Source organism: Bombus huntii, chromosome 1 (genome assembly GCF_024542735.1).
Source record: "Bombus huntii isolate Logan2020A chromosome 1, iyBomHunt1.1, whole genome shotgun sequence".
In the NCBI taxonomy this organism is placed as follows: domain Eukaryota; kingdom Metazoa; phylum Arthropoda; class Insecta; order Hymenoptera; family Apidae; genus Bombus; species Bombus huntii.
The window spans coordinates 17,309,840-17,454,018 of record NC_066238.1 but is presented as its reverse complement, the minus strand read 5'-3'; positions in this window follow the sequence as shown (position 1 = coordinate 17,454,018).

Sequence of the window (144,179 nt, the reverse complement as noted above, 5' to 3'; positions counted from 1 at the left end):
TAACGTAATACGTTTTGATGTAATACCATATAACATAATACGTTATAACGTTATACCATATAACGTAATACGTTATAACGTTATACTATATGATGTTATACCATATAACGTAATACGTTATAACGTTATACCATATAACGTAATACGTTATAACGTTATACCATATATCGTAATACGTTATAACGTAATACCATATAACGTAATACGTTATAACGTTATACCATATAACGTAATACGTTATAACGTAATACCATATAACGTAATACGTTATAACGTTATACCATATAACGTAATACGTTTTGATGTAATACCATATAACGTAATACGTTATAACGTTATACCATATAACGTAATACGTTATAACGTTATACCATATAACGTAATACGTTATAACGTTATACCATATATCGTAATACGTTATAACGTAATACCATATAAGGTAATACGTTATAACGTTATACCATATAACGTAATACGTTATAACGTTATTCCATATAACGTAATACGTTGTGACGTAATACCATATAACGTAATACGTTATAACGTGATACCATATAACGTAATACGTTATAACGTAATACCATATAACGTAATACGTTATAACGTTATACCATATAACGTAATAGGTTATAACATTATACCATATAACGTAATACGTTATAACGTTATACCATATAACGTGTTACGTTATGACGTAATACCATATAACGTAATACGTTTTGATGTAATACCATATAACGTAATACGTTATAACGTTATACCATATAACGTAATACGTTATAACGTTATACCATATAACGTAATACGTTATAACGTTATACCATATATCGTAATACGTTATAACGTAATACCATATAAGGTAATACGTTATAACGTAATACCATATAACGTAATACGTTATAACGTTATACCATATAACGTATTACGTTATAACGTTATACTATATGACGTTATACCATATAAGGTAATACGTTATAACGTTATACCATATAACGTAATACGTTATAACGTTATACCATATGACGTTATGCCATATAAGGTAATACGTTATAACGTTATACCATATAACGTAATACGTTATAACGTTATACTATATGACGTTATACCATATAAGGTAATACGTTATAACGTTATACCATATAACGTAATACGTTATAACGTTATACCATATGACGTTATGCCATATAAGGTAATACGTTATAACGTTATACCATATAACGTAATACGTTATAACGTAATACCATATAACGTAATACGTTATAACGTTATACCATAAAACGTAATAGGTTATAACATTATACCATATAACGTAATACGTTATAACGTTATACCATATAACGTGTTACGTTATGACGTAATACCATATAACGTAATACGTTATAACTTTATACCATATGACATTATACCATATAAGGTAATACGTTATAACGTTATACCATATAACATAATACGTTATGACGTAATACCATATAACGTAATACGTTACAACGTTATACCATATATCGTAATACGTTATAACGTTATGCCATATTACGTTATACCATATAACGTAATACGTTATAACGTAATACCATACAACGTAATACGTTATGACGTAATACCATATAACGTAATACGTTATGACGTTATACCATTTGACGTTATAACATATAACGTAATACGTTCTAACGTTGTACCATATAACGTAATACGTTATGACGTAATACCATATAACGTAATACGTTACAACGTTATACCATATATCGTAATACGTTATAACGTTATACCATATAACGTAATACGTTATAACGTTATACCATATAAGGTAAAACGTTATAACGTTATACCATATAACGTAATACGTTATGACGTAATACAATATAACGTAATACGTTATAACGTTATACCATATATCGTGTTACGTTATGACGTAATACCATATAACGTAATACGTTATAACGTTATACCATATAACGTAATACGTTATAACGTAATACCATATAACGTAATACGTTATAACGTTATACCATATGACGTTATACCATATAAGGTAATACGTTATAACGTTATACCATATAACGTAATACGTTATAACGTTATACCATATAACGTAATACGTTATAACGTTATACCATATAACGTAATACGTTTTGATGTAATACCATATAAGATAATACGTTATAACGTTATACCATATAACGTAATACGTTATAACGTTATACTATATGACGTTATACCATATAACGTAATACGTTATAACGTTATACCATATAACGTAATACGTTATAACGTTATACCATATAACGTAATACGTTATAACGTTATACCATATATCGTGTTACGTTATGACGTAATACCATATAACGTAATACGTTATAACGTTATACCATATAACGTAATACGTTATAACGTAATACCATATAACGTAATACGTTATAACGTTATACCATATGACGTTATACCATATAAGGTAATACGTTATAACGTTATACCATATAACGTAATACGTTATAACTTTATACCATATAACGGAATACGTTATAACGTTATACTATATGACGTTATACCATATAACGTAATACGTTAAAACGTTATACCATATAACGTAATACGTTATAACGTTATACCATATATCGTAATACGTTATAACGTAATACCATATAACGTAATACGTTATAACGTTATACCATATAACGTAATACGTTATAACGTAATACCATATAACGTAATACGTTATAACGTTATACCATATGACGTTATACCATATAAGGTAATACGTTATAACGTTATACCATATAACGTAATACGTTATAACGATATTCCATATAACGTAATACGTTGTGACGTAATACCATATAACGTAATACGTTATAACGTGATACCATATAACGTAATACGTTATAACGTTATACCATATGACGTAATACCATATAAGGTAATACGTTATAACGTTATACCACATAACGTTATACCATATAACGTAATACGTTATAACGTTATACCATATAACGTAATACGTTTTGATGTAATACCATATAACATAATACGTTATAACGTTATACCATATAACGTAATGCGTTATAACGTTATACTATATGACGTTATCCCATATAAGGTAATACGTTATAACGTTATACCATATAACGTAATACGTTATAACGTAATACCATATAACGTAATACGTTATAACGTTATACCATATGACGTTATACCATATGACGTAATACCATATAAGGTAATACGTTATAACGTTATACCACATAACGTTATACCATATAACGTAATACGTTTTGATGTAATACCCTATAAGATAATACGTTATAACGTTATACCATATAACGTAATACGTTATAACGTTATACTATATGACGTTATACCATATAACGTAATAAGTTATAACGTTATACCATGTAACGTAATACGTTATAACGTTATACCATATAACGTAATACGTTATAACGTTATACCATATAACGTAATACGTTATAACGTTATACCATATGACGTTATACCATATAAGGTAATACGTTATAACGTTATACCATATAACGTAATGCGTTATAACGTAATACCATATAACGTAATACCATATAACGTAATACGTTATAACGTTATACCATATAACGTAATACGTTATAACGTAATACCATATAACGTAATACGTTATAACGTTGTACCATATGACGTTATACCATATAAGGTAATACGTTATAACGTTATACCATATAACGTAATACGTTATAACGTTATACCATATAACGTAATACGTTATAACGTTATACCATATGACGTTATAGCATATAACGTAATACGTTATAACGTTATACCATATAACGTAATACGTTATAACGTTATACCATATAACGTAATACGTTATAACGTTATACCATATATCGTAATACGTTATGACGTTATACCATATAACGTAATACGTTATAACGTTATACCATATAAGGTAAAACGTTATAACGTTATACCATATAACGTAATACGTTATGACGTAATACAATATAACGTAATACGTTATAACGTTATACCATATATCGTGTTACGTTATGACGTAATACCATATAACGTAATACGTTATAACGTTATACCATATATCGTAATACGTTATAACGTAATACCATATAACGTAATACGTTATAACGTGATACCATATAACGTAATACGTTAAAACGTTATACCATATAACGTAATACGTTATAACGTTATACCATATATCGTAATACGTTATAACGTAATACCATATAACGTAATACGTTATAACGTGATACCATATAACGTAATACGTTATAACGTTATACTATATGACGTTATACCATATAACGTAATACGTTAAAACGTTATACCATATAACGTAATACGTTATAACGTTATACCATATATCGTAATACGTTATAACGTAATACCATATAACGTAATACGTTATAACGTGATACCATATAACGTAATACGTTATAACGTTATACCATATGACGTTATACCATATGACGTAATACCATATAAGGTAATACGTTATAACGTTATACCACATAACGTTATACCATATAACGTAATACGTTATAACGTTATACCATATAACGTAATACGTTTTGATGTAATACCATATAACACAATACGTTATAACGTTATACCATATAACGTAATACGTTATAACGTTATACTATATGACGTTATACCATATAAGGTAATACGTTATAACGTTATACCATATAACGTAATGCGTTATAACGTAATACCATATAACGTAATACCATATAACGTAATACGTTATAACGTTGTACCATATGACGTTATACCATATAAGGTAATACGTTATAACGTTATACCATATAACGTAATACGTTATAACGTTATACCATATAACGTAATACGTTATAACGTTATACCATATAACGTAATACGTTATAACGTAATACCATATAACGTAATACGTTATAACGTTATGCCATATTACGTTATACTATATAACGTAATACGTTATAACGTAATACCATACAACGTAATACGTTATGACGTAATACCATATAACGTAATACGTTATGACGTTATACCATTTGACGTTATAACATATAACGTAATACGTTATAACGTTATACCATATAACGTAATACGTTATAACGTTATACCATATATCGTAATACGTTATAACGTAATACCATATAACGTAATACGTTATAACGTTATACCATATAACGTAATACGTTATAACGTAATACCATATAACGTAATACGTTATAACGTTATACCACATAACGTTATACCATATAACGTAATACGTTATAACGTTATACCATATAACGTAATACGTTTTGATGTAATACCATATAACGTAATACGTTATAACGTTATACCATATAACGTAATACGTTATAACGTAATACCATATAACGTAATACGTTATAACGTTATACCATATATCGTAATACGTTATAACGTAATACCATATAAGGAAATACGTTATAACGTTATACCATATAACGTAATACGTTATAACGTTATACCATATGACGTTATACCATATAAGGTAATACGTTATAACGTTATACCATATAACGTAATACGTTATAACGTAATACCACATAACGTAATACGTTATAACGTTATACCATATAACGTAATACGTTATAACGTAATACCATATAACGTAATACGTTATAACGTTATACCATATGACGTTATACCATATAAGGTAATACGTTATAACGTTATACCATATAACGTAATACGTTATAACGTTATACCATATAACGTAATACGTTATAACGTTATACCATATAACGAAATACGTTGTGACGTAATACCATATAACGTAATACGTTATAACGTTATACCATATGACGTAATACCATATAAGGTAATACGTTATAACGTTATACCACATAACGTTATACCATATAACGTAATACGTTATAACGTTATACCATATAACGTAATACGTTATAACGTAATACCATATAACGTAATACGTTATAACGTTATACCATATAACGTAATAGGTTATAACATTATACCATATAACGTAATACGTTATAACGTTATACCATATAACGTGTTACGTTATGACGTAATACCATATAACGTAATACGTTATAACTTTATACCATATGACATTATACCATATAAGGTAATACGTTATAACGTTATACCATATAACATAATACGTTATGACGTAATACCATATAACGTAATACGTTACAACGTTATACCATATATCGTAATACGTTATAACGTTATGCCATATTACGTTATACTATATAACGTAATACGTTATAACGTAATACCATACAACGTAATACGTTATGACGTAATACCATATAACGTAATACGTTATGACGTTATACCATTTGACGTTATAACATATAACGTAATACGTTCTAACGTTGTACCATATAACGTAATACGTTATGACGTAATACCATATAACGTAATACGTTACAACGTTATACCATATATCGTAATACGTTATAACGTTATACCATGTAACGTAATACGTTATAACGTTATACCATATAAGGTAAAACGTTATAACGTTATACCATATAACGTAATACGTTATGACGTAATACAATATAACGTAATACGTTATAACGTTATACCATATATCGTGTTACGTTATGACGTAATACCATATAACGTAATACGTTATAACGTTATACCATATAACGTAATACGTTATAACGTAATACCATATAACGTAATACGTTATAACGTTATACCATATGACGTTATACCATATAAGGTAATACGTTATAACGTTATAACATATAACGTAATACGTTATAACGTTATACCATATAACGTAATACGTTATAACGTTATACCATATAACGTAATACGTTTTGATGTAATACCCTATAAGATAATACGTTATAACGTTATACCATATAACGTAATACGTTATAACGTTATACTATATGACGTTATACCATATAACGTAATAAGTTATAACGTTATACCATGTAACGTAATACGTTATAACGTTATACCATATAACGTAATACGTTATAACGTTATACCATATAACGTAATACGTTATAACGTTATACCATATGACGTTATACCATATAAGGTAATACGTTATAACGTTATACCATATAACGTAATACGTTATAACGTTATTCCATATAACGTAATACGTTGTGACGTAATACCATATAACGTAATACGTTATAACGTGATACCATATAACGTAATACGTTATAACGTTATACCATATGACGTAATACCATATAAGGTAATACGTTATAACGTTATACCATATGACGTAATACCATATAAGGTAATACGTTATAACGTTATACCACATAACGATATACCATATAACGTAATACGTTATAACGTTATACCATATAACGTAATACGTTATAACGTAGTACCATATAACGTAAAACGTTATAACGTTATACCATATAACGTAATAGGTTATAACATTATACCATATAACGTAATACGTTATAACGTTATACCATATAACGTGTTACGTTATGACGTAATACCATATAACGTAATACGTTATAACTTTATACCATATGACATTATACCATATAAGGTAATACGTTATAACGTTATACCATATAACATAATACGTTATAGCGTTGTACCATATAACGTAATACGTTATAACGTTATGCCATATTACGTTATACCATATAACGTAATACGTTATAACGTAATACCATACAACGTAATACGTTATGACGTAATACCATATAACGTAATACGTTATGACGTTATACCATTTGACGTTATAACATATAACGTAATACGTTCTAACGTTGTACCATATAACGTATTACGTTATGACGTAATACCATATAACGTAATAAGTTTTGATGTAATACCATATAACGTAATACGTTATAACGTTATACCATATAACGTAATACGTTTTGATGTAATACCATATAACATAATACGTTATAACGTTATACCATATAACGTAATACGTTATAACGTAATACCATATAACGTAATACGTTATAACGTTATACCATATGACGTTATAGCATATAACGTAATACGTTATAACGTTATACCATATAACGTATTACGTTATGACGTAATACCATATAACGTAATACGTTAAAAACGTTATACCATATAACGTAATACGTTATAACGTTATACCATATGACGTAATACCATATAACGTAATACGTTAAAAACATTATACCATATAACGTAATACGTTATAACGTTATAATATATAACGTAATACGTTATAACGTTATACCATATATCGTAATACGTTATAACGTAATACCATATAACGTAATACGTTATAACGTTATACTATATAACGTAATACGTTATAACGTAATACCATATAACGTAATACGTTATAACGTTATACCATATGACGTTATACCATATAAGGTGATACGTTATAACGTTATACCATATAACGTAATACGTTATAACGTTATTCCATATAACGTAATACGTTGTGACGTAATACCAAATAACGTAATACGTTATAACGTGATACCATATAACGTAATACGTTATAACGTAATACCATATAACGTAATACGTTATAACGTTATACTATATAACGTAATACGTTATAACGTAATACCATATAACGTAATACGTTATAACGTTATACCATATGACGTTATACCATATAACGTAATACGTTATAACGTTATACTATATGACGTTATACCATATAAGGTAATACGTTATAACGTTATACCATATAACGTAATGCGTTATAACGTAATACCATATAACGTAATACCATATAACGTAATACGTTATAACGTTATACCATATAACGTAATACGTTATAACGTAATACCATATAACGTAATACGTTATAACGTTGTACCATATGACGTTATACCATATAAGGTAATACGTTATAACGTTATACCATATAACGTAATACGTTATAACGTTATACCATATAACGTAATACGTTATAATGTTATACCATATAACGTAATACGTTATAACGTTATACCATATAACGTAATACGTTTTGATGTAATACCATATAACATAATACGTTATAACGTTATACCATATAACGTAATACGTTATAACGTTATACTATATGATGTTATACCATATAACGTAATACGTTATAACGTTATACCATATAACGTAATACGTTATAACGTTATACCATATATCGTAATACGTTATAACGTAATACCATATAACGTAATACGTTATAACGTTATACCATATAACGTAATACGTTATAACGTAATACCATATAACGTAATACGTTATAACGTTATACCATATAACGTAATACGTTTTGATGTAATACCATATAACGTAATACGTTATAACGTTATACCATATAACGTAATACGTTATAACGTTATACCATATAACGTAATACGTTATAACGTTATACCATATATCGTAATACGTTATAACGTAATACCATATAAGGTAATACGTTATAACGTTATACCATATAACGTAATACGTTATAACGTTATACTATATGATGTTATACCATATAACGTAATACGTTATAACGTTATACCATATAACGTGTTACGTTATGACGTAATACCATATAACGTAATACGTTATAACTTTATACCATATGACATTATACCATATAAGGTAATACGTTATAACGTTATACCATATAACATAATACGTTATAGCGTTGTACCATATAACGTAATACGTTATAACGTTATGCCATATTACGTTATACCATATAACGTAATACGTTATAACGTAATACCATACAACGTAATACGTTATGACGTAATACCATATAACGTAATACGTTATGACGTTATACCATTTGACGTTATAACATATAACGTAATACGTTCTAACGTTGTACCATATAACGTATTACGTTATGACGTAATACCATATAACGTAATAAGTTTTGATGTAATACCATATAACGTAATACGTTATAACGTTATACCATATAACGTAATACGTTTTGATGTAATACCATATAACATAATACGTTATAACGTTATACCATATAACGTAATACGTTATAACGTAATACCATATAACGTAATACGTTATAACGTTATACCATATGACGTTATAGCATATAACGTAATACGTTATAACGTTATACCATATAACGTATTACGTTATGACGTAATACCATATAACGTAATACGTTAAAAACGTTATACCATATAACGTAATACGTTATAACGTTATACCATATGACGTAATACCATATAACGTAATACGTTAAAAACATTATACCATATAACGTAATACGTTATAACGTTATAATATATAACGTAATACGTTATAACGTTATACCATATATCGTAATACGTTATAACGTAATACCATATAACGTAATACGTTATAACGTTATACTATATAACGTAATACGTTATAACGTAATACCATATAACGTAATACGTTATAACGTTATACCATATGACGTTATACCATATAAGGTGATACGTTATAACGTTATACCATATAACGTAATACGTTATAACGTTATTCCATATAACGTAATACGTTGTGACGTAATACCAAATAACGTAATACGTTATAACGTGATACCATATAACGTAATACGTTATAACGTAATACCATATAACGTAATACGTTATAACGTTATACTATATAACGTAATACGTTATAACGTAATACCATATAACGTAATACGTTATAACGTTATACCATATGACGTTATACCATATAACGTAATACGTTATAACGTTATACTATATGACGTTATACCATATAAGGTAATACGTTATAACGTTATACCATATAACGTAATGCGTTATAACGTAATACCATATAACGTAATACCATATAACGTAATACGTTATAACGTTATACCATATAACGTAATACGTTATAACGTAATACCATATAACGTAATACGTTATAACGTTGTACCATATGACGTTATACCATATAAGGTAATACGTTATAACGTTATACCATATAACGTAATACGTTATAACGTTATACCATATAACGTAATACGTTATAATGTTATACCATATAACGTAATACGTTATAACGTTATACCATATAACGTAATACGTTTTGATGTAATACCATATAACATAATACGTTATAACGTTATACCATATAACGTAATACGTTATAACGTTATACTATATGATGTTATACCATATAACGTAATACGTTATAACGTTATACCATATAACGTAATACGTTATAACGTTATACCATATATCGTAATACGTTATAACGTAATACCATATAACGTAATACGTTATAACGTTATACCATATAACGTAATACGTTATAACGTAATACCATATAACGTAATATGTTATAACGTTATACCATATAACGTAATACGTTTTGATGTAATACCATATAACGTAATACGTTATAACGTTATACCATATAACGTAATACGTTATAACGTTATACCATATAACGTAATACGTTATAACGTTATACCATATATCGTAATACGTTATAACGTAATACCATATAAGGTAATACGTTATAACGTTATACCATATAACGTAATACGTTATAACGTTATACTATATGATGTTATATCATATAACGTAATACGTTATAACGTTATACCATATAACGTAATACGTTATAACGTTATACCATATATCGTAATACGTTATAACGTAATACCATATAACGTAATACGTTATAACGTTATACCATATAACGTAATACGTTATAACGTAGTACCATATAACGTAATACGTTATAACGTTATACCATATAACGTAATACGTTTTGATGTAATACCATATAACGTAATACGTTGTGACGTAATACCATATAACGTAATACGTTATAACGTGATACCATATAACGTAATACGTTATAACGTTATACCATATGACGTAATACCATATAAGGTAATACGTTATAACGTTATACCACATAACGTTATACCATATAACGTAATACGTTATAACGTTATACCATATAACGTAATACGTTTTGATGTAATACCATATAACATAATACGTTATAACGTTATACCATATAACGTATTACGTTATAACGTTATACTATATGACGTTATACCATATAAGGTAATACGTTATAACGTTATACCATATAACGTAATACGTTATAACGTTATACCATATGACGTTATGCCATATAAGGTAATACGTTATAACGTTATACCATATAACGTAATACGTTATAACGTTATACTATATGACGTTATACCATATAAGGTAATACGTTATAACGTTATACCATATAACGTAATACGTTATAACGTTATACCATATGACGTTATGCCATATAAGGTAATACGTTATAACGTTATACCATATAACGTAATACGTTATAACGTAATACCATATAACGTAATACGTTATAACGTTATACCATATGACGTTATACCATATAACGTAATACGTTATAACGTTATACCATATGACGTTATACCATATAAGGTAATACGTTATAACGTTATACCATATAACGTAATACGTTATAACGTTATACCATATAACGTAATACGTTATAACGTTATACCATATAACGAAATACGTTGTGACGTAATACCATATAACGTAATACGTTATAACGTTATACCATATGACGTAATACCATATAAGGTAATACGTTATAACGTTATACCACATAACGTTATACCATATAACGTAATACGTTATAACGTTATACCATATAACGTAATACGTTATAACGTAATACCATATAACGTAATACGTTATAACGTTATACCATATAACGTAATAGGTTATAACATTATACCATATAACGTAATACGTTATAACGTTATACCATATAACGTGTTACGTTATGACGTAATACCATATAACGTAATACGTTATAACTTTATACCATATGACATTATACCATATAAGGTAATACGTTATAACGTTATACCATATAACATAATACGTTATGACGTAATACCATATAACGTAATACGTTACAACGTTATACCATATATCGTAATACGTTATAACGTTATGCCATATTACGTTATACCATATAACGTAATACGTTATAACGTAATACCATACAACGTAATACGTTATGACGTAATACCATATAACGTAATACGTTATGACGTTATACCATTTGACGTTATAACATATAACGTAATACGTTCTAACGTTGTACCATATAACGTAATACGTTATGACGTAATACCATATAACGTAATACGTTACAACGTTATACCATATATCGTAATACGTTATAACGTTATACCATATAACGTAATACGTTATAACGTTATACCATATAAGGTAAAACGTTATAACGTTATACCATATAACGTAATACGTTATGACGTAATACAATATAACGTTATACGTTATAACGTTATACCATATATCGTGTTACGTTATGACGTAATACCATATAACGTAATACGTTATAACGTTATACCATATAACGTAATACGTTTTGATGTAATACCATATAAGATAATACGTTATAACGTTATACCATATAACGTAATACGTTTTGATGTAATATCATATAAGATAATACGTTATAACGTTATACCATATAACGTAATACGTTATAACGTTATACTATATGACGTTATACCATATAACGTAATACGTTATAACGTTATACCATATAACGTAATACGTTATAACGTTATACCATATAACGTAATACGTTATAACGTTATACCATATAACGTAATACGTTTTGATGTAATATCATATAAGATAATACGTTATAACGTTATACCATATAACGTAATACGTTATAACGTTATACTATATGACGTTATACCAAATAACGTAATACGTTATAACGTTATACCATATAACGTAATACGTTATAACCTTATACCATATATCGTAATACGTTATAACGTAATACCATATAACGTAATACGTTATAACGTGATACCATATAACGTAATACGTTATAACGTTATACCATATGACGTAATACCATATAAGGTAATACGTTATAACGTTATACCATATGACGTAATACCATATAAGGTAATACGTTATAACGTTATACCACATAACGTTATACCATATAACGTAATACGTTATAACGTTATACCATATAACGTAATACGTTATAACGTATTACCATATAACGTAATACGTTATAACGATATACCATATAACGTAATAGGTTATAACATTATACCATATAACGTAATACGTTATAACGTTATACCATATAACGTGTTACGTTATGACGTAATACCATATAACGTAATACGTTATAACTTTATACCATATGACATTATACCATATAAGGTAATACGTTATAACGTTATACCATATAACATAATACGTTATAGCGTTGTACCATATAACGTAATACGTTATAACGTTATGCCATATTACGTTATACCATATAACGTAATACGTTATAACGTAATACCATACAACGTAATACGTTATTACGTAATACCATATAACGTAATACGTTATGACGTTATACCATTTGACGTTATAACATATAACGTAATACGTTCTAACGTTGTACCATATAACGTATTACGTTATGACGTAATACCATATAACGTAATAAGTTTTGATGTAATACCATATAACGTAATACGTTATAACGTTATACCATATAACGTAATACGTTTTGATGTAATACCATATAACATAATACGTTATAACGTTATACCATATAACGTAATACGTTATAACGTAATACCATATAACGTAATACGTTATAACGTTATACCATATGACGTTATAGCATATAACGTAATACGTTATAACGTTATACCATATAACGTATTACGTTATGACGTAATACCATATAACGTAATACGTTAAAAACGTTATACCATATAACGTAATACGTTATAACGTTATACCATATGACGTAATACCATATAACGTAATACGTTAAAAACATTATACCATATAACGTAATACGTTATAGCGTTATACCATATAACGTAATACGTTATAACGTTATACCATATATCGTAATACGTTATAACGTAATACCATATAACGTAATACGTTATAACGTTATACTATATAACGTAATACGTTATAACGTAATACCATATAACGTAATACGTTATAACGTTATACCATATGACGTTATACCATATAAGGTGATACGTTATAACGTTATACCATATAACGTAATACGTTATAACGTTATTCCATATAACGTAATACGTTGTGACGTAATACCAAATAACGTAATACGTTATAACGTGATACCATATAACGTAATACGATATAACGTTATACCATATAACGTAATACGTTTTGATGTAATACCATATAACATAATACGTTATAACGTTATACCATATAACGTAATACGTTATAACGTTATACTATATGACGTTATACCATATAACGTAATACGTTAAAACGTTATACCATATAACGTAATACGTTATAACGTTATACCATATGACGTAATACCATATAAGGTAATACGTTATAACGTTATACCACATAACGTTATACCATATAACGTAATACGTTTTGATGTAATACCATATAACATAATACGTTATAACGTTATACCATATAACGTAATACGTTATAACGTTATACTATATGACGTTATACCATATAGGGTAATACGTTATTTCGTTATACCATATAACGTAATACGTTATAACGTAATACCATGTAACGTTATACCATATAACGTAATACGTTATAACGTTATACCATATATCGTAATACGTTATAACGTTATACCATATAACGTAATACGTTATAACGTTATACCATATAACGTAATACGTTATAACGTAATACCATATAACGTAATACGTTAAAAACGTTATACCATATAACGTAATACGTTATAACGTTATACCATATAAGGTAAAACGTTATAACGTTATACCATATGACGTTATACCATATAAGGTAATACGTTATAACGTTATACCACATAACGTTATACCATATAACGTAATACGTTATAACGTTATACCATATAACGTAATACGTTTTGATGTAATACCATATAACATAATACGTTATAACGTTATACCATATAACGTAATACGTTATAACGTTATACTATATGATGTTATACCATATAACGTAATACGTTATAACGTTATACCATATAACGTAATACGTTATAACGTTATACCATATATCGTAATACGTTATAACGTAATACCATATAACGTAATACGTTATAACGTTATACCATATAACGTAATACGTTATAACGTAATACCATATAACGTAATACGTTATAACGTTATACCACATAACGTTATACCATATAACGTAATACGTTATAACGTTATACCATATAACGTAATACGTTTTGATGTAATACCATATAACGTAATACGTTATAACGTTATACCATATAACGTAATACGTTATAACGTTATACCATATAACGTAATACGTTATAACGTTATACTATATGACGTTATACCATATAAGGTAATACGTTATAACGTTATACCATATAACGTAATACGTTATAACGTTATACCATATAACGTAATACGTTATAACGTAATACCATATAACGTAATACGTTATAACGTTATACCATATGACGTTATAGCATATAACGTAATACGTTATAACGTTATACCATATAACGTAATACGTTATAACGTTATACCATATAACGTAATACGTTATAACGTTATACCATATAACGTAATACGTTATAACGTAATACCATATAACGTAATACGTTATAACGTTATTCCATATAACGTAATACGTTATAACGTAATACCATATAACGTAATACGTTGAAAACGTTATACCATATAACGTAATACGTTATGATGTAATACAATATAACGTAATACGTTATAACGTTATACCATATAACGTAATACGTTTTGACGTAATACCATATAACGTAATACGTTATAACGTTATACCATATGACGTTATACCATATAAGGTAATACGTTATAACGTTATACCATATAACGTAATACGTTATAACGTTATACCATATAACGTAATACGTTATAACGTTATACCATATAACGTAATACGTTTTGATGTAATACCATATAAGATAATACGTTATAACGTTATACCATATAACGTAATACGTTATAACGTTATACTATATGACGTTATACCATATAACGTAATACGTTATAACGTTATACCATATAACGTAATACGTTATGACGTAATACCATATAACGTAATACGTTATGACGTTATACCATTTGACGTTATAACATATAACGTAATACGTTCTAACGTTGTACCGTATAACGTAATACGTTATGACGTAATACCATATAACGTGATACGTTACAACGTTATACCATATATCGTAATACGTTATAACGTTATACCATATAACGTAATACGTTATAACGTTATACCATATAAGGTAAAACGTTATAACGTTATACCATATAACGTAATACGTTATGACGTAATACAATATAACGTAATACGTTATAACGTTATACCATATATCGTGTTACGTTATGACGTAATACCATATAACGTAATACGTTATAACGTTATACCATATAACATAATACGTTATAACGTAATACCATATAACGTAATACGTTATAACGTTATACCATATGACGTTATACCATATAAGGTAATACGTTATAACGTTATACCATATAACGTAATACGTTATAACGTTATACCATATGACGTTATAGCATATAACGTAATACGTTATAACGTTATACCATATAACGTATTACGTTATGACGTAATACCATATAACGTAATACGTTAAAAACGTTATACCATATAACGTAATACGTTATAACGTTATACCATATGACGTAATACCATATAACGTAATACGTTAAAAACATTATACCATATAACGTAATACGTTATAACGTTATACCATATAACGTAATACGTTATAACGTTATACCATATATCGTAATACGTTATAACGTAATACCATATAACGTAATACGTTATAACGTTATACTATATAACGTAATACGTTATAACGTAATACCATATAACGTAATACGTTATAACGTTATACCATATGACGTTATACCATATAAGGTGATACGTTATAACGTTATACCATATAACGTAATACGTTATAACGTTATACCACATAACGTTATACCATATAACGTAATACGTTATAACGTTATACCATATAACGTAATTCGTTTTGATGTAATACCATATAACGTAATACGTTATAACGTTATACCATATAACGTAATACGTTATAACGTTATACCATATAACGTAATACGTTATAACGTTATACTATATGACGTTATACCATATAAGGTAATACGTTATAACGTTATACCATATAACGTAATACGTTATAACGTTATACCATATAACGTAATACGTTATAACGTTATACCATATAACGTAATAGGTTATAACATTATACCATATAACGTAATACGTTATAACGTTATACCATATGACGTTATAGCATATAACGTAATACGTTATAACGTTATACCATATAACGTATTACGTTATGACGTAATACCATATAACGTAATACGTTAAAAACGTTATACCATATAACGTAATACGTTATAACGTTATACCATATGACGTAATACCATATAACGTAATACGTTAAAAACATTATACCATATAACGTAATACGTTATAACGTTATACCATATAACGTAATACGTTATAACGTTATACCATATATCGTAATACGTTATAACGTAATACCATATAACGTAATACGTTATAACGTTATACTATATAACGTAATACGTTATAACGTAATACCATATAACGTAATACGTTATAACGTTATACCATATGACGTTATACCATATAAGGTGATACGTTATAACGTTATACCATATAACGTAATACGTTATAACGTTATACCACATAACGTTATACCATATAACGTAATACGTTATAACGTTATACCATATAACGTAATACGTTTTGATGTAATACCATATAACGTAATACGTTATAACGTTATACCATATAACGTAATACGTTATAACGTTATACCATATAACGTAATACGTTATAACGTTATACTATATGACGTTATACCATATAAGGTAATACGTTATAACGTTATACCATATAACGTAGTACGTTATAACGTTATACCATATAACGTAATACGTTATAACGTTATACCATATAACGTAATAGGTTATAACATTATACCATATAACGTAATACGTTATAACGTTATACCATATAACGTGTTACGTTATGACGTAATACCATATAACGTAATACGTTATAACTTTATACCATATGACATTATACCATATAAGGTAATACGTTATAACGTTATACCATATAACATAATACGTTATGACGTAATACCATATAACGTAATACGTTACAACGTTATACCATATATCGTAATACGTTATAACGTTATGCCATATTACGTTATACTATATAACGTAATACGTTATAACGTAATACCATACAACGTAATACGTTATGACGTAATACCATATAACGTAATACGTTATGACGTTATACCATTTGACGTTATAACATATAACGTAATACGTTCTAACGTTGTACCATATAACGTAATACGTTATGACGTAATACCATATAACGTAATACGTTACAACGTTATACCATATATCGTAATACGTTATAACGTTATACCATGTAACGTAATACGTTATAACGTTATACCATATAAAGTAAAACGTTATAACGTTATACCATATAACGTAATACGTTATGACGTAATACAATATAACGTAATACGTTATAACGTTATACCATATATCGTGTTACGTTATGACGTAATACCATATAACGTAATACGTTATAACGTTATACCATATAACGTAATACGTTATAACGTAATACCATATAACGTAATACGTTATAACGTTATACCATATGACGTTATACCATATAAGGTAATACGTTATAACGTTATACCATATAACGTAATACGTTATAACGTTATACCATATAACGTAATACGTTATAACGTTATACCATATAACATAATACGTTATAGCGTTGTACCATATAACGTAATACGTTATAACGTTATGCCATATTACGTTATACCATATAACGTAATACGTTATAACGTAATACCATACAACGTAATACGTTATAACGTTATACCATATAACGTAATACGTTATAACGTTATACCATATAACGTAATACGTTATAACGTTATACCATATAACATAATACGTTATAGCGTTGTACCATATAACGTAATACGTTATAACGTTATGCCATATTACGTTATACCATATAACGTAATACGTTATAACGTAATACCATACAACGTAATACGTTATGACGTAATACCATATAACGTAATACGTTATGACGTTATACCATTTGACGTTATAACATATAACGTAATACGTTCTAACGTTGTACCATATAACGTATTACGTTATGACGTAATACCATATAACGTAATAAGTTTTGATGTAATACCATATAACGTAATACGTTATAACGTTATACCATATAACGTAATACGTTTTGATGTAATACCATATAACATAATACGTTATAACGTTATACCATATAACGTAATACGTTATAACGTAATACCATATAACGTAATACGTTATAACGTTATACCATATGACGTTATAGCATATAACGTAATACGTTATAACGTTATACCATATAACGTATTACGTTATGACGTAATACCATATAACGTAATACGTTAAAAACGTTATACCATATAACGTAATACGTTATAACGTTATACCATATGACGTAATACCATATAACGTAATACGTTAAAAACATTATACCATATAACGTAATACGTTATAACGTTATAATATATAACGTAATACGTTATAACGTTATACCATATATCGTAATACGTTATAACGTAATACCATATAACGTAATACGTTATAACGTTATACTATATAACGTAATACGTTATAACGTAATACCATATAACGTAATACGTTATAACGTTATACCATATGACGTTATACCATATAAGGTGATACGTTATAACGTTATACCATATAACGTAATACGTTATAACGTTATTCCATATAACGTAATACGTTGTGACGTAATACCAAATAACGTAATACGTTATAACGTGATACCATATAACGTAATACGTTATAACGTAATACCATATAACGTAATACGTTATAACGTTATACTATATAACGTAATACGTTATAACGTAATACCATATAACGTAATACGTTATAACGTTATACCATATGACATTATACCATATAACGTAATACGTTATAACGTTATACTATATAACGTAATACGTTATAACGTAATACCATATAACGTAATACGTTATAACGTTGTACCATATGACGTTATACCATATAAGGTAATACGTTATAACGTTATACCATATAACGTAATACGTTATAACGTTATACCATATAACGTAATACGTTATAACGTTATACCATATAACGTAATACGTTATAACGTTATACCATATAACGTAATACGTTTTGATGTAATACCATATAACATAATACGTTATAACGTTATACCATATAACGTAATACGTTATAACGTTATACTATATGATGTTATACCATATAACGTAATACGTTATAACGTTATACCATATAACGTAATACGTTATAACGTTATACCATATATCGTAATACGTTATAACGTAATACCATATAACGTAATACGTTATAACGTTATACCATATAACGTAATACGTTATAACGTAATACCATATAACGTAATACGTTATAACGTTATACCATATAACGTAATACGTTTTGATGTAATACCATATAACGTAATACGTTATAACGTTATACCATATAACGTAATACGTTATAACGTTATACCATATAACGTAATACGTTATAACGTTATACCATATATCGTAATACGTTATAACGTAATACCATATAAGGTAATACGTTATAACGTTATACCATATAACGTAATACGTTATAACGTTATTCCATATAACGTAATACGTTGTGACGTAATACCATATAACGTAATACGTTATAACGTGATACCATATAACGTAATACGTTATAACGTTATACCATATGACGTAATACCATATAAGGTAATACGTTATAACGTTATACCACATAACGTTATACCATATAACGTAATACGTTATAACGTTATACCATATAACGTAATACGTTTTGATGTAATACCATATAACATAATACGTTATAACGTTATACCATATAACGTATTACGTTATAACGTTATACTATATGACGTTATACCATATAAGGTAATACGTTATAACGTTATACCATATAACGTAATACGTTATAACGTTATACCATATGACGTTATGCCATATAAGGTAATACGTTATAACGTTATACCATATAACGTAATACGTTATAACGTTATACTATATGACGTTATACCATATAAGGTAATACGTTATAACGTTATACCATATAACGTAATACGTTATAACGTTATACCATAGGACGTTATGCCATATAAGGTAATACGTTATAACGTTATACCATATAACGTAATACGTTATAACGTAATACCATATAACGTAATACGTTATAACGTTATACCATATGACGTTATACCATATAACGTAATACGTTATAACGTTATACCATATGACGTTATACCATATAAGGTAATACGTTATAACGTTATACCATATAACGTAATACGTTATAACGTTATACCATATAACGTAATACGTTATAACGTTATACCATATAACGAAATACGTTGTGACGTAATACCATATAACGTAATACGTTATAACGTTATACCATATGACGTAATACCATATAAGGTAATACGTTATAACGTTATACCACATAACGTTATACCATATAACGTAATACGTTATAACGTTATACCATATAACGTAATACGTTATAACGTAATACCATATAACGTAATACGTTATAACGTTATACCATATAACGTAATACGTTACAACGTTATACCATATATCGTAATACGTTATAACGTTATGCCATATTACGTTATACCATATAACGTAATACGTTATAACGTAATACCATACAACGTAATACGTTATGACGTAATACCATATAACGTAATACGTTATGACGTTATACCATTTGACGTTATAACATATAACGTAATACGTTCTAACGTTGTACCATATAACGTAATACGTTATGACGTAATACCATATAACGTAATACGTTACAACGTTATACCATATATCGTAATACGTTATAACGTTATACCATATAACGTAATACGTTATAACGTTATACCATATAAGGTAAAACGTTATAACGTTATACCATATAACGTAATACGTTATGACGTAATACAATATAACGTAATACGTTATAACGTTATACCATATATCGTGTTACGTTATGACGTAATACCATATAACGTAATACGTTATAACGTTATACCATATAACGTAATACGTTATAACGTAATACCATATAACGTAATACGTTATAACGTTATACCATATGACGTTATACCATATAAGGTAATACGTTATAACGTTATACCATATAACGTAATACGTTATAACGTTATACCATATAACGTAATACGTTATAACGTTATACCATATAACGTAATACGTTTTGATGTAATACCATATAAGATAATACGTTATAACGTTATACCATATAACGTAATACGTTATAACGTTATACTATATGACGTTATACCATATAACGTAATACGTTATAACGTTATACCATATAACGTAATACGTTATAACGTTATACCATATAACGTAATACGTTATAACGTTATACCATATATCGTGTTACGTTATGACGTAATACCATATAACGTAATACGTTATAACGTTATACCATATAACGTAATACGTTATAACGTAATACCATATAACGTAATACGTTATAACGTTATACCATATGACGTTATACCATATAAGGTAATACGTTATAACGTTATACCATATAACGTAATACGTTATAACTTTATACCATATAACGGAATACGTTATAACGTTATACTATATGACGTTATACCATATAACGTAATACGTTAAAACGTTATACCATATAACGTAATACGTTATAACGTTATACCATATATCGTAATACGTTATAACGTAATACCATATAACGTAATACGTTATAACGTTATACCATATAACGTAATACGTTATAACGTAATACCATATAACGTAATACGTTATAACGTTATACCATATGACGTTATACCATATAAGGTAATACGTTATAACGTTATACCATATAACGTAATACGTTATAACGATATTCCATATAACGTAATACGTTGTGACGTAATACCATATAACGTAATACGTTATAACGTGATACCATATAACGTAATACGTTATAACGTTATACCATATGACGTAATACCATATAAGGTAATACGTTATAACGTTATACCACATAACGTTATACCATATAACGTAATACGTTATAACGTTATACCATATAACGTAATACGTTTTGATGTAATACCATATAACATAATACGTTATAACGTTATACCATATAACGTAATGCGTTATAACGTTATACAATATGACGTTATCCCATATAAGGTAATACGTTATAACGTTATACCATATAACGTAATACGTTATAACGTAATACCATATAACGTAATACGTTATAACGTTATACCATATGACGTTATACCATATGACGTAATACCATATAAGGTAATACGTTATAACGTTATACCACATAACGTTATACCATATAACGTAATACGTTATAACGTTATACCATATAACGTAATATGTTTTGATGTAATACCATATAACATAATACGTTATAACGTTATACCATATAACGTAATACGTTATAACGTTATACTATATGACGTTATACCATATAAGGTAATACGTTATAACGTTATACCATATAACGTAATGCGTTATAACGTAATACCATATAACGTAATACCATATAACGTAATACGTTATAACGTTATACCATATAACGTAATACGTTATAACGTAATACCATATAACGTAATACGTTATAACGTTGTACCATATGACGTTATACCATATAAGGTAATACGTTATAACGTTATACCATATAACGTAATACGTTATAACGTTATACCATATAACGTAATACGTTATAACGTTATACCATATGACGTTATAGCATATAACGTAATACGTTATAACGTTATACCATATAACGTAATACGTTATAACGTTATACCATATAACGTAATACGTTATAACGTTATACCATATATCGTAATACGTTATGACGTTATACCATATAACGTAATACGTTATAACGTTATACCATATAAGGTAAAACGTTATAACGTTATACCATATAACGTAATACGTTATGACGTAATACAATATAACGTAATACGTTATAACGTTATACCATATATCGTGTTACGTTATGACGTAATACCATATAACGTAATACGTTATAACGTTATATCATATAACGTAATACGTTATAACGTAATACCATATAACGTAATACGTTATAACGTTATACCATATGACGTTATACCATATAAGGTAATACGTTATAACGTTATACCATATAACGTAATACGTTATAACTTTATACCATATAACGGAATACGTTATAACGTTATACTATATGACGTTATACCATATAACGTAATACGTTAAAACGTTATACCATATAACGTAATACGTTATAACGTTATACCATATATCGTAATACGTTATAACGTAATACCATATAACGTAATACGTTATAACGTGATACCATATAACGTAATACGTTATAACGTTATACCATATGACGTTATACCATATGACGTAATACCATATAAGGTAATACGTTATAACGTTATACCACATAACGTTATACCATATAACGTAATACGTTATAACGTTATACCATATAACGTAATACGTTTTGATGTAATACCATATAACACAATACGTTATAACGTTATACCATATAACGTAATACGTTATAACGTTATACTATATGACGTTATACCATATAAGGTAATACGTTATAACGTTATACCATATAACGTAATGCGTTATAACGTAATACCATATAACGTAATACCATATAACGTAATACGTTATAACGTTATACCATATAACGTAATACGTTATAACGTAATACCATATAACGTAATACGTTATAACGTTGTACCATATGACGTTATACCATATAAGGTAATACGTTATAACGTTATACCATATAACGTAATACGTTATAACGTTATACCATATAACGTAATACGTTATAACGTTATACCATATAACGTAATACGTTATAACGTTATACCATATAACGTAATACGTTATAACGTTATACCATATAACGTAATACGTTTTGATGTAATACCATATAACACAATACGTTATAACGTTATACCATATAACGTAATACGTTATAACGTTATACTATATGACGTTATACCATATAAGGTAATACGTTATAACGTTATACCATATAACGTAATGCGTTATAACGTAATACCATATAACGTAATACCATATAACGTAATACGTTATAACGTTATACCATATAACGTAATACGTTATAACGTTATACCATATATCGTAATACGTTATAACGTTATGCCATATTACGTTATACTATATAACGTAATACGTTATAACGTAATACCATACAACGTAATACGTTATAACGTTATACCATATAACGTAATACGTTATAACGTTATACCATATGACGTTATGCCATATAAGGTAATACGTTATAACGTTATACCATATAACGTAATACGTTATAACGTAATACCATATAACGTAATACGTTATAACGTTATACCATATGACGTTATACCATATAACGTAATACGTTATAACGTTATACCATATGACGTTATACCATATAAGGTAATACGTTATAACGTTATACCATATAACGTAATACGTTATAACGTTATACCATATAACGTAATACGTTATAACGTTATACCATATAACGAAATACGTTGTGACGTAATACCATATAACGTAATACGTTATAACGTTATACCATATGACGTAATACCATATAAGGTAATACGTTATAACGTTATACCACATAACGTTATACCATATAACGTAATACGTTATAACGTTATACCATATAACGTAATACGTTATAACGTTATACCATATAACGTAATACGTTATGACGTAATACAATATAACGTAATACGTTATAACGTTATACCATATATCGTGTTACGTTATGACGTAATACCATATAACGTAATACGTTATAACGTTATACCATATAACGTAATACGTTATAACGTAATACCATATAACGTAATACGTTATAACGTTATACCATATGACGTTATACCATATAAGGTAATACGTTATAACGTTATACCATATAACGTAATACGTTATAACGTTATACCATATAACGTAATACGTTATAACGTTATACCATATAACGTAATACGTTTTGATGTAATACCCTATAAGATAATACGTTATAACGTTATACCATATAACGTAATACGTTATAACGTTATACTATATGACGTTATACCATATAACGTAATAAGTTATAACGTTATACCATGTAACGTAATACGTTATAACGTTATACCATATAACGTAATACGTTATAACGTTGTACCATATAACGTAATACGTTATAACGTTATACCATATAACGTAATACGTTATAACGTAGTACCATATAACGTAAAACGTTATAACGTTATACCATATAACGTAATAGGTTATAACATTATACCATATAACGTAATACGTTATAACGTTATACCATATAACGTGTTACGTTATGACGTAATACCATATAACGTAATATGTTATAACTTTATACCATATGACATTATACCATATAAGGTAATACGTTATAACGTTATACCATATAACATAATACGTTATAGCGTTGTACCATATAACGTAATACGTTATAACGTTATGCCATATTACGTTATACCATATAACGTAATACGTTATAACGTAATACCATACAACGTAATACGTTATGACGTAATACCATATAACGTAATACGTTATGACGTTATACCATTTGACGTTATAACATATAACGTAATACGTTCTAACGTTGTACCATATAACGTATTACGTTATGACGTAATACCATATAACGTAATAAGTTTTGATGTAATACCATATAACGTAATACGTTATAACGTTATACCATATAACGTAATACGTTTTGATGTAATACCATATAACATAATACGTTATAACGTTATACCATATAACGTAATACGTTATAACGTAATACCATATAACGTAATACGTTATAACGTTATACCATATGACGTTATAGCATATAACGTAATACGTTATAACGTTATACCATATAACGTATTACGTTATGACGTAATACCATATAACGTAATACGTTAAAAACGTTATACCATATAACGTAATACGTTATAACGTTATACCATATGACGTAATACCATATAACGTAATACGTTAAAAACATTATACCATATAACGTAATACGTTATAACGTTATAATATATAACGTAATACGTTATAACGTTATACCATATATCGTAATACGTTATAACGTAATACCATATAACGTAATACGTTATAACGTTATACTATATAACGTAATACGTTATAACGTAATACCATATAACGTAATACGTTATAACGTTATACCATATGACGTTATACCATATAAGGTGATACGTTATAACGTTATACCATATAACGTAATACGTTATAACGTTATTCCATATAACGTAATACGTTGTGACGTAATACCAAATAACGTAATACGTTATAACGTGATACCATATAACGTAATACGTTATAACGTAATACCATATAACGTAATACGTTATAACGTTATACTATATAACGTAATACGTTATAACGTAATACCATATAACGTAATACGTTATAACGTTATACCATATGACGTTATACCATATAACGTAATACGTTATAACGTTATACTATATGACGTTATACCATATAAGGTAATACGTTATAACGTTATACCATATAACGTAATGCGTTATAACGTAATACCATATAACGTAATACCATATAACGTAATACGTTATAACGTTATACCATATAACGTAATACGTTATAACGTAATACCATATAACGTAATACGTTATAACGTTGTACCATATGACGTTATACCATATAAGGTAATACGTTATAACGTTATACCATATAACGTAATACGTTATAACGTTATACCATATAACGTAATACGTTATAACGTTATACCATATAACGTAATACGTTATAACGTTATACCATATAACGTAATACGTTTTGATGTAATACCATATAACATAATACGTTATAACGTTATACCATATAACGTAATACGTTATAACGTTATACTATATGAAGTTATACCATATAACGTAATACGTTATAACGTTATACCATATAACGTAATACGTTATAACGTTATACCATATATCGTAATACGTTATAACGTAATACCATATAACGTAATACGTTATAACGTTATACCATATAACGTAATACGTTATAACGTAATACCATATAACGTAATACGTTATAACGTTATACCATATAACGTAATACGTTTTGATGTAATACCATATAACGTAATACGTTATAACGTTATACCATATAACGTAATACGTTATAACGTTATACCATATAACGTAATACGTTATAACGTTATACCATATATCGTAATACGTTATAACGTAATACCATATAAGGTAATACGTTATAACGTTATACCATATAACGTAATACGTTATAACGTTATTCCATGTAACGTAATACGTTGTGACGTAATACCATATAACGTAATACGTTATAACGTGATACCATATAACGTAATAAGTTATAACGTTATACCATATGACGTAATACCATATAAGGTAATACGTTAAAACGTTATACCACATAACGTTATACCATATAACGTAATACGTTATAACGTTATACCATATAACGTAATACGTTATAACGTTATACCATATGACGTTATGCCATATAAGGTAATACGTTATAACGTTATACCATATAACGTAATACGTTATAACGTAATACCATATAACGTAATACGTTATAACGTTATACCATATGACGTTATGCCATATAAGGTAATACGTTATAACGTTATACCATATAACGTAATACGTTATAACGTTATACCATATGACGTTATGCCATATAAGGTAATACGTTATAACGTTATACCATATAACGTAATACGTTATAACGTTATACTATATGACGTTATACCATATAAGGTAATACGTTATAACGTTATACCATATAACGTAATACGTTATAACGTTATACCATATGACGTTATGCCATATAAGGTAATACGTTATAACGTTATACCATATAACGTAATACGTTATAACGTAATACCATATAACGTAATACGTTATAACGTTATACCATATGACGTTATACCATATAACGTAATACGTTATAACGTTATACCATATGACGTTATACCATATAAGGTAATACGTTATAACGTTATACCATATAACGTAATACGTTATAACGTTATACCATATAACGTAATACGTTATAACGTTATACCATATAACGAAATACGTTGTGACGTAATACCATATAACGTAATACGTTATAACGTTATACCATATGACGTAATACCATATAAGGTAATACGTTATAACGTTATACCACATAACGTTATACCATATAACGTAATACGTTATAACGTTATACCATATAACGTAATACGTTATAACGTAATACCATATAACGTAATACGTTATAACGTTATACCATATAACGTAATAGGTTATAACATTATACCATATAACGTAATACGTTATAACGTTATACCATATAACGTGTTACGTTATGACGTAATACCATATAACGTAATACGTTATAACTTTATACCATATGACATTATACCATATAAGGTAATACGTTATAACGTTATACCATATAACATAATACGTTATGACGTAATACCATATAACGTAATACGTTACAACGTTATACCATATATCGTAATACGTTATAACGTTATGCCATATTACGTTATACCATATAACGTAATACGTTATAACGTAATACCATACAACGTAATACGTTATGACGTAATACCATATAACGTAATACGTTATGACGTTATACCATTTGACGTTATAACATATAACGTAATACGTTCTAACGTTGTACCATATAACGTAATACGTTATGACGTAATACCATATAACGTAATACGTTACAACGTTATACCATATATCGTAATACGTTATAACGTTATACCATATAACGTAATACGTTATAACGTTATACCATATAAGGTAAAACGTTATAACGTTATACCATATAACGTAATACGTTATGACGTAATACAATATAACGTAATACGTTATAACGTTATACCATATATCGTGTTACGTTATGACGTAATACCATATAACGTAATACGTTATAACGTTATACCATATAACGTAATACGTTATAACGTAATACCATATAACGTAATACGTTATAACGTTATACCATATGACGTTATACCATATAAGGTAATACGTTATAACGTTATACCATATAACGTAATACGTTATAACGTTATACCATATAACGTAATACGTTATAACGTTATACCATATAACGTAATACGTTTTGATGTAATACCATATAAGATAATACGTTATAACGTTATACCATATAACGTAATACGTTATAACGTTATACTATATGACGTTATACCATATAACGTAATACGTTATAACGTTATACCATATAACGTAATACGTTATAACGTTATACCATATAACGTAATACGTTATAACGTTATACCATATAACGTAATACGTTTTGATGTAATATCATATAAGATAATACGTTATAACGTTATACCATATAACGTAATACGTTATAACGTTATACTATATGACGTTATACCAAATAACGTAATACGTTATAACGTTATACCATATAACGTAATACGTTATAACCTTATACCATATATCGTAATACGTTATAACGTAATACCATATAACGTAATACGTTATAACGTGATACCATATAACGTAATACGTTATAACGTTATACCATATGACGTAATACCATATAAGGTAATACGTTATAACGTTATACCATATGACGTAATACCATATAAGGTAATACGTTATAACGTTATACCACATAACGTTATACCATATAACGTAATACGTTATAACGTTATACCATATAACGTAATACGTTATAACGTATTACCATATAACGTAATACGTTATAACGTTATACCATATAACGTAATAGGTTATAACATTATACCATATAACGTAATACGTTATAACGTTATACCATATAACGTGTTACGTTATGACGTAATACCATATAACGTAATACGTTATAACTTTATACCATATGACATTATACCATATAAGGTAATACGTTATAACGTTATACCATATAACATAATACGTTATAGCGTTGTACCATATAACGTAATACGTTATAACGTTATGCCATATTACGTTATACCATATAACGTAATACGTTATAACGTAATACCATACAACGTAATACGTTATTACGTAATACCATATAACGTAATACGTTATGACGTTATACCATTTGACGTTATAACATATAACGTAATACGTTCTAACGTTGTACCATATAACGTATTACGTTATGACGTAATACCATATAACGTAATAAGTTTTGATGTAATACCATATAACGTAATACGTTATAACGTTATACCATATAACGTAATACGTTTTGATGTAATACCATATAACATAATACGTTATAACGTTATACCATATAACGTAATACGTTATAACGTAATACCATATAACGTAATACGTTATAACGTTATACCATATGACGTTATAGCATATAACGTAATACGTTATAACGTTATACCATATAACGTATTACGTTATGACGTAATACCATATAACGTAATACGTTAAAAACGTTATACCATATAACGTAATACGTTATAACGTTATACCATATGACGTAATACCATATAACGTAATACGTTAAAAACATTATACCATATAACGTAATACGTTATAGCGTTATACCATATAACGTAATACGTTATAACGTTATACCATATATCGTAATACGTTATAACGTAATACCATATAACGTAATACGTTATAACGTTATACTATATAACGTAATACGTTATAACGTAATACCATATAACGTAATACGTTATAACGTTATACCATATGACGTTATACCATATAAGGTGATACGTTATAACGTTATACCATATAACGTAATACGTTATAACGTTATTCCATATAACGTAATACGTTGTGACGTAATACCAAATAACGTAATACGTTATAACGTGATACCATATAACGTAATACGTTATAACGTTATACCATATAACGTAATACGTTTTGATGTAATACCATATAACATAATACGTTATAACGTTATACCATATAACGTAATACGTTATAACGTTATACTATATGACGTTATACCATATAACGTAATACGTTAAAACGTTATACCATATAACGTAATACGTTATAACGTTATACCATATGACGTAATACCATATAAGGTAATACGTTATAACGTTATACCACATAACGTTATACCATATAACGTAATACGTTTTGATGTAATACCATATAACATAATACGTTATAACGTTATACCATATAACGTAATACGTTATAACGTTATACCATATATCGTAATACGTTATAACGTTATACCATATAACGTAATACGTTATAACGTTATACCATATAACGTAATACGTTATAACGTAATACCATATAACGTAATACGTTAAAAACGTTATACCATATAACGTAATACGTTATAACGTTATACCATATAAGGTAAAACGTTATAACGTTATACCATATGACGTTATACCATATAAGGTAATACGTTATAACGTTATACCACATAACGTTATACCATATAACGTAATACGTTATAACGTTATACCATATAACGTAATACGTTTTGATGTAATACCATATAACACAATACGTTATAACGTTATACCATATAACGTAATACGTTATAACGTTATACTATATGACGTTATACCATATAACGTAATACGTTATAACGTTATACCATATAACGTAATACGTTATAACGTTATACCATATATCGTAATACGTTATAACGTAATACCATATAACGTAATACGTTATAACGTTATACCATATAACGTAATACGTTATAACGTAATACCATATAACGTAATACGTTATAACGTTATACCACATAACGTTATACCATATAACGTAATACGTTATAACGTTATACCATATAACGTAATACGTTTTGATGTAATACCATATAACGTAATACGTTATAACGTTATACCATATAACGTAATACGTTATAACGTTATACCATATAACGTAATACGTTATAACGTTATACTATATGACGTTATACCATATAAGGTAATACGTTATAACGTTGTACCATATAACGTAATACGTTATAACGTTATACCATATAACGTAATACGTTATAACGTATTACCATATAACGTAATACGTTATAACGTTATACCATATGACGTTATAGCATATAACGTAATACGTTATAACGTTATACCATATAACGTAATACGTTATAACGTTATACCATATAACGTAATACGTTATAACGTTATACCATATAACGTAATACGTTATAACGTAATACCATATAACGTAATACGTTATAACGTTATTCCATATAACGTAATACGTTATAACGTAATACCATATAACGTAATACGTTGAAAACGTTATACCATATAACGTAATACGTTATGATGTAATACAATATAACGTAATACGTTATAACGTTATACCATATAACGTGTTACGTTATGACGTAGTACCATATAACGTAATACGTTATAACGTTATACCATATAACGTAATACGTTATAACGTAATACCACATAACGTAATACGTTATAACGTTATACCATATAACGTAATACGTTATAACGTAATACCATATAACGTAATACGTTATAACGTTATACCATATAACGTAATACGTTATAACGTAATACCATATAACGTAATACGTTAAAAACGTTATACCATATAACGTAATACGTTGTGACGTAATACCAAATAACGTAATACGTTATAACGTGATACCATATAACGTAATACGTTATAACGTTATACCATATAACGTAATACTTTTTGATGTAATACCATATAACATAATACGTTATAACGTTATACCATATAACGTAATACGTTATAACGTTATACTATATGACGTTATACCATATAACGTAATACGTTAAAACGTTATACCATATAACGTAATACGTTATAACGTTATACCATATGACGTAATACCATATAAGGTAATACGTTATAACGTTATACCACATAACGTTATACCATATAACGTAATACGTTTTGATGTAATACCATATAACATAATACGTTATAACGTTATACCATATAACGTAATACGTTATAACGTTATACCATATATCGTAATACGTTATAACGTTATACCATATAACGTAATACGTTATAACGTTATACCATATAACGTAATACGTTATAACGTAATACCATATAACGTAATACGTTAAAAACGTTATACCATATAACGTAATACGTTATAACGTTATACCATATAAGGTAAAACGTTATAACGTTATACCATATGACGTTATACCATATAAGGTAATACGTTATAACGTTATACCACATAACGTTATACCATATAACGTAATACGTTATAACGTTATACCATATAACGTAATACGTTTTGATGTAATACCATATAACACAATACGTTATAACGTTATACCATATAACGTAATACGTTATAACGTTATACTATATGACGTTATACCATATAACGTAATACGTTATAACGTTATACCATATAACGTAATACGTTATAACGTTATACCATATATCGTAATACGTTATAACGTAATACCATATAACGTAATACGTTATAACGTTATACCATATAACGTAATACGTTATAACGTAATACCATATAACGTAATACGTTATAACGTTATACCACATAACGTTATACCATATAACGTAATACGTTATAACGTTATACCATATAACGTAATACGTTTTGATGTAATACCATATAACGTAATACGTTATAACGTTATACCATATAACGTAATACGTTATAACGTTATACCATATAACGTAATACGTTATAACGTTATACTATATGACGTTATACCATATAAGGTAATACGTTATAACGTTGTACCATATAACGTAATACGTTATAACGTTATACCATATAACGTAATACGTTATAACGTATTACCATATAACGTAATACGTTATAACGTTATACCATATGACGTTATAGCATATAACGTAATACGTTATAACGTTATACCATATAACGTAATACGTTATAACGTTATACCATATAACGTAATACGTTATAACGTTATACCATATAACGTAATACGTTATAACGTAATACCATATAACGTAATACGTTATAACGTTATTCCATATAACGTAATACGTTATAACGTAATACCATATAACGTAATACGTTGAAAACGTTATACCATATAACGTAATACGTTATGATGTAATACAATATAACGTAATACGTTATAACGTTATACCATATAACGTGTTACGTTATGACGTAGTACCATATAACGTAATACGTTATAACGTTATACCATATAACGTAATACGTTATAACGTAATACCACATAACGTAATACGTTATAACGTTATACCATATAACGTAATACGTTATAACGTAATACCATATAACGTAATACGTTATAACGTTATACCATATAACGTAATACGTTATAACGTAATACCATATAACGTAATACGTTAAAAACGTTATACCATATAACGTAATACGTTTTGACGTAATACCATATAACGTAATACGTTATAACGTTATACCATATGACGTTATACCATATAAGGTAATACGTTATAACGTTATACCATATAACGTAATACGTTATAACGTTATACCATATAACGTAATACGTTATAACGTTATACCATATAACGTAATACGTTTTGATGTAATACCATATAACGTAATACGTTATAACGTTATACCATATAACATAATACGTTATAACGTAATACCATATAACGTAATACGTTATAACGTTATACCATATGACGTTATACCATATAAGGTAATACGTTATAACGTTATACCATATAACGTAATACGTTATAACGTTATACCATATGACGTTATAGCATATAACGTAATACGTTATAACGTTATACCATATAACGTATTACGTTATGACGTAATACCATATAACGTAATACGTTAAAAACGTTATACCATATAACGTAATACGTTATAACGTTATACCATATAAGGTAAAACGTTATAACGTTATACCATATAACGTAATACGTTATGACGTAATACAATATAACGTAATACGTTATAACGTTATACCATATATCGTGTTACGTTATGACGTAATACCATATAACGTAATACGTTATAACGTTATACCATATAACGTAATACGTTTTGATGTAATATCATATAAGATAATACGTTATAACGTTATACCATATAACGTAATACGTTATAACGTTATACTATATGACGTTATACCAAATAACGTAATACGTTATAACGTTATACCATATAACGTAATACGTTATAACCTTATACCATATATCGTAATACGTTATAACGTAATACCATATAACGTAATACGTTATAACGTGATACCATATAACGTAATACGTTATAACGTTATACCATATGACGTAATACCATATAAGGTAATACGTTATAACGTTATACCATATGACGTAATACCATATAAGGTAATACGTTATAACGTTATACCACATAACGTTATACCATATAACGTAATACGTTATAACGTTATACCATATAACGTAATACGTTATAACGTATTACCATATAACGTAATACGTTATAACGTTATACCATATAACGTAATAGGTTATAACATTATACCATATAACGTAATACGTTATAACGTTATACCATATAACGTGTTACGTTATGACGTAATACCATATAACGTAATACGTTATAACTTTATACCATATGACATTATACCATATAAGGTAATACGTTATAACGTTATACCATATAACATAATACGTTATAGCGTTGTACCATATAACGTAATACGTTATAACGTTATGCCATATTACGTTATACCATATAACGTAATACGTTATAACGTAATACCATACAACGTAATACGTTATTACGTAATACCATATAACGTAATACGTTATGACGTTATACCATTTGACGTTATAACATATAACGTAATACGTTCTAACGTTGTACCATATAACGTATTACGTTATGACGTAATACCATATAACGTAATAAGTTTTGATGTAATACCATATAACGTAATACGTTATAACGTTATACCATATAACGTAATACGTTTTGATGTAATACCATATAACATAATACGTTATAACGTTATACCATATAACGTAATACGTTATAACGTAATACCATATAACGTAATACGTTATAACGTTATACCATATGACGTTATAGCATATAACGTAATACGTTATAACGTTATACCATATAACGTATTACGTTATGACGTAATACCATATAACGTAATACGTTAAAAACGTTATACCATATAACGTAATACGTTATAACGTTATACCATATGACGTAATACCATATAACGTAATACGTTAAAAACATTATACCATATAACGTAATACGTTATAGCGTTATACCATATAACGTAATACGTTATAACGTTATACCATATATCGTAATACGTTATAACGTAATACCATATAACGTAATACGTTATAACGTTATACTATATAACGTAATACGTTATAACGTAATACCATATAACGTAATACGTTATAACGTTATACCATATGACGTTATACCATATAAGGTGATACGTTATAACGTTATACCATATAACGTAATACGTTATAACGTTATTCCATATAACGTAATACGTTGTGACGTAATACCAAATAACGTAATACGTTATAACGTGATACCATATAAAGTAATACGTTATAACGTTATACCATATAACGTAATACGTTTTGATGTAATACCATATAACATAATACGTTATAACGTTATACCATATAACGTAATACGTTATAACGTTATACTATATGACGTTATACCATATAACGTAATACGTTAAAACGTTATACCATATAACGTAATACGTTATAACGTTATACCATATGACGTAATACCATATAAGGTAATACGTTATAACGTTATACCACATAACGTTATACCATATAACGTAATACGTTTTGATGTAATACCATATAACATAATACGTTATAACGTTATACCATATAACGTAATACGTTATAACGTTATACCATATATCGTAATACGTTATAACGTTATACCATATAACGTAATACGTTATAACGTTATACCATATAACGTAATACGTTATAACGTAATACCATATAACGTAATACGTTAAAAACGTTATACCATATAACGTAATACGTTATAACGTTATACCATATAAGGTAAAACGTTATAACGTTATACCATATGACGTTATACCATATAAGGTAATACGTTATAACGTTATACCACATAACGTTATACCATATAACGTAATACGTTATAACGTTATACCATATAACGTAATACGTTTTGATGTAATACCATATAACACAATACGTTATAACGTTATACCATATAACGTAATACGTTATAACGTTATACTATATGACGTTATACCATATAACGTAATACGTTATAACGTTATACCATATAACGTAATACGTTATAACGTTATACCATATATCGTAATACGTTATAACGTAATACCATATAACGTAATACGTTATAACGTTATACCATATAACGTAATACGTTATAACGTAATACCATATAACGTAATACGTTATAACGTTATACCACATAACGTTATACCATATAACGTAATACGTTATAACGTTATACCATATAACGTAATACGTTTTGATGTAATACCATATAACGTAATACGTTATAACGTTATACCATATAACGTAATACGTTATAACGTTATACCATATAACGTAATACGTTATAACGTTATACTATATGACGTTATACCATATAAGGTAATACGTTATAACGTTGTACCATATAACGTAATACGTTATAACGTTATACCATATAACGTAATACGTTATAGCGTATTACCATATAACGTAATACGTTATAACGTTATACCATATGACGTTATAGCATATAACGTAATACGTTATAACGTTATACCATATAACGTAATACGTTATAACGTTATACCATATAACGTAATACGTTATAACGTTATACCATATAACGTAATACGTTATAACGTAATACCATATAACGTAATACGTTATAACGTTATTCCATATAACGTAATACGTTATAACGTAATACCATATAACGTAATACGTTGAAAACGTTATACCATATAACGTAATACGTTATGATGTAATACAATATAACGTAATACGTTATAACGTTATACCATATAACGTGTTACGTTATGACGTAGTACCATATAACGTAATACGTTATAACGTTATACCATATAACGTAATACGTTATAACGTAATACCACATAACGTAATACGTTATAACGTTATTCCATATAACGTAATACGTTATAACGTAATACCATATAACGTAATACGTTATAACGTTATACCATATAACGTAATACGTTATAACGTAATACCATATAACGTAATACGTTAAAAACGTTATACCATATAACGTAATACGTTTTGACGTAATACCATATAACGTAATACGTTATAACGTTATACCATATGACGTTATACCATATAAGGTAATACGTTATAACGTTATACCATATAACGTAATACGTTATAACGTTATACCATATAACGTAATACGTTATAACGTTATACCATATAACGTAATACGTTTTGATGTAATACCATATAACGTAATACGTTATAACGTTATACCATATAACATAATACGTTATAACGTAATACCATATAACGTAATACGTTATAACGTTATACCATATGACGTTATACCATATAAGGTAATACGTTATAACGTTATACCATATAACGTAATACGTTATAACGTTATACCATATGACGTTATAGCATATAACGTAATACGTTATAACGTTATACCATATAACGTATTACGTTATGACGTAATACCATATAACGTAATACGTTAAAAACGTTATACCATATAACGTAATACGTTATAACGTTATACCATATAAGGTAAAACGTTATAACGTTATACCATATAACGTAATACGTTATGACGTAATACAATATAACGTAATACGTTATAACGTTATACCATATATCGTGTTACGTTATGACGTAATACCATATAACGTAATACGTTATAACGTTATACCATATAACATAATACGTTATAACGTAATACCATATAACGTAATACGTTATAACGTTATACCATATGACGTTATACCATATAAGGTAATACGTTATAACGTTATACCATATAACGTAATACGTTATAACGTTATACCATATGACGTTATAGCATATAACGTAATACGTTATAACGTTATACCATATAACGTATTACGTTATGACGTAATACCATATAACGTAATACGTTAAAAACGTTATACCATATAACGTAATACGTTATAACGTTATACCATATGACGTAATACCATATAACGTAATACGTTAAAAACATTATACCATATAACGTAATACGTTATAACGTTATACCATATAACGTAATACGTTATAACGTTATACCATATATCGTAATACGTTATAACGTAATACCATATAACGTAATACGTTATAACGTTATACTATATAACGTAATACGTTATAACGTAATACCATATAACGTAATACGTTATAACGTTATACCATATGACGTTATACCATATAAGGTGATACGTTATAACGTTATACCATATAACGTAATACGTTATAACGTTATTCCATATAACGTAATACGTTGTGACGTAATACCAAATAACGTAATACGTTATAACGTGATACCATATAACGTAATACGTTATAACGTTATACCATATAACGTAATACGTTTTGATGTAATACCATATAACATAATACGTTATAACGTTATACCATATAACGTAATACGTTATAACGTTATACTATATGATGTTATACCATATAACGTAATACGTTATAACGTTATACCATATAACGTAATACGTTATAACGTTATACCATATATCGTAATACGTTATAACGTAATACCATATAACGTAATACGTTATAACGTTATACCATATAACGTAATACGTTATAACGTAATACCATATAACGTAATACGTTATAACGTTATACCACATAACGTTATACCATATAACGTAATACGTTATAACGTTATACCATATAACGTAATACGTTTTGATGTAATACCATATAACGTAATACGTTATAACGTTATACCATATAACGTAATACGTTATAACGTTATACCATATAACGTAATACGTTATAACGTTATACTATATGACGTTATACCATATAAGGTAATACGTTATAACGTTATACCATATAACGTAATACGTTATAACGTTATACCATATAACGTAATACGTTATAACGTAATACCATATAACGTAATACGTTATAACGTTATACCATATGACGTTATAGCATATAACGTAATACGTTATAACGTTATACCATATAACGTAATACGTTATAACGTTATACCATATAACGTAATACGTTATAACGTTATACCATATAACGTAATACGTTATAACGTAATACCATATAACGTAATACGTTATAACGTTATTCCATATAACGTAATACGTTATAACGTAATACCATATAACGTAATACGTTGAAAACGTTATACCATATAACGTAATACGTTATGATGTAATACAATATAACGTAATACGTTATAACGTTATACCATATAACGTGTTACGTTATGACGTAGTACCATATAACGTAATACGTTATAACGTTATACCATATAACGTAATACGTTATAACGTAATACCACATAACGTAATACGTTATAACGTTATACCATATAACGTAATACGTTATAACGTAATACCATATAACGTAATACGTTATAACGTTATACCATATAACGTAATACGTTATAACGTAATACCATATAACGTAATACGTTAAAAACGTTATACCATATAACGTAATACGTTTTGACGTAATACCATATAACGTAATACGTTATAACGTTATACCATATGACGTTATACCATATAAGGTAATACGTTATAACGTTATACCATATAACGTAATACGTTATAACGTTATACCATATAACGTAATACGTTATAACGTTATACCATATAACGTAATACGTTTTGATGTAATACCATATAAGATAATACGTTATAACGTTATACCATATAACGTAATACGTTATAACGTTATACTATATGACGTTATACCATATAACGTAATACGTTATAACGTTATACCATATAACGTAATACGTTATGACGTAATACCATATAACGTAATACGTTATGACGTTATACCATTTGACGTTATAACATATAACGTAATACGTTCTAACGTTGTACCATATAACGTAATACGTTATGACGTAATACCATATAACGTAATACGTTACAACGTTATACCATATATCGTAATACGTTATAACGTTATACCATATAACGTAATACGTTATAACGTTATACCATATAAGGTAAAACGTTATAACGTTATACCATATAACGTAATACGTTATGACGTAATACAATATAACGTAATACGTTATAACGTTATACCATATATCGTGTTACGTTATGACGTAATACCATATAACGTAATACGTTATAACGTTATACCATATAACATAATACGTTATAACGTAATACCATATAACGTAATACGTTATAACGTTATACCATATGACGTTATACCATATAAGGTAATACGTTATAACGTTATACCATATAACGTAATACGTTATAACGTTATACCATATAACGTAATACGTTATAACGTTATACCATATAACGTAATACGTTTTGATGTAATACCATATAAGATAATACGTTATAACGTTATACCATATAACGTAATACGTTATAACGTTATACCATATAACGTAATACGTTATAACGTTATACCATATAACGTAATACGTTATAACGTTATACCATATAACGTAATACGTTTTGATGTAATATCATATAAGATAATACGTTATAACGTTATACCATATAACGTAATACGTTATAACGTTATACTATATGACGTTATACCAAATAACGTAATACGTTATAACGTTATACCATATAACGTAATACGTTATAACCTTATACCATATATCGTAATACGTTATAACGTAATACCATATAACGTAATACGTTATAACGTTATACCATATGACGTTATACCATATAAGGTAATACGTTATAACGTTATACCATATAACGTAATACGTTATAACGTTATTCCATATAACGTAATACGTTGTGACGTAATACCATATAACGTAATACGTTATAACGTGATACCATATAACGTAATACGTTATAACGTTATACCATATGACGTAATACCATATAAGGTAATACGTTATAACGTTATACCATATGACGTAATACCATATAAGGTAATACGTTATAACGTTATACCACATAACGTATTACCATATAACGTAATACGTTATAACGTTATACCATATAACGTAATAGGTTATAACATTATACCATATAACGTAATACGTTATAACGTTATACCATATAACGTGTTACGTTATGACGTAATACCATATAACGTAATACGTTATAACTTTATACCATATGACATTATACCATATAAGGTAATACGTTATAACGTTATACCATATAACATAATACGTTATAGCGTTGTACCATATAACGTAATACGTTATAACGTTATGCCATATTACGTTATACCATATAACGTAATACGTTATAACGTAATACCATACAACGTAATACGTTATTACGTAATACCATATAACGTAATACGTTATGACGTTATACCATTTGACGTTATAACATATAACGTAATACGTTCTAACGTTGTACCATATAACGTATTACGTTATGACGTAATACCATATAACGTAATAAGTTTTGATGTAATACCATATAACGTAATACGTTATAACGTTATACCATATAACGTAATACGTTTTGATGTAATACCATATAACATAATACGTTATAACGTTATACCATATAACGTAATACGTTATAACGTTATACCATATGACGTAATACCATATAACGTAATACGTTAAAAACATTATACCATATAACGTAATACGTTATAACGTTATACCATATAACGTAATACGTTATAACGTTATACCATATATCGTAATACGTTATAACGTAATACCATATAACGTAATACGTTATAACGTTATACTATATAACGTAATACGTTATAACGTAATACCATATAACGTAATACGTTATAACGTTATACCATATGACGTTATACCATATAAGGTGATACGTTATAACGTTATACCATATAACGTAATACGTTATAACGTTATTCCATATAACGTAATACGTTGTGACGTAATACCAAATAACGTAATACGTTATAACGTGATACCATATAACGTAATACGTTATAACGTTATACCATATAACGTAATACGTTTTGATGTAATACCATATAACATAATACGTTATAACGTTATACCATATAACGTAATACGTTATAACGTTATACTATATGACGTTATACCATATAACGTAATACGTTAAAACGTTATACCATATAACGTAATACGTTATAACGTTATACCATATGACGTAATACCATATAAGGTAATACGTTATAACGTTATACCACATAACGTAATACGTTATAACGTTATACCATATGACGTTATACCATATAAGGTAATACGTTATAACGTTATACCATATAACGTAATACGTTATAACGTTATTCCATATAACGTAATACGTTGTGACGTAATACCAAATAACGTAATACGTTATAACGTTATACCACATAACGTTATACCATATAACGTAATACGTTATAACGTTATACCATATAACGTAATACGTTTTGATGTAATACCATATAACGTAATACGTTATAACGTTATACCATATAAGTAATACGTTATAACGTTATACCATATAACGTAATACGTTATAACGTTATACCATATATCGTAATACGTTATAACGTAATACCATATAAGGTAATACGTTATAACGTTATACCATATAACGTAATACGTTATAACGTTATTCCATATAACGTAATACGTTGTGACGTAATACCATATAACGTAATACGTTATAACGTGATACCATATAACGTAATACGTTATAACGTTATACCATATGACGTAATACCATATAAGGTAATACGTTATAACGTTATACCACATAACGTTATACCATATAACGTAATACGTTATAACGTTATACCATATAACGTAATACGTTTTGATGTAATACCATATAACATAATACGTTATAACGTTATACCATATAACGTAATACGTTATAACGTTATACTATATGACGTTATACCATATAAGGTAATACGTTATAACGTTATACCATATAACGTAATACGTTATAACGTAATACCATATAACGTAATACGTTATAACGTTATACCATATGACGTTATAGCATATAACGTAATACGTTATAACGTTATACCATATAACGTAATACGTTATAACGTTATACCATATAACGTAATACGTTATAACGTTATACCATATAACGTAATACGTTATAACGTTATACCATATATCGTAATACGTTATAACGTTATACCATATAACGTAATACGTTATAACGTTATACCATATAACGTAATACGTTATAACGTAATACCACATAACGTAATACGTTATAACGTTATACCATATAACGTAATACGTTATAACGTAATACCATATAACGTAATACGTTATAACGTTATACCATATAACGTAATACGTTATAACGTAATACCATATAACGTAATACGTTAAAAACGTTATACCATATAACGTAATACGTTTTGACGTAATACCATATAACGTAATACGTTATAACGTTATACCATATGACGTTATACCATATAAGGTAATACGTTATAACGTTATACCATATAACGTAATACGTTATAACGTTATACCATATAACGTAATACGTTATAACGTTATACCATATAACGTAATACGTTTTGATGTAATACCATATAAGATAATACGTTATAACGTTATACCATATAACGTAATACGTTATAACGTTATACTATATGACGTTATACCATATAACGTAATACGTTATAACGTTATACCATATAACGTAATACGTTATGACGTAATACCATATAACGGAATACGTTATGACGTTATACCATTTGACGTTATAACATATAACGTAATACGTTCTAACGTTGTACCATATAACGTAATACGTTATGACGTAATACCATATAACGTAATACGTTACAACGTTATACCATATATCGTAATACGTTATAACGTTATACCATATAACGTAATACGTTATAACGTTATACCATATAAGGTAAAACGTTATAACGTTATACCATATAACGTAATACGTTATGACGTAATACAATATAACGTAATACGTTATAACGTTATACCATATATCGTGTTACGTTATGACGTAATACCATATAACGTAATACGTTATAACGTTATACCATATAACGTAATACGTTATAACGTAATACCATATAACGTAATACGTTATAACGTTATACCATATGACGTTATACCATATAAGGTAATACGTTATAACGTTATACCATATAACGTAATACGTTATAACGTTATACCATATAACGTAATACGTTATAACGTTATACCATATAACGTAATACGTTTTGATGTAATACCATATAAGATAATACGTTATAACGTTATACCATATAACGTAATACGTTATAACGTTATACCATATAACGTAATACGTTATAACGTTATACCATATAACGTAATACGTTATAACGTTATACCATATAACGTAATACGTTTTGATGTAATATCATATAAGATAATACGTTATAACGTTATACCATATAACGTAATACGTTATAACGTTATACTATATGACGTTATACCAAATAACGTAATACGTTATAACGTTATACCATATAACGTAATACGTTATAACCTTATACCATATATCGTAATACGTTATAACGTAATACCATATAACGTAATACGTTATAACGTTATACCATATGACGTTATACCATATAAGGTAATACGTTATAACGTTATACCATATAACGTAATACGTTATAACGTTATTCCATATAACGTAATACGTTATGACGTAATACCATATAACGTAATACGTTATAACTTTATACCATATGACATTATACCATATAAGGTAATACGTTATAACGTTATACCATATAACATAATACGTTATAGCGTTGTACCATATAACGTAATACGTTATAACGTTATGCCATATTACGTTATACCATATAACGCAATACGTTATAACGTAATACCATTCAAAGTAATACGTTATTACGTAATACCATATAACGTAATACGTTATGACGTTATACCATTTGACGTTATAACATATAACGTAATACGTTCTAACGTTGTACCATATAACGTATTACGTTATGACGTAATACCATATAACGTAATAAGTTTTGATGTAATACCATATAACGTAATACGTTATAACGTTATACCATATAACGTAATACGTTATAACGTTATACCATATAACGTAATACGTTTTGATGTAATACCATATAACATAATACGTTATAACGTTATACCATATAACGTAATACGTTATAACGTAATACCATATAACGTAATACGTTATAACGTTATACCATATGACGTTATAGCATATAACGTAATACGTTATAACGTTATAACATATAACGTAATACGTTCTAACGTTGTACCATATAACGTATTACCTTATGACGTAATACCATATAACGTAATAAGTTTTGATGTAATACCATATAACGTAATACGTTATAACGTTATACCATATAACGTAATACGTTTTGATGTAATACCATATAACATAATACGTTATAACGTTATACCATATAACGTAATACGTTATAACGTAATACCATATAACGTAATACGTTATAACGTTATACCATATGACGTTATAGCATATAACGTAATACGTTATAACGTTATACCATATAACGTATTACGTTATGACGTAATACCATATAACGTAATACGTTATAACTTTATACCATATGACATTATACCATATAAGGTAATACGTTATAACGTTATACCATATAACATAATACGTTATAGCGTTGTACCATATAACGTAATACGTTATAACGTTATGCCATATTACGTTATACCATATAACGTAATACGTTATAACGTAATACCATACAAAGTAATACGTTATTACGTAATACCATATAACGTAATACGTTATGACGTTATACCATTTGACGTTATAACATATAACGTAATACGTTCTAACGTTGTACCATATAACGTATTACGTTATGACGTAATACCATATAACGTAATAAGTTTTGATGTAATACCATATAACGTAATACGTTATAACGTTATACCATATAACGTAATACGTTATAACGTTATACCATATAACGTAATACGTTTTGATGTAATACCATATAACATAATACGTTATAACGTTATACCATATAACGTAATACGTTATAACGTAATACCATATAACGTAATACGTTATAACGTTATACCATATGACGTTATAGCATATAACGTAATACGTTATAACGTTATAACATATAACGTAATACGTTCTAACGTTGTACCATATAACGTATTACCTTATGACGTAATACCATATAACGTAATAAGTTTTGATGTAATACCATATAACGTAATACGTTATAACGTTATACCATATAACGTAATACGTTTTGATGTAATACCATATAACATAATACGTTATAACGTTATACCATATAACGTAATACGTTATAACGTAATACCATATAACCTAATACGTTATAACGTTATACCATATGACGTTATAGCATATAACGTAATACGTTATAACGTTATACCATATAACGTATTACGTTATGACGTAATACCATATAACGTAATACGTTAAAAACGTTATACCATATAACGTAATACGTTATAACGTTATACCATATGACGTAATACCATATAACGTAATACGTTAAAAACATTATACCATATAACGTAATACGTTATAACGTTATACCATATAACGTAATACGTTATAACGTTATACCATTTATCGTAATACGTTATAACGTAATACCATATAACGTAATACGTTATAACGTTATACTATATAACGTAATACGTTATAACGTAATACCATATAACGTAATACGTTATAACGTTATACCATATGACGTTATACCATATAAGGTGATACGTTATAACGTTATACCATATAACGTAATACGTTATAACGTTATTCCATATAACGTAATACGTTGTGACGTAATACCAAATAACGTAATACGTTATAACGTGATACCATATAACGTAATACGTTATAACGTTATACCATATAACGTAATACGTTTTGATGTAATACCATATAACATAATACGTTATAACGTTATACCATATAACGTAATACGTTATAACGTTATACTATATGACGTTATACCATATAACGTAATACGTTAAAACGTTATACCATATAACGTAATACGTTATAACGTTATACCATATGACGTAATACCATATAAGGTAATACGTTATAACGTTATACCACATAACGTAATACGTTATAACGTTATACCATATGACGTTATACCATATAAGGTAATACGTTATAACGTTATACCATATAACGTAATACGTTATAACGTTATTCCATATAACGTAATACGTTGTGACGTAATACCATATAACGTAATACGTTATAACGTGATACCATATAACGTAATACGTTATAACGTTATACCATATGACGTAATACCATATAAGGTAATACGTTATAACGTTATACCATATGACGTAATACCATATAAGGTAATACGTTATAACGTAATACCATACAACGTAATACGTTATTACGTAATACCATATAACGTAATACGTTATGACGTTATACCATTTGACGTTATAACATATAACGTAATACGTTCTAACGTTGTACCATATAACGTATTACGTTATGACGTAATACCATATAACGTAATAAGTTTTGATGTAATACCATATAACGTAATACGTTATAACGTTATACCATATAACGTAATACGTTTTGATGTAATACCATATAACATAATACGTTATAACGTTATACCATATAACGTAATACGTTATAACGTAATACCATATAACGTAATACGTTATAACGTTATACCATATGACGTTATAGCATATAACGTAATACGTTATAACGTTATACCATATAACGTATTACGTTATGACGTAATACCATATAACGAAATACGTTAAAAACGTTATACCATATAACGTAATACGTTATAACGTTATACCATATGACGTAATACCATATAACGTAATACGTTAAAAACATTATACCATAAAACGTAATACGTTATAACGTTATACCATATAACGTAATACGTTATAACGTTATACCATTTATCGTAATACGTTATAACGTAATACCATATAACGTAATACGTTATAACGTTATACTATATAACGTAATACGTTATAACGTAATACCATATAACGTAATACGTTATAACGTTATACCATATGACGTTATACCATATAAGGTGATACGTTATAACGTTATACCATATAACGTAATACGTTATAACGTTGTTCCATATAACGTAATACGTTGTGACGTAATACCAAATAACGTAATACGTTATAACGTGATACCATATAACGTAATACGTTATAACGTTATACCATATAACGTAATACGTTTTGATGTAATACCATATAACATAATACGTTATAACGTTATACCATATAACGTAATACGTTATAACGTTATACTATATGACGTTATACCATATAACGTAATACGTTAAAACGTTATACCATATAACGTAATACGTTATAACGTTATACCATATGACGTAATACCATATAAGGTAATACGTTATAACGTTATACCACATAACGTAATACGTTATAACGTTATACCATATGACGTTATACCATATAAGGTAATACGTTATAACGTTATACCATATAACGTAATACGTTATAACGTTATTCCATATAACGTAATACGTTGTGACGTAATACCATATAACGTAATACGTTATAACGTGATACCATATAACGTAATACGTTATAACGTTATACCATATGACGTAATACCATATAAGGTAATACGTTATAACGTTATACCATATGACGTAATACCATATAAGGTAATACGTTATAACGTAATACCATACAACGTAATACGTTATTACGTAATACCATATAACGTAATACGTTATGACGTTATACCATTTGACGTTATAACATATAACGTAATACGTTCTAACGTTGTACCATATAACGTATTACGTTATGACGTAATACCATATAACGTAATAAGTTTTGATGTAATACCATATAACGTATTACGTTATGACGTAATACCATATAACGTAATAAGTTTTGATGTAATACCATATAACGTAATACGTTATAACGTTATACCATATAACGTAATACGTTTTGATGTAATACCATATAACATAATACGTTATAACGTTATACCATATAACGTAATACGTTATAACGTTATACCACATAACGTAATACGTTATAACGTTATACCATATGACGTTATACCATATAAGGTAATACGTTATAACGTTATACCATATAACGTAATACGTTATAACGTTATTCCATATAACGTAATACGTTGTGACGTAATACCAAATAACGTAATACGTTATAACGTTATACCACATAACGTTATACCATATAACGTAATACGTTATAACGTTATACCATATAACGTAATACGTTTTGATGTAATACCATATAACGTAATACGTTATAACGTTATACCATATAAGTAATACGTTATAACGTTATACCATATAACGTAATACGTTATAACGTTATACCATATATCGTAATACGTTATAACGTAATACCATATAAGGTAATACGTTATAACGTTATACCATATAACGTAATACGTTATAACGTTATTCCATATAACGTAATACGTTGTGACGTAATACCATATAACGTAATACGTTATAACGTGATACCATATAACGTAATACGTTATAACGTTATACCATATGACGTAATACCATATAAGGTAATACGTTATAACGTTATACCACATAACGTTATACCATATAACGTAATACGTTATAACGTTATACCATATAACGTAATACGTTTTGATGTAATACCATATAACATAATACGTTATAACGTTATACCATATAACGTAATACGTTATAACGTTATACTATATGACGTTATACCATATAAGGTAATACGTTATAACGTTATACCATATAACGTAATACGTTATAACGTAATACCATATAACGTAATACGTTATAACGTTATACCATATGACGTTATAGCATATAACGTAATACGTTATAACGTTATACCATATAACGTAATACGTTATAACGTTATACCATATAACGTAATACGTTATAACGTTATACCATATAACGTAATACGTTATAACGTTATACCATATATCGTAATACGTTATAACGTTATACCATATAACGTAATACGTTATAACGTTATACCATATAACGTAATACGTTATAACGTAATACCACATAACGTAATACGTTATAACGTTATACCATATAACGTAATACGTTATAACGTAATACCATATAACGTAATACGTTATAACGTTATACCATATAACGTAATACGTTATAACGTAATACCATATAACGTAATACGTTAAAAACGTTATACCATATAACGTAATACGTTTTGACGTAATACCATATAACGTAATACGTTATAACGTTATACCATATGACGTTATACCATATAAGGTAATACGTTATAACGTTATACCATATAACGTAATACGTTATAACGTTATACCATATAACGTAATACGTTATAACGTTATACCATATAACGTAATACGTTTTGATGTAATACCATATAAGATAATACGTTATAACGTTATACCATATAACGTAATACGTTATAACGTTATACTATATGACGTTATACCATATAACGTAATACGTTATAACGTTATACCATATAACGTAATACGTTATGACGTAATACCATATAACGGAATACGTTATGACGTTATACCATTTGACGTTATAACATATAACGTAATACGTTCTAACGTTGTACCATATAACGTAATACGTTATGACGTAATACCATATAACGTAATACGTTACAACGTTATACCATATATCGTAATACGTTATAACGTTATACCATATAACGTAATACGTTATAACGTTATACCATATAAGGTAAAACGTTATAACGTTATACCATATAACGTAATACGTTATGACGTAATACAATATAACGTAATACGTTATAACGTTATACCATATATCGTGTTACGTTATGACGTAATACCATATAACGTAATACGTTATAACGTTATACCATATAACGTAATACGTTATAACGTAATACCATATAACGTAATACGTTATAACGTTATACCATATGACGTTATACCATATAAGGTAATACGTTATAACGTTATACCATATAACGTAATACGTTATAACGTTATACCATATAACGTAATACGTTATAACGTTATACCATATAACGTAATACGTTTTGATGTAATACCATATAAGATAATACGTTATAACGTTATACCATATAACGTAATACGTTATAACGTTATACCATATAACGTAATACGTTATAACGTTATACCATATAACGTAATACGTTATAACGTTATACCATATAACGTAATACGTTATAACGTTATACCATATAACGTAATACGTTTTGATGTAATATCATATAAGATAATACGTTATAACGTTATACCATATAACGTAATACGTTATAACGTTATACTATATGACGTTATACCAAATAACGTAATACGTTATAACGTTATACCATATAACGTAATACGTTATAACCTTATACCATATATCGTAATACGTTATAACGTAATACCATATAACGTAATACGTTATAACGTTATACCATATGACGTTATACCATATAAGGTAATACGTTATAACGTTATACCATATAACGTAATACGTTATAACGTTATTCCATATAACGTAATACGTTGTGACGTAATACCATATAACGTAATACGTTATAACGTGATACCATAAAACGTAATACGTTATAACGTTATACCATATGACGTAATACCATATAAGGTAATACGTTATAACGTTATACCATATGACGTAATACCATATAAGGTAATACGTTATAACGTTATACCACATAACGTTATACCATATAACGTAATACGTTATAACGTTATACCATATTACGTAATACGTTATAACGTATTACCATATAACGTAATACGTTATAACGTTATACCATATAACGTAATAGGTTATAACATTATACCATATAACGTAATACGTTATAACGTTATACCATATAACGTGTTACGTTATGACGTAATACCATATAACGTAATACGTTATAACTTTATACCATATGACATTATACCATATAAGGTAATACGTTATAACGTTATACCATATAACATAATACGTTATAGCGTTGTACCATATAACGTAATACGTTATAACGTTATGCCATATTACGTTATACCATATAACGTAATACGTTATAACGTAATACCATACAAAGTAATACGTTATTACGTAATACCATATAACGTAATACGTTATGACGTTATACCATTTGACGTTATAACATATAACGTAATACGTTCTAACGTTGTACCATATAACGTATTACGTTATGACGTAATACCATATAACGTAATAAGTTTTGATGTAATACCATATAACGTAATACGTTATAACGTTATACCATATAACGTAATACGTTAGAACGTTATACCATATAACGTAATACGTTTTGATGTAATACCATATAACATAATACGTTATAACGTTATACCATATAACGTAATACGTTATAACGTAATACCATATAACGTAATACGTTATAACGTTATACCATATGACGTTATAGCATATAACGTAATACGTTATAACGTTATAACATATAACGTAATACGTTCTAACGTTGTACCATATAACGTATTACCTTATGACGTAATACCATATAACGTAATAAGTTTTGATGTAATACCATATAACGTAATACGTTATAACGTTATACCATATAACGTAATACGTTTTGATGTAATACCATATAACATAATACGTTATAACGTTATACCATATAACGTAATACGTTATAACGTAATACCATATAACGTAATACGTTATAACGTTATACCATATGACGTTATAGCATATAACGTAATACGTTATAACGTTATACCATATAACGTATTACGTTATGACGTAATACCATATAACGTAATACGTTATAACTTTATACCATATGACATTATACCATATAAGGTAATACGTTATAACGTTATACCATATAACATAATACGTTATAGCGTTGTACCATATAACGTAATACGTTATATCGTTATGCCATATTACGTTATACCATATAACGTAATACGTTATAACGTAATACCATACAAAGTAATACGTTATTACGTAATACCATATAACGTAATACGTTATGACGTTATACCATTTGACGTTATATCATATAACGTAATACGTTCTAACGTTGTACCATATAACGTATTACGTTATGACGTAATACCATATAACGTAATAAGTTTTGATGTAATACCATATAACGTAATACGTTATAACGTTATACCATATAACGTAATACGTTATAACGTTATACCATATAACGTAATACGTTTTGATGTAATACCATATAACATAATACGTTATAACGTTATACCATATAACGTAATACGTTATAACGTAATACCATATAACGTAATACGTTATAACGTTATACCATATGACGTTATAGCATATAACGTAATACGTTATAACGTTATAACATATAACGTAATACGTTCTAACGTTGTACCATATAACGTATTACCTTATGACGTAATACCATATAACGTAATAAGTTTTGATGTAATACCATATAACGTAATACGTTATAACGTTATACCATATAACGTAATACGTTTTGATGTAATACCATATAACATAATACGTTATAACGTTATACCATATAACGTAATACGTTATAACGTAATACCATATAACGTAATACGTTATAACGTTATACCATATGACGTTATAGCATATAACGTAATACGTTATAACGTTATACCATATAACGTATTACGTTATGACGTAATACCATATAACGTAATACGTTAAAAACGTTATACCATATAACGTAATACGTTATAACGTTATACCATATGACGTAATACCATATAACGTAATACGTTAAAAACATTATACCATATAACGTAATACGTTATAACGTTATACCATATAACGTAATACGTTATAACGTTATACCATTTATCGTAATACGTTATAACGTAATACCATATAACGTAATACGTTATAACGTTATACTATATAACGTAATACGTTATAACGTAATACCATATAACGTAATACGTTATAACGTTATACCATATGACGTTATACCATATAAGGTGACACGTTATAACGTTATACCATATAACGTAATACGTTATAACGTTATTCCATATAACGTAATACGTTGTGACGTAATACCAAATAACGTAATACGTTATAACGTGATACCATATAACGTAATACGTTATAACGTTATACCATATAACGTAATACGTTTTGATGTAATACCATATAACATAATACGTTATAACGTTATACCATATAACGTAATACGTTATAACGTTATACTATATGACGTTATACCATATAACGTAATACGTTAAAACGTTATACCATATAACGTAATACGTTATAACGTTATACCATATGACGTAATACCATATAAGGTAATACGTTATAACGTTATACCACATAACGTAATACGTTATAACGTTATACCATATGACGTTATACCATATAAGGTAATACGTTATAACGTTATACCATATAACGTAATACGTTATAACGTTATTCCATATAACGTAATACGTTGTGACGTAATACCATATAACGTAATACGTTATAACGTGATACCATATAACGTAATACGTTATAACGTTATACCATATGACGTAATACCATATAAGGTAATACGTTATAACGTTATACCATATGACGTAATACCATATAAGGTAATACGTTATAACGTAATACCATACAACGTAATACGTTATTACGTAATACCATATAACGTAATACGTTATGACGTTATACCATTTGACGTTATAACATATAACGTAATACGTTCTAACGTTGTACCATATAACGTATTACGTTATGACGTAATACCATATAACGTAATAAGTTTTGATGTAATACCATATAACGTAATACGTTATAACGTTATACCATATAACGTAATACGTTTTGATGTAATACCATATAACATAATACGTTATAACGTTATACCATATAACGTAATACGTTATAACGTAATACCATATAACGTAATACGTTATAACGTTATACCATATGACGTTATAGCATATAACGTAATACGTTATAACGTTATACCATATAACGTATTACGTTATGACGTAATACCATATAACGAAATACGTTAAAAACGTTATACCATATAACGTAATACGTTATAACGTTATACCATATGACGTAATACCATATAACGTAATACGTTAAAAACATTATACCATATAACGTAATACGTTATAACGTTATACCATATAACGTAATACGTTATAACGTTATACCATTTATCGTAATACGTTATAACGTAATACCATATAACGTAATACGTTATAACGTTATACTATATAACGTAATACGTTATAACGTAATACCATATAACGTAATACGTTATAACGTTATACCATATGACGTTATACCATATAAGGTGATACGTTATAACGTTATACCATATAACGTAATACGTTATAACGTTATTCCATATAACGTAATACGTTGTGACGTAATACCAAATAACGTAATACGTTATAACGTGATACCATATAACGTAATACGTTATAACGTTATACCATATAACGTAATACGTTTTGATGTAATACCATATAACATAATACGTTATAACGTTATACCATATAACGTAATACGTTATAACGTTATACTATATGACGTTATACCATATAACGTAATACGTTAAAACGTTATACCATATAACGTAATACGTTATAACGTTATACCATATGACGTAATACCATATAAGGTAATACGTTATAACGTTATACCACATAACGTAATACGTTATAACGTTATACCATATGACGTTATACCATATAAGGTAATACGTTATAACGTTATACCATATAACGTAATACGTTATAACGTTATTCCATATAACGTAATACGTTGTGACGTAATACCATATAACGTAATACGTTATAACGTGATACCATATAACGTAATACGTTATAACGTTATACCATATGACGTAATACCATATAAGGTAATACGTTATAACGTTATACCATATGACGTAATACCATATAAGGTAATACGTTATAACGTAATACCATACAACGTAATACGTTATTACGTAATACCATATAACGTAATACGTTATGACGTTATACCATTTGACGTTATAACATATAACGTAATACGTTCTAACGTTGTACCATATAACGTATTACGTTATGACGTAATACCATATAACGTAATAAGTTTTGATGTAATACCATATAACGTAATACGTTATAACGTTATACCATATAACGTAATACGTTTTGATGTAATACCATATAACATAATACGTTATAACGTTATACCATATAACGTAATACGTTATAACGTAATACCATATAACGTAATACGTTATAACGTTATACCATATGACGTTATAGCATATAACGTAATACGTTATAACGTTATACCATATAACGTATTACGTTATGACGTAATACCATATAACGTAATACGTTAAAAACGTTATACCATATAACGTAATACGTTATAACGTTTTACCATATGACGTAATACCATATAACGTAATACGTTAAAAACATTATACCATATAACGTAATACGTTATAACGTTATACCATATAACGTAATACGTTATAACGTTATACCATATATCGTAATACGTTATAACGTAATACCATATAACGTAATACGTTATAACGTTATACTATATAACGTAATACGTTATAACGTAATACCATATAACGTAATACGTTATAACGTTATACCATATGACGTTATACCATATAAGGTGATACGTTATAACGTTATACCATATAACGTAATACGTTATAACGTTATTCCATATAACGTAATACGTTGTGACGTAATACCAAATAACGTAATACGTTATAACGTGATACCATATAACGTAATACGTTATAACGTTATACCATATAACGTAATACGTTTTGATGTAATACCATATAACATAATACGTTATAACGTTATACCATATAACGTAATACGTTATAACGTTATACCATATATCGTAATACGTTATAACGTAATACCATATAACGTAATACGTTATAACGTTATACTATATAACGTAATACGTTATAACGTAATACCATATAACGTAATACGTTATAACGTTATACCATATGACGTTATACCATATAAGGTGATACGTTATAACGTTATACCATATAACGTAATACGTTATAACGTTATTCCATATAACGTAATACGTTGTGACGTAATACCAAATAACGTAATACGTTATAACGTGATACCATATAACGTAATACGTTATAACGTTATACCATATAACGTAATACGTTTTGATGTAATACCATATAACATAATACGTTATAACGTTATACCATATAACGTAATACGTTATAACGTTATACCATATATCGTAATACGTTATAACGTAATACCATATAACGTAATACGTTATAACGTTATACTATATAACGTAATACGTTATAACGTAATACCATATAACGTAATACGTTATAACGTTATACCATATGACGTAATACGTTATAACTTTATACCATATGACATTATACCATATAAGGTAATACGTTATAACGTTATACCATATAACATAATACGTTATAGCGTTGTACCATATAACGTAATACGTTATAACGTTATGCCATATTACGTTATACCATATAACGTAATACGTTATAACGTAATACCATACAACGTAATACGTTATTACGTAATACCATATAACGTAATACGTTATGACGTTATACCATTTGACGTTATAACATATAACGTAATACGTTCTAACGTTGTACCATATAACGTATTACGTTATGACGTAATACCATATAACGTAATAAGTTTTGATGTAATACCATATAACGTAATACGTTATAACGTTATACCATATAACGTAATACGTTATAACGTTATACCATATAACGTAATACGTTTTGATGTAATACCATATAACATAATACGTTATAACGTTATACCATATAACGTAATACGTTATAACGTAATACCATATAACGTAATACGTTATAACGTTATACCATATGACGTTATAGCATATAACGTAATACGTTATAACGTTATAACATATAACGTAATACGTTCTAACGTTGTACCATATAACGTATTACGTTATGACGTAATACCATATAACGTAATAAGTTTTGATGTAATACCATATAACGTAATACGTTATAACGTTATACCATATAACGTAATACGTTTTGATGTAATACCATATAACATAATACGTTATAACGTTATACCATATAACGTAATACGTTATAACGTAATACCATATAACGTAATACGTTATAACGTTATACCATATGACGTTATAGCATATAACGTAATACGTTATAACGTTATACCATATAACGTATTACGTTATGACGTAATACCATATAACGTAATACGTTAAAAACGTTATACCATATAACGTAATACGTTATAACGTTATACCATATGACGTAATACCATATAACGTAATACGTTAAAAACATTATACCATATAACGTAATACGTTATAACGTTATACCATATAACGTAATACGTTATAACGTTATACCATTTATCGTAATACGTTATAACGTAATACCATATAACGTAATACGTTATAACGTTATACTATATAACGTAATACGTTATAACGTAATACCATATAACGTAATACGTTATAACTTTATACCATATGACGTTATACCATATAAGGTGATACGTTATAACGTTATACCATATAACGTAATACGTTATAACGTTATTCCATATAACGTAATACGTTGTGACGTAATACCAAATAACGTAATACGTTATAACGTGATACCATATAACGTAATACGTTATAACGTTATACCATATAACGTAATACGTTTTGATGTAATACCATATAACATAATACGTTATAACGTTATACCATATAACGTAATACGTTATAACGTTATACTATATGACGTTATACCATATAACGTAATACGTTAAAACGTTATACCATATAACGTAATACGTTATAACGTTATACCATATGACGTAATACCATATAAGGTAATACGTTATAACGTTATACCACATAACGTAATACGTTATAACGTTATACCATATGACGTTATACCATACAAGGTAATACGTTATAACGTTATACCATATAACGTAATACGTTATAACGTTATTCCATATAACGTAATACGTTGTGACGTAATACCATATAACGTAATACGTTATAACGTGATACCATATAACGTAATACGTTATAACGTTATACCATATGACGTAATACCATATAAGGTAATACGTTATAACGTTATACCATATGACGTAATACCATATAAGGTAATACGTTATAACGTAATACCATACAACGTAATACGTTATTACGTAATACCATATAACGTAATACGTTATGACGTTATACCATTTGACGTTATAACATATAACGTAATACGTTCTAACGTTGTACCATATAACGTATTACGTTATGACGTAATACCATATAACGTAATAAGTTTTGATGTAATACCATATAACGTAATACGTTATAACGTTATACCATATAACGTAATACGTTTTGATGTAATACCATATAACATAATACGTTATAACGTTATACCATATAACGTAATACGTTATAACGTAATACCATATAACGTAATACGTTATAACGTTATACCATATGACGTTATAGCATATAACGTAATACGTTATAACGTTATACCATATAACGTATTACGTTATGACGTAATACCATATAACGTAATACGTTAAAAACGTTATACCATATAACGTAATACGTTATAACGTTATACCATATGACGTAATACCATATAACGTAATACGTTAAAAACATTATACCATATAACGTAATACGTTATAACGTTATACCATATAACGTAATACGTTATAACGTTATACCATATATCGTAATACGTTATAACGTAATACCATATAACGTAATACGTTATAACGTTATACTATATAACGTAATACGTTATAACGTAATACCATATAACGTAATACGTTATAACGTTATACCATATGACGTTATACCATATAAGGTGATACGTTATAACGTTATACCATATAACGTAATACGTTATAACGTTATTCCATATAACGTAATACGTTGTGACGTAATACCAAATAACGTAATACGTTATAACGTGATACCATATAACGTAATACGTTATAACGTTATACCATATAACGTAATACGTTTTGATGTAATACCATATAACATAATACGTTATAACGTTATACCATATAACGTAATACGTTATAACGTTATACCATATATCGTAATACGTTATAACGTAATACCATATAACGTAATACGTTATAACGTTATACTATATAACGTAATACGTTATAACGTAATACCATATAACGTAATACGTTATAACGTTATACCATATGACGTTATACCATATAAGGTGATACGTTATAACGTTATGCCATATAACGTAATACGTTATAACGTTATTCCATATAACGTAATACGTTGTGACGTAATACCAAATAACGTAATACGTTATAACGTGATACCATATAACGTAATACGTTATAACGTTATACCATATAACGTAATACGTTTTGATGTAATACCATATAACATAATACGTTATAACGTTATACCATATAACGTAATACGTTATAACGTTATACCATATATCGTAATACGTTATAACGTAATACCATATAACGTAATACGTTATAACGTTATACTATATAACGTAATACGTTATAACGTAATACCATATAACGTAATACGTTATAACGTTATACCATATGACGTTATGCCATATAAGGTGATACGTTATAACGTTATACCATATAACGTAATACGTTATAACGTTATTCCATATAACGTAATACGTTGTGACGTAATACCAAATAACGTAATACGTTATAACGTGATACCATATAACGTAATACGTTATAACGTTATACCATATAACGTAATACGTTTTGATGTAATACCATATAACATAATACGTTATAACGTTATACCATATAACGTAATACGTTATAACGTTATACTATATGACGTTATACCATATAACGTAATACGTTAAAACGTTATACCATATAACGTAATACGTTGTAACGTTATACCATATGACGTAATACCATATAAGGTAATACGTTATAACGTTATACCACATAACGTAATACGTTATAACGTTATACCATATGACGTTATACCATATAAGGTAATACGTTATAACGTTATACCATATAACGTAATACGTTATAACGTTATTCCATATAACGTAATACGTTGTGACGTAATACCATATAACGTAATACGTTATAACGTGATACCATATAACGTAATACGTTATAACGTTATACCATATGACGTAATACCATATAAGGTAATACGTTATAACGTTATACCATATATCGTAATACGTTATAACGTAATACCATATAACGTAATACGTTATAACGTTATACCATATAACGTAATACGTTATAACGTAATACCATATAACGTAATACGTTATAACGTTATACCACATAACGTTATACCATATAACGTAATACGTTATAACGTTATACCATATAACGTAATACGTTTTGATGTAATACCATATAACGTAATACGTTATAACGTTATACCATATAACGTAATACGTTTTAACGTTATACCATATAACGTAATACGTTATAACGTTATACCATATATCGTAATACGTTATAACGTAATACCATATAAGGTAATACGTTATAACGTTATACCATATAACGTAATACGTTATAACGTTATTCCATATAACGTAATACGTTGTGACGTAATACCATATAACGTAATACGTTATAACGTGATACCATATAACGTAATACGTTATAACGTTATACCATATGACGTAATACCATATAAGGTAATACGTTATAACGTTATACCACATAACGTTATACCATATAACGTAATACGTTATAACGTTATACCATATAACGTAATACGTTTTGATGTAATACCATATAACGTAATACGTTAAAAACGTTATACCATATAACGTAATACGTTTTGACGTAATACCATATAACGTAATACGTTATAACGTTATACCATATGACGTTATACCATATAAGGTAATACGTTATAACGTTATACCGTATAACGTAATACGTTATAACGTTATACCATATAACGTAATACGTTATAACGTTATACCATATAACGTAATACGTTTTGATGTAATACCATATAAGATAATACGTTATAACGTTATACCATATAACGTAATACGTTATAACGTTATACTATATGACGTTATAACATATAACGTAATACGTTATAACGTTATACCATATAACGTAATACGTTATGACGTAATACCATATAACGTAATACGTTATGACGTTATACCATTTGACGTTATAACATATAACGTAATACGTTCTAACGTTGTACCATATAACGTAATACGTTATGACGTAATACCATATAACGTAATACGTTACAACGTTATACCATATATCGTAATACGTTATAACGTTATACCATATAACGTAATACGTTATAACGTTATACCATATAAGGTAAAACGTTATAACGTTATACCATATAACGTAATACGTTATGACGTAATACAATATAACGTAATACGTTATAACGTTATACCATATATCGTGTTACGTTATGACGTAATACCATATAACGTAATACGTTATAACGTTATACCATATAACGTAATACGTTATAACGTAATACCATATAACGTAATACGTTATAACGTTATACCATATGACGTTATACCATATAAGGTAATACGTTATAACGTTATACCATATAACGTAATACGTTATAACGTTATACCATATAACGTAATACGTTATAACGTTATACCATATAACGTAATACGTTTTGATGTAATACCATATAAGATAATACGTTATAACGTTATACCATATAACGTAATACGTTATAACGTTATACCATATAACGTAATACGTTATAACGTTATACCATATAACGTAATACGTTATAACGTTATACCATATAACGTAATACGTTTTGATGTAATATCATATAAGATAATACGTTATAACGTTATACCATATAACGTAATACGTTATAACGTTATACTATATGACGTTATACCAAATAACGTAATACGTTATAACGTTATACCATATAACGTAATACGTTATACCCTTATACCATATATCGTAATACGTTATAACGTAATACCATATAACGTAATACGTTATAACGTTATACCATATGACGTTATACCATATAAGGTAATACGTTATAACGTTATACCATATAACGTAATACGTTATAACGTTATTCCATATAACGTAATACGTTGTGACGTAATACCATATAACGTAATACGTTATAACGTGATACCATATAACGTAATACGTTATAACGTTATACCATATGACGTAATACCATATAAGGTAATACGTTATAACGTTATACCATATGACGTAATACCATATAAGGTAATACGTTATAACGTTATACCACATAACGTTATACCATATAACGTAATACGTTATAACGTATTACCATATGACGTAATACGTTATAACGTTATACCATATAACGTAATAGGTTATAACATTATACCATATAACCTAATACGTTATAACGTTATACCATATAACGTGTTACGTTATGACGTAATACCATATAACGTAATACGTTATAACTTTATACCATATGACATTATACCATATAAGGTAATACGTTATAACGTTATACCATATAACATAATACGTTATAGCGTTGTACCATATAACGTAATACGTTATAACGTTATGCCATATTACGTTATACCATATAACGTAATACGTTATAACGTAATACCATACAACGTAATACGTTATTACGTAATACCATATAACGTAATACGTTATGACGTTATACCATTTGACGTTATAACATATAACGTAATACGTTCTAACGTTGTACCATATAACGTATTACGTTATGACGTAATACCATATAACGTAATAAGTTTTGATGTAATACCATATAACGTAATACGTTATAACGTTATACCATATAACGTAATACGTTATAACGTTATACCATATAACGTAATACGTTTTGATGTAATACCATATAACATAATACGTTATAACGTTATACCATATAACGTAATACGTTATAACGTAATACCATATAACGTAATACGTTATAACGTTATACCATATGACGTTATAGCATATAACGTAATACGTTATAACGTTATAACATATAACGTAATACGTTCTAACGTTGTACCATATAACGTATTACGTTATGACGTAATACCATATAACGTAATAAGTTTTGATGTAATACCATATAACGTAATACGTTATAACGTTATACCATATAACGTAATACGTTTTGATGTAATACCATATAACATAATACGTTATAACGTTATACCATATAACGTAATACGTTATAACGTAATACCATATAACGTAATACGTTATAACGTTATACCATATGACGTTATACCATATAAGGTGATACGTTATAACGTTATACCATATAACGTAATACGTTATAACGTTATTCCATATAACGTAATACGTTGTGACGTAATACCAAATAACGTAATACGTTATAACGTGATACCATATAACGTAATACGTTATAACGTTATACCATATAACGTATTACGTTATGACGTAATACCATATAACGTAATACGTTAAAAACGTTATACCATATAACGTAATACGTTATAACGTTATACCATATGACGTGTTACCATATAACGTAATACGTTAAAAACATTATACCATATAACGTAATACGTTATAACGTTATACCATATAACGTAATACGTTATAACGTTATACCATATATCGTAATACGTTATAACGTAATACCATATAACGTAATACGTTATAACGTTATACTATATAACGTAATACGTTATAACGTAATACCATATAACGTAATACGTTATAACGTTATACCATATGACGTTATACCATATAAGGTGATACGTTATAACGTTATACCATATAACGTAATACGTTATAACGTTATTCCATATAACGTAATACGTTGTGACGTAATACCAAATAACGTAATACGTTATAACGTGATACCATATAACGTAATACGTTATAACGTTATACCATATAACGTAATACGTTTTGATGTAATACCATATAACATAATACGTTATAACGTTATACCATATAACGTAATACGTTATAACGTTATACTATATGACGTTATACCATATAACGTAATACGTTAAAACGTTATACCATATAACGTAATACGTTATAACGTTATACCATATGACGTAATACCATATAAGGTAATACGTTATAACGTTATACCACATAACGTAATACGTTATAACGTTATACCATATGACGTTATACCATATAAGGTAATACGTTATAACGTTATACCATATAACGTAATACGTTATAACGTTATTCCATATAACGTAATACGTTGTGACGTAATACCATATAACGTAATACGTTATAACGTGATACCATATAACGTAATACGTTATAACGTTATACCATATGACGTAATACCATATAAGGTAATACGTTATAACGTTATACCATATGACGTAATACCATATAAGGTAATACGTTATAACGTAATACCATACAACGTAATACGTTATTACGTAATACCATATAACGTAATACGTTATGACGTTATACCATTTGACGTTATAACATATAACGTAATACGTTCTAACATTGTACCATATAACGTATTACGTTATGACGTAATACCATATAACGTAATAAGTTTTGATGTAATACCATATAACGTTATACGTTATAACGTTATACCATATAACGTAATACGTTTTGATGTAATACCATATAACATAATACGTTATAACGTTATACCATATAACGTAATACGTTATAACGTAATACCATATAACGTAATACGTTATAACGTTATACCATATGACGTTATAGCATATAACGTAATACGTTATAACGTTATACCATATAACGTATTACGTTATGACGTAATACCATATAACGTAATACGTTAAAAACGTTATACCATATAACGTAATACGTTATAACGTTATACCATATGACGTAATACCATATAACGTGATACGTTAAAAACATTATACCATATAACGTAATACGTTATAACGTTATACCATATAACGTAATACGTTATAACGTTATACCATATATCGTAATACGTTATAACGTAATACCATATAACGTAATACGTTATAACGTTATACTATATAACGTAATACGTTATAACGTAATACCATATAACGTAATACGTTATAACGTTATACCATATGACGTTATACCATATAAGGTGATACGTTATAACGTTATACCATATAACGTAATACGTTATAACGTTATTCCATATAACGTAATACGTTGTGACGTAATACCAAATAACGTAATACGTTATAACGTGATACCATATAACGTAATACGTTATAACGTTATACCATATGACGTTATAGCATATAACGTAATACGTTATAACGTTATACCATATAACGTATTACGTTATGACGTAATACCATATAACGTAATACGTTTTGGTGTAATACGATATAACGTAATACGTTATAACGTTATACCATATAACGTAATACGTTTTGATGTAATACCATATAACATAATACGTTATAACGTCATACCATATAACGTAATACGTTATAACGTTATACTATATGACGTTATACCATATAAGGTAATACGTTATAACGTTATACCATATAACGTAATACGTTATAACGTAATACCATATAACGGAATACGTTATAACGTTATACCATATGACGTTATAGCATATAACGTAATACGTTATAACGTTATACCATATAACGTATTACGTTATGACGTAATACCATATAACGTAATACGTTATAAACGTTATACCATATAACGTAATACGTTATAACGTTATACCATATGACGTAATACCATATAACGTAATACGTTAAAAACGTTATACCATATAACGTAATACGTTATAACGTTATACCATATAACGTAATACGTTATAACGTTATACCATATATCGTAATACGTTATAACGTAATACCATATAACGTAATACGTTATAACGTTATACCATATAACGTAATACGTTATAACGTAATACCATATAACGTAATACGTTATAACGTTATACCATATAACGTATTACGTTATGACGTAATACCATATAACGTAATACGTTTTGATGTAATACCATATAACGTAATACGTTATAACGTTATATCATATAACGTAATACGTTTTGATGTAATACCATATAACATAATACGTTATAACGTTATACCATATAACGTAATACGTTATAACGTTATACTATATGACGTTATACCATATAACGTAATACGTTATAACGTTATACCATATAACGTAATACGTTTTGATGTAATACCATATAACGTAATACGTTATAACGTTATACCATATAACGTAATACGTTATAACGTTATACCATATAACGTAATACGTTATAACGTTATACCATATATCGTAATACGTTATAACGTAATACCATATAAGGTAATACGTTATAACGTTATACCATATAACGTAATACGTTATAACGTTATTCCATATAACGTAATACGTTGTGACGTAATACCATATAACGTAATACGTTATAACGTGATACCATATAACGTAATACGTTATAACGTTATACCATATAACGTAATACGTTATAACGTTATTCCATATAACGTAATACGTTATAACGTAATACGTTATAACGTTATACCATATAACGTAATACGTTATAACGTTATACCATATATCGTAATACGTTATAACGTTGTACCATATAACGTAATACGTTATAACGTTATACCATATAACGTAATACGTTATAACGTAATACCATATAACGTAATACGTTAAAAACGCTATACCATATAACGTAATACGTTTTGACGTAATACCATATAACGTAATACGTTATAACGTTATACCATATAACGTAATACGTTATAACGTAATACCATATAACGTAATACGTTATAACGTTATACCACATAACGTTATACCATATAACGTAATACGTTATAACGTAACACCATATAACCTAATACGTTATAACGTTATACCATATAACGTAATAGGTTATAACATTATACCATATAACGTAATACGTTATAACGTTATACCATAGAACGTGTTACGTTATGACGTAATACCATATAACGTAATACGTTATAACTTTATACCATATGACATTATACCATATAAGGTAATACGTTATAACGTTATACCATATAACATAATACGTTATAACGTAATACCATATAACGTAATACGTTATAACGTTATACCATATGACGATATACCATATATCGTAATACGTTATAACGTTATACCATATAACGTAATACGTTATATCGTTATACCATATAAGGTAAAACGTTATAACGTTATACCATATAACGTAATACGTTTTGATGTAATACCATATAACATAATACGTTATAACGATATACCATATAACGTAATACGTTATAACGTTATACTATATGACGTTATACCATATAACGTAATACGTTATAACGTTATACCATATAACGTAATACGTTATAACGTTATACCATATATCGTAATACGTTATAACGTAATACCATATAACGTAATACGTTATAACGTTATACCATATAACGTAATACGTTATAACGTAATACCATATAACGTAATACGTTATAACGTTATACCATATGACGTTATACCATATAAGGTAATACGTTATAACGTTATGCCATATAACGTAATACGTTATAACTTAATACCATATAACGTAATACGTTATAACGTTATGCCATATTACGTTATACCATATAACGTAATACGTTATGACGTAATACCATATAACGTAATACGTTATGACGTTATACCATTTGACGTTATAACATATAACGTAATACGTTCTAACGTTGTACCATATAACGTAATACGTTATAACGTTATACCATATGACGTTATAGCATATAACGTAATACGTTATAACGTTATACCATATAACGTATTACGTTATGACGTAATACCATATAACGTAGTACGTTAAAAACGTTATACCATATAACGTAATACGTTATAACGTTATACCATATGACGTAATACCATATAACGTAATACGTTAAAAACATTATACCATATAACGTAATACGTTATAACGTTATACCATATAACGTAATACGTTATAACGTTATACCATATATCGTAATACGTTATAACGTAATACCATATAACGTAATACGTTATAACGTTATACTATATAACGTAATACGTTATAACGTAATACCATATAACGTAATACGTTATAACGTTATACCATATGACGTTATACCATATAAGGTGATACGTTATAACGTTATACCATATAACGTAATACGTTATAACGTTATTCCATATAACGTAATACGTTGTGACGTAATACCAAATAACGTAATACGTTATAACGTGATACCATATAACGTAATACGTTATAACGTTATACCATATAACGTAATACGTTTTGATGTAATACCATATAACATAATACGTTATAACGTTATACCATATGACGTAATACCATATAAGGTAATACGTTATAACGTTATACCACATAACGTTATACCATATAACGTAATACGTTATAACGTTATACCATATAACGTAATACGTTATAACGTTATACCATATAACGTAATACGTTATAACGTATTACCATATGACGTAATACGTTATAACGTTATACCATATAACGTAATAGGTTATAACATTATACCATATAACGTAATACGTTATAACGTTATACCATATAACGTGTTACGTTATGACGTAATACCATATAACGTAATACGTTATAACTTTATACCATATGACATTATACCATATAAGGTAATACGTTATAACGTTATACCATATAACATAATACGTTATAGCGTTGTACCATATAACGTAATACGTTATAACGTTATGCCATATTACGTTATACCATATAACGTAATACGTTATAACGTAATACCATACAACGTAATACGTTATTACGTAATACCATATAACGTAATACGTTATGACGTTATACCATTTGACGTTATAACATATAACGTAATACGTTCTAACGTTGTACCATATAACGTATTACGTTATGACGTAATACCATATAACGTAATAAGTTTTGATGTAATACCATATAACGTAATACGTTATAACGTTATACCATATAACGTAATACGTTATAACGTTATACCATATAACGTAATACGTTTTGATGTAATACCATATAACATAATACGTTATAACGTTATACCATATAACGTAATACGTTATAACGTAATACCATATAACGTAATACGTTATAACGTTATACCATATGACGTTATAGCATATAACGTAATACGTTATAACGTTATAACATATAACGTAATACGTTCTAACGTTGTACCATATAACGTATTACGTTATGACGTAATACCATATAACGTAATAAGTTTTGATGTAATACCATATAACGTAATACGTTATAACGTTATACCATATAACGTAATACGTTTTGATGTAATACCATATAACATAATACGTTATAACGTTATACCATATAACGTATTACGTTATGACGTAATACCATATAACGTAATACGTTATAAACGTTATACCATATAACGTAATACGTTATAACGTTATACCATATGACGTAATACCATATAACGTAATACGTTAAAAACGTTATACCATATAACGTAATACGTTATAACGTTATACCATATAACGTAATACGTTATAACGTTATACCATATATCGTAATACGTTATAACGTAATACCATATAACGTAATACGTTATAACGTTATACCATATAACGTAATACGTTATAACGTAATACCATATAACGTAATACGTTATAACGTTATACCATATAACGTATTACGTTATGACGTAATACCATATAACGTAATACGTTTTGATGTAATACCATATAACGTAATACGTTATAACGTTATATCATATAACGTAATACGTTTTGATGTAATACCATATAACATAATACGTTATAACGTTATACCATATAACGTAATACGTTATAACGTTATACTATATGACGTTATACCATATAACGTAATACGTTATAACGTTATACCATATAACGTAATACGTTTTGATGTAATACCATATAACGTAATACGTTATAACGTTATACCATATAACGTAATACGTTATAACGTTATACCATATAACGTAATACGTTATAACGTTATACCATATATCGTAATACGTTATAACGTAATACCATATAAGGTAATACGTTATAACGTTATACCATATAACGTAATACGTTATAACGTTATTCCATATAACGTAATACGTTGTGACGTAATACCATATAACGTAATACGTTATAACGTGATACCATATAACGTAATACGTTATAACGTTATACCATATAACGTAATACGTTATAACGTTATTCCATATAACGTAATACGTTATAACGTAATACGTTATAACGTTATACCATATAACGTAATACGTTATAACGTTATACCATATATCGTAATACGTTATAACGTTGTACCATATAACGTAATACGTTATAACGTTATACCATATAACGTAATACGTTATAACGTAATACCATATAACGTAATACGTTAAAAACGCTATACCATATAACGTAATACGTTTTGACGTAATACCATATAACGTAATACGTTATAACGTTATACCATATAACGTAATACGTTATAACGTAATACCATATAACGTAATACGTTATAACGTTATACCACATAACGTTATACCATATAACGTAATACGTTATAACGTAACACCATATAACCTAATACGTTATAACGTTATACCATATAACGTAATAGGTTATATCGTTATACCATATAAGGTAAAACGTTATAACGTTATACCATATAACGTAATACGTTTTGATGTAATACCATATAACATAATACGTTATAACGATATACCATATAACGTAATACGTTATAACGTTATACCATATGACGATATACCATATATCGTAATACGTTATAACGTTATACCATATAACGTAATACGTTATATCGTTATACCATATAAGGTAAAACGTTATAACGTTATACCATATAACGTAATACGTTTTGATGTAATACCATATAACATAATACGTTATAACGATATACCATATAACGTAATACGTTATAACGTTATACTATATGACGTTATACCATATAACGTAATACGTTATAACGTTATACCATATAACGTAATACGTTATAACGTTATACCATATATCGTAATACGTTATAACGTAATACCATATAACGTAATACGTTATAACGTTATACCATATAACGTAATACGTTATAACGTAATACCATATAACGTAATACGTTATAACGTTATACCATATGACGTTATACCATATAAGGTAATACGTTATAACGTTATGCCATATAACGTAATACGTTATAACTTAATACCATATAACGTAATACGTTATAACGTTATGCCATATTACGTTATACCATATAACGTAATACGTTATGACGTAATACCATATAACGTAATACGTTATGACGTTATACCATTTGACGTTATAACATATAACGTAATACGTTCTAACGTTGTACCATATAACGTAATACGTTATAACGTTATACCATATGACGTAATACGTTATAACGTAATACCATATAACGTAATACGTTATAACGTTATACCATATAACGTATTACGTTATGACGTAATACCATATAACGTAATACGTTTTGATGTAATACCATATAACGTAATACGTTATAACGTTATATCATATAACGTAATACGTTTTGATGTAATACCATATAACATAATACGTTATAACGTTATACCATATAACGTAATACGTTATAACGTTATACTATATGACGTTATACCATATAACGTAATACGTTATAACGTTATACCATATAACGTAATACGTTTTGATGTAATACCATATAACGTAATACGTTATAACGTTATACCATATAACGTAGTACGTTATAACGTTATACCATATAACGTAATACGTTATAACGTTATACCATATATCGTAATACGTTATAACGTAATACCATATAAGGTAATACGTTATAACGTTATACCATATAACGTAATACGTTATAACGTTATTCCATATAACGTAATACGTTGTGACGTAATACCATATAACGTAATACGTTATAACGTGATACCATATAACGTAATACGTTATAACGTTATACCATATAACGTAATACGTTATAACGTTATTCCATATAACGTAATACGTTATAACGTAATACGTTATAACGTTATACCATATAACGTAATACGTTATAACGTTATACCATATATCGTAATACGTTATAACGTTGTACCATATAACGTAATACGTTATAACGTTATACCATATAACGTAATACGTTATAACGTAATACCATATAACGTAATACGTTAAAAACGCTATACCATATAACGTAATACGTTTTGACGTAATACCATATAACGTAATACGTTATAACGTTATACCATATAACGTAATACGTTATAACGTAATACCATATAACGTAATACGTTATAACGTTATACCACATAACGTTATACCATATAACGTAATACGTTATAACGTAACACCATATAACCTAATACGTTATAACGTTATACCATATAACGTAATAGGTTATAACATTATACCATATAACGTAATACGTTATAACGTTATACCATAGAACGTGTTACGTTATGACGTAATACCATATAACGTAATACGTTATAACTTTATACCATATGACATTATACCATATAAGGTAATACGTTATAACGTTATACCATATAACATAATACGTTATAACGTAATACCATATAACGTAATACGTTATAACGTTATACCATATGACGATATACCATATATCGTAATACGTTATAACGTTATACCATATAACGTAATACGTTATATCGTTATACCATATAAGGTAAAACGTTATAACGTTATACCATATAACGTAATACGTTTTGATGTAATACCATATAACATAATACGTTATAACGATATACCATATAACGTAATACGTTATAACGTTATACTATATGACGTTATACCATATAACGTAATACGTTATAACGTTATACCATATAACGTAATACGTTATAACGTTATACCATATATCGTAATACGTTATAACGTAATACCATATAACGTAATACGTTATAACGTTATACCATATAACGTAATACGTTATAACGTAATACCATATAACGTAATACGTTATAACGTTATACCATATGACGTTATACCATATAAGGTAATACGTTACAACGTTATGCCATATAACGTAATACGTTATAACTTAATACCATATAACGTAATACGTTATAACGTTATGCCATATTACGTTATACCATATAACGTAATACGTTATGACGTAATACCATATAACGTAATACGTTATGACGTTATACCATTTGACGTTATAACATATAACGTAATACGTTCTAACGTTGTACCATATAACGTAATACGTTATAACGTTATACCATATGACGTTATAGCATATAACGTAATACGTCATAACGTAATACCATATAACGTAATACGTTATAACGTTATACCATATAACGTAATACGTTATAACGTTATACCATATATCGTAATACGTTATAACGTAATACCATATAACGTAATACGTTATAACGTTATACTATATAACGTAATACGTTATAACGTAATACCATATAACGTAATACGTTATAACGTTATACCATATGACGTTATACCATATAAGGTGATACGTTATAACGTTATACCATATAACGTAATACGTTATAACGTTATTCCATATAACGTAATACGTTGTGACGTAATACCAAATAACGTAATACGTTATAACGTGATACCATATAACGTAATACGTTATAACGTTATACCATATAACGTAATACGTTTTGATGTAATACCATATAACATAATACGTTATAACGTTATACCATATAACGTAATACGTTATAACGTTATACTATATGACGTTATACCATATAACGTAATACGTTATAACGTTATACCATATAACGTAATACGTTACAACGTTATACCATATATCGTAATACGTTATAACGTAATACCATATAACGAATTACGTTATAACGTTATACCATATAACGTAATACGTTATAACGTAATACCATATAACGTAATACGTTATAACGTTATACCATATGACGTTATACCATATAAGGTAATACGTTATAACGTTATGCCATATAACGTAATACGTTATAACTTAATACCATATAACGTAATACGTTATAACGTTATGCCATATTACGCTATACCATATAACGTAATACGTTATGACGTAATACCATATAACGTAATACGTTATGACGTTATACCATTTGACGTTATAACATATAACGTAATACGTTCTAACGTTGTACCATATAACGTAATACGTTATAACGTTATACCATATGACGTTATAGCATATAACGTAATACGTTATAACGTTATACCATATAACGTATTACGTTATGACGTAATACCATATAACGTAATACGTTTTGATGTAATACGATATAACGTAATACGTTATAACGTTATACCATATAACGTAATACGTTTTGATGTAATACCATATAACATAATACGTTATAACGTTATACCATATAACGTAATACGTTATAACGTTATACTATATGACGTTATACCATATAAGGTAATACGTTATAACGTTATACCATATAACGTAATACGTTATAACGTAATACCATATAACGGAATACGTTATAACGTTATACCATATGACGTTATAGCATATAACGTAATACGTTATAACGTTATACCATATAACGTATTACGTTATGACGTAATACCATATAACGTAATACGTTAAAAACGTTATACCATATAACGTAATACGTTATAACGTTATACCATATGACGTAATACCATATAACGTAATACGTTAAAAACGTTATACCATATAACGTAATACGTTATAACGTTATACCATATAACGTAATACGTTATAACGTTATACCATATATCGTAATACGTTATAACGTAATACCATATAACGTAATACGTTATAACGTTATACCATATAACGTAATACGTTATAACGTAATACCATATAACGTAATACGTTATAACGTTATACCATATAACGTATTACGTTATGACGTAATACCATATAACGTAATACGTTTTGATGTAATACCATATAACGTAATACGTTATAACGTTATATCATATAACGTAATACGTTTTGATGTAATACCATATAACATAATACGTTATAACGTTATACCATATAACGTAATACGTTATAACGTTATACTATATGACGTTATACCATATAACGTAATACGTTATAACGTTATACCATATAACGTAATACGTTTTGATGTAATACCATATAACGTAATACGTTATAACGTTATACCATATAACGTAATACGTTATAACGTTATACCATATAACGTAATACGTTATAACGTTATACCATATATCGTAATACGTTATAACGTAATACCATATAAGGTAATACGTTATAACGTTATACCATATAACGTAATACGTTATAACGTTATTCCATATAACGTAATACGTTGTGACGTAATACCATATAACGTAATACGTTATAACGTGATACCATATAACGTAATACGTTATAACGTTATACCATATGACGTAATACCATATAAGGTAATACGTTATAACGTTATACCACATAACGTTATACCATATAACGTAATACGTTATAACGTTATACCATATAACGTAATACGTTTTGATGTAATACCATATAACATAGTAGTTATAACGTTATACCATATAACGTAATACGTTATAACGTTATACTATATGACGTTATACCATATAAGGTAATACGTTATAACGTTATACCATATAACGTAATACGTTATAACGTAATACCATATATCGTAATACGTTATAACGTTATACCATATAACGTAATACGTTATAACGTTATACCATATAAGGAAAAACGTTATAACGTTATACCATATAACGTAATACGTTATGACGTAATACAATATAACGTAATACGTTATAACGTTATACCATATAACGTGTTACGTTATGACGTAATACCATATAACGTAATACGTTATAACGTTATACCATATAACGTAATACGTTATAACGTAATACCATATAACGTAATACGTTATAACGTTATTCCATATAACGTAATACGTTATAACGTAATACCATATAACGTAATACGTTGAAAACGTTATACCATATAACGTAATACGTTATGATGTAATACAATATAACGTAATACGTTATAACGTTATACCATATAACGTGTTACGTTATGACGTAGTACCATATAACGTAATACGTTATAACGTTATACCACATAACGTTATACCATATAACGTAATACGTTATAACGTTATACCATATAACGTAATACGTTATAACGTTATACCATATATCGTAATACGTTATAACGTTGTACCATATAACGTAATACGTTATAACGTTATACCATATAACGTAATACGTTATAACGTAATACCATATAACGTAATACGTTAAAAACGCTATACCATATAACGTAATACGTTTTGACGTAATACCATATAACGTAATACGTTATAACGTTATACCATATAACGTAATACGTTATAACGTAATACCATATAACGTAATACGTTATAACGTTATACCACATAACGTTATACCATATAACGTAATACGTTATAACGTAACACCATATAACCTAATACGTTATAACGTTATACCATATAACGTAATAGGTTATAACATTATACCATATAACGTAATACGTTATAACGTTATACCATAGAACGTGTTACGTTATGACGTAATACCATATAACGTAATACGTTATAACTTTATACCATATGACATTATACCATATAAGGTAATACGTTATAACGTTATACCATATAACATAATACGTTATAACGTAATACCATATAACGTAATACGTTATAACGTTATACCATATGACGATATACCATATATCGTAATACGTTATAACGTTATACCATATAACGTAATACGTTATATCGTTATACCATATAAGGTAAAACGTTATAACGTTATACCATATAACGTAATACGTTTTGATGTAATACCATATAACATAATACGTTATAGCGATATACCATATAACGTAATACGTTATAACGTTATACTATATGACGTTATACCATATAACGTAATACGTTATAACGTTATACCATATAACGTAATACGTTATAACGTTATACCATATATCGTAATACGTTATAACGTAATACCATATAACGTAATACGTTATAACGTTATACCATATAACGTAATACGTTATAACGTAATACCATATAACGTAATACGTTATAACGTTATACCATATGACGTTATACCATATAAGGTAATACGTTATAACGTTATGCCATATAACGTAATACGTTATAACTTAATACCATATAACGTAATACGTTATAACGTTATGCCATATTACGTTATACCATATAACGTAATACGTTATGACGTAATACCATATAACGTAATACGTTATGACGTTATACCATTTGACGTTATAACATATAACGTAATACGTTCTAACGTTGTACCATATAACGTAATACGTTATAACGTTATACCATATGACGTTATAGCATATAACGTAATACGTTATAACGTTATACCATATAACGTATTACGTTATGACGTAATACCATATAACGTAATACGTTAAAAACGTTATACCATATAACGTAATACGTTATAACGTAATACCATATAACGTAATACGTTATAACGTTATACCATATGACGTTATACCATATAAGGTGATACGTTATAACGTTATACCATATAACGTAATACGTTATAACGTTATTCCATATAACGTAATACGTTATGACGTTATACCATTTGACGTTATAACATATAACGTAATACGTTCTAACGTTGTACCATATAACGTAATACGTTATAACGTTATACCATATGACGTTATAGCATATAACGTAATACGTTATAACGTTATACCATATAACGTATTACGTTATGACGTAATACCATATAACGTAATACGTTAAAAACGTTATACCATATAACGTAATACGTTATAACGTAATACCATATAACGTAATACGTTATAACGTTATACCATATGACGTTATACCATATAAGGTAAAACGTTATAACGTTATACCATATAACGTAATACGTTTTGATGTAATACCATATAACATAATACGTTATAACGATATACCATATAACGTAATACGTTATAACGTTATACCATATGACGTAATACCATATAACGTAATACGTTAAAAACATTATACCATATAACGTAATACGTTATAACGTTATACCATATAACGTAATACGTTATAACGTTATACCATATATCGTAATACGTTATAACGTAATACCATATAACGTAATACGTTATAACGTTATACTATATAACGTAATACGTTATAACGTAATACCATATAACGTAATACGTTATAACGTTATACCATATGACGTTATACCATATAAGGTGATACGTTATAACGTTATACCATATAACGTAATACGTTATAACGTTATTCCATATAACGTAATACGTTGTGACGTAATACCAAATAACGTAATACGTTATAACGTGATACCATATAACGTAATACGTTATAACGTTATACCATATAACGTAATACGTTTTGAAGTAATACCATATAACATAATACGTTATAACGTTATACCATATAACGTAATACGTTATAACGTTATACTATATGACGTTATACCATATAACGTAATACGTTAAAACGTTATACCATATAACGTAATACGTTATAACGTTATACCATATGACGTAATACCATATAAGGTAATACGTTATAACGTTATACCACATAACGTAATACGTTATAACGTTATACCATATGACGTTATACCATATAAGGTAATACGTTATAACGTTATACCATATAACGTAATACGTTATAACGTTATTCCATATAACGTAATACGTTGTGACGTAATACCATATAACGTAATACGTTATAACGTGATACCATATAACGTAATACGTTATAACGTTATACCATATGACGTAATACCATATAAGGTAATACGTTATAACGTTATACCATATGACGTAATACCATATAAGGTAATACGTTATAACGTAATACCATACAACGTAATACGTTATTACGTAATACCATATAACGTAATACGTTATGACGTTATACCATTTGACGTTATAACATATAACGTAATACGTTCTAACGTTGTACCATATAACGTATTACGTTATGACGTAATACCATATAACGTAATAAGTTTTGATGTAATACCATATAACGTAATACGTTATAACGTTATACCATATAACGTAATACGTTTTGATGTAATACCATATAACATAATACGTTATAACGTTATACCATATAACGTAATACGTTATAACGTAATACCATATAACGTAATACGTTATAACGTTATACCATATGACGTTATAGCATATAACGTAATACGTTATAACGTTATACCATATAACGTATTACGTTATGACGTAATACCATATAACGTAATACGTTAAAAACGTTATACCATATAACGTAATACGTTATAACGTTATACCATATGACGTAATACCATATAACGTAATACGTTAAAAACATTATACCATATAACGTAATACGTTATAACGTTATACCATATAACGTAATACGTTATAACGTTATACCATATATCGTAATACGTTATAACGTAATACCATATAACGTAATACGTTATAACGTTATACTATATAACGTAATACGTTACAACGTAATACCATATAACGTAATACGTTATAACGTTATACCATATGACGTTATACCATATAAGGTGATACGTTATAACGTTATACCATATAACGTAATACGTTATAACGTTATTCCATATAACGTAATACGTTGTGACGTAATACCAAATAACGTAATACGTTATAACGTGATACCATATAACGTAATACGTTATAACGTTATACCATATAACGTAATACGTTTTGATGTAATACCATATAACATAATACGTTATAACGTTATACCATATAACGTAATACGTTATAACGTTATACTATATGACGTTATACCATATAACGTAATACGTTATAACGTTATACCATATAACGTAATACGTTACAACGTTATACCATATATCGTAATACGTTATAACGTAATACCATATAACGTAATACGTTATAACGTTATACCATATGACGTTATACCATATAAGGTGATACGTTATAACGTTATACCATATAACGTAATACGTTATAACGTTATTCCATATAACGTAATACGTTGTGACGTAATACCAAATAACGTAATACGTTATAACGTGATACCATATAACGTAATACGTTATAACGTTATACCATATAACGTAATACGTTTTGGTGTAATACCATATAACATAATACGTTATAACGTTATACCATATAACGTAATACGTTATAACGTTATACTATATGACGTTATACCATATAACGTAATACGTTATAACGTTATACCATATAACGTAATACGTTACAACGTTATACCATATATCGTAATACGTTATAACGTAATACCATATAACGTAATACGTTATAACGTTATACCATATAACGTAATACGTTATAACGTAATACCATATAACGTAATACGTTATAACGTTATACCATATGACGTTATACCATATAAGGTAATACGTTATAACGTTATGCCATATAACGTAATACGTTATAACTTAATACCATATAACGTAATACGTTATAACGTTATGCCATATTACGCTATACCATATAACGTAATACGTTATGACGTAATACCATATAACGTAATACGTTATGACGTTATACCATTTGACGTTATAACATATAACGTAATACGTTCTAACGTTGTACCATATAACGTAATACGTTATAACGTTATACCATATGACGTTATAGCATATAACGTAATACGTTATAACGTTATACCATATAACGTATTACGTTATGACGTAATACCATATAACGTAATACGTTTTGATGTAATACGATATAACGTAATACGTTATAACGTTATACCATATAACGTAATACGTTTTGATGTAATACCATATAACATAATACGTTATAACGTTATACCATATAACGTAATACGTTATAACGTTATACTATATGACGTTATACCATATAAGGTAATACGTTATAACGTTATACCATATAACGTAATACGTTATAACGTTATACCATATAACGTAATACGTTATAACGTTATACCATATATCGTAATACGTTATAACGTAATACCATATAACGTAATACGTTATAACGTTATACCATATAACGTAATACGTTATAACGTAATACCATATAACGTAATACGTTATAACGTTATACCATATAACGTATTACGTTATGACGTAATACCATATAACGTAATACGTTTTGATGTAATACCATATAACGTAATACGTTATAACGTTATATCATATAACGTAATACGTTTTGATGTAATACCATATAACATAATACGTTATAACGTTATACCATATAACGTAATACGTTATAACGTTATACTATATGACGTTATACCATATAACGTAATACGTTATAACGTTATACCATATAACGTAATACGTTTTGATGTAATACCATATAACGTAATACGTTATAACGTTATACCATATAACGTAATACGTTATAACGTTATACCATATAACGTAATACGTTATAACGTTATACCATATATCGTAATACGTTATAACGTAATACCATATAAGGTAATACGTTATAACGTTATACCATATAACGTAATACGTTTTGATGTAATACCATATAACATAATACGTTATAACGTTATACCATATAACGTAATACGTTATAACGTTATACTATATGACGTTATACCATATAAGGTAATACGTTATAACGTTATACCATATAACGTAATACGTTATAACGTTATTCCATATAACGTAATACGTTGTGACGTAATACCATATAACGTAATACGTTATAACGTGATACCATATAACGTAATACGTTATAACGTTATACCATATGACGTAATACCATATAAGGTAATACGTTATAACGTTATACCACATAACGTTATACCATATAACGTAATACGTTATAACGTTATACCATATAACGTAATACGTTTTGATGTAATACCATATAACATAATACGTTATAACGTTATACCATATAACGTAATACGTTATAACGTTATACTATATGACGTTATACCATATAAGGTAATACGTTATAACGTTATACCATATAACGTAATACGTTATAACGTAATACCATATAACGCAATACGTTATAACGCTATACCATATGACGTTATAGCATATAACGTAATACGTTATAACGTTATACCATATAACGTAATACGTTATAACGTTATACCATATAACGTAATACGTTATAACGTTATACCATATATCGTAATACGTTATAACGTTATACCATATAACGTAATACGTTATAACGTTATACCATATAAGGTAAAACGTTATAACGTTATACCATATAACGTAATACGTTATGACGTAATACAATATAACGTAATACGTTATAACGTTATACCATATAACGTGTTACGTTATGACGTAATACCATATAACGTAATACGTTATAACGTTATACCATATAACGTAATACGTTATAACGTAATACCATATAACGTAATACGTTATAACGTTATACCATATGACGTTATACCATATAAGGTAATACGTTATAACGTTATACCATATAACGTAATACGTTATAACGTTATACCATATAACGTAATACGTTATAACGTTATACCATATAACGTAATACGTTTTGATGTAATACCATATAACATAATACGTTATAACGTTATACCATATAACGTAATACGTTATAACGTTATACTATATGACGTTATACCATATAACGTAATACGTTATAACGTTATACCATATAACGTAATACGTTATAACGTTATACCATATATCGTAATACGTTATAACGTAATACCATATAACGTAATACGTTATAACGTTATGCCGTATATCGTAATACGTTATAACGTTATACCATATAACGTAATACGTTATAACGTTATACCATATAAGGTAAAACGTTATAACGTTATACCATATAACGTAATACGTTATGACGTAATACAATATAACGTAATACGTTATAACGTTATACCATATAACGTGTTACGTTATGACGTAATACCATATAACGTAATACGTTATAACGTTATACCATATAACGTAATAGGTTATAACGTTATACCATATAACGTAATACGTTATAACGTTATACCATATAACGTATTACGTTATGACGTAATACCATATAACGTAATACGTTAAAAACGTTATACCATATAACGTAATACGTTATAACGTTATACCACATAACGTTATACCATATAACGTAATACGTTATAACGTTATACCATATAACGTAATACGTTTTGATGTAATACCATATAACATAATACGTTATAACGTTATACCATATAACGTAATACGTTATAACGTTATACTATATGACGTTATACCATATAAGGTAATACGTTATAACGTTATACCATATAACGTAATACGTTATAACGTAATACCATATAACGTAATACGTTATAACGTTATACCATATGACGTTATAGCATATAACGTAATACGTTATAACGTTATACCATATAACGTAATACGTTATAACGTTATACCATATAACGTAATACGTTATAACGTTATACCATATATCGTAATACGTTATAACGTTATACCATATAACGTAATACGTTATATCGTTATACCATATAAGGTAAAACGTTATAACGTTATACCATATAACGTAATACGTTTTGATGTAATACCATATAACATAATACGTTTTAACGTTATACTATATAACGTAATACGTTATAACGTTATACTATATGACGTTATACCATATAACGTAATACGTCATAACGTTATACCATATAACGTAATACGTTATAACGTTATACCATATATCGTAATACGTTATAACGTAATACCATATAACGTAATACGTTATAACGTTATACCATATAACGTAGTACGTTATAACGTAATACCATATAACGTAATACGTTATAACGTTATACCATATGACGTTATACCATATAAGGTAATACGTTATAACGTTATACCATATAACGTAATACGTTATAACTTAATACCATATAACGTAATACGTTATAACGTTATGCCATATTACGTTATACCATATAACGTAATACGTTATAACGTAATACCATACAACGTAATACGTTATGACGTAATACCATATAACGTAATACGTTATGACGTTATACCATTTGACGTTATAACATATAACGTAATACGTTCTAACGTTGTACCATATAACGTAATACGTTATAACGTTATACCATATGACGTTATAGCATATAACGTAATACGTTATAACGTTATACCATATAACGTAATACGTTATAACGTTATACCATATAACGTAATACGTTTTGATGTAATACCATATAACGTAATACGTTATAACGTTATACCATATAACGTAATACGTTATAACGTTATACCATATAACGTAATACGTTATAACGTTATACCATATATCGTAATACGTTATAACGTAATACCATATAAGGTAATACGTTATAACGTTATACCATATAACGTAATACGTTATAACGTTATTCCATATAACGTAATACGTTGTGACGTAATACCATATAACGTAATACGTTATAACGTGATACCATATAACGTAATACGTTATAACGTTATACCATATGACGTAATACCATATAAGGTAATACGTTATAACGTTATACCACATAACGTTATACCATATAACGTAATACGTTATAACGTTATACCATATAACGTAATACGTTTTGATGTAATACCATATAACATAATACGTTATAACGTTATACCATATAACGTAATACGTTATAACGTTATACTATATGACGTTATACCATATAAGGTAATACGTTATAACGTTATACCATATAAGGAAAAACGTTATAACGTTATACCATATAACGTAATACGTTATGACGTAATACAATATAACGTAATACGTTATAACGTTATACCATATAACATAATACGTTATAACGTAATACCATATAAGGAAAAACGTTATAACGTTATACCATATAACGTAATACGTTATGACGTAATACAATATAACGTAATACGTTATAACGTTATACCATATGACGATATACCATATATCGTAATACGTTATAACGTTATACCATATAACGTAATACGTTATATCGTTATACCATATAAGGTAAAACGTTATAACGTTATACCATATAACGTAATACGTTTTGATGTAATACCATATAACATAATACGTTATAACGATATACCATATAACGTAATACGTTATAACGTTATACTATATGACGTTATACCATATAACGTAATACGTTATAACGTTATACCATATAACGTAATACGTTATAACGTTATACCATATATCGTAATACGTTATAACGTAATACCATATAACGTAATACGTTATAACGTTATACCATATAACGTAATACGTTATAACGTAATACCATATAACGTAATACGTTATAACGTTATACCATATGACGTTATACCATATAAGGTAATACGTTATAACGTTATGCCATATAACGTAATACGTTATAACTTAATACCATATAACGTAATACGTTATAACGTTATGCCATATTACGTTATACCATATAACGTAATACGTTATGACGTAATACCATATAACGTAATACGTTATGACGTTATACCATTTGACGATATAACATATAACGTAATACGTTCTAACGTTGTACCATATAACGTAATACGTTATAACGTTATACCATATGACGTTATAGCATATAACGTAATACGTTATAACGTTATACCATATAACGTATTACGTTATGACGTAATACCATATAACGTAATACGTTTTGATGTAATACGATATAACGTAATACGTTATAACGTTATACCATATAACGTAATACGTTTTGATGTAATACCATATAACATAATACGTTATAACGTTATACCATATAACGTAATACGTTATAACGTTATACTATATGACGTTATACCATATAAGGTAATACGTTATAACGTTATACCATATAACGTAATACGTTTTGATGTAATACCATATAACATAATACGTTATAACGTTATACCATATAACGTAATACGTTATAACGTTATACTATATGACGTTATACCATATAAGGTAATACGTTATAACGTTATACCATATAACGTAATACGTTATAACGTAATACCATATAACGTAATACGTTATAACGTTATACCATATGACGTTATAGCATATAACGTAATACGTTATAACGTTATACCATATAACGTAATACGTTATAACGTTATACCATATGACGTTATAGCACATAACGTAATACGTTATAACGTTATACCATATAACGTAATACGTTATAACGTTATACCATATAACGTAATACGTTATAACGTTATACCATATATCGTAATACGTTATAACGTTATACCATCTAACGTAATACGTTATATCGTTATACCATATAAGGTAAAACGTTATAACGTTATACCATATAACGTAATACGTTTTGATGTAATACCATATAACATAATACGTTTTAACGTTATACTATATAACGTAATACGTTATAACGTTATACTATATGACGTTATACCATATAACGTAATACGTTATAACGTTATACCATATAACGTAATACGTTATAACGTTATACCATATATCGTAATACGTTATAACGTAATACCATATAACGTAATACGTTATAACGTTATACCATATAACGTAGTACGTTATAACGTAATACCATATAACGTAATACGTTATAACGTTATACCATATGACGTTATACCATATAAGGTAATACGTTATAACGTTATACCATATAACGTAATACGTTATAACTTAATACCATATAACGTAATACGTTATAACGTTATGCCATATTACGTTATACCATATAACGTAATACGTTATAACGTAATACCATACAACGTAATACGTTATGACGTAATACCATATAACGTAATACGTTATGACGTTATACCATTTGACGTTATAACATATAACGTAATACGTTCTAACGTTGTACCATATAACGTAATACGTTATAACGTTATACCATATGACGTTATAGCATATAACGTAATACGTTATAACGTTATACCATATAACGTAATACGTTATAACGTTATACCATATAACGTAATACGTTTTGATGTAATACCATATAACGTAATACGTTATAACGTTATACCATATAACGTAATACGTTATAACGTTATACCATATAACGTAATACGTTATAACGTTATACCATATATCGTAATACGTTATAACGTAATACCATATAAGGTAATACGTTATAACGTTATACCATATAACGTAATACGTTATAACGTTATTCCATATAACGTAATACGTTGTGACGTAATACCATATAACGTAATACGTTATAACGTGATACCATATAACGTAATACGTTATAACGTTATACCATATGACGTAATACCATATAAGGTAATACGTTATAACGTTATACCACATAACGTTATACCATATAACGTAATACGTTATAACGTAATACCATATAACGTAATACGTTATAACGTTATTCCATATAACGTAATACGTTATAACGTAATACCATATAACGTAATACGTTGAAAACGTTATACCATATAACGTAATACGTTATGATGTAATACAATATAACGTAATACGTTATAACGTTATACCATATAACGTGTTACGTTATGACATAGTACCATATAACGTAATACGTTATAACGTTATACCACATAACGTTATACCATATAACGTAATACGTTATAACGTTATACCATATAACGTAATACGTTATAACGTTATACCATATATCGTAATACGTTATAACGTTGTACCATATAACGTAATACGTTATAACGTTATACCATATAACGTAATACGTGGTAACGTAATACCATATAACGTAATACGTTAAAAACGTTATACCATATAACGTAATACGTTTTGACGTAATACCATATAACGTAATACGTTATAACGTTATACCATATAACGTAATACGTTATAACGTAAGACCATATAACGTAATACGTTATAACGTTATACCACATAACGTTATACCATATAACGTAATACGTTATAACGTAACACCATATAACCTAATACGTTATAACGTTATACCATATAACGTAATAGGTTATAACATTGTACCATATAACGTAATACGTTATAACGTTATACCATAGAACGTGTTACGTTATGACGTAATACCATATAACGTAATACGTTATAACTTTATACCATATGACGTTATACCATATAAGGTAATACGTTATAACGTTATACCATATAACGTAATACGTTATAACGTAATACCATATAACGCAATACGTTATAACGTTATACCATATAACGTAATACGTTATAACTTTATACCATATGACATTATACCATATAACGTAATACGTTATAACGTTATACCATATGACGTAATACCATATAAGGTAATACGTTATAACGTTATACCACATAACGTTATACCATATAACGTAATACGTTATAACGTTATACCATATAACGTAATACGTTTTGATGTAATACCATATAACATAATACGTTATAACGTTATACCATATAACGTAATACGTTATAACGTTATACTATATGACGTTATACCATATAAGGTAATACGTTATAACGTTATACCATATAACGTAATACGTTATAACGTAATACCATATAACGCAATACGTTATAACGTTATACCATATGACGTTATAGCATATAACGTAATACGTTATAACGTTATACCATATAACGTAATACGTTATAACGTTATACCATATAACGTAATACGTTATAACGTTATACCATATATCGTAATACGTTATAACGTTATACCATATAACGTAATACGTTATAACGTTATACCATATAAGGTAAAACGTTATAACGTTATACCATATAACGTAATACGTTATGACGTAATACAATATAACGTAATACGTTATAACGTTATACCATATAACGTGTTACGTTATGACGTAATACCATATAACGTAATACGTTATAACGTTATACCATATAACGTAATACGTTATAACGTAATACCATATAACGTAATACGTTATAACGTTATACCATATGACGTTATACCATATAAGGTAATACGTTACAACGTTATACCATATAACGTAATACGTTATAACGTTATACCATATAACGTAATACGTTATAACGTTATACCATATAACGTAATACGTTTTGATGTAATACCATATAACATAATACGTTATAACGTTATACCATATAACGTAATACGTTATAACGTTATACTATATGACGTTATACCATATAACGTAATACGTTATAACGTTATACCATATAACGTAATACGTTATAACGTTATACCATATATCGTAATACGTTATAACGTAATACCATATAACGTAATACGTTATAACGTTATACCGTATATCGTAATACGTTATAACGTTATACCATATAACGTAATACGTTATAACGTTATACCATATAAGGTAAAACGTTATAACGTTATACCATATAACGTAATACGTTATGACGTAATACAATATAACGTAATACGTTATAACGTTATACCATATAACGTGTTACGTTATGTCGTAATACCATATAACGTAATACGTTATAACGTTATACCATATAACGTAATAGGTTATAACGTTATACCATATAACGTAATACGTTATAACGTTATACCATATAACGTATTACGTTATGACGTAATACCATATAACGTAATACGTTAAAAACGTTATACCATATAACGTAATACGTTATAACGTTATACCACATAACGTTATACCATATAACGTAATACGTTATAACGTTATACCATATAACGTAATACGTTTTGATGTAATACCATATAACATAATACGTTATAACGTTATACCATATAACGTAATACGTTATAACGTTATACTATATGACGTTATACCATATAAGGTAATACGTTATAACGTTATACCATATAACGTAATACGTTATAACGTAATACCATATAACGTAATACGTTATAACGTTATACCATATGACGTTATAGCATATAACGTAATACGTTATAACGTTATACCATATAACGTAATACGTTATAACGTTATACCATATAACGTAATACGTTATAACGTTATACCATATATCGTAATACGTTATAACGTTATACCATATAACGTAATACGTTATATCGTTATACCATATAAGGTAAAACGTTATAACGTTATACCATATAACGTAATACGTTTTGATGTAATACCATATAACATAATACGTTTTAACGTTATACTATATAACGTAATACGTTATAACGTTATACTATATGACGTTATACCATATAACGTAATACGTTATAACGTTATACCATATAACGTAATACGTTATAACGTTATACCATATATCGTAATACGTTATAACGTAATACCATATAACGTAATACGTTATAACGTTATACCATATAACGTAGTACGTTATAACGTAATACCATATAACGTAATACGTTATAACGTTATACCATATGACGTTATACCATATAAGGTAATACGTTATAACGTTATACCATATAACGTAATACGTTATAACTTAATACCATATAACGTAATACGTTATAACGTTATGCCATATTACGTTATACCATATAACGTAATACGTTATAACGTAATACCATACAACGTAATACGTTATGACGTAATACCATATAACGTAATACGTTATGACGTTATACCATTTGACGTTATAACATATAACGTAATACGTTCTAACGTTGTACCATATAACGTAATACGTTATAACGTTATACCATATGACGTTATAGCATATAACGTAATACGTTATAACGTTATACCATATAACGTAATACGTTATAACGTTATACCATATAACGTAATACGTTTTGATGTAATACCATATAACGTAATACGTTATAACGTTATACCATATAACGTAATACGTTATAACGTTATACCATATAACGTAATACGTTATAACGTTATACCATATATCGTAATACGTTATAACGTAATACCATATAAGGTAATACGTTATAACGTTATACCATATAACGTAATACGTTATAACGTTATTCCATATAACGTAATACGTTGTGACGTAATACCATATAACGTAATACGTTATAACGTGATACCATATAACGTAATACGTTATAACGTTATACCATATGACGTAATACCATATAAGGTAATACGTTATAACGTTATACCACATAACGTTATACCATATAACGTAATACGTTATAACGTTATACCATATAACGTAATACGTTTTGATGTAATACCATATAACATAATACGTTATAACGTTATACCATATAACGTAATACGTTATAACGTTATACTATATGACGTTATACCATATAAGGTAATACGTTATAACGTTATACCATATAACGTAATACGTTATAACGTAATACCATATATCGTAATACGTTATAACGTTATACCATATAACGTAATACGTTATAACGTTATACCATATAAGGAAAAACGTTATAACGTTATACCATATAACGTAATACGTTATGACGTAATACAATATAACGTAATACGTTATAACGTTATACCATATAACGTGTTACGTTATGACGTAATACCATATAACGTAATACGTTATAACGTTATACCATATAACGTAATACGTTATAACGTAATACCATATAACGTAATACGTTATAACGTTATTCCATATAACGTAATACGTTATAACGTAATACCATATAACGTAATACGTTGAAAACGTTATACCATATAACGTAATACGTTATGATGTAATACAATATAACGTAATACGTTATAACGTTATACCATATAACGTGTTACGTTATGACGTAGTACCATATAACGTAATACGTTATAACGTTATACCACATAACGTTATACCATATAACGTAATACGTTATAACGTTATACCATATAACGTAATACGTTATAACGTTATACCATATATCGTAATACGTTATAACGTTGTACCATATAACGTAATACGTTATAACGTTATACCATATAACGTAATACGTTATAACGTAATACCATATAACGTAATACGTTAAAAACGTTATACCATATAACGTAATACGTTTTGACGTAATACCATATAACGTAATACGTTATAACGTTATACCATATAACGTAATACGTTATAACGTAAGACCATATAACGTAATACGTTATAACGTTATACCACATAACGTTATACCATATAACGTAATACGTTATAACGTAACACCATATAACCTAATACGTTATAACGTTATACCATATAACGTAATAGGTTATAACATTATACCATATAACGTAATACGTTATAACGTTATACCATAGAACGTGTTACGTTATGACGTAATACCATATAACGTAATACGTTATAACTTTATACCATATGACATTATACCATATAAGGTAATACGTTATAACGTTATACCATATAACATAATACGTTATAACGTAATACCATATAACGTAATACGTTATAACGTTATACCATATGACGATATACCATATATCGTAATACGTTATAACGTTATACCATATATCGTAATACGTTATAACGTTATACCATATACGGTAAAACGTTATAACGTTATACCATATAACGTAATACGTTTTGATGTAATACCATATAACATAATACGTTATAACGATATACCATATAACGTAATACGTTATAACGTTATACTATATGACGTTATACCATATAACGTAATACGTTATAACGTTATACCATATAACGTAATACGTTATAACGTTATACCATATATCGTAATACGTTATAACGTAATACCATATAACGTAATACGTTATAACGTTATACCATATAACGTAATAAGTTATAACGTAATACCATATAACGTAATACGTTATAACGTTATACCATATGACGTTATACCATATAAGGTAATACGTTATAACGTTATGCCATATAACGTAATACGTTATAACTTAATACCATATAACGTAATACGTTATAACGTTATGCCATATTACGTTATACCATATAACGTAATACGTTATGACGTAATACCATATAACGTAATACGTTATGACGTTATACCATTTGACGTTATAACATATAACGTAATACGTTCTAACGTTGTACCATATAACGTAATACGTTATAACGTTATACCATATGACGTTATAGCATATAACGTAATACGTTATAACGTTATACCATATAACGTATTACGTTATGACGTAATACCATATAACGTAATACGTTTTGATGTAATACGATATAACGTAATACGTTATAACGTTATACCATATAACGTAATACGTTTTGATGTAATACCATATAACATAATACGTTATAACGTTATACCATATAACGTAATACGTTATAACGTTATACTATATGACGTTATACCATATAAGGTAATACGTTATAACGTTATACCATATAACGTAATACGTTTTGATGTAATACCATATAACATAATACGTTATAACGTTATACCATATAACGTAATACGTTATAACGTTATACTATATGACGTTATACCATATAAGGTAATACGTTATAACGTTATACCATATAATGTAATACGTTATAACGTAATACCATATAACGTAATACGTTATAACGTTATACCATATGACGTTATAGCATATAACGTAATACGTTAGAACGTTATACCATATAACGTAATACGTTATAACGTTATACCATATGACGTTATAGCATATAACGTAATACGTTATAACGTTATACCATATAACGTAATACGTTATAACGTTATACCATATAACGTAATACGTTATAACGTTATACCATATATCGTAATACGTTATAACGTTATACCATATAACGTAATACGTTATATCGTTATACCATATAAGGTAAAACGTTATAACGTTATACCATATAACGTAATACGTTTTGATGTAATACCATATAACATAATACGTTTTAACGTTATACTATATAACGTAATACGTTATAACGTTATACTATATGACGTTATACCATATAACGTAATACGTTATAACGTTATACCATATAACGTAATACGTTATAACGTTATACCATATATCGTAATACGTTATAACGTAATACCATATAACGTAATACGTTATAACGTTATACCATATAACGTAGTACGTTATAACGTAATACCATATAACGTAATACGTTATAACGTTATACCATATAACGTTATACCATATAAGGTAATACGTTATAACGTTATACCATATAACGTAATACGTTATAACTTAATACCATATAACGTAATACGTTATAACGTTATGCCATATTACGTTATACCATATAACGTAATACGTTATAACGTAATACCATACAACGTAATACGTTATGACGTAATACCATATAACGTAATACGTTATGACGTTATACCATTTGACGTTATAACATATAACGTAATACGTTCTAACGTTGTACCATATAACGTAATACGTTATAACGTTATACCATATGACGTTATAGCATATAACGTAATACGTTATAACGTTATACCATATAACGTAATACGTTATAACGTTATACCATATAACGTAATACGTTATAACGTTATACCATATAACGTAATACGTTTTGATGTAATACCATATAACGTAATACGTTATAACGTTATACCATATAACGTAATACGTTATAACGTTATACCATATAACGTAATACGTTATAACGTTATACCATATATCGTAATACGTTATAACGTAATACCATATAAGGTAATACGTTATAACGTTATACCATATAACGTAATACGTTATAACGTTATTCCATATAACGTAATACGTTGTGACGTAATACCATATAACGTAATACGTTATAACGTGATACCATATAACGTAATACGTTATAACGTTATACCATATGACGTAATACCATATAAGGTAATACGTTATAACGTTATACCACATAACGTTATACCATATAACGTAATACGTTATAACGTTATACCATATAACGTAATACGTTTTGATGTAATACCATATAACATAATACGTTATAACGTTATACCATATAACGTAATACGTTATAACGTTATACTATATGACGTTATACCATATAAGGTAATACGTTATAACGTTATACCATATAACGTAATACGTTATAACGTAATACCATATATCGTAATACGTTATAACGTTATACCATATAACGTAATACGTTATAACGTTATACCATATAAGGAAAAACGTTATAACGTTATACCATATAACGTAATACGTTATGACGTAATACAATATAACGTAATACGTTATAACGTTATACCATATAACGTGTTACGTTATGACGTAATACCATATAACGTAATACGTTATAACGTTATACCATATAACGTAATACGTTATAACGTAATACCATATAACGTAATACGTTATAACGTTATTCCATATAACGTAATACGTTATAACGTAATACCATATAACGTAATACGTTGAAAACGTTATACCATATAACGTAATACGTTATGATGTAATACAATATAACGTAATACGTTATAACGTTATACCATATAACGTGTTACGTTATGACGTAGTGCCATATAACGTAATACGTTATAACGTTATACCACATAACGTTATACCATATAACGTAATACGTTATAACGTTATACCATATAACGTAATACGTTATAACGTAAGACCATATAACGTAATACGTTATAACGTTATACCACATAACGTTATACCATATAACGTAATACGTTATAACGTAACACCATATAACCTAATACGTTATAACGTTATACCATATAACGTAATAGGTTATAACATTGTACCATATAACGTAATACGTTATAACGTTATACCATAGAACGTGTTACGTTATGACGTAATACCATATAACGTAATACGTTATAACTTTATACCATATGACATTATACCATATAAGGTAATACGTTATAACGTTATACCATATAACATAATACGTTATAACGTAATACCATATAACGTAATACGTTATAACGTTATACCATATGACGATATACCATATATCGTAATACGTTATAACGTTATACCATATAACGTAATACGTTATATCGTTATACCATATAAGGTAAAACGTTATAACGTTATACCATATAACGTAATACGTTTTGATGTAATACCATATAACATAATACGTTATAACGATATACCATATAACGTAATACGTTATAACGTTATACTATATGACGTTATACCATATAACGTAATACGTTATAACGTTATACCATATAACGTAATACGTTATAACGTTATACCATATATCGTAATACGTTATAACGTAATACCATATAACGTAATACGTTATAACGTTATACCATATAACGTAATACGTTATAACGTAATACCATATAACGTAATACGTTATAACGTTATACCATATGACGTTATACCATATAAGGTAATACGTTATAACGTTATGCCATATAACGTAATACGTTATAACTTAATACCATATAACGTAATACGTTATAACGTTATGCCATATAACGTAATACGTTATAACGTAATACCATATAACGTAATACCATATAACGTAATACGTTATAACGTTATACCATATAACGTATTACGTTATGACGTAATACCATATAACGGAATACGTTATAACGTTATACCATATGACGTTATAGCATATAACGTAATACGTTATAACGTTATACCATATAACGTATTACGTTATGACGTAATACCATATAACGTAATACGTTAAAAACGTTATACCATATAACGTAATACGTTATAACGTTATACCATATGACGTAATACCATATAACGTAATACGTTAAAAACGTTATACCATATAACGTAATACGTTTTGATGTAATACGATATAACGTAATACGTTATAACGTTATACCATATAACGTAATACGTTTTGATGTAATACCATATAACATAATACGTTATAACGTTATACCATATAACGTAATACGTTATAACGTTATACTATATGACGTTATACCATATAAGGTAATACGTTATAACGTTATACCATATAACGTAATACGTTATAACGTAATACCATATAACGGAATACGTTATAACGTTATACCATATGACGTTATAGCATATAACGTAATACGTTATAACGTTATACCATATAACGTATTACGTTATGACGTAATACCATATAACGTAATACGTTAAAAACGTTATACCATATAACGTAATACGTTATAACGTTATACCATATGACGTAATACCATATAACGTAATACGTTAAAAACGTTATACCATATAACGTAATACGTTATAACGTTATACCATATAACGTAATACGTTATAACGTTATACCATATATCGTAATACGTTATAACGTAATACCATATAACGTAATACGTTATAACGTTATACCATATAACGTAATACGTTATAACGTAATACCATATAACGTAATACGTTATAACGTTATACCATATAACGTATTACGTTATGACGTAATACCATATAACGTAATACGTTTTGATGTAATACCATATAACGTAATACGTTATAACGTTATATCATATAACGTAATACGTTTTGATGTAATACCATATAACATAATACGTTATAACGTTATACCATATAACGTAATACGTTATAACGTTATACTATATGACGTTATACCATATAAGGTAATACGTTATAACGTTATACCATATAACGTAATACGTTATAACGTAATACCATATAACGTAATACGTTATAACGTTATACCATATGACGTTATAGCATATAACGTAATACGTTATAACGTTATACCATATAACGTAATACGTTATAACGTTATACTATATGACGTTATACCATATAAGGTAATACGTTATAACGTTATACCATATAACGTAATACGTTATAACGTTATTCCATATAAGGTAAAACGTTATAACGTTATACCATATAACGTAATACGTTATGACGTAATACAATATAACGTAATACGTTATAACGTTATACCATATAACGTGTTACGTTATGACGTAATACCATATAACGTAATACGTTATAACGTTATACCACATAACGTTATACCATATAACGTAATACGTTATAAGGTTATACCATATAACGTAATACGTTTTGATGTAATACCATATAACATAATACGTTATAACGTTATACCATATAACGTAATACGTTATAACGTTATACTATATGACGTTATACCATATAAGGTAATACGTTATAACGTTATACCATATAACGTAATACGTTATAACGTTATACCATATGACGTTATAGCATATAACGTAATACGTTATAACGTTATACCATATAACGTAATACGTTATAACGTTATACCATATAACGTAATACGTTATAACGTTATACCATATATCGTAATACGTTATAACGTTATACCATATAACGTAATACGTTATAACGTTATACCATATAAGGTAAAACGTTATAACGTTATACCATATAACGTAATACGTTATGACGTAATACAATATAACGTAATACGTTATAACGTTATACCATATAACGTGTTACGTTATGACGTAATACCATATAACGTAATACGTTATAACGTTATACCATATAACGTAATACGTTATAACGTAATACCATATAACGTAATACGTTATAACTTTATACCATATGACGTTATACCATATAAGGTAATACGTTATAACGTTATACCATATAACGTAATACGTTATAACGTTATACCATATAACGTAATACGTTATAACGTTATACCATATAACGTAATACGTTTTGATGTAATACCATATAACATAATACGTTATAACGTTATACCATATAACGTAATACGTTATAACGTTATACTATATGACGTTATACCATATAACGTAATACGTTATAACGTTATACCATATAACGTAATACGTTATAACGTTATAACATATATCGTAATACGTTATAACGTAATACCGTATAACGTAATACGTTATAACGTTATACCATATATCGTAATACGTTATAACGTTATACCATATAACGTAATACGTTATAACGTTATACCATATAAGGTAAAACGTTATAACGTTATACCATATAACGTAATACGTTATGACGTAATACAATATAACGTAATACGTTATAACGTTATACCATATAACGTGTTACGTTATGACGTAATACCATATAACGTAATACGTTATAACGTTATACCATATAACGTAATAGGTTATAACGTTATACCATATAACGTAATACGTTATAACGTTATACCATATAACGTATTACGTTATGACGTAATACCATATAACGTAATACGTTAAAAACGTTATACCATATAACGTAATACGTTATAACGTTATACCATATAACGTAATACGTTATGACGTAATACAATATAACGTAATACCATATAACGTAATACGTTATAACGTTATACCATATGACGTTATACCATATAAGGTAATACGTTATAACGTTATACCATATAACGTAATACGTTATAACGTAATACCATATAACGTAATACGTTATAACGTAATACCATATAACGTAATACGTTATAACGTTATACCATATAACGTAATACGTTATGACGTAATACAATATAACGTAATACGTTATAACGTTATACCATATAACGTAATACGTTATAACGTTATACCATATAACGTAATACGTTATAACGTTATACCATATATCGTAATACGTTATAACGTAATACCATATAACGTAATACGTTATAACGTTATACCATATAACGTAATACGTTATAACGTAATACCATATATCGTAATACGTTAAAAACGTTATACCATATAACGTAATACGTTTTGACGTAATACCATATAACGTAATACGTTATAACGTTATACCATATAACGTAATACGTTATATCGTAATACCATATAACGTAATACGTTATAACGTTATACCATATAACGTAATACGTTATAACGTAATACCATATAACGTAATACGTTATAACGTTATACCATATGACGTTATACCATATAAGGTAATACGTTATAACGTTATACCATATAACGTAATACGTTATAACGTAATACCATATAACGTAATACGTTATAACGTTATATCATATAACGTAATACGTTATAACGTAATACCATATAACGTAATACGTTATAACGTTATACCATATAACGTAATACGTTATGACGTAATACAATATAACGTAATACCATATAACGTAATACGTTATAACGTTATACCATATGACGTTATACCATATAAGGTAATACGTTATAACGCTATACCATATAACGTAATACGTTATAACGTAATACCATATAACGTAATACGTTATAACGTAATACCATATAACGTAATACGTTATAACGTTATACCATATAACGTAATACGTTATAACGTTATACCATATATCGTAATACGTTATAACGTAATACCATATAACGTAATACGTTATAACGTTATACCATATAACGTAATACGTTATAACGTAATACCATATATCGTAATACGTTAAAAACGTTATACCATATAACGTAATACGTTTTGACGTAATACCATATAACGTAATACGTTTTGTCGTAATACCATATAACGTAATACGTTATAACGTTATACCATATGACGTAATACCATATAAGGTAATACGTTATAACGTTATACCATATAACGTGTTACGTTATGACGTAATACCATATAACGTAATACGTTATAACGTTATACCACATAACGTTATACCATATGACGTAATACGTTATAACGTTATACCATATAACGTAATACGTTATAACGTTATACCATATATCGTAATACGTTATAACGTTATACCATATAACGTAATACGTTATAACGTTATACCATATAAGGTAAAACGTTATAACGTTATACCATATAACGTAATACGTTACGACGTAATACAATATAACGTAATACGTTATAACGTTATACCATATAACGTAATACGTTATAACGTAATACCATATAACGTAATACGTTAAAAACGTTATACCATATAACGTAATACGTTTTGACGTAATACCATATAACGTAATACGTTATAACGTTATACCATATAACGTAATACGTTATAACGTAATACCATATAACGTAATACGTTATAACGTTATACCATATAACGTAATACGTTATAACGTAATACCATATAACGTAATACGTTACAACGTTATACCATATGACGTTATACCATATAAGGTAATACGTTATAACGTTATACCATATAACGTAATACGTTATAACGTAATACCATATAACGTAATACGTTATAACGTTATACCATATAACGTAATACGTTATAACGTAATACCATATAACGTAATACGTTATAACGTAATACCATATAACGTAATACGTTACAACGTTATACCATATGACGTTATACCATATAAGGTAATACGTTATATCGTTATACCATATAACGTAATACGTTATAACGTTATTCCATATAACGTAATACGTTGTGACGTAATACCATATAACGTAATACGTTATAACGTGATACCATATAACGTAATACGTTATAACGTTATACCATATGACGTAATACCATATAAGGTAATACGTTATAACGTTATACCACATAACGTTATACCATATAACGTAATACGTTTTGACGTAATACCATATAACGTAATACGTTAAAAACGTTATACCATATAACGTAATACGTTTTGACGTAATACCATATAACGTAATACGTTATAACGTTATACCATATAACGTAATACGTTATAACGTTATACCATATAACGTAATACGTTATAACGTAATACCATATAACGTAATACGTTATAACGTTATACCATATAACGTAATACGTTATAACGTAATACCATATAACGTAATACGTTATAACGTTATACCATATGACGTTATACCATATAAGGTAATACGTTATAACGCTATACCATATAACGTAATACGTTATAACGTTATTCCATATAACGTAATACGTTGTGAGGTAATACCATATAACGTAATACGTTATAACGTGATACCATATAACGTAATACGTTATAACGTTATACCATATGACGTAATACCATATAAGGTAATACGTTATAACGTTATACCACATAACGTTATACCATATAACGTAATACGTTATAACGTTATACCATATAACGTAATACGTTATAACGTTATACCATATATCGTAATACGTAATAACGTTATACCATATAACGCAATACGTTATAACGTTATACCATATAAGGTAAAACGTTATAACGTTATACCATATAACGTAATACGTTATGACGTAATACAATATAACGTAATACGTTATAACGTTATACCATATAACGTGTTACGTTATGACGTAATACCATATAACGTAATACGTTATAACGTTATACCATATAACGTAATACGTTATAACGTAATACCATATAACGTAATACGTTATAACGTTATACCATATAACGTAATACGTTATAACGTAATACCATATAACGTAATGCGTTATATCGTTATACCATATGACGTTATACCATATAAGGTAATACGTTATAACGTTATACCACATAACGTTATACCATATAACGTAATACGTTATAACGTAATACCATATAACGTAATACGTTAAAAACGTTATACCATATAACGTAATACGTTTTGACGTAATACCATATAACGTAATACGTTATAACGTTATACCATATAACGTAATACGTTACAACGTAATACCATATAACGTAATACGTTATAACGTTATACCATATAACGTAATACGTTATAACGTAATACCATATAACGTAATACGTTACAACGTTATACCATATGACGTTATACCATATAAGGTAATACGTTATAACGTTATACCATATAACGTAATACGTTATAACGTAATACCATATAACGTAATACGTTATAACGTTATACCATATAACATAATACGTTATAACGTAATACCATATAACGTAATACGTTATAACGTAATACCATATAACGTAATACGTTACAACGTTATACCATATGACGTTATACCATATAAGGTAATACGTTATATCGTTATACCATATAACGTAATACGTTATAACGTTATTCCATATAACGTAATACGTTGTGACGTAATACCATATAACGTAATACGTTATAACGTGATACCATATAACGTAATACGTTATAACGTTATACCATATGACGTAATACCATATAAGGTAATACGTTATAACGTTATACCACATAACGTTATACCATATAACGTAATACGTTATAACGTTATACCATATGACGTAATACCATATAAGGTAATACGTTATAACGTTATACCACATAACGTTATACCATATAACGTAATACGTTATAACGTTATACCATATGACGTAATACCATATAAGGTAATACGTTATAACGTTATACCACATAACGTTATACCATATAACGTAATACGTTATAACGTTATACCATATAACGCAATACGTTAAAAACGTTATACCATATGACGTAATACGTTATAACGTTATACCATATAACGTGTTACATTATGACGTAATACCATATAACGTAATACGTTATGACGTAATACCATATAACGTAATACGTTATAACGTTATACCATATAACGTAATACGTTATAACGTAATACCATATAACGTAATACGTTATAACGTTATACCATATAACGTAATACGTTATAACGTAATACCATATAACGCAATACGTTATAACTTAATACCATATAACGTAATACGTTATAACGTTATGCCATATTACGTTATAGCATATAACGTAATACGTTATAACGTAATACCATACAACGTAATACGTTATGACGTAATACCATATAACGTAATACGTTATGACGTTATACCATTTGACGTTATAACATATAACGTAATACGTTCTAACGTTGTACCATATAACGTAATACGTTATAACGTTATACCATATGACGTTATAGCATATAACGTAATACGTTATAACGTTATACCATATAACGTATTACGTTATGACGTAATACCATATAACGTAATACGTTTTGATGTAATACCATATAACGTAATACGTTATAACGTTATACCATATAACGTAATACGTTTCGATGTAATACCATATAACATAATAGGTTATAACGTTATACCATATAACGTAATACGTTATAACGTTATACTATATGACGTTATACCATATAAGGTAATACGTTATAACGTTATACCATATATCGTAATACGTTATAACGTAATACCATATAACGTAATACGTTATAACGTTATACCATATAACGTAATACGTTATAACGTAATACCATATAACGTAATACGTTATAGCGTTATACCATATGACGTTATACCATGTAAGGTAATACGTTATAACGCTATACCATATAACGTAATAAGTTATAACGTTATTCCATATAACGTAATACGTTGTGACGTAATACCATATAACGTAATACGTTATAACGTGATACCATATAACGTAATACGTTATAACGTTATACCATATGACGTAATACCATATAAGGTAATACGTTATAACGTTATACCACATAACGTTATACCATATAACGTAATACGTTATAACGTTATACCATATAACGTAATACGTTATAACGTAATACCATATAACGTAATACGTTATAACGTTATACCATATGACGTAATACCATATAACGTAATACGTTATAACGTTATACCATATAACGTAATACGTTATAACGTAATACCATATAACGTAATACGTTATAATGTTATACCATATAACGTAATACGTTATAACGTAATACCATATAACGTAATACGTTAAAAACGTTATACCATATAACGTAATACGTTATGATGTAATACAATATAACGTAATACGTTATAACGTTATACCATATAACGTGTTACGTTATGACGTAATACGATATAACGTAATACGTTATAACGTAATACCATATAACGTAATACGTTATAACGTAATACCACATAACGTAATACGTTATAACGTTATACCATATAACGTAATACGTTATAACGTAATACCATATAACGTAATACGTTATAACGTTATACCATATAACGTAATACGTTATAACGTAATACCATATAACGTAATACGTTATAACGTTATACCATATAACGTAATACGTTATAACGTAATACCATATAACGTAATACGTTATAACGTTATACCACATAACGTTATACCATATAACGTAATACGTTATAACGTTATACCATATAACGTAATACGTTATAACGTAATACCATATAACGTAATACGTTATAACGTTATACCATATAACGTAATACGTTATAACGTAATACCATATAACGTAATACGTTAAAAACGTTATACCATATAACGTAATACGTTTTGACGTAATACGATATAACGTAATACGTTATAACGTAATACCACATAACGTAATACGTTATAACGTTATACCATATGACGTTATACCATATAACGTATTACGTTATAACGTTATACAATATGACGTAATACATTATAACGTTATACCATATGACGTTATAGCATATAACGTACTACGTTATAACGTTATACCATATAACGTATTACGTTATAACGTTATACAATATGACGTAATACATTATAACGTTATACCACATAACGTTATACCACATAACGTTATACCATATAACGTAATACGTTATAACGTTATACCATATAACGTAATACGTTATAACGTTATACCACATAACGTTATACCATATAACGTAATACGTTATAACGTTATACCATATAACGTAATACGTTATAACGTAATACCATATAACGTAATACGTTATAACGTTATACCATATAACGTAATACGTTATAACGTAATACCATATAACGTAATACGTTAAAAACGTTATACCATATAACGTAATACGTTATAACGTAATACCATATAACGTAATACGTTATAACGTTATACCACATAACGTTATACCATATAACGTAATACGTTATAACGTAACACCATATAACGTAATACGTTATAACGTTATACCATATAACGTAATAGGTTATAACATTATACCATATAACGTAATACGTTATAACGTTATACCATAGAACGTGTTACGTTATGACGTAATACCATATAACGTAATACGTTATAACGTAATACCATATAACGTAATACGTTATAACGTTAGACCATATAACGTAATACGTTATAACGTAATACCATATAACGTAATACGTTACAACGTTATACCATATGACGTTATACCATATAAGGTAATACGTTATAACGTTATACCATATAACGTAATACGTTATAACGTTATTCCATATAACGTAATACGTTGTGACGTAATACCATATAACGTAATACGTTATAACGTGATAACATATAACGTAATACGTTATAACGTTATACCATATGACGTAATACCATATAAGGTAATACGTTATAACGTTATACCACATAACGTTATACCATATAACGTAATACGTTATAACGTTATACCATATAACGTAATACGTTATAACGTTATACCATATATCGTAATACGATATAACGTTATACCATATAACGTAATACGTTATAACGTTATACCATATAAGGTAAAACGTTATAACGTTATACCATATAACGTAATACTTTATGACGTAATACAATATAACGTAATACGTTATAACGTTATACCATATAACGTGTTACATTATGACGTAATACCATATAACTTAATACGTTATAACGTTATACCATATAACGTGTTACATTATGACGTAATACCATATAACTTAATACGTTATAACGTTATACCATATAACGTAATACGTTATAACGTAATACCATATAACGTAATACGTTATAACTTAATACCATATAACGTAATACGTTATAACGTTATACCATATAACGTAATACGTTATAACGTAATACCATATAACGTAATACGTTAAAAACGTTATACCATATAACGTAATACGTTTTGACGTAATACGATATAACGTAATACGTTATAACGTAATACCACATAACGTAATACGTTATAACGTTATACCATATGACGTTATACCATATAACGTATTACGTTATAACGTTATACAATATGACGTAATACATTATAACGTTATACCATATGACGTTATAGCATATAACGTACTACGTTATAACGTTATACCATATAACGTATTACGTTATAACGTTATACAATATGACGTAATACATTATAACGTTATACCACATAACGTTATACCATATAACGTAATACGTTATAACGTTATACCATATAGCGTAATACGTTATAACGTAACACCATATAACGTAATACGTTATGACGTAATACAATACAACGTAATACGTTATAACGTTATACCATATAACGTGTTACGTTATGACGTAATACCATATAACGTAATACGTTATAACGTTATACCATATAACGTAATACGTTATAACGTAATACCATATAACGTAATACGTTATAACGTTATACCATATAACGTAATACGTTATAACGTAATACCATATAACGTAATACGTTAAAAACGTTATACCATATAACGTAATACGTTTTGACGTAATACCATATAACGTAATACGTTAAAAACGTTATACCATATAACGTAATACGTTTTGACGTAATACCATATAACGTAATACGTTATAACGTTATACCATATAACGTAATACGTTATAACGTAATACCATATAACGTAATACGTTATAACGTTATACCATATAACGTAATACGTTATAACGTAATACCTTATAACGTAATACGTTATAACGTTATACCATATGGCGTTATACCATATAAGGTAATACGTTATAACGTTATACCATATAACGTAATACGTTATAACGTTATTCCATATAACGTAATACGTTGTGAGGTAATACCATATAACGTAATACGTTATAACGTGATACCATATAACGTAATACGTTCTAACGTTATACCATATAACGTAATACGTTATAACGTAATACCATATAACGTAATACGTTAAAAACGTTATACCATATAACGTAATACGTTTTGACGTAATACCATATAACGTAATACGTTATAACGTTATACCATATAACGTAATACGTTATAACGTAATACCATATAACATCATACGTTATAACGTTATACCATATACCGGAATACGTTATAACGTAATACCATATAACGTAATACGTTACAACGTTATACCATATGACGTTATACCATATAAGCTAATACGTTATAACGTTATACCATATAACGTAATACGTTATAACGTTATTCCATATAACGTAATACGTTGTGACGTAATACCATATAACGTAATACGTTATAACGTGATACCATATAACGTAATACGTTATAACGTTATACCATATGACGTAATACCATATAAGGTAATACGTTATAAAGTTATACCACATAACGTTATACCATATAAGGTAATACGTTATAACGTTATACCATATAACGTAATACGTTATAACGTTATACCATATATCGTAATACGTTATAACGTTATACCATATAACGTAATACGTTATAACGTTATACCATATAAGGTAAAACGTTATAACGTTATACCATATAACGTAATACGTTATGACGTAATACAATATAACGTAATACGTTATAACGTTATACCATATAACGTGTTACGTTATGACGTAATACCATATAACGTAATACGTTATAACGTTATACCATATAACGTAATACGTTATAACGTAATACCATATAACGTAATACGTTATAACGTTATACCATATAACGTGTTACATTATGACGTAATACCATATAACTTAATACGTTATAACGTTATACCATATAACGTGTTACATTATGACGTAATACCATATAACTTAATACGTTATAACGTTATACCATATAACGTAATACGTTATAACGTAATACCATATAACGTAATACGTTATAACTTAATACCATATAACGTAATACGTTATAACGTTATGCCATATTACGTTATACCATATAACGTAATACGTTATAACGTAATACCATACAACGTAATACGTTATGACGTAATACCATATAACGTAATACGTTATGACGTTATACCATTTGACGTTATAACATATAACGTAATACGTTCTAACGTTGTACCATATGACGTAATACTTTATAACGTTATACCATATGACGTTATAGCATATAACGTAATACGTTATAACGTTATACCATATAACGTATTACGTTATGACGTAAAACCATATAACGTAATACGTTTTGAAGTAATACCATATAACGTAATACGTTATAACGTTATACCATATAACGTAATACGTTTTGATGTAATACCATATAACATAATACGTTATAACGTTATACCATATAACGTAATACGTTATAAAGTTATACTATATGACGTTATACCATATAAGGTAATACGTTATAACGTTATAAGATATATCGTAATACGTTATAACGTAATACCATATAACATCATACGTTATAACGTTATACCATATACCGGAATACGTTATAACGTAATACCATATAACGTAATACGTTACAACGTTATACCATATGACGTTATACCATATAAGATAATACGTTATAACGTTATACCATATAACGTAATACGTTATAACGTTATTCCATATAACGTAATACGTTGTGACGTAATACCATATAACGTAATACGTTATAACGTGATACCATATAACGTAATACGTTATAACGTTATACCATATGACGTAATACCATATAAGGTAATACGTTATAAAGTTATACCACATAACGTTATACCATATAAGGTAATACGTTATAACGTTATACCATATAACGTAATACGTTATAACGTTATACCATATATCGTAATACGTTATAACGTTATACCATATAACGTAATACGTTATAACGTTATACCATATAAGGTAAAACGTTATAACGTTATACCATATAACGTAATACGTTATGACGTAATACAATATAACGTAATACGTTATAACGTTATACCATATAACGTGTTACGTTATGACGTAATACCATATAACGTAATACGTTATAACGTTATACCATATAACGTAATACGTTATAACGTAATACCATATAACGTAATACGTTATAACGTTATACCGTATAACGTAATACGTTATAACGTAATACAATATAACGTAATACGTTATAACGTTATACCATATAACGTGTTACATTATGACGTAATACCATATAACTTAATACGTTATAACGTTATACCATATAACGTGTTACATTATGACGTAATACCATATAACTTAATACGTTATAACGTTATACCATATAACGTAATACGTTATAACGTAATACCATATAACGTAATACGTTATAACTTAATACCATATAACGTAATACGTTATAACGTTATGCCATATTACGTTATACCATATAACGTAATACGTTATAACGTAATACCATACAACGTAATACGTTATGACGTAATACCATATAACGTAATACGTTATGACGTTATACCATTTGACGTTATAACATATAACGTAATACGTTCTAACGTTGTACCATATGACGTAATACTTTATAACGTTATACCATATGACGTTATAGCATATAACGTAATACGTTATAACGTTATACCATATAACGTATTACGTTATGACGTAATACCATATAACGTAATACGTTTTGAAGTAATACCATATAACGTAATACGTTATAACGTTATACCATATAACGTAATACGTTTTGATGTAATACCATATAACATAATACGTTATAACGTTATACCATATAACGTAATACGTTATAAAGTTATACTATATGACGTTATACCATATAAGGTAATACGTTATAACGTTATAAGATATATCGTAATACGTTATAACGTAATACCATATAACGTAATACGTTATAACGTTATGCCATATAACGTAATACGTTATAACGTAATACCATATAACGTAATACGTTATAACGTTATACCATATGACGTTATACCATGTAAGGTAATACGTTATAACGTTATACCATATAACGTAATACGTTATAACGTTATTCCATATAACGTAATACGTTGTGACGTAATACCATATAACGTAATACGTTATAACGTGATACCATATAACGTAATACGTTATAACGTTATACCATATAACGTAATACGTTTTGATGTAATACCATATAACATAATACGTTATAACGTTATACCATATAACGTAATACGTTATAAAGTTATACTATATGACGTTATACCATATAAGGTAATACGTTATAACGTTATACCATATATCGTAATACGTTATAACGTAATACCATATAACGTAATACGTTATAACGTTATGCCATATAACGTAATACGTTATAACGTAATACCATATAACGTAATACGTTATAACGTTATACCATATGACGTTATACCATGTAAGGTAATACGTTATAACGTTATACCATATAACGTAATACGTTATAACGTTATTCCATATAACGTAATACGTTGTGACGTAATACCATATAACGTAATACGTTATAACGTGATACCATATAACGTAATACGTTATAACGTTATACCATATGACGTAATACCATATAAGGTAATACGTTATAACGTTATACCACATAACGTTATACCATATAACGTAATACGTTATAACGTTATACCATATCACGTAATACGTTTTGATGTAATACCATATAACATAATACGTTATAACGTTATACCATATAACGTTATACGTTATAACGTTATACTATATGACGTTATACCATATAAGGTAATACGTTATAACGTTATACCATATAACGTAATACGTTATAACGTAATACCATATAACGTAATACGTTATAACGTTATACCATATGACGTTATAGCATATAACGTAATACGTTATAACGTTATACCATATAACGTAATACGTTATAACGTTATACCATATAACGTAATACGTTATAACGTTATACCATATATCGTAATACGTTATAACGTTATACCATATAACGTAATACGTTATAACGTTATACCATATAAGGTAAAACGTTATAACGTTATACCATATAACGTAATACGTTATGACGTAATACAATATAACGTAATACGTTATAACGTTATACCATATAACGTGTTACGTTATGACGTAATACCATATAACGTAATACGTTATAACGTAATACCATATAACGTAATACGTTATAACGTTATACCATATAACGTAATACGTTATAACGTAATACCATATAACGTAATACGTTACAACGTTATTCCATATAACGTAACACGTTATAACGTAATACCATATAACGTAATACGTTAAAAACGTTATACCATATAACGTAATACGTTATAACGTTATACCATATAACGTAATACGTTATAACGTAATACCATATAACGTAATACGTTAAAAACGTTATACCATATAACGTAATACGTTATGATGTAATACAATATAACGTAATACGTTATAACGTAATACCACATAACGTAATACGTTATAACGTTATACCATATAACGTAATACGTTATAACGTAATACCATATAACGTAATACGTTATAACGTAATACCATATAACGTAATACGTTAAAAACGTTATACCATATAACGTAATACGTTATGATGTAATACAATATAACGTAATACGTTATAACGTTATACCATATAACGTGTTACGTTATGACGTAATACCATATAACGTAATACGTTATAACGTTATACCATATAACGTAATACGTTATAACGTAATACCACATAACGTAATACGTTATAACGTTATACCATATAACGTAATACGTTATAACGTAATACCATATAACGTAATACGTTTTGACGTAATACCATATAACGTAATACGTTATAACGTTATACCATATAACGTAATACGTTATAACGTAATACCATATAACGTAACACGTTATAACGTTATACCATATAACGTAATACGTTATAACGTAATACCATATAACGTAATACGTTACAACGTTATACCATATGATGTTATACCATATAAGGTAATACGTTATAACGTTATACCATATAACGTATTACGTTATAACGTTATTCCATATAACGTAATACGTTATAACGTAATACCATATAACGTAATACGTTATAACGTTATACCATATGACGTAATACCATATAAGGTAATACGTTATAACGTTATACCACATAACGTTATACCATATAACGTAATACGTTATAACGTTATACCATATAACGTAATACGTTATAACGTAATACCATATAACGTAATACGTTAAAAACGTTATACCATATAACGTAATACGTTTTGACGTAATACCATATAACGTAATACGTTATAACGTTATACCATATAACGTAATACGTTATAACGTTATACCATATATCGTAATACGTTATAACGTCATACCATATAACGTAATACGTTATAACGTTATACCATATAAGGTAAAACGTTATAACGTTATACCATATAACGTAATACGTTATGACGTAATACAATATAGCGTAATACGTTATAACGTTATACCATATAACGTGTTACGTTATGACGTAATACCATATAACGTAATACGTTATAACGTTATACCATATAACGTAATACGTTATAACGTAATACCATATAACGTAATACGTTATAACGTTATACCATATAACGTAATACGTTATAACGTAATACCATATAACGCAATACGTTAAAAACGTTATACCATATAACGTAATACGTTACAACGTTATACCATATGACATTATACCATATAAGGTAATACGTTATAACGTTATACCATATAACGTAATACGTTATAACGTTATACCATATAAGGTAAAACGTTATAACGTTATACCATATAACGTAATACGTTATGACGTAATACAATATAACGTAATACGTTATAACGTTATACCATATAACGTAATACGTTATAACGTTATACCATATAACGTAATACGTTATAACGTTATACCATATATCGTAATACGTTATAACGTAATACCATATAACGTAATACGTTATAACGTTATACCATATAACGTAATACGTTATAACGTAATACCATATATCGTAATACGTTAAAAACGTTATACCATATAACGTAATACGTTTTGACGTAATACCATATAACGTAATACGTTATAACGTTATACCATATAACGTAATACGTTATATCGTAATACCATATAACGTAATACGTTATAACGTTATACCATATAACGTAATACGTTATAACGTAATACCATATAACGTAATACGTTATAACGTTATACCATATGACGTTATACCATATAAGGTAATACGTTATAACGTTATACCATATAACGTAATACGTTATAACGTAATACCATATAACGTAATACGTTATAACGTTATATCATATAACGTAATACGTTATAACGTAATACCATATAACGTAATACGTTATAACGTTATACCATATAACGTAATACGTTATGACGTAATACAATATAACGTAATACCATATAACGTAATACGTTATAACGTTATACCATATGACGTTATACCATATAAGGTAATACGTTATAACGTTATACCATATAACGTAATACGTTATAACGTAATACCATATAACGTAATACGTTATAACGTAATACCATATAACGTAATACGTTATAACGTTATACCATATAACGTAATACGTTATAACGTTATACCATATATCGTAATACGTTATAACGTAATACCATATAACGTAATACGTTATAACGTTATACCATATAACGTAATACGTTATAACGTAATACCATATATCGTAATACGTTAAAAACGTTATACCATATAACGTAATACGTTTTGACGTAATACCATATAACGTAATACGTTTTGTCGTAATACCATATAACGTAATACGTTATAACGTTATACCATATGACGTAATATCATATAAGGTAATACGTTATAACGTTATACCATATAACGTGTTACGTTATGACGTAATACCATATAACGTAATACGTTATAACGTTATACCACATAACGTTATACCATATGACGTAATACGTTATAACGTTATACCATATAACGTAATACGTTATAACGTTATACCATATATCGTAATACGTTATAACGTTATACCATATAACGTAATACGTTATAACGTTATACCATATAAGGTAAAACGTTATAACGTTATACCATATAACGTAATACGTTACGACGTAATACAATATAACGTAATACGTTATAACGTTATACCATATAACGTAATACGTTATAACGTAATACCATATAACGTAATACGTTAAAAACGTTATACCATATAACGTAATACGTTTTGACGTAATACCATATAACGTAATACGTTATAACGTTATACCATATAACGTAATACGTTATAACGTAATACCATATAACGTAATACGTTATAACGTTATACCATATAACGTAATACGTTATAACGTAATACCATATAACGTAATACGTTACAACGTTATACCATATGACGTTATACCATATAAGGTAATACGTTATAACGTTATACCATATAACGTAATACGTTATAACGTAATACCATATAACGTAATACGTTATAACGTTATACCATATAACGTAATACGTTATAACGTAATACCATATAACGTAATACGTTATAACGTAATACCATATAACGTAATACGTTACAACGTTATACCATATGACGTTATACCATATAAGGTAATACGTTATATCGTTATACCATATAACGTAATACGTTATAACGTTATTCCATATAACGTAATACGTTGTGACGTAATACCATATAACGTAATACGTTATAACGTGATACCATATAACGTAATACGTTATAACGTTATACCATATGACGTAATACCATATAAGGTAATACGTTATAACGTTATACCACATAACGTTATACCATATAACGTAATACGTTTTGACGTAATACCATATAACGTAATACGTTAAAAACGTTATACCATATAACGTAATACGTTTTGACGTAATACCATATAACGTAATACGTTATAACGTTATACCATATAACGTAATACGTTATAACGTTATACCATATAACGTAATACGTTATAACGTAATACCATATAACGTAATACGTTATAACGTTATACCATATAACGTAATACGTTATAACGTAATACCATATAACGTAATACGTTATAACGTTATACCATATGACGTTATACCATATAAGGTAATACGTTATAACGCTATACCATATAACGTAATACGTTATAACGTTATTCCATATAACGTAATACGTTGTGAGGTAATACCATATAACGTAATACGTTATAACGTGATACCATATAACGTAATACGTTATAACGTTATACCATATGACGTAATACCATATAAGGTAATACGTTATAACGTTATACCACATAACGTTATACCATATAACGTAATACGTTATAACGTTATACCATATAACGTAATACGTTATAACGTTATACCATATATCGTAATACGTAATAACGTTATACCATATAACGCAATACGTTATAACGTTATACCATATAAGGTAAAACGTTATAACGTTATACCATATAACGTAATACGTTATGACGTAATACAATATAACGTAATACGTTATAACGTTATACCATATAACGTGTTACGTTATGACGTAATACCATATAACGTAATACGTTATAACGTTATACCATATAACGTAATACGTTATAACGTAATACCATATAACGTAATACGTTATAACGTTATACCATATAACGTAATACGTTATAACGTAATACCATATAACGTAATGCGTTATATCGTTATACCATATGACGTTATACCATATAAGGTAATACGTTATAACGTTATACCACATAACGTTATACCATATAACGTAATACGTTATAACGTAATACCATATAACGTAATACGTTAAAAACGTTATACCATATAACGTAATACGTTTTGACGTAATACCATATAACGTAATACGTTATAACGTTATACCATATAACGTAATACGTTACAACGTAATACCATATAACGTAATACGTTATAACGTTATACCATATAACGTAATACGTTATAACGTAATACCATATAACGTAATACGTTACAACGTTATACCATATGACGTTATACCATATAAGGTAATACGTTATAACGTTATACCATATAACGTAATACGTTATAACGTAATACCATATAACGTAATACGTTATAACGTTATACCATATAACGTAATACGTTATAACGTAATACCATATAACGTAATACGTTATAACGTAATACCATATAACGTAATACGTTACAACGTTATACCATATGACGTTATACCATATAAGGTAATACGTTATATCGTTATACCATATAACGTAATACGTTATAACGTTATTCCATATAACGTAATACGTTGTGACGTAATACCATATAACGTAATACGTTATAACGTGATACCATATAACGTAATACGTTATAACGTTATACCATATGACGTAATACCATATAAGGTAATACGTTATAACGTTATACCACATAACGTTATACCATATAACGTAATACGTTATAACGTTATACCATATGACGTAATACCATATAAGGTAATACGTTATAACGTTATACCACATAACGTTATACCATATAACGTAATACGTTATAACGTTATACCATATGACGTAATACCATATAAGGTAATACGTTATAACGTTATACCACATAACGTTATACCATATAACGTAATACGTTATAACGTTATACCATATAACGCAATACGTTAAAAACGTTATACCATATGACGTAATACGTTATAACGTTATACCATATAACGTGTTACATTATGACGTAATACCATATAACGTAATACGTTATGACGTAATACCATATAACGTAATACGTTATAACGTTATACCATATAACGTAATACGTTATAACGTAATACCATATAACGTAATACGTTATAACGTTATACCATATAACGTAATACGTTATAACGTAATACCATATAACGCAATACGTTAAAAACGTTATACCATATAACGTAATACGTTTTGACGTAATACCATATAACGTAATACGTTATAACGTTATACCATATGACGTTATAACATATAAGGTGATATGTTATAAAGTTATACCATATAACGTAATACGTTATAACGTTATACCATATAACGTAATACGTTGTGACGTAATACCATATAACGTAATACGTTATAACGTGATACCATATAACGTAATACGTTATAACGTTATACCATATAACGTAATACGTTATAACGTAATACCATATAACGCAATACGTTAAAAACGTTATACCATATAACGTAATACGTTTTGACGTAATACCATATAACGTAATACGTTATAACGTTATACCATATGACGTTATAACATATAAGGTGATATGTTATAACGTTATACCATATAACGTAATACGTTATAACGTTATACCATATAACGTAATACGTTATAACGTAATACCATATAACGTAATACGTTATAACGTTATACCATATGACGTAATACCATATAAGGTAATACGTTATAACGTTATACCACATAACGTTATACCATATAACGTAATACGTTATAACGTTATACCATATAACGTAATACGTTATAACGTTATAGAATATATCGTAATACGTTATAACGTTATAGAATATATCGTAATACGTTATAACGTTATACCATATAACGCAATACGTTATAACGTTATACCATATAACGTAATACGCTATAACGTAATACCATATAACGTAATACGTTATAACGTTATACCATATAACGTAATACGTTGTGACATAATACCATATAACGTAATACGTTATAACGTGATACCATATAACGTAATACGTTATAACGTTATACCATATGACGTAATACCATATAAGGTAATACGTTATAACGTTATACCACATAACGTTATACCATATAACGTAATACGTTATAACGTAATACCATATAACGTAATACGTTATAACGTTATACCATATAACGTAACACGTTATAACGTTATACCATATAACGTAATACGTTATAACGTTATACCATATAACGTAATACGTTATAACGTAATACCATATAACGTAATACGTTATAACGTTATACCATATAACGTAATACGTTATAACGTAATACCATATAACGTAATGCGTTATAACGTTATACCATATGACGTTATACCATATAAGGTAATACGTTATAACGTTATACCACATAACGTTATACCATATAACGTAATACGTTATAACGTTATACCATATAACGTAATACGTTATAACGTTATACCATATAACGTAATACGTTATAACGTAATACCATATAACGTAATACGTTATAACGTTATACCATATAACGTAATACGTTATAACGTAATACCATATAACGTAATACGTTACAACGTTATACCATATGACGTTATAGCATATAAGGTAATACGTTATAACGTTATACCATATAACGTAATACGTTATAACGTGATACCATATAACGTAATACGTTATAACGTTATACCATATGACGTAATACCATATAAGGTAATACGTTATAACGTTATACCACATAACGTTATACCATATAACGTAATACGTTATAACGTTATACCATATAACGTAATACGTTATAACGTTATACCATATATCGTAATACGTTATAACGTTATACCATATAACGTAATACGTTATAACGTTGTACCATATAACGTAATACGTTATAACATAATACCAGATAACGTAATACGTTACAACGTTATACCATATGACGTTATACCATATAAGGTAATACGTTATAACGTTATACCATATAACGTAATACGTTATAACGTGATACCATATAACGTAATACGTTATAACGTTATACCATATGACGTAATACCATATAAGGTAATACGTTATAACGTTATACCACATAACGTTATACCATATAAGGTAAAACGTTATAACGTTATACCATATAACGTAATACGTTACGACGTAATACAATATAACGTAATACGTTATAACGTTATACCATATAACGTAATACGTTATAACGTAATACCATATAACGTAATACGTTAAAAACGTTATACCATATAACGTAATACGTTTTGACGTAATACCATATAACGCAATACGTTAAAAACGTTATACCATATAACGTAATACGTTACAACGTTATACCATATGACATTATACCATATAAGGTAATACGTTATAACGTTATACCATATAACGTAATACGTTATAACGTTATACCATATAAGGTAAAACGTTATAACGTTATACCATATAACGTAATACGTTATGACGTAATACAATATAACGTAATACGTTATAACGTTATACCATATAACGTAATACGTTATAACGTTATACCATATAACGTAATACGTTATAACGTTATACCATATATCGTAATACGTTATAACGTAATACCATATAACGTAATACGTTATAACGTTATACCATATAACGTAATACGTTATAACGTAATACCATATATCGTAATACGTTAAAAACGTTATACCATATAACGTAATACGTTTTGACGTAATACCATATAACGTAATACGTTATAACGTTATACCATATAACGTAATACGTTATATCGTAATACCATATAACGTAATACGTTATAACGTTATACCATATAACGTAATACGTTATAACGTAATACCATATAACGTAATACGTTATAACGTTATACCATATGACGTTATACCATATAAGGTAATACGTTATAACGTTATACCATATAACGTAATACGTTATAACGTAATACCATATAACGTAATACGTTATAACGTTATATCATATAACGTAATACGTTATAACGTAATACCATATAACGTAATACGTTATAACGTTATACCATATAACGTAATACGTTATAACGTTATACCATATAAGGTAAAACGTTATAACGTTATACCATATAACGTAATACGTTATGACGTAATACAATATAACGTAATACCATATAACGTAATACGTTATAACGTTATACCATATGACGTTATACCATATAAGGTAATACGTTATAACGTTATACCATATAACGTAATACGTTATAACGTAATACCATATAACGTAATACGTTATAACGTAATACCATATAACGTAATACGTTATAACGTTATACCATATAACGTAATACGTTATAACGTTATACCATATATCGTAATACGTTATAACGTAATACCATATAACGTAATACGTTATAACGTTATACCATATAACGTAATACGTTATAACGTAATACCATATATCGTAATACGTTAAAAACGTTATACCATATAACGTAATACGTTTTGACGTAATACCATATAACGTAATACGTTTTGTCGTAATACCATATAACGTAATACGTTATAACGTTATACCATATGACGTAATACCATATAAGGTAATACGTTATAACGTTATACCATATAACGTGTTACGTTATGACGTAATACCATATAACGTAATACGTTATAACGTTATACCACATAACGTTATACCATATGACGTAATACGTTATAACGTTATACCATATAACGTAATACGTTATAACGTTATACCATATATCGTAATACGTTATAACGTTATACCATATAACGTAATACGTTATAACGTTATACCATATAAGGTAAAACGTTATAACGTTATACCATATAACGTAATACGTTACGACGTAATACAATATAACGTAATACGTTATAACGTTATACCATATAACGTAATACGTTATAACGTAATACCATATAACGTAATACGTTAAAAACGTTATACCATATAACGTAATACGTTTTGACGTAATACCATATAACGTAATACGTTATAACGTTATACCATATAACGTAATACGTTATAACGTAATACCATATAACGTAATACGTTATAACGTTATACCATATAACGTAATACGTTATAACGTAATACCATATAACGTAATACGTTACAACGTTATACCATATGACGTTATACCATATAAGGTAATACGTTATAACGTTATACCATATAACGTAATACGTTATAACGTAATACCATATAACGTAATACGTTATAACGTTATACCATATAACGTAATACGTTATAACGTAATACCATATAACGTAATACGTTATAACGTAATACCATATAACGTAATACGTTACAACGTTATACCATATGACGTTATACCATATAAGGTAATACGTTATATCGTTATACCATATAACGTAATACGTTATAACGTTATTCCATATAACGTAATACGTTGTGACGTAATACCATATAACGTAATACGTTATAACGTGATACCATATAACGTAATACGTTATAACGTTATACCATATGACGTAATACCATATAAGGTAATACGTTATAACGTTATACCACATAACGTTATACCATATAACGTAATACGTTTTGACGTAATACCATATAACGTAATACGTTAAAAACGTTATACCATATAACGTAATACGTTTTGACGTAATACCATATAACGTAATACGTTATAACGTTATACCATATAACGTAATACGTTATAACGTTATACCATATAACGTAATACGTTATAACGTAATACCATATAACGTAATACGTTATAACGTTATACCATATAACGTAATACGTTATAACGTAATACCATATAACGTAATACGTTATAACGTTATACCATATGACGTTATACCATATAAGGTAATACGTTATAACGCTATACCATATAACGTAATACGTTATAACGTTATTCCATATAACGTAATACGTTGTGAGGTAATACCATATAACGTAATACGTTATAACGTGATACCATATAACGTAATACGTTATAACGTTATACCATATGACGTAATACCATATAAGGTAATACGTTATAACGTTATACCACATAACGTTATACCATATAACGTAATACGTTATAACGTTATACCATATAACTTAATACGTTATAACGTTATACCATATATCGTAATACGTAATAACGTTATACCATATAACGCAATACGTTATAACGTTATACCATATAAGGTAAAACGTTATAACGTTATACCATATAACGTAATACGTTATGACGTAATACAATATAACGTAATACGTTATAACGTTATACCATATAACGTGTTACGTTATGACGTAATACCATATAACGTAATACGTTATAACGTTATACCATATAACGTAATACGTTATAACGTAATACCATATAACGTAATACGTTATAACGTTATACCATATAACGTAATACGTTATAACGTAATACCATATAACGTAATGCGTTATATCGTTATACCATATGACGTTATACCATATAAGGTAATACGTTATAACGTTATACCACATAACGTTATACCATATAACGTTATACCACATAACGTTATACCATATAACGTAATACGTTATAACGTAATACCATATAACGTAATACGTTAAAAACGTTATACCATATAACGTAATACGTTATAACGTTATACCATATAACGTAATACGTTATAACGTTATACCATATATCGTAATACGTAATAACGTTATACCATATAACGCAATACGTTATAACGTTATACCATATAAGGTAAAACGTTATAACATTATACCATATAACGTAATACGTTATGACGTAATACAATATAACGTAATACGTTATAACGTTATACCATATAACGTGTTACGTTATGACGTAATACCATATAACGTAATACGTTATAACGTTATACCATATAACGTAATACGTTATAACGTAATACCATATAACGTAATACGTTATAACGTTATACCATATAACGTAATACGTTATAACGTAATACCATATAACGTAATGCGTTATATCGTTATACCATATGACGTTATACCATATAAGGTAATACGTTATAACGTTATACCACATAACGTTATACCATATAACGTAATACGTTATAACGTAATACCATATAACGTAATACGTTAAAAACGTTATACCATATAACGTAATACGTTTTGACGTAATACCATATAACGTAATACGTTATAACGTTATACCATATAACGTAATACGTTATAACGTAATACCATATAACGTAATACGTTATAACGTTATACCATATAACGTAATACGTTATAACGTAATACCATATAACGTAATACGTTACAACGTTATACCATATGACGTTATACCATATAAGGTAATACGTTATAACGTTATACCATATAACGTAATACGTTATAACGTAATACCATATAACGTAATACGTTATAACGTTATACCATATAACGTAATACGTTATAACGTAATACCATATAACGTAATACGTTATAACGTAATACCATATAACGTAATACGTTACAACGTTATACCATATGACATTATACCATATAAGGTAATACGTTATAACGTGATACCATATAACGTAATACGTTATAACGTTATACCATATGACGTAATACCATATAAGGTAATACGTTATAACGTTATACCACATAACGTTATACCATATAACGTAATACGTTTTGACGTAATACCATATAACGTAATACGTTAAAAACGTTATACCATATAACGTAATACGTTTTGACGTAATACCATATAACGTAATACGTTATAACGTTATACCATATAACGTAATACGTTATAACGTTATACCATATAACGTAATACGTTATAACGTAATACCATATAACGTAATACGTTATAACGTTATACCATATAACGTAATACGTTATAACGTAATACCATATAACGTAATACGTTATAACGTTATACCATATGACGTTATACCATATAAGGTAATACGTTATAACGCTATACCATATAACGTAATACGTTATAACGTTATTCCATATAACGTAATACGTTGTGAGGTAATACCATATAACGTAATACGTTATAACGTGATACCATATAACGTAATACGTTATAACGTTATACCATATGACGTAATACCATATAAGGTAATACGTTATAACGTTATACCACATAACGTTATACCATATAACGTAATACGTTATAACGTTATACCATATAACTTAATACGTTATAACGTTATACCATATATCGTAATACGTAATAACGTTATACCATATAACGCAATACGTTATAACGTTATACCATATAAGGTAAAACGTTATAACGTTATACCATATAACGTAATACGTTATGACGTAATACCATATAACGTAATACGTTATAACGTTATACCATATAACGTAATACGTTGTGACATAATACCATATAACGTAATACGTTATAACGTGATACCATATAACGTAATACGTTATAACGTTATACCATATGACGTAATACCGTATAAGGTAATACGTTATAACGTTATACCACATAACGTTATACCATATAACGTAATACGTTATAACGTTATACCATATAACGTAATACGTTATAACGTAATACCATATAACGTAATACGTTATAACGTTATACCATATAACGTAATACGTTATAACGTAATACCATATAACGCAATACGTTAAAAACGTTATACCATATAACGTAATACGTTTTGACGTAATACCATATAACGTAATACGTTATAACGTTATACCATATGACGTTATAACATATAAGGTGATATGTTATAACGTTATACCATATAACGTAATACGTTATAACGTTATACCATATGACGTTATAACATATAAGGTGATATGTTATAAAGTTATACCATATAACGTAATACGTTATAACGTTATACCATATAACGTAATACGTTGTGACGTAATACCATATAACGTAATACGTTATAACGTGATACCATATAACGTAATACGTTATAACGTTATACCATATAACGTAATACGTTATAACGTAATACCATATAACGCAATACGTTAAAAACGTTATACCATATAACGTAATACGTTTTGACGTAATACCATATAACGTAATACGTTATAACGTTATACCATATGACGTTATAACATATAAGGTGATATGTTATAACGTTATACCATATAACGTAATACGTTATAACGTTATACCATATAACGTAATACGTTATAACGTAATACCATATAACGTAATACGTTATAACGTTATACCATATGACGTAATACCATATAAGGTAATACGTTATAACGTTATACCACATAACGTTATACCATATAACGTAATACGTTATAACGTTATACCATATAACGTAATACGTTATAACGTTATAGAATATATCGTAATACGTTATAACGTTATAGAATATATCGTAATACGTTATAACGTTATACCATATAACGCAATACGTTATAACGTTATACCATATAACGTAATACGCTATAACGTAATACCATATAACGTAATACGTTATAACGTTATACCATATAACGTAATACGTTGTGACATAATACCATATAACGTAATACGTTATAACGTGATACCATATAACGTAATACGTTATAACGTTATACCATATGACGTAATACCATATAAGGTAATACGTTATAACGTTATACCACATAACGTTATACCATATAACGTAATACGTTATAACGTTATACCATATAACGTAATACGTTATAACGTAATACCATATAACGTAATACGTTATAACGTTATACCATATAACGTAACACGTTATAACGTTATACCATATAACGTAATACGTTATAACGTTATACCATATAACGTAATACGTTATAACGTAATACCATATAACGTAATACGTTATAACGTTATACCATATAACGTAATACGTTATAACGTAATACCATATAACGTAATGCGTTATAACGTTATACCATATGACGTTATACCATATAAGGTAATACGTTATAACGTTATACCACATAACGTTATACCATATAACGTAATACGTTATAACGTTATACCATATAACGTAATACGTTATAACGTTATACCATATAACGTAATACGTTATAACGTAATACCATATAACGTAATACGTTATAACGTTATACCATATAACGTAATACGTTATAACGTAATACCATATAACGTAATACGTTACAACGTTATACCATATGACGTTATACCATATAAGGTAATACGTTATAACGTTATACCATATAACGTAATACGTTATAACGTGATACCATATAACGTAATACGTTATAACGTTATACCATATGACGTAATACCATATAAGGTAATACGTTATAACGTTATACCACATAACGTTATACCATATAACGTAATACGTTATAACGTTATACCATATAACGTAATACGTTATAACGTTATACCATATATCGTAATACGTTATAACGTTATACCATATAACGTAATACGTTATAACGTTGTACCATATAACGTAATACGTTATAACGTAATACCATATAACGTAATACGTTACAACGTTATACCATATGACGTTATACCATATAAGGTAATACGTTATAACGTTATACCATATAACGTAATACGTTATAACGTGATACCATATAACGTAATACGTTATAACGTTATACCATATGACGTAATACCATATAAGGTAATACGTTATAACGTTATACCACATAACGTTATACCATATAACGTAATACGTTATAACGTTATACCATATAACGTAATACGTTATAACGTTATACCATATATCGTAATACGTTATAACGTTATACCATATAACGTAATACGTTATAACGTTATACCATATAAGGTAAAACGTTATAACGTTATACCATATAACGTAATACGTTACGACGTAATACAATATAACGTAATACGTTATAACGTTATACCATATAACGTAATACGTTATAACGTAATACCATATAACGTAATACGTTAAAAACGTTATACCATATAACGTAATACGTTTTGACGTAATACCATATAACGTAATACGTTATAACGTTATACCATATAACGTAATACGTTATAACGTAATACCATATAACGTAATACGTTATAACGTTATACCATATAACGTAATACGTTATAACGTAATACCATATAACGTAATACGTTACAACGTTATACCATATGACGTAATACCATATAAGGTAATACGTTATAACGTTATACCATATAACGTAATACGTTATAACGTAATACCATATAACGTAATACGTTATAACGTTATACCATATAACGTAATACGTTATAACGTAATACCATATAACGTAATACGTTATAACGTAATACCATATAACGTAATACGTTACAACGTTATACCATATGACGTTATACCATATAAGGTAATACGTTATATCGTTATACCATATAACGTAATACGTTATAACGTTATTCCATATAACGTAATACGTTGTGACGTAATACCATATAACGTAATACGTTATAACGTGATACCATATAACGTAATACGTTATAACGTTATACCATATGACGTAATACCATATAAGGTAATACGTTATAACGTTATACCACATAACGTTATACCATATAACGTAATACGTTATAACGTTATACCATATAACGTAATACGTTATAACGTAATACCATATAACGTAATACGTTATAACGTTATACCATATAACGTAATACGTTATAACGTAATACCATATAACGTAATACGTTACAACGTTATACCATATGACGTTATACCATATAAGGTAATACGTTATATCGCTATACCATATAACGTAATACGTTATAACGTTATTCCATATAACGTAATACGTTGTGACGTAATACCATATAAAGTAATACGTTATAACGTGATACCATATAACGTAATACGTTATAACGTTATACCATATGACGTAATACGTTATAACGTTATACCATATAACGTGTTACATTATGACGTAATACCATATAACGTAATACGTTATGACGTAATACCATATAACGTAATACGTTATAACGTTATACCATATAACGTAATACGTTATAACGTAATACCATATAACGTAATACGTTATAACGTAATACCATATAACGTAATACGTTATAACGTAATACCATATAACGCAATACGTTAAAAACGTTATACCATATAACGTAATACGTTTTGACGTAATACCATATAACGTAATACGTTATAACGTTATACCATATGACGTTATAACATATAAGGTGATATGTTATAAAGTTATACCATATAACGTAATACGTTATAACGTTATACCATATAACGTAATACGTTGTGACGTAATACCATATAACGTAATACGTTATAACGTGATACCATATAACGTAATACGTTATAACGTTATACCATATAACGTAATACGTTATAACGTAATACCATGTAACGCAATACGTTAAAAACGTTATACCATATAACGTAATACGTTTTGACGTAATACCATATAACGTAATACGTTATAACGTTATACCATATGACGTTATAACATATAAGGTGATATGTTATAACGTTATACCATATAACGTAATACGTTATAACGTTATACCATATGACGTTATAACATATAAGGTGATATGTTATAAAGTTATACCATATAACGTAATACGTTATAACGTTATACCATATAACGTAATACGTTGTGACGTAATACCATATAACGTAATACGTTATAACGTGATACCATATAACGTAATACGTTATAACGTTATACCATATAACGTAATACGTTATAACGTAATACCATATAACGCAATACGTTAAAAACGTTATACCATATAACGTAATACGTTTTGACGTAATACCATATAACGTAATACGTTATAACGTTATACCATATGACGTTATAACATATAAGGTGATATGTTATAACGTTATACCATATAACGTAATACGTTATAACGTTATACCATATAACGTAATACGTTATAACGTAATACCATATAACGTAATACGTTATAACGTTATACCATATAACGTAATACGTTATAACGTAATACCATATAACGCAATACGTTAAAAACGTTATACCATATAACGTAATACGTTTTGACGTAATACCATATAACGTAATACGTTATAACGTTATACCATATGACGTTATAACATATAAGGTGATATGTTATAACGTTATACCATATAACGTAATACGTTATAACGTTATACCATATGACGTTATAACATATAAGGTGATATGTTATAAAGTTATACCATATAACGTAATACGTTATAACGTTATACCATATAACGTAATACGTTGTGACGTAATACCATATAACGTAATACGTTATAACGTGATACCATATAACGTAATACGTTATAACGTTATACCATATAACGTAATACGTTATAACGTAATACCATATAACGCAATACGTTAAAAACGTTATACCATATAACGTAATACGTTTTGACGTAATACCATATAACGTAATACGTTATAACGTTATACCATATGACGTTATAACATATAAGGTGATATGTTATAACGTTATACCATATAACGTAATACGTTATAACGTTATACCATATAACGTAATACGTTATAACGTAATACCATATAACGTAATACGTTATAACGTTATACCATATGACGTAATACCATATAAGGTAATACGTTATAACGTTATACCACATAACGTTATACCATATAACGTAATACGTTATAACGTTATACCATATAACGTAATACGTTATAACGTTATAGAATATATCGTAATACGTTATAACGTTATAGAATATATCGTAATACGTTATAACGTTATACCATATAACGCAATACGTTATAACGTTATACCATATAACGTAATACGCTATAACGTAATACCATATAACGTAATACGTTATAACGTTATACCATATAACGTAATACGTTGTGACATAATACCATATAACGTAATACGTTATAACGTGATACCATATAACGTAATACGTTATAACGTTATACCATATGACGTAATACCATATAAGGTAATACGTTATAACGTTATACCACATAACGTTATACCATATAACGTAATACGTTATAACGTTATACCATATAACGTAATACGTTATAACGTAATACCATATAACGTAATACGTTATAACGTTATACCATATAACGTAACACGTTATAACGTTATACCATATAACGTAATACGTTATAACGTTATACCATATAACGTAATACGTTATAACGTAATACCATATAACGTAATACGTTATAACGTTATACCATATAACGTAATACGTTATAACGTAATACCATATAACGTAATGCGTTATAACGTTATACCATATGACGTTATACCATATAAGGTAATACGTTATAACGTTATACCACATAACGTTATACCATATAACGTAATACGTTATAACGTTATACCATATAACGTAATACGTTATAACGTTATACCATATAACGTAATACGTTATAACGTAATACCATATAACGTAATACGTTATAACGTTATACCATATAACGTAATACGTTATAACGTAATACCATATAACGTAATACGTTACAACGTTATACCATATGACGTTATACCATATAAGGTAATACGTTATAACGTTATACCATATAACGTAATACGTTATAACGTGATACCATATAACGTAATACGTTATAACGTTATACCATATGACGTAATACCATATAAGGTAATACGTTATAACGTTATACCACATAACGTTATACCATATAACGTAATACGTTATAACGTTATACCATATAACGTAATACGTTATAACGTTATACCATATATCGTAATACGTTATAACGTTATACCATATAACGTAATACGTTATAACGTTGTACCATATAACGTAATACGTTATAACGTAATACCATATAACGTAATACGTTACAACGTTATACCATATGACGTTATACCATATAAGGTAATACGTTATAACGTTATACCATATAACGTAATACGTTATAACGTGATACCATATAACGTAATACGTTATAACGTTATACCATATGACGTAATACCATATAAGGTAATACGTTATAACGTTATACCACATAACGTTATACCATATAACGTAATACGTTATAACGTTATACCATATAACGTAATACGTTATAACGTTATACCATATATCGTAATACGTTATAACGTTATACCATATAACGTAATACGTTATAACGTTATACCATATAAGGTAAAACGTTATAACGTTATACCATATAACGTAATACGTTACGACGTAATACAATATAACGTAATACGTTATAACGTTATACCATATAACGTAATACGTTATAACGTAATACCATATAACGTAATACGTTAAAAACGTTATACCATATAACGTAATACGTTTTGACGTAATACCATATAACGTAATACGTTATAACGTTATACCATATAACGTAATACGTTATAACGTAATACCATATAACGTAATACGTTATAACGTTATACCATATAACGTAATACGTTATAACGTAATACCATATAACGTAATACGTTACAACGTTATACCATATGACGTAATACCATATAAGGTAATACGTTATAACGTTATACCATATAACGTAATACGTTATAACGTAATACCATATAACGTAATACGTTACAACGTTATACCATATGACGTAATACCATATAAGGTAATACGTTATAACGTTATACCATATAACGTAATACGTTATAACGTTATTCCATATAACGTAATACGTTATAACGTTATACCATATAACGTAATACGTTATAACGTAATACCATATAACGTAATACGTTATAACGTAATACCATATAACGTAATACGTTACAACGTTATACCATATGACGTTATACCATATAAGGTAATACGTTATATCGTTATACCATATAACGTAATACGTTATAACGTTATTCCATATAACGTAATACGTTGTGACGTAATACCATATAACGTAATACGTTATAACGTGATACCATATAACGTAATACGTTATAACGTTATACCATATGACGTAATACCATATAAGGTAATACGTTATAACGTTATACCACATAACGTTATACCATATAACGTAATACGTTATAACGTTATACCATATAACGTAATACGTTATAACGTAATACCATATAACGTAATACGTTATAACGTTATACCATATAACGTAATACGTTATAACGTAATACCATATAACGTAATACGTTACAACGTTATACCATATGACGTTATACCATATAAGGTAATACGTTATATCGCTATACCATATAACGTAATACGTTATAACGTTATTCCATATAACGTAATACGTTGTGACGTAATACCATATAAAGTAATACGTTATAACGTGATACCATATAACGTAATACGTTATAACGTTATACCATATGACGTAATACGTTATAACGTTATACCATATAACGTGTTACATTATGACGTAATACCATATAACGTAATACGTTATGACGTAATACCATATAACGTAATACGTTATAACGTTATACCATATAACGTAATACGTTATAACGTAATACCATATAACGTAATACGTTATAACGTAATACCATATAACGTAATACGTTATAACGTAATACCATATAACGCAATACGTTAAAAACGTTATACCATATAACGTAATACGTTTTGACGTAATACCATATAACGTAATACGTTATAACGTTATACCATATGACGTTATAACATATAAGGTGATATGTTATAAAGTTATACCATATAACGTAATACGTTATAACGTTATACCATATAACGTAATACGTTGTGACGTAATACCATATAACGTAATACGTTATAACGTGATACCATATAACGTAATACGTTATAACGTTATACCATATAACGTAATACGTTATAACGTAATACCATATAACGCAATACGTTAAAAACGTTATACCATATAACGTAATACGTTTTGACGTAATACCATATAACGTAATACGTTATAACGTTATACCATATGACGTTATAACATATAAGGTGATATGTTATAACGTTATACCATATAACGTAATACGTTATAACGTTATACCATATAACGTAATACGTTATAACGTAATACCATATAACGTAATACGTTATAACGTTATACCATATGACGTAATACCATATAAGGTAATACGTTATAACGTTATACCACATAACGTTATACCATATAACGTAATACGTTATAACGTTATACCATATAACGTAATACGTTATAACGTTATAGAATATATCGTAATACGTTATAACGTTATAGAATATATCGTAATACGTTATAACGTTATACCATATAACGCAATACGTTATAACGTTATACCATATAACGTAATACGCTATAACGTAATACCATATAACGTAATACGTTATAACGTTATACCATATAACGTAATACGTTGTGACATAATACCATATAACGTAATACGTTATAACGTGATACCATATAACGTAATACGTTATAACGTTATACCATATGACGTAATACCATATAAGGTAATACGTTATAACGTTATACCACATAACGTTATACCATATAACGTAATACGTTATAACGTTATACCATATAACGTAATACGTTATAACGTAATACCATATAACGTAATACGTTATAACGTTATACCATATAACGTAACACGTTATAACGTTATACCATATAACGTAATACGTTATAACGTTATACCATATAACGTAATACGTTATAACGTAATACCATATAACGTAATACGTTATAACGTTATACCATATAACGTAATACGTTATAACGTAATACCATATAACGTAATGCGTTATAACGTTATACCATATGACGTTATACCATATAAGGTAATACGTTATAACGTTATACCACATAACGTTATACCATATAACGTAATACGTTATAACGTTATACCATATAACGTAATACGTTATAACGTTATACCATATAACGTAATACGTTATAACGTAATACCATATAACGTAATACGTTATAACGTTATACCATATAACGTAATACGTTATAACGTAATACCATATAACGTAATACGTTACAACGTTATACCATATGACGTTATACCATATAAGGTAATACGTTATAACGTTATACCATATAACGTAATACGTTATAACGTGATACCATATAACGTAATACGTTATAACGTTATACCATATGACGTAATACCATATAAGGTAATACGTTATAACGTTATACCACATAACGTTATACCATATAACGTAATACGTTATAACGTTATACCATATAACGTAATACGTTATAACGTTATACCATATATCGTAATACGTTATAACGTTATACCATATAACGTAATACGTTATAACGTTGTACCATATAACGTAATACGTTATAACGTAATACCATATAACGTAATACGTTACAACGTTATACCATATGACGTTATACCATATAAGGTAATACGTTATAACGTTATACCATATAACGTAATACGTTATAACGTGATACCATATAACGTAATACGTTATAACGTTATACCATATGACGTAATACCATATAAGGTAATACGTTATAACGTTATACCACATAACGTTATACCATATAACGTAATACGTTATAACGTTATACCATATAACGTAATACGTTATAACGTTATACCATATATCGTAATACGTTATAACGTTATACCATATAACGTAATACGTTATAACGTTATACCATATAAGGTAAAACGTTATAACGTTATACCATATAACGTAATACGTTACGACGTAATACAATATAACGTAATACGTTATAACGTTATACCATATAACGTAATACGTTATAACGTAATACCATATAACGTAATACGTTAAAAACGTTATACCATATAACGTAATACGTTTTGACGTAATACCATATAACGTAATACGTTATAACGTTATACCATATAACGTAATACGTTATAACGTAATACCATATAACGTAATACGTTATAACGTTATACCATATAACGTAATACGTTATAACGTAATACCATATAACGTAATACGTTACAACGTTATACCATATGACGTAATACCATATAAGGTAATACGTTATAACGTTATACCATATAACGTAATACGTTATAACGTAATACCATATAACGTAATACGTTATAACGTTATACCATATAACGTAATACGTTATAACGTAATACCATATAACGTAATACGTTATAACGTAATACCATATAACGTAATACGTTACAACGTTATACCATATGACGTTATACCATATAAGGTAATACGTTATATCGCTATACCATATAACGTAATACGTTATAACGTTATTCCATATAACGTAATACGTTGTGACGTAATACCATATAAAGTAATACGTTATAACGTGATACCATATAACGTAATACGTTATAACGTTATACCATATGACGTAATACGTTATAACGTTATACCATATAACGTGTTACATTATGACGTAATACCATATAACGTAATACGTTATGACGTAATACCATATAACGTAATACGTTATAACGTTATACCATATAACGTAATACGTTATAACGTAATACCATATAACGTAATACGTTATAACGTAATACCATATAACGTAATACGTTATAACGTAATACCATATAACGCAATACGTTAAAAACGTTATACCATATAACGTAATACGTTTTGACGTAATACCATATAACGTAATACGTTATAACGTTATACCATATGACGTTATAACATATAAGGTGATATGTTATAAAGTTATACCATATAACGTAATACGTTATAACGTTATACCATATAACGTAATACGTTGTGACGTAATACCATATAACGTAATACGTTATAACGTGATACCATATAACGTAATACGTTATAACGTTATACCATATAACGTAATACGTTATAACGTAATACCATATAACGCAATACGTTAAAAACGTTATACCATATAACGTAATACGTTTTGACGTAATACCATATAACGTAATACGTTATAACGTTATACCATATGACGTTATAACATATAAGGTGATATGTTATAACGTTATACCATATAACGTAATACGTTATAACGTTATACCATATAACGTAATACGTTATAACGTAATACCATATAACGTAATTCGTTATAACGTTATACCATATGACGTAATACCATATAAGGTAATACGTTATAACGTTATACCACATAACGTTATACCATATAACGTAATACGTTATAACGTTATACCATATAACGTAATACGTTATAACGTTATAGAATATATCGTAATACGTTATAACGTTATAGAATATATCGTAATACGTTATAACGTTATACCATATAACGCAATACGTTATAACGTTATACCATATAACGTAATACGCTATAACGTAATACCATATAACGTAATACGTTATAACGTTATACCATATAACGTAATACGTTGTGACATAATACCATATAACGTAATACGTTATAACGTGATACCATATAACGTAATACGTTATAACGTTATACCATATGACGTAATACCATATAAGGTAATACGTTATAACGTTATACCACATAACGTTATACCATATAACGTAATACGTTATAACGTTATACCATATAACGTAATACGTTATAACGTAATACCATATAACGTAATACGTTATAACGTTATACCATATAACGTAATACGTTATAACGTTATACCATATAACGTAATACGTTATAACGTTATACCATATAACGTAATACGTTATAACGTAATACCATATAACGTAATACGTTATAACGTTATACCATATGACGTAATACCATATATGGTAATACGTTATAACGTTATACCACATAACGTTATACCATATAACGTAATACGTTATAACGTTATACCATATAACGTAATACGTTAAAACGTTATACCATATATCGTAATACGTTATAACGTTATACCATATAACGTAATATGTTATAACGTTATACCATATAAGGTAAAACGTTATAACGATATACCATATAACGTAATACGTTATGACGTAATACAATATAACGTAATACGTTATAACGTTATACCATATAACGTGTTACGTTATGACGTAATACCATATAACGTAATACGTTTTGACGTAATACCATATAACGTAATACGTTATAACGTTATACCATATAACGTAATACGTTATAACGTAATACCATATAACGTAATACGTTATAACGTTATACCATATAACGTAATACGTTATAACGTAATACCATATAACGTAATACGTTATAACGTTATTCCATATAACGTAATACGTTGTGAGGTAATACCATATAACGTAATACGTTATAACGTGATACCATATAACGTAATACGTTATAACGTTATACCATATGACGTAATACCATATAAGGTAATACGTTATAACGTTATACCACATAACGTTATACCATATAGCGTAATACGTTATAACGTTATACCATATAACGTAATACGTTATAACGTTATACCATATATCGTAATACGTTATAACGTTATACCATATAACGTAATACGTTAAAAACGTTATACCATATAACGTAATACGTTACAACGTTATACCATATGACGTTATACCATATAAGGTAATACGTTATAACGTTATACCATATAACGTAATACGTTATAACGTAATACCATATAACGTAATACGTTATAACGTTATACCATATAACGTAATACGTTATAACGTAATACCATATAACGTAATACGTTAAAAACGTTATACCATATAACGTAATACGTTTTGACGTAATACCATATAACGTAATACGTTATAACGTTATACCATATAACGTAATACGTTATAACGTAATACCATATAACGTAATACGTTATAACGTTATACCATATAACGTAATACGTTATAACGTAATACCATATAACGTAATACGTTACAACGTTATACCATATGACGTTATACCATATAAGGTAATACGTTATATCGTTATACCATATAACGTAATACGTTATAACGTTATTCCATATAACGTAATACGTTGTGACGTAATACCATATAACGTAATACGGTATAACGTGATACCATATAACGTAATACGTTATAACGTTATACCATATGACGTAATACCATATAAGGTAATACGTTATAACGTTATACCACATAACGTTATACCATATAACGTAATACGTTATAACGTTATACCATATAACGTAATACGTTATAACGTTATACCATATATCGTAATACGTTATAACGTTATACCATATAACGTAATACGTAATAACGTTATACCATATAAGGTAAAACGTTATAACGTTATACCATATAACGTAATACGTTATGACGTAATACAATATAACGTAATACGTTGTAACGTTATACCGTATAACGTGTTACATTATAACGTAATACGTTATAACGTTATACCATATAACGTAATACGTTATAACGTAATACCATATAACGTAATACGTTATAACGTTATACCATATAACGTAATACGTTATAACGTAATACCATATAACGTAATACGTTAAAAACGTTATACCATATAACGTAATACGTTTTGACGTAATACCATATAACGTAATACGTTATAACGTTATACCATATAACGTAATACGTTATAACGTAATACCATATAACGTAATACGTTTTGAAGTAATACCATATAACGTAATACGTTATAACGTTATACCATATAACGTAATACGTTATAACGTAATACCATATAACGTAATACGTTATAACGTTATACCATATAACGTAATACGTTATAACGTAATACCATATAACGTAATACGTTATAACGTTATACCATATGACGTTATACCATATAAGGTAATACGTTATAACGTTATACCATATAACGTAATACGTTATAACGTTATTCCATATAACGTAATACGTTGTGAGGTAATACCATATAACGTAATACGTTATAACGTGATACCATATAACGTAATACGTTATAACGTTATACCATATGACGTAATACCATATAAGGTAATACGTTATAACGTTATACCACATAACGTTATACCATATAACGTAATACGTTATAACGTTATACCATATAACGTAATACGTTATAACGTTATACCATATATCGTAATACGTTATAACGTAATACCATATAACGTAATACGTTAAAAACGTTATACCATATAACGTAATACGTTTTGAAGTAATACCATATAACGTAATACGTTTTAACGTTATACCATATAACGTAATACGTTATGACGTAATACAATATAACGTAATACGTTATAACGTTATACCATATAACGTGTTACGTTATGACGTAATACCATATAACGTAATACGTTATAACGTTATACCATATAACGTAATACGTTATAACGTAATAGCATATAACGTAATACGTTATAACGTTATACCATATAACGTAATACGTTATAACGTAATACCATATAACGTAATACGTTACAACGTTATACCATATGACGTTATACCATATAAGGTAATACGTTATAACGTTATACCATATAACGTAATACG